Source organism: Lathyrus oleraceus, chromosome 3 (assembly GCF_024323335.1).
Source record: "Lathyrus oleraceus cultivar Zhongwan6 chromosome 3, CAAS_Psat_ZW6_1.0, whole genome shotgun sequence".
NCBI lineage: Eukaryota > Viridiplantae > Streptophyta > Magnoliopsida > Fabales > Fabaceae > Lathyrus > Lathyrus oleraceus.
Genome location: NC_066581.1, coordinates 316,467,095 through 316,611,273, shown reverse-complemented (window position 1 = coordinate 316,611,273; position 144,179 = coordinate 316,467,095). Strand labels below are relative to the sequence as shown.

The 144,179-nt window shown below is 37.1% G+C and overlaps 2 protein-coding genes, 1 long non-coding RNA gene and 1 other non-coding gene across 5 annotated transcripts; 2 read left to right on the top strand and 2 right to left on the bottom strand.

Annotated features, from left to right (window-relative positions):
- Positions 1 to 55,932: 55,932 nt before the first annotated feature.
- Positions 55,933 to 57,488, bottom strand: LOC127127367 (uncharacterized). Its single transcript, XR_007805330.1, has 5 exons — positions 57,117 to 57,488; positions 57,007 to 57,033; positions 56,745 to 56,929; positions 56,421 to 56,655; positions 55,933 to 56,213 (listed from the first exon to the last, which is right to left on the bottom strand). It is a non-coding gene; the product is annotated as an uncharacterized LOC127127367 (long non-coding RNA).
- An 18,324-nt stretch (positions 57,489 to 75,812) lies between these two features.
- On the top strand, positions 75,813 to 76,557 carry LOC127127366 (senescence associated gene 20). The gene has a single exon (XM_051056527.1). It carries the CDS (start codon positions 75,921 to 75,923, stop codon positions 76,395 to 76,397), a length of 477 nt encoding a protein of 158 aa, XP_050912484.1. The 5' UTR covers positions 75,813 to 75,920; the 3' UTR covers positions 76,398 to 76,557.
- Positions 76,558 to 110,847: 34,290 nt separating this feature from the next.
- Positions 110,848 to 110,954, top strand: LOC127133322 (small nucleolar RNA R71). Its single transcript, XR_007807306.1, has one exon. It is a non-coding gene; the product is annotated as a small nucleolar RNA R71 (small nucleolar RNA).
- Positions 110,955 to 135,186: 24,232 nt separating this feature from the next.
- LOC127127365 (uncharacterized) lies at positions 135,187 to 142,873 on the bottom strand. Of its 2 annotated transcripts, XM_051056525.1 has the most exons (24): positions 142,489 to 142,873; positions 142,117 to 142,188; positions 141,988 to 142,031; positions 141,798 to 141,909; positions 141,627 to 141,698; positions 141,308 to 141,370; positions 140,979 to 141,056; positions 140,787 to 140,879; positions 140,485 to 140,604; positions 140,114 to 140,200; positions 139,714 to 139,923; positions 139,578 to 139,625; positions 139,009 to 139,263; positions 138,545 to 138,651; positions 137,967 to 138,211; positions 137,424 to 137,492; positions 137,267 to 137,331; positions 136,941 to 137,110; positions 136,695 to 136,773; positions 136,283 to 136,538; positions 136,129 to 136,174; positions 135,792 to 135,900; positions 135,626 to 135,688; positions 135,187 to 135,499 (listed from the first exon to the last, which is right to left on the bottom strand). In XM_051056525.1, exons 1-24 carry the CDS (start codon positions 142,798 to 142,800, stop codon positions 135,419 to 135,421), a joined length of 2,856 nt encoding a protein of 951 aa, XP_050912482.1. In that variant the 5' UTR covers positions 142,801 to 142,873; the 3' UTR covers positions 135,187 to 135,418. The 2 variants fall into 2 exon arrangements, with proteins under 2 accessions (XP_050912482.1, XP_050912483.1); XM_051056526.1 differs by lacking the exon at positions 141,988 to 142,031 and having other exon boundaries at positions 142,489 to 142,725.
- Between the last annotated feature and the right edge of the window lie 1,306 nt (positions 142,874 to 144,179).

Below are 144,179 nucleotides of genomic sequence, written 5' to 3'. Positions count from 1 at the left end.
AGAATGTACCGTACGCTAGGTAGTATCTGAGGAATAAAGATCAGAATGGATCGTACGCTAGATCGTATCTGAGTAACAGAATGAGCCATCCGTTAGGCTGTATCTGATGATGACAGGGGTAGTAATACGTTAGACTACACTTCAGAATGTATCGTACGCTAGGTAGTATCTGAGGGGATGAACATCCAAATGGGTCGTACGCTAGACCGTATTAGAACAGTTAAACGAACCATACGTTAGGCTGAATCAGAATGAGCCGTACGTCAGGCTATATCTGATAATGTTGGTATATGTTGTATTCGCGATAAATGTCTGGGATGGGCTTAAAGATGCCATCATTAGGAGGATGTCAGAATGCTTGTCAGAATGAACATTCATATGGATTATATCTGAAAGATGCATCTGAATCTCGAATGTAACCGATGAGGGTGTCCGTCTGAATGAACCTTTATTTTGACTGTATCGGGAGGATAATTAACCTGAAAAAAGAGTTAGCCCCATGCCATGTCATGATGCATGAGATGTTTTATGCTTTCGAAAATAAATGCGAACATTGCATGCATGTATATGATGTGAAATGATGTATGAGTGAATCATGCGTCCGAAAAACTTTGCCAGGGGAAAATAAATCCCCATATTCCGGTTGGAGATATTTGTGTTGATGACCCTTTCTCAGCTGGGGATATTTGATTTCTGTCTGATGGTAGAAATATTCAACAGAGCCTGGCTGGGGATAAAAGAGATGACCGGTCTATCTAGTAGTGCCAATTCCTTCTGGGGATAACTGGTTTTGCTGGGGAATAGGATTAGCAACCGGACTCATCGGAAAGCATGGTTAGACTTTATCCTCGATCCTAAAGTCTTTTAGTAACTGCTATTTCTATTTTATGCACGTATTTTCGGTAAACATCAATCATATTCAAATGCATATATCAATTCGAATTAAATCAATGGACGTTTATGCAAACAAAACGGAGAAAGTAAAACGAAAGTATCTTTTTGAAAATAAAATTGTATTGTTTTTGGAAGAGGGCCTATAAACATGCACTTTTAATACAATGAGACAGAAATCCTAGTAAGAGGAAATTGTCAAGGAAGCAAAGAAAAAGCTATGAGAAAAAGTCCTATTGATTTAAATTCTGCTACTGCTATTATGTCTTCAGGCATCTCATCCCTTGCTGTCGGATAGAAGTGATTGGCTTGCTCAGTCCCTTTGACTTTGGTGAGGCTGATCGAGAACGGGACATAGTCATATGCTTTAATCCCTAATTTTTGCCTAGACCGCCTTTTTAGGTTTTCAGTCCACCAGGATACCCTTTTTTGCCCAAGCCGTCTTTTCAGGTTTTCGGCTTGTCGGGTGTACATTTTTATATGTTTATCCCTAATTTTGCCCGAACCTTTTTGGTTCGCCGGGATGCCCTTACTTTTGCCTAGGTACGTCGACCTAGCGGGTCTCTTTTATGCATAGTATTTTTTAACTATGTCCGCATTCACGGGATACGGGAAATCTTCGCCATCCATTGTAGCAAGCATCATGGCTCCACCAGAGAATACCTTCTTAACTACAAATGGCCCTTCGTATGTGGGAGTCAATTTGCCTCTAGGATCACCTTGTGGTTGAATGATACGCTTTATTACCAAGTCGCCAATTTGATATACCTGTCTCTTGACTTTTTTATTAAATGCCTGGGTCATGCGCTTCTGATATATCTGCCCATGACAAACAGCCGCAAGTCTCTTTTCATCAATCAAATTTATCTGATCGAGTCGAGTCTGAATCCATTCATCTTCATCTAAGCATGCATCTTTCATAATTCTTAGAGAGGGAATATGAACTTCCACTGGTAAAACGGCTTCCATTCCGTAGACTAAAGAGAAATGAGCTGCCCTTGTCGAAGTGCGCACCGAAGTGCGATAACCATGAAGAGCAAAGGGTAACATCTCATGCCAGTCTTTGTATGTTACTGTCATCTTTTGTATGATCTTCTTAATATTCTTATTAGCAGCTTCTACGGTGCCATTCATCTGTGGTCGGTACGGAGAAGAGTTATGGTGTTTTATTTTGAACTGCGTGCAGAGTTCAGTAATCATCTTGTTGTTCAAATTAGTACCATTATCAGTGATAACTCTTTCAGGGATGCCATACCGACAAATAAGACTATTCTTGATAAACCGTGCCACCACATTCTTGGTGACAGAAGCAAATGAGGCTGCCTCTACCCACTTTGTAAAGTAATCAATAGCAACAAGAACGAAACAATGTCCATTAGAAGCAGTAGGTTTAATCTCTCCAATCATATCAATGCCCCACATTGCAAAGGGCCAAGGTGCTGTCAACACGTTCAATGGAGCAGGAGGTATATGTACTTTGTCCGCATAGATCTGGCACTTGTGACAAGTTCTGGAGTGATGGTGGCAATCAGCTTCCATGGTAGACCAATAATACCCTGATCTCAGAATCTTCTTGGCCATCGTATGTCCACTAGAATGAGTCCCAAAAGTACCGTCATGTATGTCTTCCATAATCTTTTTTGCTTCCCTTTTATCCACACAGCGAAGCAAAGTCGAATCATGATTACGTTTGTATAATACTCCATTACTCAAAAAGAATTTAGCGGAGAACTTCCTCAGAAATTTTCTGTCATTGATGGATGTCCCTTCGGGGTATTCCTGAGTTTCTAAATATCTTTTTACTTCGTGGAACCAAGGTTTCTCTTCTACTTCATCAGCATTAAGTTCATAACAATATGCTGGTTCATCTAATTGTTCAACGGTGATCATGGGAGCTTCACTGTCCCATCTGACTCTGAACATAAATGACATGGTAGCCAATGCGTCTGCCAACTGATTCTCTTCTCGTGGAATATGTTCGAATGTAATCTCTTCAAAGTATGGGATTAATGTTAACACCCGCTCTCGATAAGGGATGAGATTCAGATGTTTAGTGTCCCATGCTCCTTTGATCTGACTGATTACTAAGGCTGAGTCTCCGTACACACTCAAAAACTTGATTCTCAGGTCTATAGCAGCCCTGAGTCCCAAAATACATGCTTCATACTCAGCCATATTGTTGGTACAGTCAAAACATAGTCTAGCAGTGAAAGGCGTATGGCGACCCCTGGGAGAAATAATTACAACACCAACACCATTGCCTAATGCATTAGAAGATCCATCAAAAACCATAGTCCATCGGGATCCCAGTTCGGGTCCTTCATCCGGTTCAGGTTCTTCATAATCAGCAACAAGCATGACATCCTCATCTGGGAACTCAAAATTCATAGATTGGTAATCGTCAACTGCTTGATGAGCCAAATGATCAGCTAACACGCTTCCTTTGATCAGCTATCATATTCTGTTAAAATCATCTGCCATCTTGCTATTCTTCCGGAGAGGGCAGGTTTCTCAAATATATATTTGATAGGATCCATCTTAGAAATCAATAAAGTGGTATGATTCAACATATACTGTCTTAGTCGGCGAGCAGCCCAAGCCAAAGCACAACAAGTTTTCTCGAGCAATGAGTATCTTGTTTCACAGTCGGTAAACTTTTTGCTAAGGTAGTATATGGCATGCTCTTTTTGACCAGACTGGTCATGTTGCCCCAACACACACCCCATTGAATTTTCTAACACGGTCAAATACATGATTAGAGGTCTTCCTTCAACTGGTGGCATCAAAATTGGAGGTTCTTGGAGATACTTCTTGATTTTGTCAAAAGCTTCTTGACATTCATCATTCCATATCATCTCTTGATCTTTCCTCAGTAGTTTGAAGAGGGGTTTGCAGGTAGCAGTCAAATGGGAGATAAATCGGGCAATGTTATTCAAGCGTCCCAAGAAACCTCTGACTTCTTTATCTGTACGGGGAACCGACATTTCTTGAATAACTCTCACCTTAGCCGGGTCAACCTCAATTCCTTTACCACTGACAATAAAGCCCAAGAGTTTACCGGATCTTACTCCAAAGGTGCATTTGTTCGGGTTCAATCTCAACTTGTACTTCTTCAACCTCTCAAATAGTTTGTATAAATGATCGAGATGTTCTTCTTCAGTATGAGATCTGGCTATCATGTCATCCACATATACCTCTATTTCATGATGGATCATATCATGGAACAAAACCACCATAGCACGCTGGTATGTTGCCCCTGCATTCTTTAAACCGAATGGCATTACTTTGTAACAGAAAGTGCCCCATTGCGTCACAAACGTAGTTTTCTCTATGTCTTCAGGTGCCATCTTGATCTGGTTATATCCTGAGAATCCATCCATGAATGAGAATACCTTGTGTTGAGCGGTGTTATCTACCAGAACATCAATGTGCGGAAGTGGAAAGTCATATTTGGGACTTGCTTTATTCAAATCTCTGTAATCTACACACATTCGCACCTTACCATCCTTCTTTGGCACTGGTACCACATTGGCAACCCATTGAGGATAAGAAGTAACAGCCAGAAAACCTGCATCAAATTGTTTCATAACCTCGGCTTTGATTTTCTCAGACATTTCAGGACGCATGCGACGAACCTTTTGCTTAACAGGATGACAATCTTCCTTCCTCGGCAAACGATGCACTACTATATCAGTATCCAGTCCTGGCATGTCTTCATAAGACCAAGCAAAAATCTTTATATAGTCATGTAACATCTGAATCAATCTTTCTTTGACATTGTTTCCCAAGCCTGCTCCTATTTTGACTTCTTTCTTGTCTACTTCAGTACCCAGATTTACAATTTCAATTGATTCCTCATGCGGCTGTATAGTCTTTTCTTCTTGCAGCAACAGTCTGGCAAGCTCTCCAGGTACTTCAAAATCTTCCTCACTTCCACCCTCGGCTTGGTAGATCGGATTTTCAAAGTCATAATGAACAGTAGCAGAATTATTATCAACAAGATCCAGAGTGGATATGGATCTGCAATTTGTTACGTGAGTGTGTGTAAGAAAGCATAGCTTGTTTAAAAGATGACAGGAAAAATAAAGAGCGCAATATTTGAATGCAAAAAGTCCATTGATTTATTGAATGTGAATATGTTTATGAAAATGACAAAACCCTTAACAAATTAGCTATTGTGCCCCGGGCATAGGCACAATGCTTTAAGAAGTTCCATTGTAAAAATTAAAAATTTACAACACTAAAATAGGCAATAACAATTACTCCTGACTAAAGGAAATCGAGATAGTGTCTTCAGCCTTCCAGTTATTGAGTCTGTCACCAATTGTTGGGAAAATCCAACTATCCAAGTCGCAATCGCTATCAGCATCTTCTACAGCATTAATCTGATCTTTGACTATCTTTTCAGAGCTAAATCCCAGGCCAAATCTATCAGACTTGTACGGTATATCGATCAGTTGACCCCAGCCAGTACGACCACCATCTTCAACCACGGCTTGAGCGTCTTTCAGAGAAATCATAGCAGGAGGAGCACGAATAACCTTGGGCATACGGGAAGTTGGCTTAAGGACAGGACTGGTTGGAGGAACTACTTCAAATGACTGAGAAGGAGTCTCAAAGAATTCACCATCCATCTCGACGTATCTGAAGGTATGCACACTACTGACAATATACTCTTCTTCTCCACACACAGTGACAATCTTACCCTCTGTTGGATACCTCAGCTTTTGATGGAGAGACGAAGCCACAACACTTGCCCCATGAATCCAAGGGCGTCCCAGCAAGCAGGAATAGGCAGGACGAATGTTCATTACGTGAAAGGTAGTGTTGAAGACTTGAGGTCCTATCTTGATATGGAGAACCACTTCACCATGGACAACACTCTTCGCACCATCGTAAGCACGCACCACAATGTCACTAGGTTTCAGTTCAATGCTTTTACAGTCAAGTTTATCGAGCACATCTTTCGGTAGCACATTCAAAGAGGAGCCATTATCAATCAACACATGAGACAAGGTGATCCCCTTACACTCAATGGAGATATGCAGAGCTTTATTGTGATCCTTTTCTGCTGGTGTTAGGTCAGCATCGGAAAAGCCTAGGCCATTGTCAACAGCCAAGTTAGCAACATAATTTTCGAACTGATCGACAGACGTCTCCTGAGGTACATGAGCGGTCTTCAAGAATTTTATCAACGCATTGGCATGAGATTCAGAAGATAACAACAAGGATAACATCGAAATTTTAGACGGAGTATGCCCCAACTGTTCTACCACATCAAAATCACTCTTCTTCCATTTCCTGCTTGGCAACATCTTCAGTAGTAACTTCGACTGGTGTCCTTGACTGAGAAGTACTGATTACTGGTTCCTCTCGGGGAGGCGGGATTTCTGGAGAAAAGATCCTTCCACTTCGAGTAATTTTACTAGTCCCAACAATGTCAACGTCATTAGGATTAGCGGAATTATCATCTTGCTTTATGCCGTGGATGTAAACATCACCTCCATAATTCCACAGAATGGCTTTGCTTGAGGAATACGGTATTGGGCCAGGTGCAGTAATAATTAGGGGAGCTACTTTGGGCTCAACAGTAATCTTCACGGGCACTCTAGTAGCGGTAATCTTCACTGGAACTTTGGACCCAACAATCACAGATATTTCTTCAATAGGGTTTTCCATCTTAGGAATCTTTTCAAAGAGAATTGTACGGTCATCCATTAGCCGTTGAATACCATTCCTCAACTTCAAGCAATCATTGGGTCGGAGTATACAAAGATTGCAATTTTCAGCACAACCTGGAAATAAACCAGCTTGCGATAAATTCTTCTTGATGATCAGGAGAGGAGATGCTAAGTCAGCTACATTAGAAATGTGAGAATTGTCATCCACAGCATTAACAGTCTTGTCATGATTAGGCATAGGAGAAGTGATGACATTAGGAGTCTCCGGAGGATCAAATTCAATTTCTCCAGCGTCGATCATATCCTGAATCTTGTTCTTCAACAGCCAACAATCGTTTGTATCATGCCCGGGGCTATCAGAGTGATATGCACACCTGGCATTGGGATTATAACGAGGAGAAGTAGTGTTGGGATTTGCAGGAGGACCTCTGAGGGTAATTAAATTTTCTTTTAGCATACCCTGCAGCGCTTGTGCTAAAGTCATATTGATCTTCGTAAACTGTCTTCTTGGCCTGTCTTGTCCATGTTGGAAGTTTTGAGACGGCGGTGCTGCAATCGTAACTGCTCCAACAGCATGGTCACGATTTTTCTTGTTATGACCCCTTTGACCGTACACAACATTCGATTCATTCCTCCCCTGATAGGACTTTTTGGTGCTTGCAGAGATAGCCACCTGTATCTTTCCACTTCGAATGCCACTTTCAACACGTTCACCTGTTAGTATAAGTTCAGTGAAACCCGATGAGGAACTTCCTAATAGATGGCTGTAGAATGGGCCAGTCAGTGTACCCATGAACATGTCCACTAATTCTCGATCAGTCATAGGGGGTTTGACTCTGCCAGCCAAATCTCTCCATTTTTGAGCATATTCCTTGAAGCTTTCTTTAAAGCCCATAGTCATATTCTGCAACTGTAGCCGAGTAGGCGCCAATTCAGAATTATACTGGTAGTGCTTGTAGAAAGATGTCGCTAAATCAGTCCAGGTGCGGATGTTAGAGCTCTCGAGCTGATAATACCACTCTAACTGTGTGCCAGACAGACTCTCTTGGAAGAAATGGATCCATAGCTTCCTATCAGTGGTATATGGCTGAATCTTTCTCACATAAGCTCTTAGATGCATCTGAGGACAAGACGCACCATCATACTTAGTGAAAGCGGGGACCTTGAATTTGCGGGGAATGACCACATCAGAGACCAGACCTAAGCCTTCGAAATCCAGACCGGGCGCCTTCTGACCCTCCATAGCTAGCATATGTTCTTCTAGCAACTTATACTTATCATCTTTTGGAGAGTACTGTTCATTTTCATAACCTTCATCGTCGTCCTCAGGGCTGAAGGGATCAGCATTCTCCTCTTCCGAATCATTTTCTGTCTCCTCTTCTTGATCCTTCGGAATTCTAATCTTGACTCCTGCGGCTTGTCCTTTAAGCCTTCTTCCCGGGTTAATGTAACTCACAAATTTCTTGTCTTTCTTCTTCTCGAGCAAGAGAGCCTTCAGCTCCTCCTGCCCCTTGGATAAGTTCAAGATCATCTCCTGGAATTGAGCATTCTGAACCTGGAGATCTTTGACAGTTTGTTCGAGAGCCATTTTTCTGTTTGCAATGAAAACCGTGAGAATATTGATCATTTTAGAGTACCTGTTATGCAATGTTATGTTATGCTATGCAATGTATGAAATGTTTTCAAGGACTTTTGGATTTTAACTTTGCGTAAACCACCAAAAGAGGGAAACTTTTATTAATAATTTCTTTAATCAATGTTCATTAAAAAAACATAATAAAAATACAATGAAAGCTCAAGTCTCCCAGGGACGGCTTCTTTTTGGGCGGAGATATGCATTGAGTTTTCGTTCCTCATTAAGCTGGCTGGTGAGCTCTAATACTTTCTTCCTTTCAGCACCGAACTGAGCTTCAAAAGTATCCATTCCCTCTCTCAACTGGATCCAGGATTCCTTCAATTCTTCAACATTGGTAGGCATATCTGGATAAGGAATGATCTGAGGGGCACCTCCTTCAACTTTTGGTTCGACAATCAGAGGTCCGATTGCAAGATATGGCATGGTAAGCTCACGAGCTCTGGCGCGTACCCATATGAGATAAGATTCCATAGGAATAGAGTTTTTCTGTCCTAAAGTACTTCTTTTCACCATGCCCCAAGCTCGTACAAACCTTTGACGGAGACCTTGAGAGTCGTTGTCATAGTCAAACACAGTGCCTTGAATAATTATTTCATGTGGACCATCTCTCCGAGCATAACCAAACTGACGTAGGGCTAAAGCAGGATTATAAGTAATACCTCCTCTTATCCCCAAGAGTGGTACGTTAGAGAATTCTCCACAACGGTCAATGATGATAACATTTTCTTTGGGTTGGGGACACCAATGGATGTCTGAATGGGAGAGCGACATTATCCTTTGAGACCATTTCAAAATTTTCTCATTCTTCAAGACTGATTGAGGAAGGTGCGAAATAAACCACCTAGATAATAAAGGTACGCAGCACATGAGAGTTCCTTGCCTTTTCATAGTACGAGTGTGAAGGGAATGCAAAATGTCTCCAAGCAAGGTAGGCACAGGGTTATGAGTGAGAAATATCTTAACAGCATTCATGTCTATGAATTGATCCGGGTTAGGAAATAGCACCAAACCATAGATTAATAGTGCTAGAACATCTTCGAAAGCATGGACATTCATAACTTTTAGGAATCCTCGGGCCTTATTTATCAGAAATTTGGCAAGTATGCCCTTAACTCCACTTCTTGTTACCCAACTAGTTTCAATGTCGGACTTTGTCATGTGTAAAGCCGCGACAACTTCTTCAGACTTCGGAATCTTTTCTAAACCACTGAAAGGTGTTTGATCAAGTATAGGTATCCCAAGCAGCCTGGAAAATTCTTCTAATGTGGGTACCAACTGATAGTCTGGGAAGGTGAAGCAATGATGTTTAGGATCGAAGAACTGGAATAGAACTCTCATCATATCTTCTTTGAAACCGGTGGTAACTAAATTAAGGAGAGAACCATGTTTCTTGATGAACTGAGCATGATTGGGAAGCTTTGACACTAAATCCTTGAGTTGAGGAGGGATCGCTACAAGATTGATCCGGATGGTCTTCCTGGAAGCCATAGCCTTACAAAACAGAGCAAAGTTAAATCCCTAAGTCCTTGAAATGGTTAGTACAATGCCATGATGTTATGATGTTATGATGTCATGATGTTAAGTAAGTAACAAACACAAACAAGTCACACCGCAATCATTCCTAGGTTTTAAGGCTTGCATGAGTTCCGTAGGTAAGTACCCTCCCCACTGAAGTTTGGTTGGTTCCACCTGTCCTAGAATAGTAACCGGGTTCTAGAAGGATCTCAAATCATCGACCTTTCCTTAAGTCCACTTCAGTGCAAAACCAAACGGTTGACCAAAATTTCCCTAAAGTCCGATCTCAAAGAGTGTAGTAACGAGTATCAACCAACCCCAGTCGGAACCGATGTTAGTTATCTCACTACTTTCTAATGGCTAGGATGAGTCAATTAGGGTTCTAAAGGTCTGGTTAATGCTTTGATGACACCACGCAGACGCCAAATTTTTCCTCAAGTAAACATGAGGAACATCAGGACATCCAAAGTGTCACATTAACCATAGCCATCATTTTAACCATTCCAGTATACGCCGGACAATCGTGATGATCTCTTGCTACTTACCTAAGGTACACTAGATCCGGGTGTAGGATCTTTAACTCAAGCATAGAATACCCAAACAATCCCTTAAATGTAAATCAGACAAAGGAACAATTCGAAAACATAAATGACCTTATTTTTTTAAGGTAACCTCTCTTTTTAAATATCCCCAGCAGAGTCGCCAGTTCTGTTATACGGTGAACTGACTTTTGTGTTTTTTTGCTTTGGAAAGCAAATGTCGCGGATAGCAAGAGTCGCCACCGACTTTTCTTTTATCCAATAAGGAAAGGCGGAAAAGAACAGGAAAGACCTTGATTAGATTTTGGGTTCGGGAGGTACATTATACAAAGGGAAGGTGTTAGCACCCTTTGTATCCATGGTTATCCATGGGCTCTTAATTGCTTAACTCACTTATGTTTTCCTTGTTTGAGAAAGTGTTTGGGGAAAATGTTTTGAAAGGAGAATTTAACTTTGTAATGATTCTTGTATGAATGTATATAAAGTGTTTATCTCGTTTGATTTTTGAAAGATGTTTAGAAAAATATAACTCGGCAACGATTCTGGTGCGAATGTATACCAAGTGGTGATTTTCTACAAAAGATGTTTTTGAAAAGTATGAGGTGTGAAAAGTATTTTAAGCTGTGAGTAGGCATTTAAGAGTTATACCTAACCAAGGTCTTTATAGGTATTTCCTATCCTTAGGAGGGTAAAACTGTCCTTACTATTGGGAAGGAAGTAGCCTTATCCTTTGGATGTAAAGGGACATCGTAGGGTCGTCGATTGGTCATTGAAGGCAACATTTGTAAGGATACCTTAGCATTCGAAGGGACGATCATCATTTAACCGTAGGCTACCACGAAGGGTCATCGAGGGACAAAGTCATGTATTCGAAGGCAACATTCGAGGGACTATGATTTATCTCGTAGGGACAAGATGATTTAACCGAAGGGTCTTTGCTAAGGGTATCCCCACGTTCGTGGGACATGACCGTAATATCGTAAGGCAACAAAGAGAGGGCCAAGATCATATGTTCGAAGGCAATGTAATCAGTCAAGTAATTAGAATAAATCTTCACAAGGGTATCCCACAAATAAAGTGGAATACCTAGCGAGCTGTCTCTTCAGGAGTATGTGAACCCTCACAAAAATTCAACAAACGGGTTAGAATACCAAGCTAGGGTGCAACCAAGAGTTGCACCAAACAAAAGAATCACAACAATAATAGTGTCAGGCAAACAGCGTGCAGATGCAATAGAAACATGTCAATCAAGTACAGAACAGATTAGAATGCAAACGAAAAAAATAAATACTATCATGTTCGCTACTGCCTCGCCTAGTGAAGGCTTGGCGAACCCTCGCTATATGCTCGCTCAGCGAAGTGCTAGCGAACGGCTGCGGGTTCTGGGTTCTTCTTTGATAACAGTGCGATTTCAGGAACCCCAAACCCTATGGAATCCATTACAGAAATTACATGGTTAAACATTCAAGATATCGTGTTACACATTCATGCATACTTAAACCCACATGCAAAACCTAATGATACATTTAGAAATTCAATCATAATGCCTCATGTATTTAAAGATGTCAAATTAGGAGCATAAAATAGTGGGGGTGTGGCAAACCTGTTTGCAATTGCAATTGCACCGTTGGACTTGCAGATCACTCTTATGGTTTGTACCAGATTGAGTTGGGCGGAGGTAACCTTTGTGCAGATGAGTTTCCTTCGGGGTATCCGGGGGTTACTCTGAATTCTCTTCGTTAGCCTCCAGGGTTTTTCGGTTGCCTCGGTTAGGGTTTGTTTGTTCCCTCTATGTCCTCCGTTTTTCCTTCTGTGTATTTGTCCCTTTTTTCTGTGTGAAGTTCTGGTATTTATAATAATTTTGTGCCTTGGTGGGCTCAGAATTAAGCCCAAAATTTTCTGGTATTTCGTGAGCTCGCTAGGCGAGTGAGGTAGCGAAGGGTTCGCTAGGCGAGCACTTAGCGAGGTTCTAGCGAACACTCCCAGACTTGGGTGAAAGCATAGTTAGTACTTACTCGCTAGGCGAGCATCTAGCGAGTAGGTAGTGAGCATTCCAGTAGCAAACTCATCCAGACTCGCTGGAGTGAGGGCTGAAGCGTGGGTTTCGCCTAGCGAAGGGTTTGGTCGCCTAGCGAGCATGCCAGTTTAGGTCATCTTCTGGATTTGGTAACCTGTGCGCTGGACCCTTGTTCCTTTAACATTAATGTCTTGAAAAATGAATTGGAAAATGTCTTGAGAAGTTAACAGGCAAATTTTGGGGTATGACAATAGGGACTCTATTAAAACAAATAACAAAAGAATAAAACGCTTACATAAGTTGCTATGTTTGCAACCGTTCCTCTATCCGATTCGCCCATTGTGAGGATAGACATTTTGTCGGGGATGAAAGCGGTTGGTGTAGATGAAACTACAAGAAGTTGTTATAGATGAAATTGTAGAAGAAGTATTGTAGAAGAAGTGGTGAGTGATGGTGTGGAAGAAGTGTTGATGGTGTGGATGTATTTATAGGCAAATGAATTAGAGCATGAAAAATTATGTTTGCATGTGGTCTCCAATTGAATTGGCACCCATATGCATTTTGTACATGGTGTCGCCATTCAAATTGGCGCCTCCATAGGGACATGCATGACACACCTATGTTTGATTGCTTGGTTTAGAGGTCTGCATTCATGCAAGACAAGATGTTGCCAAATGGATTGACGCCCATGTGCAAGGAATGAATGGGGGCGCCAATTCAATTGGAGTGTGTGTTTGCATGTGTGACACGTGGTTATCCTCTCTCTTGCATGCTAAACATGTCACTTCTGAGTAGCTTGAATGGTTTACACATCATTTCGGACTAGCTTGCATGTGCGACACATCACTTCGAACTAGATTGCATGTGAGACACATCACTCACCTATTTAAGTGTCTTACTATCAACATCCAAGACTCAACCCACATTCATCTGCCGCAAGAAAATAGTTTTCATCTGCACAATGTCATCTTCACCAAAATACAGTGTCAACGTTCACTGCAACGGCGAAACATACGAGTCTGAGTTATACGGTTTTTGTTTTCGAAATACCAATACCATTAGACTTACGATCAAGAGAAATGCAATCTTCTTGCATTTGAAAAAAAGAATACAATGATGTATAGGATCGGGTATTGTGTCAAAGATCACGTATCAAAATCCAATATTTTTTTAGAACAATCAATGCAAGTTTTTCCCGCTTAAGGTACGGGAGGATGAAGATGTTGAATACATGTTTGTTAGTCATGAACATTCAGGCTGCAACTGTATTGAGTTGCATATTACTCTTCAACCATGTATACCATCTCAGCAGGCTCAAATAACCAGTCAGGATGAATCTGGTGAATTTGATCCACAATGGTCAGATGACGTCAACCCATAAGCAGAAGTAGAAGTGGACGTCATTGATGAAGAAGAAGAGGAGACCGAGATACAGGTTGATCACATGCTGAACAACGACATTGAAGATGATGATCAACCACCGGCAATACCTCCTAGTCATGTCTACAATCCACCTCAACATATGACAAAGATGGATTTGCATGACGATGAAACATCCAATAGTGTTTTCTATAACCCGTATCCATGATCATAAGGCGAATTAAATGTGGGAGACATGTTTCGTACCAAAGAAGAATGTGTGCGAGCTATAAAAAAAATCCACATGAACAACTCTGCTGATTTTACAGTGAAACGCACTTATTCGAGAAGGTATGTCATCGAATGTCGTAACATCCTTTGTAAGTTTTGGTTGGTTACGTCTTACAAAAAGAAAAACGACTCTTGGGAGATCGCTTCAATAGACCCACCTCACAGTTGCATTGCAACTAACGTTGAACAAGATCACCGTAAACTAAATGCTGCATTGATATGTCAAGACATTCTGTCGTTGGTTAATAAAGACTCATCAGTGAAAGTGAGTATAATTATATCCCATATCAGAATAACATATAATTATACTCCATCTTACAAGAAAGTCTAGATTGCAAGGACAAAGGCTGTTGAACAGGTATTCGGCAACTAGGAGGATTCATACAAAGAATTGTCATGGTTTTTATGGGCACTAAAAACAAATGTCCCGGGAACTGTGGCAATTACGAAGACATTGCCAATAATGATGCTAGACGGAACCTGTGTTACAAGTAATAAAATCTTTCACTGTCTCTTTTGTGCGTTTTACCCATGCATCAAAGGTTTCGCATTCTGCAAACCTATTATTCAAATTGATGGCACTTGGTTATACGGCAAATACAAGGGTACTTTGCTTATGGAAGTTGCACAAGACAGCAACAACAATGTCTTTCCCATTGCCTTTGCTCTGGTTGAAGGTGAAACGGCTGGTGTATGGGGTTTCTTTCTTCGACATCTCAGAATGCATGTGGCTCCATAAGCCAATCTCTGTTTGATTTCTGATAGACATGCTTCCATTGAGAGTGCCTACAATAACCATGACAACGGATGGCATGATCCTCCTTCTACCCATGTCTATTGCATTAGACATATTGCACAAAACTTCATGCGTGCAATAAAAGATAAGAATCTTCGCAAGAAGGTGGTGAATGCTGGGTATGCTCTAACTCAGTCATCATTTCAATATTATCGTGATGAAATTAGACTGTATCATACGGTGAACTAACTTGGGGTATTTTGCCTTTTATCGCAATGTCGCGGATAGCAAGAGTCGCCACCGACTTTTCTTTTATCCAATAAGGAAAGGTGGAAAAGAACAGGAAAGACCTCAATAGATTTTGGGTTCGGGAGGTACATTATACAAAGGGAAGGTATTAGCACCCTTTGTATCCATGGTTATCCATGGGCTCTTAATTGCTGGATCACTTATATTTTTGTCTGAAAAGTGTTGGTGAATTGTTTAAAAATGTTTCGAAAAGAGAGTTTAACTTTGTAATGATTCTCGTATGAATGTATACAAAGTATTTATCTCGTTTGATTTTGAAAAAAACAGTTTAGAAAAATATAACTTGGTAATGATTCTAGTATGAATGTATACCAAGTGGTGATTTTCTAGGACTTGCAAAGTGTGAGGGGTGGAAAATGTTTTAGGTTATGATCCAGTAATTGAGAGTTATACCTTCCTAAGGTCGTTATGAACGTTTCCTATCCTTATGAGGGTAAAACTGTCCTTACTATTGAGAAGTAAGTAATTTTATCCTTTGGATATTTAAGGGTCATCGTAGGGTCATCGATAGGTCATTGAAGGCAACAATTGTAAGGATACCTTAGCATTCGAAGGGACGATCATCATTTAACCGTAGGCTACACCGAAGGGTCATCGAGGGACAAAATCATATATTCGAAGGCAACATCCGAGGGACTATGATTTATTTAAAAGGGACATGATGATTTAATCGAAGGGTCTTGGCTAAGGGTATCCCCACATTCACGGGACATGACCGTAATACCGTAATATCGTAAGGCAATAAAGAGAGGTCCAAGATCACATATTTAGAGGCCGTATTTTACAATCGATTAGGTAATTAGGATGAATCTCCACATTAAAATCAATACATTAAAATTAATACATTAAAATTAATTAAGCAATTTAGGGTGGATCTTCATAAGGGTATCCCACAAATAAAGTGGAAGGCCTAAACAGCACTCTTTTCCTGGGATATGTGAACCTTTACAAAATTCAGCAAACGGGTTAGAATACCAATCAAGGTGCAATCGAGGATTACACCGCAAAAGAAAACACAGCAGCATGAATGTCAGGCAAAACAGTGCATAATTAACATAGAATAGATCAGGTTACGCATAGGACATAACAAATATCAGCGGCTGTCCCGTTCGCCTCTGCCTCGCCTAGCGAGGGCCTAGCGAATGCTCGCTACATGCTCGCTTAGCGATGTGCTAGCGAGCGACTGCGGGTTTTGAATTTCAGAACAGTATGATCTCAGCATGCTGCATGCCGTATTGCATTCAATTACAGAAATAATATGGTCAAACACTCAGGATATCCAGGCGTACTGGAATTCACATGCAAAGTCTAATTACATATCCAAAAATTCAATCATGATGCATTATGTATTTAGAGATTTACAAATTGGAAGCATAAAACAATAATGATACACAAACCTGTTTGCAATGGAGTGGTAATGCTGAATTGGCAAGTCACTTTTGGTATCGGGTTGAGTTGGGCGGCGGTAACTTCGGTGCGGATGAGCGGCCGTCAGGGTTTCTTCACTCCGACTTCTCTGGGCTACTCTCCAGGGTTTCTATGCTAGGATTTCCGTCCGTCTTCTTCTGTTTTCGTCCTCTCCTTTTCGTTCTGGAGTTGGGGTATTTATAATACTCCTTTGATGACCTAATGGGCTCAGAATGAAGCCCGAAATTTTCTGTTGTCTGTCAGCTTCGCTAGGCGAGCGTGTAGCGAACGTATAGCGAACGTTCGCTAGGCGAGCGTGTAGCGAACGTGTAGCGAACGTTCGCTAGGCGAGCGTGTAGCGAACAGGCCAGTTTGGGCCATTTTCTGGATTGGGCCATTCGTGAGCTGGGCCTTTGTTCCTTTAAGATCAGTGTCATCAAAATGAGTCGGAATGCCCTGAAAAATGTCTTAAAATATTAATGGGCAAATTTTGGGGTATGACAGCTGCCCCTGTTCGATATTCTTGAACCGAGAGAGTCAGAATGGTATGTACGCCATTCGTGGTCTGGAGGTGGAAGATTATTGAACACTTAGAATGCCCCAAAAATTTGCACTTGTCAAGTAGTTAGTCTTGATGGAGATGGGCTTAAAGATGCCATCTAGGAAGTTTGATGATGAGAGCTTCAGAGTACGTCGTACGTTAGAAGATATCTGAAGTCATGGGTGTCACTGGGTCATACGCTAGACCGTATAGTGAGTCATTCATTAGGCCGTCGACTTCACTGGGGAGTTAGAATGGGTCATACGCCGCTGGGGATAACAGATCAGAATGGATCATACGCTAGATCGTATCTGAGTTGCAGAATGGGCCGTCTGTTAGGCTGTATCTGATGAAAAGTAGTCGTACGCTAGACTACACCTCGGGATGTACCGTACGCTAGGTAGTATCTGAGGAATGAAGATCCGAATGGATCGTACGCTAGACCGTATCGGACTTGTTGGGGGAGTAATATGTTGTGCCGAATCAAAATGAGATAAGAATTCGAATGAGTCATACACTGCTAGGGATAAAGGATCAGAATGGATCGTACGCTAGATCGTATCTGAGTTGCAGAACGAGCCGTCCGTTAGGCTGTATCGTTACTGGGGGTGAAGGATCACAATGGATCGTATGCTAGATCGTATCTGAGTTGTAGACTGAGCCGTCTGTTAGGCTGTACCTGGTGATGAAGGGGGTAGTCATACGCCAGACTACACTTCAGAATGTACCGTACGCTAGGTAGCATTTGAGGGGATGAACATCCAAGCGGGTCGTAAGCTAGACCGTCTCTGAGTAGCAGAACGAGCCGTCCGTTAGGCTGCATCTGATAATAAAGGGGTAGTCATACGCCAGACTACACTTCAGAATGTACCGTACGCTAGGTAGCATCCGAGGCCTTGAAGGTCCAAATGGGTCGTATGCTGGACCGTATTGGAGTTGTTGAAGGTCGGAATGGATCGTACGTTAGATCGCATCTGAGTTGAAAGAGTCATATGTTGAGCTGAATCAGAATGAACCGTATGCTAGGCTATATCTGATAGTATTTGTATATGTTGTATTTGCAATAAATGTCTGGGATGGGCTTATAGATGCCATCGTTAGGAGGATGTCAGAATGAGTGTTGACATGGAGTATATCTGAAAGATGTAGTTGAATCCTGAACGTAATTGACGAGGATGTCCGTCTGAATGGACCTTTGTTTTGACTGTATTAGGGGAATAATTAACCTGAAAAATAAAGTTAGCTTCATGTCATGTCATGATGCATGAGATGTTTTATGCTTTCGAAAATAACTGCAAACGATGTATGCATGCATATGCTGTGAAATGATGTAATGAATGAATTATGCATCTGAAAAGTTCTTCCAGAGGACTCTACTGGGGAAAACAACTCTCAATCTTCTGGTTGGGAGATACTGGTATCGATGCCCCTTTCTTAGCCGGGGATGCTTGATTTCTGTCTGATGGTAGAAATGTTCAACAGAAGCCTGGCTGGGGGTGGAAGAGATGGCCCATTTGTCTAGTAATGCCACTCTCTTCTGGGAATGACTGGCTTTGCTGGGGAATAGGATTAGCAACGGATTCATTGGAAAGCATGATTAGACCTTCTCCTCGGTCTTGAAGCCTAGTAGTGATCGCTATTTCTATTTTATGCACGCATTTTTGGTAAACATCGATCATATCCAAATGCATATATTAATTCAAGTTAAATCAATGGACGCTTATGCAAACAAAACGGAGAAAGTAAAACAAAAGCATTTTTTTTTGAAACTAAAATTATATTGATTTCGAAAGAGGGCCTATAAACAGGCAATTTGTGTACAAGGAGACAGAAATCCTAGTAAGAGGAAATTGTCAAGAAAACAAAAAGAAGGCTATGCCGAAAACGTCCTATTGACTTTAATTCCCCTACTGCCATTATGTCTTCAAGCCTCTCATCTCCTGCTGTCGGATAGAAGTGATTAGCTTGTTCAGAACTTGGATGAAGCTGTTTGAGAACGGGACATAGTCATACGCTTTGATCCCTAATTTTTGCCTGGACCGCCTTTTCAGGTTTTCAATCCACCAGGATACCCCTTTTTGCCCAAGCCGCCTTTTCAGGTTTTCGACTTGCCGGGTGCACATCTTTATATGTTTATCCCTAATTTTTGCCCGAACCCTTTTGGTTCGCCGGGATGCCCTTACTTTTGCCTAGGTATGTCGACCTAGCGAGTCTCTTTTATGCGTAGTATTTTTTGACTATGTCTGCGTTCACGGGATGCGGTAAGTCTTCGCCGTCCATTGTAGCTAGTATCATGGCTCCACCAGAGAATATCTTCTTAACTACAAACGGCCCTTCGTACGTGGGAATCCATTTTCCTCTGGGATCACCTTGTGGTAGAGTGATGCGCTTTACCACCAAGTCGCCAATTTGATACACCTGTCTCTTGACTCTTTTGTTAAATGCCTGGGTCATGCGTTTCTGATATATCTGTCCATGACAAACAGCCGCAAGTCTCTTCTCATCAATCAAGTTTATCTGATCGAGTCGAGTCTGAATCCATTCATCTTCATCTAGGCCCGCCTCTTTCATGATTCTTAGAGAGGGAATCTGAACTTCCACTGGTAAAATGGCTTCCATTCCGTAGACTAAAGAGAAAGGAGTTGCTCCCGTCGAAGTGCGTACTGAAGTGCGATAACCGTGAAGAGCAAACGGTAACATCTCATGCCAGTCTTTGTACGTCACCGTCATCTTTTGTATGATCTTCTTGATATTCTTATTAGCAGCCTCTACAGCGCCATTCATCTTTGGTCGGTACGGAGAAGAGTTATGGTGTTTTATTTTGAACTGCGTGCAGAGTTCAGTAATCATCTTGTTGTTCAAATTAGTACCATTGTCAGTAATAATTCTTTCAGGGATGCCATATCGACAAATGAGATTATTCTTGATGAATCGTGCCACCACATTCTTGGTGACAGAAGCGAATGAGGCGGCCTCTACCCACTTTGTAAAGTAATCAATAGCAACAAGGATGAAACGATGCCCGTTAGAAGCAGTAGGTTTAATCTCTCCAATCATATCAATGCCCCACATTGCAAAGGGCCAAGGTGCTGTCAACACGTTCAATGGAGCAGGAGGCACATGTACTTTATCCGCATATATCTGGCACTTGTGACAGGTTCTGGAGTGATGATGGCAATCAGCTTCCATGGTAGACCAATAATACCCTGATCTCAGAATCTTCTTGGCCATTGTATGTCCACTAGAGTGAGTCCCAAAAATACCGTCGTGCATATCTCCCATAATCTTTTCTGCTTCCTTTTTATCCACACAGCGAAGCAAAGTCGAATCGTGGTTACGTTTGTATAATACTCCATTACTCAAAAAGAATTTAGCGGAGAATTTCCTCAGGAATTTTCTGTCATTGATGGATGCTCCTTCAGGGTATTCCTGAGTCTCTAAATATCTTTTTACTTCGTGGAACCAAGGTTTCTCTTCCACTTCATCAGTATTAAGCTCATAACAATGTGCTGGTTCATCCAATCGCTCAATGGTGATCATGGGAGCTTCATTGTCCCCTCTGACTCTGAACATAGATGACATGGTAGCCAATGCGTCTGCCAACTGATTCTCTTCTCGTGGGATATGTTCGAATGTAATCTCTCCAAAGTATGGGATTAGTGACAACACCTTCTCTCGATAAGGGATGAGATTCGGATGTTTAGTGTCCCATTCTCCTTTGATCTGACTGATTACTAATGCTGAGTCTCCGTACACACTCAAAAACTTGATCCTTAGGTCTATGGCAGCTCTGAGTCCCAAAATACATGCTTCATACTCAGCCATATTATTGGTACAATCAAAACATAGTCTAGCAGTGAAAGGCGTATGGCAACCCCTGGGAGAAATAATTACGACACCAACACCGTTGCCCAACGCATTAGAAGATCCATCAAAAACCATAGTCCATCGGGATCCCGGTGCGGGTCCTTCATCCGGTCCATGTTCTTCATGATTGGTAACAAACATGACATCTTCATCTGGAAACTCAAAATTCATAGATTGGTAATCCTCCACCGCTTGATGAGCCAAATGATCAGCTAGCACGCTTCCTTTGATTGCTTTCTGAGTAGTATACTGGATGTCATACTCTGTTAAGATCATCTGCCATCTTGCTATTCTTCCGGAGAGAGCGGGTTTCTCAAATATGTATTTGATAGGATCCATCTTAGAAATCAATAAAGTGGTGTGATTCAACATATACTGTCTCAGTCGGCGAGCAGCCCAGGCCAAAGCACAACAAGTTTTCTCGAGCAGTGAGTATCTTGTTTCACAGTCGGTAAACTTTTTGCTAAGGTAGTATATGGCATGCTCTTTTCGACCAGACTCGTCATGTTGTCCCAACACGCACCCCATTGAATTTTCTAACACGGTTAAATACATGATTAGAGGTCTTCCTTCAACTGGTGGCATCAGAATTGGAGGTTCTTGAAGATACTTCTTGATTTTGTCAAAAGCTTCTTGACATTCCTCATTCCATATCATCTCTTGATTTTTCCTCAGTAGCTTGAAGAGGGGTTTGCAGGTAGCAGTCAAGTGGGAGATAAATCGGGCAATGTAATTCAAGCGTCCCAAGAAACCTCTGACTTCTTTATCTGTACTGGGAACTGGCATTTCTTGAATAGCTCTCACCTTGGCCGGGTCGACCTCAATTCCTTTACCACTGACAATAAAGCCCAAGAGTTTACCGGATCTTACTCCAAAGGTGCATTTGTTCGGGTTCAATCTCAACTTGTATTTCTTCAACCTCTCAAATAGTTTGTATAAATGATCGAGATGTTCTTCTTCAGTATGAGATCTGGCTATCATGTCATCCACATATACCTCTATCTCATGATGGATCATATCATGAAACAAAACTACCATAGCACGCTGGTATGTTGCTCCTGCATTCTTCAAACCGAATGGCATTACTTTGTAACAGAAAGTGCCCCATTGCGTCACAAACGTAGTTTTCTCCATGTCCTCAGGTGCCATTTTAATCTGGTTATAACCCGAGAATCCATCCATGAAGGAGAATACTTTGTGTCGAGCGGTGTTATCTACCAGAACATCGATGTGCGGGAGTGGAAAGTCGTCTTTGGGACTTGCTTTATTCAAATCTCTGTAATCTACGCACATTCGCACCTTACCATCTTTCTTCGGCACTGGTACCACATTAGCAACCCATTGAGGGTAAGAAGTAACAGCCAGAAAACCTGCATCAAATTGTTTCATCACCTCGGCTTTCATTTTCTCAGACATTTCAGGACGCATGCGACGAACCTTTTGCTTAACAGGACGACATTCTTCCCTCGTTGGCAGTCGATGCACTACTATATCGGTATCCAGTCCTGGCATGTCTTCATAAGACCAAGCAAAAATCTCTACATAGTCATGCAACATCTGAATCAACCTTCTCTTGACACTGTTTTCCAAGCCTGCTCCTATTTTGACTTCTTTCTTGTTTACCTCAGTACCCAGATTTACAGTCTCAACTGACTCCTCGTGTGGCTGTATAGTCCTTTCTTCCTGCAGTAACTGTAACACCCTTCTAAATACCCCAAATTATTATAATTAAAATAACAATATATTCATCAGAGTAATTATGCCCCGAAGGGTGTCACACAATCATTTCATAAAAATCATTAAAATGTCCTGTCATGCTCATTCATTTAATCAAAATAAGGTTCTTTGCATAATTCGCAGCGGAATAAAATTCAACTCAATGTAAAACATGTAACACAATACATGTAAATCATCCACAACCAATATCAAATCAATTAAGACATCCCCTCCCGATGTTACATCTATCAGAGCATGACCCATAAGAACTACCCTAGACTCCAAGCATTAGCTTCTACTCAACTCATTTCTCGTTACCTGAAAAATAGGTGTAAGGGTGAGTTCCTCAATCAATATAACAAGCATTATAGAACAACATGTAATGCTAAGTAATTAACACATTAATTCACCCTAACCAGACTACACACTCAGCAACGGCAGTATCCGTTCAAACATCATATTCAACAATAACAGATAGCATATATATAATCTCAACCATACTCAACATCAACAACACAACACACAACACACATATAATACTGGAATACATCCATTCATATTATATGCCATACATTTATTATGCAATGAGACTCTATGCATGCGGTACCGACTATTTGTGAACATATAGTTCAACCTCACCGTCCAAATCCAGGCACGGCTACCAAGCTCACTAGTCCCACTCATTTGAGACATAGTGACTCACTCACTAATTCCTCACCATGGGAATTAGCTACCACCCCAAATGGGCCATGAAATGCACGCTACTCACCTAGCATGCAAATAATCAACAACAGTCCAATAATTACTAAACTCACTAATTCCTCACCATGGGAATTAGCTACCACCCCAAATGGGCCACAATGTGCAAGCTAATCACCTAGCAATTGCAACATCACAACAAATTCAGAATAGACACATGCTCACACTCTAGCCACAAAACAGTCTATTCACAAATGCATACACAACTGATGCAATCACAGCATCATGCATACCAACACACATCATTAACACGTTTTATCACAAAAGCATATCATATCATGCCACATAATCAAACACAGTATTAGCTCACTCTACTAATACCTATACTACTCAAAACAACGGGAAATGATCCCTATCACATCATGCCTCAGCTAAGTCGCATCACTCAGCCTAAACAACCAAAAATTGCACAACAGTAGCGCAGAAAAATCACAATTCTGCCCATACGCGTATTGCCTCTGCCATACGCGTATTGCCCAAACCTGGCCAAACCCATACGCGTAATGCCCACTCTCATACGCGTATTGCGCATTTCCTCGCCCAACTCATACGCGTATCACCTATCCCATACGCGTATGCTACGCGTAACAATCTCCCCTTACGCGTACCAACAGAGACCAATTTACGTTCAAAATATCATCTTTTTCTCCCATACGCGTAAGGCCTCCTCCATACGCGTACCAGCCAGCTCATACGCGTATTGCCTAGTGCCATACGCGTATGACCAGAAACCAGAACTCTCAGATCTGCTATGGCTTTCTCTGTTACGAAACCTATCCGATCCAACCTTCCACAGTCCAAATTACACAAAATAATCGTCCATATCATCTACACGAATCATATCCTATTCATCTTCACCAATCCTAACATTATCTCTTCTAATTCCTACGAATTCTTTTCAATTATCATCCAATTTCATTCATCCAATTTCATTCATCCAATATTTCACAAATTCATCATGCATCAATCAAATCAGGGATACAACCAATGGTTATTACTACCCAGTACATATTATCATATAATACCCTTTAACCGATGATAAACCCCCCTTACCTGAGTTAATCCGGCAGCTTCCGAGCTCCAAGCTTCTCCTTCCTTCAACCTTCGTTCTCTGGCTTTTTGCCCTTTCTGCCTCTTTTCCCTTTTCACGTGAAATTAACCTTTTTACCAAAAATGGGATTTTTTCTAAATTCCAACTTATATATTATTCCAATAAATAATTATCCCAATAATTATTATTCCAAAATAATAATAAAATAATAATAATCCAAACTTCCAATTATTCAATTAAATTAATAAATAAAATATTAATTTAAATTAAATAATTAGCTTAGTTTAATTGGGGTGTTACAACTCTCCCCCACTAAAAGAGTTTTCGTCCTCGAAAACATACCTCAATCGAACAACTCCGGATAAGCCTCCTTCATCTGGCTCTCCAGTTCCCAAGTCACATTGCCGCCTGCTGGTCCTCCCCAAGCTACCTTCACCAAGGCAATCTCTTTACCCCGCAACTGTTTCAACTCTCGATCCTCGATCCTCATAGGTGATGTTTCAACAGTCAGGTTATCTCTCACCTGTACATCATCTACTTGGACTACATGCGACGGATCATGAATGTACCTCCTCAACTGAGACACATGAAAAACATCATGCAAATTCGCAAGCGACGGCGGTAAAGCGATACGATAGGCTACCTCTCCTATCCTCTCCAAAATCTGATAAGGACCAATAAATCGAGGTGTCAACTTCTTCGACTTCAAAGCTCGACCAACACCGGTTATCGGAGTAACACGAAGAAACACATGGTCTCCCTCTTGGAACTCAAGGGACTTCCTCCTCTTATCATGATAACTCTTCTGACGACTCTGAGCAATTCTCATCTTCTCCTGAATCATCTTAATCTTTTCTGTAGTTTGTTGAACAATCTCCGGTCCACCCACAGCACTCTCACCGGACTCATACCAACATAAAGGTGTCCGACATCTCCTACCATACAAAGCTTCAAACGGTGCCATACCAATGCTCGAATGAAAACTATTGTTGTAGGTAAACTCAATCAAAGGTAAATAACAATCCCAAGCACCTCCCTTTTCCAAAACACAAGCTCTCAAAAGATCCTCTAATGACTGAATCGTCCTCTCAGTCTGACCATCAGTCTGCGGATGATATGCAGAACTCAATCTCAGCTTAGTTCCCAAAGCCCTCGGCAAACCTTCCCAGAACTTCGATGTAAATCTAGGATCTCTGTCCGAAACAATACTCGACGGAATACCATGCAAACTTACAATCTTCTCAATATACAACTCGGCTAGCCTCTCTAACGGATAATCCATTCTGATCGGAATGAAATGAGCCGACTTCGTCAATCTATCAACAATCACCCAAATAGCCTCAAAATTCTTACTTGTCCTCGGCAAACCAGAAACAAAATCCATACTGATACTATCCCACTTCCACTCTGGAATAGCCAACGGTTGCATTAGCCCAGACGGCTTCTGATGCTCAATCTTTGACTTCTGACAAGTCAAACAGGAATAAACAAAACTCGCAATTTCTCTCTTCATTCCCGGCCACCAAAATAACTTCTTCAAATCATGGTACATCTTCGTAGCTCCAGGATGAATACTCAAGCCACTACGATGTCCCTCTTCAAGAATACTCTTCTTAAGCTCAGTAACATCCGGAATACACACCCGACTACCAAATTTCAAAACACCATTCTCATCAACTCTGAATTCACCACCTTGACCTTGATTCACTAAAGTCAACTTATCAACCAAAAGCATATCGGATTTCTGACCCTCTCTGATCTCATCCAGAATATTACTCGTCAACTTCAACATTCCCAATTTAACACTATTGTGGGTACTCTCACACACCAAACTCAAATCTCTAAACTGCTCAATTAAATCCAACTCTTTAACCATTAACATAGACATATGTAAGGATTTCCGACTCAACGCATCAGCCACTACATTTGCTTTACCCGGATGGTAATTCAAACCAAAATCATAATCCTTCAGAAACTCTAACCATCTCCTCTGTCTCATATTCAGCTCTTTCTGATCAAATAAATACTTTAAACTTTTATGGTCACTGAAAACCTCAAATCTTGATCCATACAAATAATGCCTCCACAACTTCAGAACAAATACCACGGCTGCCAACTCTAAATCGTGCGTCGGATAGTTCTTCTCATGAACCCTTAGCTGTCTCGAAGCATAAGCTATAACCTGCTTATTCTGCATCAACACACCACCTAAACCCAACAATGAAGCATCACAATAAACCTCGAATAGTTCCGACGAACTCGGTAATATCAGGATAGGAGCAGTAGTCAACCTTTTCTTTAACTCTTGGAAACCTTCTTCACATTTTGAATCCCAAACAAACGCTTGCCCCTTTCTAGTCAACATTGTCAACGGTAATGCCAACTTGGAAAATCCCTCAATGAATTTTCTATAATAACCTGCAAGTCCAAGAAAACTCCTTATCTCAGAAACTGACTTCGGAGCTTCCCACCTAGATACCGCTTCTATCTTAGAAGGATCAACAGCCACACCACCTCTTGAAATCACATGACCAAGAAAACTAACTTCTTCTAACCAAAATTCACACTTAGATAGTTTAGCAAATAGCTTCTTTTCTCGTAGAACTCCCAAAACCACTCTCAAATGCTCAACATGCTCTTCTTCAGATTTCGAATACACCAAAATGTCATCGATAAACACCACAACAAACTTGTCTAGGTACGGATGGAAAATCCTATTCATATACTCCATGAATACTCCAGGCGCATTAGTCACACCAAAAGGCATTACAGAATACTCATAATGTCCATACCTTGTTCTGAAAGCAGTCTTCTGAATATCTTCAGTTTTCACACGTATCTGATGATACCCAGATCTCAAATCTATTTTGCTGAACACACTTGCACCAACCAATTGATCCATTAAATCATCAATCCTCGGTAAAGGATACCGATTCTTGATCGTCACTTTATTCAGTTGCCTGTAGTCCACACACAACCTCATAGTACCTTCTTTCTTCTTAACCAACAACACTGGTGCACCCCACGGTGACACACTCGGACGAATAAATTTCTTATCCAACAGATCTTCCAGCTGACTCTTCAATTCAGCTAACTCAACAGCAGACATACGATATGGAGCCATCGATATCGGTCTCGTACCAGGTACCAAATCAATCGAGAACTCAACTTCACGCTCTGGCGGCAATTCATTCACTTCTTCCAGAAACACATCAGGAAAATCACACACCACGGCTAGATCGCCAATCACCAGTTTATCTTTAGCCTCCAGAGTCGCTAACAGCATAAACAACTCTGCCCCATCTACTACTGCCTCATTCACCTGCCTCGCTGATAGAAACAAACTTTTTCCTTCCTCAACCTCAGGAAATATTACAGTCTTATCAAAACAATTGATAGAAACTCGGTTAAACACCAACCAGTTCATTCCCAAGATAACATCAATCTGCACTAGTGGAAGACACACAAGGTCTATCCCAAAATCTCTACCAAAAATACTCAAAGGACAACTCAAGCAAACTGAAGTAGTAGTCACTGAACCCTTTGCAGGAGTATCAATCACCATACTTCCAAGCATCTCAGATATCTCTAACTTAAGTCTCACAGCACAATCCAAAGATATAAAAGAATGAGTAGCACCGGTGTCAATAATAGCTACAAGAGGAAAGCCATTAATATAACACGTACCTCGGATCAAACGACCATCTGCAGAAGTCTCAGAACCTGATAAAGCAAAAACCTTGCCTCCTGACTGATTCTCTTTCTTTGGCTTAGGACACTGTGGACTGATATGACCCAACTCTCCACAGTTGAAACAAGTCACAGTCTTCAACCGGCAATCTGCAGCTAAATGACCACCTTTTCCACACTTGAAACATTTCTTCTCATTACTGGTACACTCATGGATACGATGTCCCGCCTGACCACATCTGTAACACTTAGCAGGAGCACTAGAGTCTCCCCCACTAGGCCTCTTCATCCCACTCTGTCTCTGAAAACCTTTGCCAGATGCATACGGTTTTCCACGGTCATTCTGACTCTTACCTTTCCTATCAACCCTTTGCTGATAACTCTCTGCTCTGGCTTTGGAATCCTGCTCAAAAATCCTGCAACAGTCAACCAAGTCAGAAAACACTCTGATCCGCTGATATCCAATAGCCTGTTTGATCTCGGGACGCAACCCGTTCTCAAACTTCACACACTTAGAAAATTCTCCAGCAGCCTCACTATAGGGAGTATAATACTTTGACAGCTCTGTGAACTTAGCAGCATACTCAGTAACAGACTTGTTACCCTGCTTCAATTCCAAGAACTCTATCTCTTTCTTCCCTCTGACATCCTCTGGAAAGTACTTCCTCAGAAATCTCTCCCTGAACACTGCCCAAGTGAATCAACCTTCTCTTGACACTGTTTTCCAAGCCTGCTCCTATTTTGACTTCTTTCTTGTTTACCTCAGTACCCAGATTTACAGTCTCAACTGACTCCTCGTGTGGCTGTATAGTCCTTTCTTCCTGCAGTAACTGTAACACCCTTCTAAATACCCCAAATTATTATAATTAAAATAACAATATATTCATCAGAGTAATTATGCCCCGAAGGGTGTCACACAATCATTTCATAAAAATCATTAAAATGTCCTGTCATGCTCATTCATTTAATCAAAATAAGGTTCTTTGCATAATTCGCAGCGGAATAAAATTCAACTCAATGTAAAACATGTAACACAATACATGTAAATCATCCACAACCAATATCAAATCAATTAAGACATCCCCTCCCGATGTTACATCTATCAGAGCATGACCCATAAGAACTACCCTAGACTCCAAGCATTAGCTTCTACTCAACTCATTTCTCGTTACCTGAAAAATAGGTGTAAGGGTGAGTTCCTCAATCAATATAACAAGCATTATAGAACAACATGTAATGCTAAGTAATTAACACATTAATTCACCCTAACCAGACTACACACTCAGCAACGGCAGTATCCGTTCAAACATCATATTCAACAATAACAGATAGCATATATATAATCTCAACCATACTCAACATCAACAACACAACACACAACACACATATAATACTGGAATACATCCATTCATATTATATGCCATACATTTATTATGCAATGAGACTCTATGCATGCGGTACCGACTATTTGTGAACATATAGTTCAACCTCACCGTCCAAATCCAGGCACGGCTACCAAGCTCACTAGTCCCACTCATTTGAGACATAGTGACTCACTCACTAATTCCTCACCATGGGAATTAGCTACCACCCCAAATGGGCCATGAAATGCACGCTACTCACCTAGCATGCAAATAATCAACAACAGTCCAATAATTACTAAACTCACTAATTCCTCACCATGGGAATTAGCTACCACCCCAAATGGGCCACAATGTGCAAGCTAATCACCTAGCAATTGCAACATCACAACAAATTCAGAATAGACACATGCTCACACTCTAGCCACAAAACAGTCTATTCACAAATGCATACACAACTGATGCAATCACAGCATCATGCATACCAACACACATCATTAACACGTTTTATCACAAAAGCATATCATATCATGCCACATAATCAAACACAGTATTAGCTCACTCTACTAATACCTATACTACTCAAAACAACGGGAAATGATCCCTATCACATCATGCCTCAGCTAAGTCGCATCACTCAGCCTAAACAACCAAAAACTGCACAACAGTAGCGCAGAAAAATCACAATTCTGCCCATACGCGTATTGCCTCTGCCATACGCGTATTGCCCAAACCTGGCCAAACCCATACGCGTAATGCCCACTCTCATACGCGTATTGCGCATTTCCTCGCCCAACTCATACGCGTATCACCTATCCCATACGCGTATGCTACGCGTAACAATCTCCCCTTACGCGTACCAACAGAGACCAATTTACGTTCAAAATATCATCTTTTTCTCCCATACGCGTAAGGCCTCCTCCATACGCGTACCAGCCAGCTCATACGCGTATTGCCTAGTGCCATACGCGTATGACCAGAAACCAGAACTCTCAGATCTGCTATGGCTTTCTCTGTTACGAAACCTATCCGATCCAACCTTCCACAGTCCAAATTACACAAAATAATCGTCCATATCATCTACACGAATCATATCCTATTCATCTTCACCAATCCTAACATTATCTCTTCTAATTCCTACGAATTCTTTTCAATTATCATCCAATTTCATTCATCCAATTTCATTCATCCAATATTTCACAAATTCATCATGCATCAATCAAATCAGGGATACAACCAATGGTTATTACTACCCAGTACATATTATCATATAATACCCTTTAACCGATGATAAACCCCCCTTACCTGAGTTAATCCGGCAGCTTCCGAGCTCCAAGCTTCTCCTTCCTTCAACCTTCGTTCTCTGGCTTTTTGCCCTTTCTGCCTCTTTTCCCTTTTCACGTGAAATTAACCTTTTTACCAAAAATGGGATTTTTTCTAAATTCCAACTTATATATTATTCCAATAAATAATTATCCCAATAATTATTATTCCAAAATAATAATAAAATAATAATAATCCAAACTTCCAATTATTCAATTAAATTAATAAATAAAATATTAATTTAAATTAAATAATTAGCTTAGTTTAATTGGGGTGTTACAGTAACAGTCTGGCAAGTTCTCCAGGTACTTCACAATCTTCCTCACTTCCATCCTCGGCTTGGTAGATCGGATTTTCAAAGTCATAATGAACAGTAGTAGAACTATTGTCAACAGGATCCAGAGTGGGTATGGATCTGCAATTCGTTACGTGAGTGTGTGTAAGAAAACATAGCTCGTTTGGAAGATGACAGAAAAGATAAAGAATGCAATATTTGAATGCAAAAAGTCCATTGATTTATTGAATATGAATATGCTTATGAAGATGACAAAACCCTTAACAAATTAACTATTGTGCCCCGGGCATAGACACAACGCTTGGAGAAGTTCAATTGTAAAAAAAACAAAAATTTGCAACACTAAAATAGACAATAACAATTACTCCTGACTAAAGGAAATCGGGATAGTGTCTTCAGCCTTCCAATTATTGAGTCCGTCACCAATTGTTGGGAAAATCCAGCTATCCAGGTCGCAATCGCTATCAGCATCTTCTACAGCATTGATTTGACTCTTGTCAGAGCTGAACCCCAGGCCAAATTTGTCAGACTTGTAGGGTACGTTGATCAGTTGACCCCAACCAGTACGACCGCCATTTTCGACCACAGCTTGAGCATCTTTCAGAGAAATCATGGCAGGAGGAGCTCGAATAACCTCGGGCACAAGGGGAGTTGACTTAAGGACAGGACTGGGCGGAGGAACTACTTCAAATGACTGACAAGGAGTCTCAATGAATTCACCATCCATCTCGACGTATCTGAAGGTATGCACACTACTGACAATGTACTCTTCTTCTCCACACACGGTGACAATTTTTCCCTTTGTGGGATACCTCAACTTTTGATGGAGAGACGAGGCTACAGCGCCTGCCCCATGAATCCAAGGGCGTCCCAGCAAGCAGGAATAGGCAGGACGAATGTTCATTACATGAAAGGTAGTATTGAAGGCTTGAGGTCCTATCTTGATAGGGAGGACTACTTCGCCATGGACAACACTCTTCGCACCATCGTAAGCCCGTACCACAATGTCACTAGGTTTCAGTTCGATGCTTTTACAGTCCAGCTTATCCAGCACAGCTGTTGGCAGCACATTCAAGGAAGAGCCATTATCGATAAACACATGAGACAAAGTGATTCCCCTACACTCAATGGAGATATGCAGGGCTTTATTGTAATTCTTTCCTGCTGGTGTCAGATCAGCGTCGGAAAAGCCTAGGCCATTGTCAACAGCCAAGTGAGCAACATAATTTTCGAACTGATCGACAGATGTTTCCTGAGGCACATGAGCAGTCTTCAAGAATTTTATCAATGCATTGGCATGAGATTCAGAAGATAACAGCAAGGATAACATCGAGATCTTAGACGGGGTATGCCCCAACTGTTCTACAACATCAAAGTCACTCTTGCGAATGATTTTCAGCACTTCTTCCATTTCTTGTTTGGCAACATCTTCGGGAGTAACTTCGACCGGTGTCTCTGACTGAGAAGGATTGACTGGTTCCTTTCCTCGAGTTTCAAGGACAGGAGGTGAGATTTCTGGAGAGAAGATCCTTCCGCTTCGAGTAATTTTACTAGTCCCAACAATGCCACTAGTATTAGCAGCATTATCCACTTGCTTCACGCCATGGACGTAAACATCACCGCCATAATTCCACGGAATAGCTTTGCTTGAGGAATACGGGATCGGGCCAGGTGCAGTGATGATTAGGGGAGCAACCCTGGGCTCAGCAGTAATCTTCACAGGCGCCCTGGTAGCGGTAATCTTCACTGGAACTTTGGACCTAGCAATCACAGATATTTCTTCAATAGGGTTTTCCGCCTTAGGAATCCTTTCGAAGAGAACTGTGCGATCGTCCATCAGCCGTTGAATACCACTCTTCAATTTCAAACAGTCCTCGGGCCGGAGTATGCAGAGATTGCAATCTTCAGCACAACCTGGAAATAAACCAGCTTGCAATAAATTCCTCTTTATGATCGGGAGAGGAGATATTAAGTCCGCCACATTGGAAATGTGAGAATCGTCATCCATAGCATTAACAGTCTTGTCATGGTTAGGCATAGGAGCAGTGATGACATTAGGAGTCTCCGGAGGCTCGAACTCAATTTCCCCAGCTTCGATCATATCCTGAATCTTATTCTTCAATGACCAGCAATCGTTTGTATCATGCCCGGGGCTATCGGAGTGATATGCACACCTGGCATTGGGATTATAACGAGAAGAGGTAGTGTTGGGATTTGTAGGAGGATCTCTGAGGGTGATCAAATTTGCCTTTAGCATTCCCTGCAGTGCCTGTGCCAAGGTCATATTGATCCTGGTGAACTGCCTTCTTGGCCTGTCTTGTTTGGGCTGGAAGTTTTGAGGTGGTGGTGCTGCAATCGTAACTGCTCCAATGTCGTGGTCACGGTTTTTCTTGTTACGACCCTTTTGACCGTACACAGCATTTGATTCGTTCCTCCCCTGATAGGACCTTTTGGTGCTTGCAGAGGCAGCCGCCTGTATCTTTCCACTTCGGATGCCGCTTTCAACACGTTCACCTGTCAATATAAGTTCAGTGAAACCTGATGAAGAACTTCCCAGTAGATGGCTGTAGAATGGGCCGGTCAGTGTGCCCATGAACATATCCACCAATTCTCTGTCAGTCATAGGGGGTTTGACTCTGCCAGCCAAATCTCTCCACTTTTGAGCATATTCTTTAGAGCTTTCTTTAGATCCCATAGTCATATTCTGCAACTGTAGCCGGGTAGGTGCTAGTTCAGAGTTATACTGGTACTGTTTATAGAAAGCTGTTGCTAAATCAGTCCAGGTGCGGATGTCAGAGCTCTCGAGCTGATAATACCATTCCAACTGTGTGCCAGACAGGCTCTCTTGGAAGAAATGGATCCATAGCTTCTTGTCAGTGGTATGCGGCTGAATCTTTCTCACATAAGCTCTCAGATGCATCTGAGGACAAGACGCACCATCGTACTTAGTGAAAGTGGGGATTTTGAATTTGCGAGGAATGGTCACATCGGAGACCAGACCCAAACTTTCGAAATCCAGACCGGGCGCCTTCTGACCCTCCATAGCTAGCATACGTTCTTCCAGCAACTTGTACTTATCATCTCTTGGAGAGTACTGTTCATTTTCATAATCTTCATCGTCATCCTCAGGGTTGGAGAAATCAGCATTCTCTTCCTCTGAATCATTCTCCGCCCCCTCTTCTGGACCATTCGGGATTCCAAACTTGACTCCTGCGGCCTGTCCTTTACGCCTTCTTCTCAGGTTAATGAAACTCACAGCTTTCTTGTCTTTCTTCTTTTCGAGCAAAAGAGCCTTCAGTTCCTCCTGCCCCTTGGATAAGCTTAGCATCATCTCCTTGAATTGAGCATTCTGAGTCTGGAGATCTTTGACAGTTTGTTCGAGATCCATTTTTCTGTTTGGAAGGAAGACCGTGAGAATATTGATCTTTTAGAATACCTGTTATGCAATGTCATGTCATGCTATGCAATGTATGAAATGTTTTCAAGGACTTTTGGGAATTTAACTTTGCATAAACCACCCAAAAGAGGGGAACTTTTATTAATAATTTCTTTAATCAATGTTCATTACAAAAAGGACATAATGAAAATACAATGAAAGCTCAAGTCTCCCAGGGACGGCTTCTTTTTGGGCGAAGATATGTATTGAGTCTTCGTTCCTCATTAAGCTGGCTGGTAAGTTCTAACACTTTCTTCCTTTCTACGACGAACTGAGTCTCGAAAGTATCCCTTTCCCCCCTCAACTGGATCCAGGATCTCTTCAATTCTTCAACATCGGTAGGCATATCTGGATAAGGAATGATCTGAGGAGTACCTCCCTCAACTTCTGGTTCAACAATCAGCGGTCCGACTGCAAGATATGGCATGACAAGCTCACGAGCTCTGGCGCGTACCCATCTGAGATAAGGTTCCATAGGAATAGAATTTTTCTGTCCTAAAGTACCTCTTTTCACCATGCCCCAGGCTCGTACAAACCTTTGATGGAGACCTTGAGAGTCGTTGTCATAGTCAAACACAGTGCCTTCGATGATCATTTCATGTGGACCATCTCTTCGAGCACAACCAAACTGTCGCAGAGCTAAAGTAGGATTATAAGTAATACCTCCTCTTATTCCTAGGAGTGGTACATTAGGGAACTCGCCACAACGGTCCATGATGGTAACATTTTCCTTGAACTGAGGACACCAACAGATGTCTGGGTGGGAGAGCAACATTATCCTTTGAGACCATTTCAAATTCTGCTCGTTCTTCAAGACTGATTGAGGAAGGTGCGAAATAAACCACCTAGACAACAAAGGTATGCAGCACATGAGAGTCCCTTACTTCTTCATGGTACGAGTGTGGAGGGAATGCAAAATGTCTCCCAGCAAGGTAGGTACAGGGTTGTGAGTGAGAAATATCTTAATAGCATTCATGTCTATGAATTGGTCTGGATTAGGGAATAACACCAAGCCATAGATTAGCAATGCCAGGATGTCTTCGAAAGCACGGACATTCATAACTTTTAAGAATTCTCGGGCCTTATTTGTCAGGAATTTGGCAAGTAAACCATTAACTCCACTCCTTGTTACCCAATTAGCTTCAATGTCGGACTTCGTCATGTGTAAAGCTGCGACAACTTCTTCAGACTTCGGAACCTTTTCTAAACCACTGAAAGGTATTTGATCAAGGATAGGTATCCCAAGCAGTCTGGAGAATTCTTCCAGTGTAGGTACCAACTGATAATCTGGGAATGTGAAGCAATGATGTTTAGGGTCGAAGAACTGGAATAAAACTCTCATCATATCTTCTTTGAAACCAGTGGTAACCAAATTGAGGAGAGAACCGTGTTTCTTGATGAACTGGGCATGATCGGAAAGTTCTGACACTAAGTTCTTGAGTTGAGGAGAGATTGCTACAAAATTGATCCGGATGGTCTTCCTGGGAGCCATAGCCTTACAAAACAGAGCAAAGTTAAACCCCTAAGTCCTTGAAATGGTTAGTACAATGTTATGATGTCATGATGTTATGATGTTAAGATGTTATGATGTTATGAGGTTAAATAAATAACAAGCACAAGCAAGTCACACAACCATCATTCCTAGGTTTTAAGGCTTGCATGAGTTCCATAGGTAAGTACCCTCCCCACTGAAATTTAGTTGGTTCAACCTGTCCTAGAATAGTAATCGGGTTCTAGAAGGATCTCAAATCACCGACCTTCCTTTAAGTCCACTTCAGTGCAACACCAAGTGGTTGACCGAAGCTTCCCTAAAGTCCAATCTCAAAGAGTGTAGTATCGAGTCTCAACCAACCCCAGTCGGAACCGAAGTCAGTTATCTCACTACTTTCTAATGGCCAGGATGAGTCAATTAGGGTTCTAAAGGTCTGGTTAATGCTTTAATGACACCACGCGGAAGCCAAATTTTTCCTCAAATGAACATGAGGAACATCAGGACATCCAAAGTGTCACATTAACCGTAGCCATCATTTTAACCATTCCAGTATACGCCGGATAGTCGCGATGATCTATTGCTACTTACCTAAGGTACACTAGATCCGGGTGTAGGATCTTTCACTCAAAAATACCCAAGCAATCCCTTAAAAGTAAATCAGACAATTTGGAATAAGTGATCTTGTTTTTAAGGTAACCTCTCTTTTTAAAGTATCCCCAGCAGAGTCGCCAGTTCTGTCATACGGTGACTTGACTTGGGGTATTTTGCCTTTTATCGCAATGTCGCGGATAGCAAGAGTCGCCACCGACTTTTCTTTTATCCAATAAGGAAAGGTGGAAAAGAACAGGAAAGACCTCAATAGATTTTGGGTTCGGGAGGTACATTATACAAAGGGAAGGTATTAGCACCCTTTGTATCCATGGCTATCCATGGGCTCTTAATTGCTGGATCACTTATATTTTTGTCTGAAAAGTGTTGGTGAATTGTTTAAAAATGTTTCGAAAAGAGAGTTTAACTTTGTAATGATTCTCGTATGAATGTATACAAAGTATTTATCTCGTTTGATTTTGAAAAAAACAGTTTAGAAAAATATAACTTGGTAATGATTCTAGTATGAATGTATACCAAGTGGTGATTTTCTAGGACTTGCAAAGTGTGAGGGGTGGAAAATGTTTTAGGTTATGATCCAGTAATTGAGAGTTATACCTTCCTAAGGTCGTTATGAACGTTTCCTATCCTTATGAGGGTAAAATTGTCCTTACTATTGAGAAGTAAGTAATTTTACCCTTTGGATATTTAAGGGTCGTCGTAGGGTCATCGATAGGTCATTGAAGGCAACAATTGTAAGGATACCTTAGCATTCGAAGGGACGATCATCATTTAACCGTAGGCTACACCGAAGGGTCATCGAGGGACAAAATCATATATTCGAAGGCAACATCCGAGGGACTATGATTTATTTAAAAGGGACATGATGATTTAATCGAAGGGTCTTGGCTAAGGGTATCCCCACATTCGCGGGACATGACCGTAATACCGTAATATCGTAAGGCAATAAAGAGAGGTCCAAAATCACATATTTAGAGGCCGTATTTTACAATCGATTAGGTAATTAGGATGAATCTCCACATTAAAATCAATACATTAAAATTAATACATTAAAATTAATTAAGCAATTTAGGGTGGATCTTCATAAGGGTATCCCACAAATAAAGTGGAAGGCCTAAACAGCACTCTTTTCCTGGGATATGTGAACCTTTACAAAATTCAGCAAACGGGTTAGAATACCAATCAAGGTGTAATCGAGGATTACACCGCAAAAGAAAACACAGCAGCATGAATGTCAGGCAAAACAGTGCATAATTAACATAGAATAGATCAGGTTACGCATAAGACATAACAAATATCAGCGGCTGTCCCGTTCGCCTCTGCCTCGCCTAGCGAGGGCCTAGCGAATGCTCGCTACATGCTCGCTTAGCGATGTGCTAGCGAGCGGCTGCGGGTTTTGAATTTCAGAACAGTATGATCTCAGCATGCTGCATGCCGTATTGCATTCAATTACAGAAATAATATGGTCAAACACTCAGGATATCCAGGCGTACTGGAATTCACATGCAAAGTCTAATTACATATCCAAAAATTCAATCATGATGCATTATGTATTTAGAGATTTACAAATTGGAAGCATAAAACAATAATGATACACAAACCTGTTTGCAATGGAGTGGTAATGCTGAATTGGCAAGTCACTTTTGGTATCGGGTTGAGTTGGGCGGCGGTAACTTCGGTGCGGATGAGCGGCCGTCAGGGTTTCTTCACTCCGACTTCTCTGGGCTACTCTCCAGGGTTTCTATGTTAGGATTTCCGTCCGTCTTCTTCTGTTTTTGTCCTCTCCTTTTCGTTCTGGAGTTGGGGTATTTATAATACTCTTTTGATGACCTAATGGACTCAGAATGAAGCCCGAAATTTTCTGTTGTCTGTCAGCTTCGCTAGGCGAGCGTGTAGCGAACGTGTAGCGAACGTTCGCTAGGCGAGCGTGTAGCGAACGTGTAGCGAACAGGCCAGTTTGGGCCATTTTCTGGATTGGGCCATTCGTGAGCTGGGCCTTTGTTCCTTTAAGATCAGTGTCATAAAAATGAGTCGGAATGCCCTGAAAAATGTCTTAAAATATTAATGGGCAAATTTTGGGGTATGACAGACTGTATAATGAAGACGCAGGGAGATGGATAAATAACATACCAGTAGAGCAATGGACAAGGGCATTTGACAGAGGTTGTCGATGGGGCCACATGACAACAAACCTTGTGGAATGCATGAACGGGGTATTCAAAGGAATTAGAAATCTGCCAATAACTGCCTTGGTAAGATTGACCTATTATAGGTTGGCTTCTACCATCGCAACCAGAGGTGAAAGATGGAGTGCGGTGTTAATGTCTGGGCAAGTATTCAGTGAGTGTTGCATGAAAGTCATGAAAGAGGAGAGCATCAAATCTAGCACACACGATGTAACAGTCTTTGACCGTTATAGGAAAAATTTCAGCGTCCAGGAAACAATGGACCACAACGAGGGGAGACCAAATTTAGCCTATGCTTTTAGACAAAACAGAAATTGGTGCGACTGTGGAAAATTTCAGGCATTCCGCATTACTTGCTCCCATGTCATTGCAGCATGCGCATATACTCGTCAAGACACTTACAATCATTTATCTGATGTGTACAAGGTCATCACCACCATGAATGTATATAATAAAAGCTTCTCGGTACTACCAATGGAGGAATACTGACCTCCATATGAAGGTGATATAGTTTGGCACAACGACGAGATGCATAGAAAGAAAAAAGGAAGGCCAAACAGCACACATATCAGGACATAAATGGATTCGACAGATAAAATGATAAGATTATGTAGTATCTGTCGTCAACCAGGACACAACAAGAACAACTGTCCCAATCAAGCATCATCATCTAGGTCATAAGCTTTTTGTAACTTTGTATTTTTGTAACCTTCAATCATTATATATCATAAAGTTTTTGTTACAACGAGGTTCACAACAAATATCAGTACAAAATAAGCTAACTGAAAACAGAAATATTTCTAACTGATTACAATAATCAAATTGATGTCATATCGACCGAACATCATTTCCCTAACATCCTTATCAGTCTTCATTCGCACCCAACCAAAGATATTGTCGAGTCTCTCAATACTTCTAATTCTTTTCCCCTTTTGGTATTTTCCCATCTAACCAACAAACCCACTCCCTCTTCAGTTGTTCGAACGTAGTGATGTTCCAGAAGAGCATCAGCATCTGAGGTTTGTCTCTCGCATAAATTATCTTTCCGTATCGGCGAAGAACACCAAACATGATTGCCAAATGATTAAATGAGATGTGGAATAATGACTCACACAACACATCTGTTTGTAACAAAAAAATTGCATTTTACACTGAGGTGCCATTCCAATTGACGTCTCCTTTGTAAAAATACACATGGGCGCCAATTGGATTGGCTAGGGCATGTGCCCTAGCCAATCCAATTGGCGCCTCCATTCAATTTTTAAGAGGAGTCGCCAATTGAATTGGCGTCTCCTCCTAAAAGTGGGGTAGTTTGAGATTTTTTTTGAAACCAGGGGTATTTTGGGAATTTCCTTAAAAAATTGGGTTATATTTGTAAACAATTCGACATGAGAATCAAAGTATAAAAAATGATCACAAGTATTATTTTTTAGAGTTATTAAAATTTGCAAAAACTAAATTCTAGATAAAACTTTCAACTTATAAACATATATTTTTCTTTCAAGTAAAATATTCATTTTTATTATTGATTAATTCATATTGTTGTCTATATTATAATTCATAATAAGATATTATAATATAACTCTTTAACCATATCTTTCATAAGTATTGAAAATGGGTTGTTCTTTCATAAGTATATTAAATCTAAAGCGACAAACTATATCACGACAAATCATATGCCACATATTTAATATTTAACACATCATCATTATTCTTATGTGGCACCTCTAAAAAATTCACCTTTATTTTTCAAAAGGTCAAAGTACATTCTTTCTTGCAGTCATGAGTTTGAACCTTAGCAAAAGCAAAAAATATATTAACCTAACAACTATTTTTTAATTTTGATATATATTATTTGCTTAAATCTTATATAACATTATTATTTTTCTTGAAATAACTTTTGAATTATAAAAAAAAATAGAGAGAAAAATAACTTTGATATACTTTTTCAATATAATTTCACACCCATTTTGAATAAAATAATCTAACAACCCAACAATTACTTTAACTAACTATAGTTGCTCAAATTTTAAAAATAAAAGAGATGCGTGAATCCTAAAACTAGTAAATATTTTTTATTATCTTTAATGTCAAATTAGTTATTACACAAATTTCAAAGCTTTGCCACTATTTATTCATATTGAAATATGATAGAGCATGCAACACTTTTCAATTTTATTTATAAACATCACCATTACATTATTCATATTACAACGAAACAAATAAAGTATAGACAAAGAATAAATTTATTGATTTCTCAGATATGAGTGTTAGAGAGACATGAGAATCAAAGTATAAAAAATGATCACAAGTATTATTTTTTAGAGTTATTAAAATTTACAAAAATTAAATTTTAGATATAACTCTCAACTTACAAACATATATTTTTCTTTCAAGTAAAATGTTCATTTTTATTGTTGATTAATTCATATTGTTGTCTATATTATAATTCATAATAAGATACTATAATATAACTCTTTAACATATCTTTCACAAATATTGAAAATGGGTTGTTAGATTATTTTAGAATAACATTATTGATTTCTCACATATGAGTGTCAGAGACAAATGAGAATCAAAATATAAAAAATGATCACAAGTAATATCTTTTAGAATTATTAAAATTTGCAAAAATTAAATTTTAGATATAAAAGTCAAGTTACAAACATATATTTTTTCATTCAAGTAAAATGTTCATTTTTATTGTTGATTAATTTATATTATTGTCTATATTATAATTCATAATAAGATGTTATAATATAAATCTATAATTATATTTTTTTAAAATATATAATTTAAATTCAATATTAATCAAATAAAAATCAATTCACCACCACGCAACTAATTATCATAATTAACAATAAAAATAACGCACAATTCCCTTAACGTTATATATAATACATAGGTCCAAAGACAAACAAATGAAAAAGACAAACAAAAGAAACTTTTGCACCAAATTAGTAATCATCTATTAACTTTGTTTCATTCTTTTCTTATTTATTTATGAGAAAACTTTGTTTCATTCTGTTGGATCTTGGAATCTAATGATGGAATAAACTTTTCTTCCCCAATGTTCGTGGAATGACGGTGTTATTTTGGTTACTTTGCCGCTATGAGAATAAGCAAATACATATTAGTAGTACTTTTGAGAAATAATAAAAGGTTTGTTAGTTTTGTTTTCAAAATTTTAATTTATAACCTAGTTTTTTAATAAATTAAAATCCAAATAATTTATTCAAAAGATATTCAAAGCACAAGATCGGATAAGAATAATAAATTAGACAACGATTCAAAATTACAAGATCAAAACCGAAACTTAATTTTGCTATCTAATATTATTAAAAGGTGTTGTAATTTAATATTTAACATTCGAGTTTAATAGTAGTGTAAAAAATATTATATATTTTAAAATGTCAAATCATATAAATAATTTAAAATTTAAAGATTAATTTGACGGTATATATGATTGTCATTGGTTGACAGTATAAAAATAATTTGCGATATCAATGCACCATCCATTTTTTCTTAATATTTTATTAAACTTTATCACATATTTAAAAGTATATTTAAACCGTCCTTTTTTTTTTAATTTTTATATAAACAACACAAATTTGATATTCTATTAAACGAAAAATTTATTGATCAATTATATAAAATTAGAACATCAATATTTATTTGTTGTAGACATGATTTGAGAATAAGGGTTACCGTTCTTGTCACCTTGATTCGGAATCCTGAAAAAATAAGTGATCAGATCTTCCTATGTATCTCACACTCCCGTTCACAATTCTCAATGGGGCAAGTTATGGACCTATCAATTCTATTTCTGATTCTGGGATTACAGAGAGGACATAACCATATAATATATATAACCCTAGTTCCTACCCATTATGGGTCAAGGGTTAAAGCCCACATTTGTTCTCACACCAATCAGGTTTCAGATACTCTGTTTTTAATTAAAAAGATCACTTAACCAATAAATGGGTTTATTTATGCACCCTCATCAGAATCATGATTAACTTGTTTTTCACAAACTAAAATAACAATTGATTGTAGCCCACAAAATGTTTGATAAATCTAACATTCTCCCACTTGGGCAAAAAGAATTGTGTAATTTTAATTTTTTAAAAACACATTTTGAAAACGAATCTCGGGTTAATGACTAATTTCTTTAAATCCGGCCGCATTTTAAGAAAATGCATGATTATAGATGGAGTATTCGAATATAGTGTCATCCAACAAAAATCAAGTAGTATCGAATCATGGAGATTATTATATCCTTCATTGACATAAAACCTTTCATGGTTACAAATACTACGGACTTTATCAACTAGTCATTAGTGTTGTGACAAGAAAATAACATGGCAATGTGATCTAACAGCCAAACTGTTATTTTCTTTGTCGGTCCTTAATAACTTTTCTCAAATGCCTTAAAGCCAAAGAAATTGCATGATTTTACAAACCATGACGCCTCAAGTTCAATATGGCATCGACCACCGTCACAATGGTCCTGACAACGTCGAGCTTAAAATCATACCTTAGCTTCAATATGGCATCAACCAGCGGTATAGTGGTCTTGAAGATGCCGTGCTCAAAATTATAACCATGTCTCTAACTCCAAATTAGTGTCAATCACAGACACTGCGATCCTAATGACACCGAGTCCCAATTGACATATAAACAATGACAAACAAGAATAAATATTCATCGCATTATTAATTGGTCAAAATAGAAAATACTTGATAATCCAACACTTAAAGTGTCTAAAATAAGATACGACGTGATAAGAAAATGACATAAAAAATAAACCACCACTAACCAAGTACATTAAAAGAACTCACAATGCCCATGTTCTCAACATGGTTTTTGAACACAATGAGCCTAAGTCTCTTGGTTAGGGGATCAACCAGCATACATCAGTACCAGTGTATCTTTCAAAACTAGTTCCTAGAACTAAACTAACATCTCCCATAGATCCCTAATGACTTCAAGATCATTTCCTACCTGAAGCTTGTTTTCCCCACAAATTTGTTCTCTGCTGATTTCTGACCCCCCCCCCCCCCCCCCCCCATATTTGTTCTTTTTGTCTAATCAAGTTTTATAAGCATGGAAATCAGTTTTCTTATGCCCTTTTTTCTTGCACCAAAAGCACAAAAAAGATTTCTTAAAATCATTATCTAGTTTCCTAAACTCGGGATATCTATGAGAAGCACAATAAGTGTTTTCCTTATTTTTCTAAGAATTCTTACCAGAATGAGGTTTTGCATGAACAGACAGGAGGGCTAAGTCACTTCTTTTCTTCTTGAGTTTCTCTTTTTTAGCTACACACTTGGTAATAAGGTTATTGACGGCCAACTTCTCATTAGAGGTATTATAGGCAGTTTTGATTTGAGTGAACTCAGCAGTAGGTAGTTTAATACATGAGACACAATGAAATTATCATTCAGGTCAATGTCATGGGATTTCAGTTTGGTTTGGACATGAACCATCTTAAGAATGAACTCCTTGACACCCCAATTGTTATCATATTTCATGTATGTGAGTTCTTTCATTAAACATCCAGATTCAACATTATTAGATACCTGAAACCTCTCTCCAATAGCTGTAATATATTCTTTAGCATTCTCTTTCTCAGGTAATCCGCCGATCATATGTTCAAAAATGGTCATTTTAATAGCCCACAAGCTAAGTTGGTTACTTATCTCATACTTAACTTATATTTCTTTCTCTTCATGTGTGCTCTGAGCATTGATCACAGGTTCAATTTCACACAATGCCATGTCAAGATCAACAATCCCTAATGAAAACTCTAAGTCTTTCTTCAATTTCTTAAAATATGACTCATTCAGGATCTCAATAGAAGTAAAATAGTTATTCATAAAGAAGGACAATGTTGAGACAAAACAGGAATGCATTAAAACAAATAATAAAGGAAAGATATAACTTTAATGAACAGAACCTATCACGAAGAGACCAACATTATCATGCAATCCCTTTTGGGTGGAATGCACAAACCCATAACACAATCAAGGTTAGAACCTCATATGAGTTATTCAATGAGCATATATTGGGTTATAAAATATATCTCATTTGGATAGATAAATTCTCTAAACCAAATCACCTCCAACAACTTCATCCACAAATTTCAAGAATAAGCTACTTAGTGAACATACATTGGGTTTAGAAATTTATCTCCTTTGGCAGATAAATCCCTTAGACCAAAGCATCTCCAATAACTATATCCTTAATTAATCACAATCTCTACATACAATTGTCCTCCTTTGGAAAGACAATCATAGTAACGATTGAAGACAACTCCTCAAATTACAAAGAGTTTTTTATAAATTAAAATGAGTGATCTCACTTCAATGGTAATCACACAATAATTTATATAAGTTTTTGCATAGGAATCAAATTTCTCTTGAAAAAAAAACATAAACCAATCATAAACTTAAACAATATAGCATTCAGAATAAATTTTGTCCTCAACATTGTCAATTTCAAAAAGAAGGGATATTATACACTATCTCAAATTATTTAAGAGACCTAATGTATCAGAAAATCATGCATGCCAATATTGATTTAATAAAATGTCTAAGACAATACAATTTATTCAATATAATTATGTGCCTAATTTTGAAGCAGGTTAAAGCCATCCATGAACCATATATAATAAACAAAGGTTTGTTAATACATAGATAACATTTAATATTATTAGTCATGCCTAATTTGAGAATAAAACACCAAAAATTAACTAAATGATCGTCTTGTTGCACAATAGAAAACATCATCGGAAATATGGACTTGTACTTTATCACAACATTATGGATTTAATTGGTTTTATATAAATACTATTATAATCAAATCAAACCATTTGTTGTCGAAGACAACAAATATAACGTCGTGCTTAGTTGAATTTCAATTTGAATTGATATATTACACAGTATATAGCTATCATACTATATCCCTAAATTTAATTGGATTTTATATGTGCACTAAGTATATAGCTATTGTACAGTATCCAATTTAATTAAAATTACAATAGCTTAATTAATACCTTAAAATATTGAGGTTGGAAAAATCAATTTGAACATCACATTCTAATTTTGATAATGTTAGCCGGTGCATCACATTGAAATTGATTTCACAAATTCAATTTCAACTTTAATTTCAACTTCAACTTTAACTTCACAAATTGATTTCATAAAATACAATTTTACAATATCAATAGTTTGATTTTTACGATCGCAAAATTAGAGTCGCAAAAATAAAATTAAAGTTGTTGAATCAAATATTGTGTGAGCAATACTCATCAATAAGAAATTAATTTCAGCAATTGTTGAAAATTGAATAAAATAATTCGAACCCTAAATTCATAATCACCCATTAACATAAACAATTGAGTCCTAATTCATACAATCTAAGCTTTGATACCAAATGTAAATGGAAAATTCGCTGATCAATTATATGAAATTAGAACATCAATACTGACTTGTTGTAGAAATGATTTAGGAATAAAGGTAACTGTTCTTGTCACCTTGATTCGGAATCCTGAAAAGATAAGTGATCAGATCTTTCTATGTATCTCATACTCCCGTTCACAACTCTCAATGAGACAAGTTGTGGAGCCGTCAATTGTGTTTTTGATTCTATGATTATATAGAGGATCTATCCATATAATATATATAACCCTAGTCTCAATCAGATGTCAGATACTCTATCTTTAATTAAAAAGATATTTAACCAATAAAGAGGTTTATTTGTGTACCTTCATCTCAATATGATTAACCCGTTTTCACAAACTAAAATAACAATTGATTGTATCTCATAAAATATCAGATAAATCTAACATTTTATACAGTAAATTGTAAATAGATTTGGATGTTAAACATAAAATTTTGTCTCTCCATTAAAAAAAACTGTGTTTGCTTGACGGCTTACTAAAACTAATCCCATAATTAGTTCAAGAAGAAAAAATATGTCTACAAAAGAGCTAGATGAACCCAAATTTATTTTGAGGAGTTTTTCTCTCAAGGATAGCATTCATCACTTCTTTAAAAAAATATAAATCTCATATATTAGAAATAAAAATAATAGAAACAAAGGGAAGGGCCAAATTTGACTATCAAGAAAACATTATGTTAAATCAATTTAAAATTAGGCATACCTAACTTGTTTATGATAATTTCCTTTCAAATAACAATAGGTGGTTTCGGAAGAAAAAAAATAGGTGGTGAGTACCACCTTGAGAAGTCTAACAAATAAGACTATATCTCCTGTGCGCGACTTCCATAGGTCTCTCATGGTAGGAGACTAACAATCCACCCCTTTTTTCCTTCCATTTTTCAACAACTTAACAGGGGTTTTAAACTGCTACTGTTCAAAAACCTATGAAGACCTATGAAGATCGCGCACAGGAGACAGAGTCAACAAAGAAAGTCCAATAGTGACAAGAGTCTCAACACATTTATTTTCTTCTAAAAAATTTGTGATCATGAAATGCATAGATTTATATAGAGTACTTCAACTACTCCATTTGTTTTGCTACTGAATGGAAAATTCTGAGGATTCTTGTAGAGTAAGGTAGTTATTTTTGAGCCAGTTTTGATCCATAAATAATTCTAGTTTCTGACATGAGCACTTTCAATGGCTACAATTGTAGAAACTCAAGAAGATTTGAATGATATTTGTGTATTCATTGTATATCTCAAGAATAAGCAAAAGCTCATATTTATAATATAGGATTGCAGCCAAAGAAACAAATAAAATAATTACAAATAAAGGTTAATTAAACCTAATACAATTATAATATAATTTATAATAATGAGAGAAACATAATATATTGTAACATCATGCTCAAACTCAAGTGGATGGATAAACAATTTGAGTTTGGAAACTAAAGTGCGGAAGCGACCAAGAGAATGATGTTTTGCAAACAAATCAACAAGTTGGTCAAGAGTGTCAATGGAGATAAGATGAAGTTCACCACAAAGAAGATGTTGACGAATGAAATGACAACCAATTTTAATATGTTTTGTTTGCTCATGGAAAACATCATTATGGGAAATTTAAATGGTACTGTGATTGTCACAATAAAGATCTTTCGGTAAAGGTTGAGATGTCTAAAAACCAACAAAGAAATAATATCTCAAAAGTCATATCAGCAAGAGCATCATATTTAGCTTTAGTGCTAGAGCGGGCTATCAATGTTTGTTTGTTTGATATGCCAAGAAATAACATGATCTCCAAGGAAAATACAAAAACCTATGGTGGATCAATGATCACTAGGATCACCAACCTGTCGCATTCGCGAAAAACAACCGGCGGGCTAAAACAAAACAAACAGAGCCGCCACCGTGCGTTATTTATCCCAAAGAGGGAAAGGAAACGCTCGAAGTAAACCTGGAAAAGACATGGTCTCGCGACCAAAGAGAGATGGGATCGGGAGTCGGTTATGCGAAGGGAAGGTATTAGCACCCCTACGCATCCGTCGTACTCGACGGGATCCACGCTCAAAAGAATAGAAGAAAGGTTGCTTAAACACTGCTCGAAAGAATGCACACACACACACTGAGAACAACACAGGTGGGAGAAGAGGGGAAAGGGCTCGCTAGGATATCGCATCCTATGCCTACGTATCTCATCTGGAATGAGAATCAGAGCTACCGTAGTTCGGCTCACGCACGCCAAACAAAACACACACAGGAAACCGACTACCAATCGCTGGGCTTACGTCAGACTCCACACAAACAGGCAAACATGGAAACCGAATGCCAATCGCTAGACTTACATCAGACTCCGAACCAGCAAACACACACAGGAAACCAACTGCCAATCGCTGGACTTACGTCAGACTCCAAACAAACACCAATAGGATACGGAATGCCAATCTCTGGTCTTACATCCATATCCTAACACACAAGAGGGATAACACACAGACAAGTTACTAAGGAGTCTGGCACTCGAGCCTAGTAACTTTCAAGCAAACACACACAAAAAGAAAAAGGGTACCCGGAGAGATCTCGTATGATCTCCTGCCTACGTACCTCATCTGGTATGAGGATCAGGGCAACGTAGTTCCCCTGAACAGGGGAGAAACTTTCTCCTAACCAGAGACTGGGAAATGACAAACTAGAAGGGAGACTGACTCGAGCCTAATAGTTATCATGTATTCCACAATGGTCCTAGGTTGAGTTTTCTATCTAACTTGCACAGGCAGCAAGCTATCTTAAACAGCATAATCAAAACAAAGCAAACATACACACAATCTGCACACACTATATACAAGCAAAGTGGGCTCACACAAGGTTAGGCTGTGAAACACAAGCCAACTATATCAGGGTGATGTTAGCTCTTAACCCTAACATTGAGAGTTAGGGTGAAGCAGATGAAATGGGAAGTGAGGGGTGTGCCTCACAGCTCTTATCCCTGGCCTGGGAGAGCTTCAGATGATAGAAGGTGTGGGAGTTCAGAAAGTTAGAACTCTCTCCACAAGTTAATGACTCTATAGATCTTGGGTTAATATCCACAATGCATCAACATGTAATGTGAGCAAAGGGATGACACACAGACTAACAGGAGATGGGTTACACATCTCTTTTATCTGTCAATTGCCTTATCAAAGGTCTTTTCCTGCTTGGCACAAACATAAACAATCACAAGCATTGCCTCTTAAGGAGGACTTCAGACAGGTGCCTGACCACATAACAGGCCAGGTCTTCCAGACTACATGGAGAAGAGATGTTATACCTCAATGCTTATGCAACCAAGCAAAGCAAAAGCAAGTTCACAAAGGAACTATAGCAACTAAGGTACCTGAAAACAATCCAACTCAATCAGTATACAACTCAAACAAAGTCAAACAGACAGTTAATGGTCAACAGTCAACAGTACAGTCAAACAATAGTCAAACAATGTGCAAGGCACAAGCTCAACTCAAATGAGCTAAAAGCCACCTACAAAACAAATCCAAATTAGACAACATCATCCAAATAATCCAACTCAAGCAATGTGAATTAATCTCCTCATGGCCATATGCTTCTTATCCTGAAAACAAACCTCAAACATAAGCACAAACCACTAGGACAAGGCCTAGGGTCAAAGTGGGAGAAATAATCCAAAACAGAACATGAAATTTGACAATAACCAATCTCAATCAATTAAGAACAATATCCAAGTGGTCTCATGTCAATAGCATTAACCAATTTCATTTCACAAAGCACATAAGGCAAAGCATGCAAGTTGAAAGCTCATTAAAGCAACCAGAATGAACCAATCCACATCAACTCAAAAATGATTCAATAAATCTCAAGAAACATTATGGCTAAACAGCACACATCAAATGATCAACACACCAAAAATCAAGGCATTTGGACAAGTATAAGCATGGCAATTAAATTCTATAAGGCAAGGCAAGCACAAACAAGCTCAAAGGAGGCACAATTTCATACATCAACTTAACACAAGCCTAAAACAGAATCCAAACATGATAAAGACCTCCAATCAAAGCCACAACAAACTTCAAAGTGTCTAGAATCAATGTACAAAATTTCAAGTTCATATAATAAACATCAAGCATTTCACAAATCTTTGAAGTTCATGACTATTCAAAAGTCCACAAATGGTCAACCAGAAAGGAAAATATCAAACAAATCATAAATGAATCCAAAAATTCCACAAAAATTCATGATCAATCCTAACATCCAGAAGAAGAATCATGCAAAAACTCACATCAATTGGCATTTAATTGGCATGGAAAAGAAAATCCACAAGTTGAGCAAGCAATGGTGTGACACACATTGTCACACCTCCATTAAACAGATCATATCTCAACAACCAAAAATGAGAAAACTGCAAACTCTATACCAAAATGACCATTAGGATGTCTATTTTAAGCATGCAAGATTTCACAATCATAGGATCAAAACTCATCATTTCATGATGCAAATGGCAAGCAAGGTTCAAATTGGACATGCATGAACAAACCCTAGGCAAAAATAAAATTCATCCAGGCACAAATTGTGGAAAAATAGTCATAAAAAACTAGAGATCATGAGGAACATCATGCAAAAATTCCCAGGCCATTTGGATCAATATTCATGGAGTTATGATTTTTTGAATGAATGAAAAAAAATAAAAAGCATGATGAAGCATGGTATGAACATATGAGCAAAAATGTAAAAGCAATTTGAACAAAAGCCACAGCCAAGACTCGAACCGAGTGCGTTTTTGAATGTGGCGCTCAGTTATATGAAACGCGTCGTTTCATTAAGTGTACGTGGCAAGGCAAGCGCTATGAGCCAATCAAACAGCCACGCTGGGGCCACGCTGGACCAATGCATGGTCTAATAACACAAAAACACATGCATAAAGGCGCGAGGAAGATCAAAAGCGCTTCTGGACAGCAAACCCTAAGTGTTCATCAACATTCATACGTGTTCTTGAGCTCAAGAACACTTTTGTCCAGAAATTAAAAATGAATACACCATTGCACTCGTCTTTCAACATACATTAACATGCTAGGCTTGGATTTTGCTAAATCAAACTGTATCAAAAGATTCGCATGCAAGAACATTCATGTGCCAAACTTAGATCTACCATAACTTGCTCATTTCTTAATGAAAATCCACGATACAAAGCTCAGTGTTCTCTATGTTCAAAGATCTACCAAAAGCACACAACTATTTCAAGAATTGAGGAAATCGAAATCTAACCTTCAAGCAAGTGCAGAACTGGATTTGTAGATTTCAGGCCTTGAAATATCTAAACAGTTGCTCTCCAATGCTTAGATGGATGAATGGATGAAGAATTGGTGCTCAATCGTGCTTGATGTTGCTCAAATCTTCAACTGCCATTGATGAGTATATGCTTCAACAGTCCTCAATTCTGCATGCAATCCTTCGAATCTTGCTTCCAAAACACTCAAATATGCTTATGGATCAAGGATTGATCAAGAACAAGGCAAGGTTTGTGAAGAATTTTGAAGAAAAAGTGAGAGAGAAAATTGTGAAGATTTGTGAAACTAGATCTAGATCTGAGAATTATGAAGTGTTCATGAAGTTTTCTGTTATGATTATGCTTTTATATGTTGTGCTAATGATGTATGCTAATCACAATTAAGCCATGCCAAAGTAATTAGTGAAATTGAGGTGTTATGCCAAATTTGAAAATCCACCCTCATGTATGTAAAGCAATGCAACAATGCACGGTTTTGGCTCCAATTCACTTCAAAATGACATGTAGAAGCCAAATGCAATGCTTGGAAGTGAAATCAATGCATACTTTTTGAATTTGACTTTTCCCTCCAAAATTCAAATGAAAAGTCCAAAAATTTTGTGATCAAAATGCATGGCCTATGATGCTTGAATTGGATAGTACATGTCAAAACAAGAATGTTGCAAAAAGAACCACTTCATTTGGCCTTTTGGTTCAAAAGTTATGCACTTGTGAAGTTCAAATTGACTTGGCAATGATTGATCCATATCTTCTCAACCATACATGAGAAATTCATGTTCTTGGACTTTTTGGAAATGGGAGAACAAGATTTACAACTTTCATGTTGGACAAAATTTCATTTGAAGCATTTTTGATGATGTAATTTTGAGGAGAAAACCTTTCCATTTTTGGCAATTTTGAATTACAAGTCACTTTCTATTTTTGGAAAGTTTTCATCTGACCTCAAATTCTTCATTGTTGATGTTTGAAATGTCAAATGAGACTTGTTTGAACAAGAATGAAGTGTTTCTAGCCATCTCCCACCTCCAAATCCATCAGTTGACTTTTGGTTGACTTTTTCAGTTGATAGATGACTTGGCCATGCATAGATGAACTTGAGCCTCAATCTCTTGATGAAATGGCTCCAAAATGAAACCCTAGCTTATACAAGCTCAATAAAATCATATGATGATCCCCATCTCCACAAAGACCCCATCTCCTTGCAAAACCCTGCTTGGTATAATTCAACTGATTAGGGTTGACCAGAGGTCAAAACCCTAATCTCAAGGAACATGATCAGGCACAATGAACCTCTTGGTGACGATGATGTATCCATGATGATGGTGTACCACTTCAACCAAGATAAAGATCAACCTCCTTGAGGAACCAAGAAACCCTAATTGAAGCACAAACCCTCAGATGGCTAGTGATCAATTCATGAAACCCTTAGGCTTAAATCTTTTAACCTCTTTATCTTCTGAGCAAGACTTAGGAGGATGACTTGTTTATTGTTTCCACATGATATGAAAAGATGCAATGACTAATGTCCTACAAGATGAAATGCAATATGCTAAGCTAGTCCCAAGAGAGGAGGACAAATTTTGAGGTGTTACAGCTACCCCTATTCAATCCACTGTGAACCTGTCGATATGAACAGCCTCGGCTTTCAGATGATCAGGGTGAAGAGTGATTGAATACCAAGAACAGACGAACAATTTTCACTCTGATGGGAAATAATTAACAACACCTGTCAGGATCGGCGAAGAAGCAATCTCGAAAGAAGAATCCGTTGGTACGGAGAAAGTCGGCCTGAGTACCGAAACAGAATGTTGACCAATACACCAAAATAGATGGTAACACAGGGATAACCATGGCCTGAATGCCGCTCAGTAGTCTGAATACCTGAAACCTGGCCTGAATGCCCCCTTCGGCTTGAACACCGGAAACCTGGCCTGAATACCGCAAGCTGCATCGATCTGAACTTCGGACGCTTCTTCGATCTGAACATCGGAAACTGGTATGAATACCCACCTCGGCCTGAACACCGGAAACCTGGCCTGAATGCCGCAAGCTGCATCGATCTGAACTTCGGAAGCTTCTTCGATCTGAACATCGGAAACTGGTCTGAATACCCACCTCGTCCTGAACACCGGAAACCTGGCCTGAATGGCGCAAGCTGCACCGATCTGAACTTCGGAAGCTTCTTCGATCTGAACATCGGAAACTAGTCTGAATACCCACCTCGGCCTGAACACCGGAAACCTGGCCTGAATGCCGCAAGCTGCATCGATCTGAACTTCAGAAGCTTCTTTGATCTGAACATCGGAAACTGGTCTGAATACCCACCTCGGCCTGAACACCGGAAACCTGGCCTGAATGCCGCAAGCTGCATCGATCTGAACTTCGGAAGCTTCTTTGATTTGAACATCGGAAACTGGTCTGAATACCCACCTCGGCCTGAACACCGGAAACCTGGCCTGAATTCCGCAAGCTGCATCGATCTGAACTTCGGAAGCTTCTTCGATCTGAACATCGGAAACTGGTCTGAATACCCAACTCGGCCTGAACACCAGAAACCTGGCCTGAATGCCGCAAGCTGCATCGATCTGAACTTCGGAAGCTTCTTCGATCTGAACATCGGAAACTGGTCTGAATACCCACCTCGGCCTGAACACCGCATCGGTCTGAATACCCGAAAAACTCTTCATGCTTGTCAGCATCGGCAGCAATAAGGTAAAGTGACGAATGAGACGGCACGTGGGCCAACGACTTATGTTGGGAATAATAAGCCATGAGCATGCCACTCCTACTTAATCCACTGTGAACGAACAATCTGCGCTCAGCTGAGGATTATCTCTTTCTCCTTACTTTACTTTTTTTCTTTGAACCCCGAAACTTAATCCACTGTGAACGAACAATCTGCCCATTTTTTAGTGACTGCAATGACAAGAAGAGTTCGAGTAGAGGCAATGTGTGCAACATGAGAAAATGTTTCTTCACAATCAATACCATACTCTTGAGTGGACCCTTTTTGCCACTAGACGAGCTTAGTATCGCTTAATAGATCCATATTACAGAGTCTTTATGTTATATACCCATCTGCATCCTATAGAAGGCTTATAAGAAGGAGGTTCAATAAGGTCCCATGTGTGGCTTCTCTCCAATGCTTGTATTTCCTCTTGCATAACTTGCTACCAATAAGGATATGTGGATGCTTCCTTATAGGATCGTGGTTCATGAAGGTGAAGTGTAATAGAAAGTTAATCATAATAAAAAAGATAGGTAAGAGGATTCCTTACCCTCCGACGAAGCTCATTGGTGGGAGGTGAAGGAAAAACAGTCGAAACATCATCACCATAAGTGGATGGAACATCAAAAGGAGTTGAAAGCTCACAAGAAGAACTAGCGTATGTCTCATAACTTGTATATGTGTCAGTAGAAAAGTAATAGGCACCAGGGTTAGTTAAGAGATGAATGGAAGTGGACATGATTGAGGTAAATTTTGACAAGGAGGATAACATTATATGTTCCCAAAATATAAGATGGCGGGTGTTGTACCCCGAAATTTGCCCTCCATTTTTCCATCTTTCCATTCAACCACTTGATTTGAGGATCAGTTGCATACGTTAACAACTCATTCGTTAAGCATCATTCATCCATTAATGGACCATCATAGATTCAAAACTCTTGGCTTATGGAGCTAGGGTTTGCATATGGAACAACTTCAAAAGCATGGCTTGGTTATTCATCAAAGCATAGGGGATATGAAACCCTAATCATTTGATGGTGGAGGTATGGATCCAACGAGGTGCCATCTAGGCAATCCTCAGGGGTCTTCAACACCCTAATTCTTAATTGTATGATGGTGGGATCCTATAGAGCTTCTATGGGCCTTGTTTGGGCTATCAAAACCCCATTGAGGGCTCATACATTGGAAGAATTGTTGTTGAATCATCTAGTTTGATTCAAAGGACTTACTTGAGGGGTAGGCCACTTGGAAACCCTAACCAAGGAGGGTATGATCTTGATGGACTTTGTAACTTGACTTTTCATCTGGATAGTCCCAAACCCTAGTTTCATCCTTTATTTTATCCTTGACATGTTGGGTGCCTTTGCTTGATCCTTGTCCCCCATAACCTTTTGTCTTGGCTCAAACCTATAGTCCCATAACTTCCATTCATCTGATCATCTCAAGTACATGACCCACTCTTGGTTTGTTTTCATCTGGTCATTAGTCTTGAATCCAATTCATCTTAGTCTCAATGCCTTATTGTTTTGTCCATGAATTGTTGATGCATTCATGGCATTGTCTACCCAAACCACTAAAACCTATTGTATTGCAACCCGAGTGGTGATTATGTCCATTGATTCATGATTAGTGTTTCATTTAAGCCTTAGCCTTATTCATCAAGTCACAACCTTGTTCATACACCATGTCCATATGACCATTCCATTTTCCTAGTCATGTCCATGTTCATTTCAATACAAATTCAAGTCAAAACCAATCAATATCATTCAAATAATCATCTGTATTGCATAGGAATATTCATTACATCAAAAATTACAAAAATTGGACATATTGACCAGTTTTTAACTTTGGTCAATAGTTGACTTTTTGGTTAACTCTGACCAAAGTCAACTTAACTCTTTTCCATCCTAAAACCCTAAAATCCTAAAATCCTAATCCTATTTCTCAATCTTGATCCTTTAGTTTGCCATTTAGACATGTTGCTTCAAAACTTCAACTTGATGTCATGTTGTCTTGTTCAATCAACTTCCATGTGCATATGACCTACATAAGCATGAGCCAAATCAGAACCTGAACTCTATAAGATCATGGCATGTTAATTGAAGTTAGAGAAAATGAATTGAGCTAGGTCACAAAGCCATGACCGTGAACTGGAAATCATGAAGCAAGGCATAATATGAAGTAAAATTGCAAAGGCAAAAGACCAATTTCTACAACCCAAGTCTTCCAACTTGTAAATGATAACCATACCCGCAGAACCTGGTTATGACATTATGCAATATGCTGCAGTAGTCATCCTTAGCAAATTGTTCATCCTGCAACATTCATAATTCACCAGTTCAATTTCCATATTGCAGAATACATAGGCCTACAACAAGCCATTATAATCACAACATTCAGTCCAATCATGCTGTAAGCACAAATCTAAGGTCATCCTACAACATTGCAGCAGGTAAACCAAGCTTCCTGTAAAACCAATCCAGACCTGCTACAAAACATAGCAGCAATGGTTATCAAAAAATCTGCAAAACATCTACTGCAATGCAAGCTCGAACAAGTTCACAAAGTGCTTACTGCTACATCAAAGGCCATGGAAGAACACAAGAATACCACTGGAACATGAAGCCAGAACCCGCCTAGCAAAACCATCAATAATGCAACCTGACCATGATAAATGCAAGGCATACCAGCAAACCAAGCCTACAGCAGGACCATGAGCAGACCAATATAGCATAATAATTGACCAACAGAGATAAAACCTGCAATTCAAGCATCAAGCCCATAATGAAAACAGGTCCCAGCAGAACTAGTTGCAAAACCTTGCATCAAACCTTACCAAAGGCACAACCTTGCAATATAAAACCTACAGAAACAAGGCCATACATTCCAAGTTATCCAAAAGTTAGCAATGAAAACAATCCTGCCAACATAAGCCATGATTCATACCTGCATCAGTGCCAAACAAAGACCACTTGAATCCATGCCTACATGACCAATATGATGCATACCTGTAAATGAATCCTGGCAACATATGCCATAAAGCATATGTAGATAGATAGATAGATAGATAGATAGATAGATAGATAGATAGATAGATAACTATTTCAAGAGTAAGTTTTTTTTACTTACTCCAAATTATAATCTTTAAATTAGATTTAATCGAATGGTTAAATAAATAAAAATGTTAATTTTATCATTAGATTAAATTTAATTTAATGATTATGATGTGGAATAACTTAAAAAAACTTACTCTTAAGTAAGTTGAACCTCTCTCTCTTTCTCTCTCTATATATCTATCTATCTAAATACAAAAATGAATTAAAATAATAGAAATCACAAAAGATATCATAATGTCTACACCCATACATCTAATCAGGTGTATATTTCAATGATAGTAATCAAAAAATAAATGTTGAACTTTAGTTTGAATCCATGAGAAACTCTTTACCATGTCCAAAATTGGACTTTTGTTAAGACCATTTTAATTAAAAAACAAATTATTCCAATACTTCTAAATTAATCAAATTGAAGGCAACCAGATAGTGTAAAAGTTTGTAGTTAATCATTACACTACTAACACCAACCACCTCATCATTTCATCAACCTCACATCCACCCATACACAAATAAGAATCCAAATGATTCATTCCACAATGAATCAATTTATATTTTGTTTGCAGGATAATGCGAATGCTATTTGATATTTCAATACTATGCAAACTAATAATAATAATAATAATAATAATAATAATAATAATAATAATAATAATAATAATTATTATTATTATTATTATTATTATTATTATTATTATTATTATTATTACTATTATTATTATTATTATTATTATTATTATTATTATTATTATTATTATTATTATTATTATTATGTTAGATAATCTTAAAAAGTTGGGAGTAAAATAGAACCATTAAAGTTTTGAATTTACTCAGTGCTTGTTGAACAACTAGTTGTGTATAAATGATTATTTGATGAAAATAGGGTTTTTAGTAGTTGATCCTAACTTCTGTGTGAGAGGATGCGGTTTTATAAGAATTTTTTTAACATTTGTTTTTTAATGTCTATGGTTTAGAAGTGCGTGGGGAGTATTTATGAATTGGTCAATTATTCTGAATCTCTTTATTAATATTGTATTAAATCATGCTTTTCAATTTAATGGTTTAAACCTCAAAGGATATAAAAAATTATATTGAAGGTTTTGCAAGCTAAACTCACGTACAAGCCACCTCCCTCCATGCCAACCACCTTATTCTTTAAAGTCTCCCTTATGGATGAAGTTGATACTATTCTAAAGTGCATTAAATTATTTCTCAAAGGAACATCATGGGATAGAGATGGTTTATGAGCCCACATAGACGTGTTTTGTGGAGAATTTTTTGTTATAGCAAGAGGTCTTTTATGTACAATTATTCTAGTTATTAACTTATGACTACGAGGAATATGTCTGATGAGCTTGAGAGAGTTTATAGTTTCTGCACCTTGACGTTATTATTGAAGCCTTATGGTGGGATACGCCTTATTTCTCTAGGTTCCATTTGAATGCATTTGGTATACAAGGTTTTTATGAAAGAAGTCGGTAAAGATGTGGCACAATATCTCAATGACTTCCAATTTAAGGGAAGGGTATCGGGTGGTGCTGAGTTAATTTTGCACAATGTCAACAGGGTGTTAAGTAAGTTATATGGATATGGTTATTTGGATACGCTCATGGTATACTTCATAAATGCTTTCAACGTAGTGGACGGATCAACCATACTGCGCGAGGTGAGGATGAGATGCCCATCTATTTATTTTGGGGTTGAGTTTCTTTATGGCCGGGTAGTGAGGTTGTACCTTGGGAGTGAACATATTATGTCAGCAATTAGAGTGTAACAATATGACCCATTAGGGCCTATAATTTTTTCTCATGTGTTACACTCACTTATTCATAAAATCATAGATAATTACAAGCTTCTTCTTCATGCATAGTATCTTGATAATGAGACCATCATATGGGATTCAAAAGAGGTCACAAAAGTCATTTACATCATTCAAGAGATGAGTCCAGGATTAAGAATTGAATTGAATATTTGTAAGGCTAGGATATTTTGCTCTTTGTGTGATGGCAATAAACTTCATGCATAGTATCTTGATAATGAGACCATCATATGAAATGAAACTTCTTAGAGAGGTTGTTAGTAAGATAAAGGTTTTAGCGAGGGATTTTCCATGAAGAGATATGTCATGGTGATTGAGTTAATGCATCTTCTCACATAGTTAAGAGATCCACGTAGTGAATATTTTCTACTTTGATCCTACAAGGGCATCACCAAACTATTTATTAGCATAAGAATGTGTCAAAAGATTCACGTGGAGGAAAGAACTAGTTGGTTTAATACAAAATTATAGTGGGCGGATGAAGACATCTTGGTTGATGGAGGTTCTTTCTTCCGAAGGCTCCAACAGAGGATGGCTTTGTTGTTTATTAAAGTTTGTGGATTGAGTTTAGGATCGACAATAAACTGAACTAACTCGAATATGATTCGAAACATGATTCGACAATTAAATCGTTGAACTTGGTTCATCAATCAAATAAGCTAAATATGAGCAAAAAAACTAAATTCGTTAACTAAATGAATTGAACATGAATTATGTATAGTACGACTCGTTAGGATCAATATATATATATATATATATATATATATATATATATATATATATATATATATATATATATATATATATATATATATATATATATATATATATCAATGGAGATCAACTTACTTTAAGAATAATATTTTTTAACTTATTTCAAATCATAACTTTTGAATTGAATATAATCTAAAAATTAATTATGTAAAAAACTTAATTTAACCATTAGTTTAGATTAAATTCAAAGGTTGTGACTGAGAGTATGTTAAAAAAACTTACTTTTAAAATAAATTGATTATATATATATATATATATATATATATATATATATATATAATTATTCCAAATCTTAGCTCAACTCTCTATTTTCTTCGAATCATATCACTTTTATTTCATTTCAATATTATTTTAAAAAAATATATCAATTTAAAATATTAAATAAAAAAATTAAATTATAAAAAATTGATTTATAAGTTCGTGGAATAAATAAGTTGAACCTAACGAGATGAAGCTAATGAGTTGAATCGAGTTGTTCGTAAATTTAAAACGAGTTGAGTTTGAGTTTAAAATCAATTCATGTCAAACTCGGATCGAGTTTTGAGTTAAATAAATTCTTATCGAGTCGATTTAAGCTGACATGAATTTGATTCGACTCGACTCATTTCCAATCTTAATTAAATTCGTACTTGTTAATAGAAACTTTTTCAGTAGCTTTTGTACCAAAGACCCGATTTCAGATGTTACACAAGCTCATATATGTAGGGATAGGGGAATATATTATATGAATTCTAATTTTAACATAGCTTTGAATAGCTCATATATGTAGGGATAGGGGAATATATTATATGAATTCTAATTTTAACATAGCTTTGAATAGTTTTAGTTTATAAATCATGATTAACCATGAAATCATTATAGCTAGTTTGTATTCATATGTTTTTTAAATTAAAAATAATACAATTTTTTTGCAATAAAAGATACAATTATAATCAAGTAAAATAAAAGGTTTTGATTTAGATTTTATTGTAACTAGAATAAAATCCGCGCGATGCGCGGTTGTAAATTAGTTTATTCATTTTTATATTAAATTTTAAATATATTAATAAATTATTTTAAAAAAACATGATTATTATATTTATATTATAATAATTTATTGTGAATTATAATTGAGACAATGATATGAATTAATCACATATAAAATATATATTTTATTTGAATGCAAAATATATACTATTAAATTGACAATGACATTCGTAATTAGTTTTGCAAATTTAAAAAACTATAAAATTATTTTTGTTTGTTTTGATCCTCATGTATTTTTAGTAGTTATCTTTGATTTAGATATTTTATTTTAAGTTGTTAAAGGTGTGTATTTATTCCTAGTATTAAATAAAAATTTAAAGTTTATTTGTAATAATTATCAAATAAAATTTTATTAGCTTTATAAAATGTATATGTATTATTGTCAAAGTTTAGTTATCTAATGAGTAAATGGTTGAAAATGCTATTTCATATAATAGCCTAGCTTAATTTTTTTAAAATAATTATTTTAATTTTATTAATGGGATTATAAAAATTTATTTTATTTTATCGTTGATATCAATTTAAATAATTGAGTGTTTTTTTTTTACATTATTTTCAATAATTTTAGTTATGCTCTCTATGATCGCCATTATAAATGAAAAGAGTAAAATATAATTCACATAGATAATATATATTTATGAAAATAATATAGTTATTTAAGCTAGTAATTAGTTGATAGGCTAATATATTTTTTTCTATAACTACTTTGAGATTAAAAATATTTATTTTAAGTGTTAATTTTTTTTATTATTTCAAAAAAACATAGTTTTAATTGTAGTGTTTGGATTCACATGTCTATTTAAAATTTAAAATTTAGGGGAATATAGATAGTTGGACTAATGATTATCTTGTTAGATCATTTTTGTTAAAAAAATAAGATTTTTAAACATAATTTTAATTTTAGTGTTTAGATTCATGTATCTATTTAAATTTTGAAAATTTAGAGAATATAGATAGTTGGAATAGTAATTTTCTTATTAGATCATTTTTGTTAAAAAAATTTAAAAAATCGACTTTTTTGAGATCCGAACCCGTATACTCTAATAAAAAATAAATATTATATTTATCTATTTGAAAAGTGAAAAATAAAATTTTAAATGTATCACTAAAATTATGGGATGATATGATACAAAAATAATAAAAATGTTAACATGTCGCTGCTTCAAATTTAATATAAATTTAATATATATATATATATATATATATATATATATATATATATATATATATATATATATATATATATATATATATATATATATATATATATATATATATATATATATATATATATATATATATATATATATATATATATATATATATATATATATATATATATATATATATATATATATATATAGATTATTAGTAATAGTATTCATGTCCCTTTTGATTGTTTGAGTTTTAAGATTTATTAGTTGTTTTGTGGTTTTAGTAACACTTATATTTTTCGTTTTCTTTGCACTTCGGTTCCCTTTTGGTTGAGTGTCTTTTAAGGTCTACCATTATTTATTAATTTTTTTTATAATTTTAATGAATTGTTTTTTTGAGAATGAGTTATAAATATATTGTGTTTGGCATTTTTTTCAATATATTGTAACTGTGTGTTGTCATTCTATTTAATTTTAGACACAATGGTCATACTGAAAAAACCATGACACAAGAATAATGAGATGAAAATTTGATTAAACAGCTCACATATAATTGTGATAAGAAATTGACACTTCACTTGCATGAAAGCAATTTCTTTGAAAACTTCATAATTGGAAAAGTCTATATAGAATCATAGACAATCCATATGATCCATGTGAAGATACTTACTTCAATGGTCCTATAAGGCTTATTATTTATAAAATTTGGGAGCAGTTTTGTTATCATAATTTATTAAAAAGGGTTACAATTTGAGGTGGCAAAGGGACAATGTCCATTCTATTTAAATCCGTTTCACAAAAGTCATAAAAAAATAGGATATAGCATATCGAGCATTGTTGAGGACGTGAGCATAACATTTCGATCCATCCCATGAAAAAATGAAAGGGGATGGAATAGACTCGTGGACACTTGGACACCATTTTAGTATAAATGCATAAAATTTATGTTAATATTTGCACCCGCAAAAGTCAACAAAAAAGTCAGTGACCATATTAGAGAATGTAGGTTTAAAATGTTATTTTATTCCGCAAAAAAGTGTGGGCAAAACAGATATGTTTGGCGGATCGGACCCGTTTTACCACACATAGTTACAAAGTTGTTTCAATGGTTAAATAAAGGAATTAGAGAGTTGATTAATAAAGATGTCAAATTTTAAATCCGACTCTTAACATGATAATACTAATAATATTAAAGTGAGCATTATGATACCCAACTAAAATAAATAATTTTAAGATAATAAAGTTTATACATAAATAGAAGATAAACTGATAGCATGCAGCGGAAAATAAAAGCAGTAATGTAAATAATATAAATTAAAAGTTAAGGGTTAGAGATGGCACCAATGAATTATCAAGGTTCAGTCGAATGTTGGTCTACTCCTGTCCCCAAGAGATCTTCTTGAGATTTGACTATAATACTGAGTTTTTACGAGTTATACCGACAAACCTTTGATACAAGTGAATCAAGAGATTTCCCCTGGCTTATCCCTAACCAAAAGTGAGTTTTTCAACGAACTGAGTAGAGATTTTACAAGTTGATCTCAATAAGCAAGCATAACTCTTTCAAGTTGATTTCTATAATCATACAAAGATTTTCAAGTGGTTTTCCTCAAGAATCAAACTCAATTCTTCAAGAGTGCCGCACTCTTGAAAATAAAAATAATGACACAACACTGGTACAACTCTTATCTCACAAGTCACTCTCACTCACAAGGCACTAAGGTAACTTTGATGAAAAGAAAATATTTAGAGAGAGAGAGTGTGTGTGATAAATTGAGAATAATTAGAGAAATTCTGAATTCTAGTGTGAAATGAAGTGGGGAGGCGCTTCCTTTATATCGAAGAAAATTTTGCTCAAAAAGGAAACAATCCATGGACCAATTAACTTGCCTAATTGATTAAGTCTCAAGTCTAATAGATTATGTACTTCAAATATGTGAAGGCATGCTTCTCAAGTGTTTTGATGACGACAAGATTCTACAAAGCAAGAATGAATTGACAAAAAAGAAATGGCTCAAAGACTTCTAAAGCAAAGATAAGTTTCATATTATGTCAAGTCTTGAAGAAATACTTATTGATTGATCATGAATGATAAGGTATATAGCATTCAACATTTCTAATGAGTATACAAGTGTTCAAGTCCTAATACATTCATATCATGTTTGTTTAAAATGTTTGGATGCATCTTGCTAAAGTTTTTCCCTTTGAAAAAAACCTATTTTTGCACGTTACAGGGGTGTAATCAATTAACCACTTTTGGTTAACTGATTACCACTGTACCAGTGCCTGAAAAAATTGCATTTTTTCATTCCTTTGGTTTTCAAAACTAGTTCTTGAAGCATGACATCCTTTCATGGTTTGTACTCATTTGTAGAGGTGCATTAGGGCTATATAAACACCATTTCTTCAGATTTTAATCTCACCTCCTTTTGAAAATTTTCAAACATTCAAATATTCTCTTCATCTTTCAAAAATTCTCTAAGTGTTCAAAACCAAAATTTTAAGAGTGAAACTTTTTGCACTTAACCTTCATAGAAAAGCATTCTAATTTTCATTTCATTCATAGTGAACACTTGAATATCATTAAGAGATTTGTTTGTTATAAGGAGAAGATCAATCCATAGATTGATACTTATACAATTCCATTTCACATTCTTATAAAAAATTCAGATTACTTTGTGTATCATTGTTATCCAGGATTGTTGGAAACAAGAGGTTCATTAAATGGATGATTGTTCTCTTTTTGACCTTAGTGAAAAATCTAAGAGGATTGTTCTTGGTGTGATTGTTAGTGTATGTATAGGAAGACTAGGAAAAGTCTTGTATAAGTCCTAATAGTAAAATATCTTTCATGTTGAAAAGAAACTGGAGTACTCTCGAACTGTGAGGGGAACTAGGATATCTCTCGGTGTTCTTTATCTTTCTGCATTTACCGCTTTCATCACATAGTAATCACTTAGGAAAGATTCTTAAAACAAGTAAAAAAAAACCTAGAAAATTTTCATAGTATCTAATTCACCCCCTCTTAGGTGCAACTCAACTTACAAAATAATCGATTATTTGTGTCCAATATGAAAGGTTTGGATAAATAGTCGTTGCCAATCATTGAGAGACTATCATAATCAATTATACTTCATCTAATTGATTAACCTTAGGATCTAATTGATTATGTAGTTAAAAAAAGTTTCCCTAATTAAGCTAATAGTCCCCTAATTAACACTAAATATTCCATGCTCATCTTTTACCAGATTTTCCAATATGAGAAGCACTCTACTAGAGCCTTGAATATTTTGTTTGATGAGACTTCAGATGTTTTCAAGTTAATAACCATTCTCAAGGAGTTGAAAAGATATATCACCAGGATTATAGTGCATCATTGTCGTCATCAAAACATCAGAATGTTTTGTCAGCATCAGGATCATTAACTTCATACTTGCAAGCACATAGATCCGTATTCTCCCAATTTTTGATGATGACAATGCATCTCTCAAGGAGGTGTTAAAAGAAAAACCAGGTAGATAAAATTTAGATTGGTTAAACTCTCTCTCACATGAGTAGAGAATATAATATATTCCCTAAGAGTATACTTCTCCCCCTTTGACATAATCAAAAGGCATGAAAACAAGCAAAACACATATATCACATATTGTCATTTAGAGATGCATAGGAATGCTAGTCAATGCATGATTGGTTTAAAATTCCTACTTTAGTTCTTATGAAAAAGAAACTTTCTTTATGAAGTGGTTTTGTAAAAATGTTAGTGAGTTGATTAGATTAGGCCATAAACTCAAGTATGCATTCCCCTTCTTCTACATGATCCATGATAAAGTGGTTCCAAACTTCAATATGTTTAGCTCGAGAGTGAAGTATTATGTTTTAGTGAAGTTTATGGTGTTAGTGTTGTCGCATCTTATCAGGACAACTCTGAGATTAACATTGTAATCATCAAGTTTCTATTTCATCTAGGTAATTTGACAGCAACAGCTACCTGCAGTAACATATTATGCCTCATTTGTGGATAGTGTGTCACTTGCTTGTTTCTTGCTATGCTTGGAGACAAACGAGTTCCTAAGTAGGTGACACATATCATTGGTACTTTTCCCATCCAATCTAAACCTAACATAATCTAAATCGGTGTACCCAAATAAGTCACAATCAACTCCCTTGGGGTATCATAAACTCATTTTTTATGTGTCAGTGAGATATCTTATGATGCGTTTGACTGCATTGAGATGTGATTCTTTTGGGGATGCTTAAAAGTGAGCACATAGATAAAATTAACATATTGGTTTATCTTATTTTATAAGAAATAAACATGAATATAACATGAAAAATAAGCATTCTTCATCTTATCTCTATAAGATAAATTATGATCATGGCTCATTTGAACTCATAAAGATTCTCTGCATTTTAGTAACGTTAGAGGAACCAAAACGATTTAGGTACCTAAAGTAAAAATATAAGTTTATGTTACAGGTATGCTTTACACTCTCAAGTGCTAAATGGTATATTGATTGTGGTTTTTCAAAGCATATGAATAAAGATATAGCTCTCTTTTCTTCCTTTACTCTAAAAAAGGGAGACTTTATTTTGTATAGTGATGATAATAAAGGAAGGAACATAGGTTTTGTCACGGCTGGTAATTATATTAACCCAATGATTGAGGATGCTTTATTATTTTAAGGTTTAAAATATAACTTGATTAGTATTAGTCAATTATAAGACAAAGATAACAAAATAACATTTGATTCGTCTGTATGCAGGGTCGTAAAAAACTGAAAAACAATCAAAATATTTAAACTATTTCAAGAAATGAAAATAACTATATTATGACTTTCAGTAAATTACCTTTAAATTATGTTTGTTTTTTTAAGTAAAGAGGATGAATAGTGGCTATGACATAGGAGAATCACCCATATCTATATGAACCATTTGAAAAAGTTGGTCCGCAAGGAATTAGTAATTGGTCTATCAAACTTGTATTTTGAAAAGAATTAGTTATATTATTTGTGCCAAAAGTGTAAGCAAGTAAAGGTGTCCTTTAAATTTAAAAATGTTATTTCTATAAATAGGCTTTTACAAATGATGAACAAGGATATTTTTGGCCTATCCAACACTACGAGTTTTGGTGGTAATTATTATACCCTTGTTATAATGGATGATTATTCTCCCTATAATAGGACACTTTTCTTATGTCATAAAAAAGACATGTTTGTTTTCTTTCAAAAATTATCCAAAGTTGTCCAAAAGGAAAAAACGCTTAGGCATTACATCTATCCGGAGTGATCATGGGGTGAATTTTTTATAATGTAGAATTTAAGAAATTTTATTTTGAGAATGACATAGATCATACTTTTTGTACTACACAAACTCCCTAGCAAAATAGGATAGTGGAACAAAAAAATAGATCACTTGAAGAGATAGCAAGGATGATTCTCAATGAACACAACCTTCCTAAATAATTTTGGACTTATACGGTAAACATTGTTTGCTATGCAATGAATCGTGACTTGATAAGACCAATTCTAAAGTTAACTCTTTATGAAACATAAAAAAGAAGGAAGTCTAATATTTATCACATCCATGTATTTGGATGCAAGTTCTTTCTCCTTAACAATTGGAAGGATAACCTTGGTAAATTCGATGCTAAATCTAATGAAGTTCTCTTCTTAGGATATTCTACTTCTAGAAAAACTTTTCAAATACTTAACAAACACACTCTGACTATAGTAGAATCAATTCATATTTCTTTTAATGAAAATAACCCCAATTTTGTAGAGATAAAAGTGTTTGACTGTGCAGGTATTCTAGATAAAACTCTCCTAGAAGACAAAAAACCAACTAAAGACATAAATCAAATTGAAGAAAAAGACAAAGATAAAAATGAATACAAAAACAATGATGAAGTTGAGGAAACAAATAATCATCAAGATCTACCAATAGATTAAAAAAACAACAATAGACCATTCAATCCATAACGTAATATGGGACATATATAAGGGGGTAACCACTTGACACTCCTTTAACCAGGTATGTAATTTTATGGATTTTGTTAGCCAAGTTTAGCCAAATGATGTCAATTGATATCTCATTGATGAACATTAGTCTCATGCTATATAAAAAGAGCTAAATCAATTTAAGAGAAATAATGTTTGAGAACGTGTTCCCAGACCTATGACGAATCTATTGATTGAAAAAAAATGAGTTTTTTGCAACAAACTTAACAACAACGGAATTTTTTTAAGAAATAAAGAAATACTTCTTTACAAAGGATATAATAAATAGAAATGAATAAATTTTTATGAGACCCGTGCCCATGTAGCTATATCATAAGCCATAAGAATGTTTTTAACTTTTGATGCGTTATGAATTTCAAACTCTTCTGAATGGATGTAAAAAACATGTTTTCAAATTGTTACATGCAAGAGGAATGGTATGTTTATCATCGCTTTAGCTTCAAATTTTTCTCTTTTCATAATAATTTCTTTGAGATGAAAAAGTCTCCTTACATTTTAAAACAAGTCTCCCGCACTTGGTATGATTGTTTAAGTAAGTTTTTGCTTCAAAATTAATTTCAAAGCGGAAAGCTTATACAACAATTTTTATTAAAAATTTTGAGCATGACATTTTACATGTGAAAAATTATATTTATAACATCATATTCGGTGCTACTAACTAGTCTTTATGTAAGGATTTCTCTGATATAATGCAAAGTGAATTTGTAATGTCTAAGATGAATGAGCTTTGGTACTGCATTGAATTGCAAATTAATCAATCAAAAAAAGGAACCATCATAAATCAAGTAAAATATTGCAAAAAGATTCTAAAAATATATTGAATGGAAAAAGCAAAACTGATCTCAACTCCCATGAGAACTTCGTGTAGTTTAGACAAAGATTGGGGGAGGAAAATCAGTGGAGGAAAGCAAATATTGAAGTATGATCAGTTCTCTTATATATATTACTACATATCATCCAAATATAATGTTTTTTTATCTGTATGTGATCATGATTTAAATCAAACTCCAAAGAATCTCACTTCACTGCGGTCAAACGCATTATGAGCTCATCAGCACACGACTTATGGATTTTTGGTATCCCGGAGAAATTTATTATTCTTTAGTTGGATACTATGATTCCAATTTATATAGTTTTAAATTAGATCTGAAAAGTACCGATGGTACATGTCATTTGCTTGGTAACTTGATTGTCTCCTAGCATAGCAAGAGATAAAGAAGTGTCACGTTATCCACGGTTAGAGCATAATAAGTTGACGTGGGTAGTTTTTGTACGAAAGTAATATGGATGAAACAACAAATAAGTGGTTATGGGATTAATCTTGAAACTTTTTTGATTAAGTGCATCAACACCATTTTATTAGGGGTCATGTCAAAAAAGAGGATTGCATTATTGGGTTTTTGTCTTTATCTAATCAACTAGAATATATTTTTAGTAAGCCATTTCCTAAAGAGAACTTCTTTTTCATAAGAACTGAGTTAGAAATTCTAAAATAATCATGCATTGATTAAATTATTATGTGATTATTTTCCTTTTTCTTCTCTCTCTCTCTCTCTCTCTCTCTCTCTCTCTCTCTCTCTCTCTCTCTCTCTCTCTCTCTCTCTCTCTCTCTCTCTCTCTCTCTCTCTCTCTCTCTCTCTCTCTCAATGTGAAATATGTGTTATATATGTTGGTTATTTGTTTATTTTCTCATTCATCTTATTTTCCCTGTTTTTTTAATTATATCAAAAGCGGATAAGTATACTATCATTTAATGTAATGTATACTCTCTTTATTAGTGAGGGAAAGTTAACAACTACAAACCTTTCTATCTTAATCTTTTTTTACCACCTCCCTGAGAAATACATTGTCATCATAAAAAAGGAAGAGTATGAGGTTTTATGTGATGTACAGATAAATATGGTTTTGATAATGACAGAGAATAAAAAAATTATCATAAGCATCGTCAAGAAAGAAAAATATTGAAGTAAATAAAAAAATTGAACAATATGTTATGATGTTTAGAGCAAAGAAAATCAAATGTTAAGAATAATATCAAAGGAATTGAGGTCTTTTAAAGTTCACCCTTAATCATGTGCCTTAACTTGTCTTTATATATTTTGAATCATTAGTTTGTAATATGGTCGAGTAGCTCTCACATGGACATTAAACATTATGTTCGGTGGCATTATCGTTGAGTTAAATGTTACAAACATCAAATGGTAAATTTACACGTCATCATTTTTGTAACAGAATCACAATTTTTGTCTAATGTTATAGACAATAATTTAAAGGACTCTTTTAAAATATAAAACAACAACGACAACAACAAAGCCTTATTCCACTAGGTGAGGTCGGCTACATTGATCAATTTTTGTCATAATGTTCTATCAAGGACCATGCTTCTATCCAAATTATTAATATTGAGATCTTTATTAATAACTTCTCTTATACTCTTTTTGGGTCTTCCTCGTCCCTGAATTTGTTGTCTTCTGTCCATCTGGTATACTCTCCTTACTACATAATCTAGAGGTCTTCCCTCTACATGTCCAAACCATCTAAGTCTATTTTTCACCATCTTCTCTACTATGGGAACTACCCCGACACTCTCTCTAATATTTCCATTTATAATTTTATTATGTTGAGTCTTACTACATATCCACCGCAACATCCTTATCTTTGCTACACTTACTTTATTCTCGTGTTAATTTTTAACCATCCAACATTATGTCCCGTACAAAATCACAGGTCTTACCGCAGTCCGATAGAACTTTCCCTAAGCTTGAGCGATACCTTTGCATCACATAAAACACATGATGCATTTCTCCATTTCAATCACCCAACTTGAATTCGATGGTTTATATCTCCTTCTATTTCTCCATCATTTTGTATAACAGACCCAAGATATTTAAACTATGTGACTTGAGGGATAATACGGTATCCAACTTTCATCTTTAGGTTAGAAATGCGTATTCTTTTATTGAAATTACATTCCATATACTCCACCTTTCTTCCGCTTAGGCTAAAACTATGCGTTTCTAAAGCTCATCTCCAAGTTTCCAACCTCTCATTTAAATCCTCATTCGACTCTCCAAGAAGGACTATACCATTTTCAAAAATCATGAATCTCAGTGCTAGCTCTTGGATGTGTTCCACAAGTACATCCAAAATTAAGGTAAAAAGGTAGGGACTTATGGTTGAACCTTGATGCAAACCAATTGTAATGGTAAAATTGTTTATCTCCCCATCCTGTATTTAAACACTAGTCGATACCCCTTCATACATACCTTTAGGGATTTCCACAAAATCTCTCTAGGCACTCTATCATACGCATTCTCCAATTCATTAAAAACTAAGTGAAAGTCTTGCTTTGTCCATCCGATACTGCTTCATCACACGCCGTAAAAGATAAACCACTTCCATGGTCGATCTTCCCGGTATAAAAGCAAATTGATTCTCGGTGACTTGAGTAAATTTTCTTAATCTTCGTTCAATCACTACTTCCCATAACTTATTGGTATGACTCATAAGCTTAATCCCCATATAATTTGCACAGTTTTGTATATCCACATTGTTCTTATAGAATGGAACTAAAGTGTTTATTCTTCATTCATCCGACATGCATTTTGACCTTATAATTTCATTAAAGAGTTTGATGAGTCTCTCAATACCTCTATCTCCAAGAATTTTCCACACTTAAATAGGTATGTTGTCTGATCCAACAACCTTACTGTTACTCATTCTTTTAAACACTTTATTTACCTCATGTTTCTAAATTCGACGATAGTAATTATAGTTCCAGTACTCTTCTCTAATGTTGAGTATGCTAGACTCTGGTGAGATATCATATCATTCATTAAATAAACTGTAGAAATACGTCTTCCACATATCCTTTATATCTTTTTTTCTGAACTAAGACTTCGTCTTCTTCATCTTTAACACACTTCATTTGATCCAAATCTCTAGTATTTTTCTTTCATTCTTTAGCAAGCATATATATAAATTTTTCTCCTTTCTTGTCTCCTAGAGATTGGTATAATCGATCAAAAGCTTTGGTTCTTGCTTCATTCACCGCCTTCTTATTTTCATTTTTAGCTTTCTTGTACTTTTCCCAAGATTATGAATTTTTACACCTAGACCTCTCTTTAAAACAATTTTTTTTTTACTTTAACTTTACTCTGGACACTTTTATTCCACCACCATGATTCTTTATCCCTAGGTCTAAAACCTCTTGATTAACTTAACGTCTCTTTAGCTACTTTTCTAATCTCTTGGGTCATTTTTTACACATATCATTTGCAATTCCTTCTGGTTGTCCAAACCCTCCCTCCAAGATCTTGTGCTGGAAAATTCCTTGTTTTCCCCTTCAAATGCCACCACTTGATCTATGGCGTTGCCATATTACTTCTTCTCTTTTCTCTCCCTTTAATTCTTACATCCATAACGAAAATTCTATGTTGGTTAGTCAAACTCTCTCCTAGAATAACTTAGTCCAAGCAAATCTTCATATCCCACTTCCTAATAAGAAAGAAATCTATCTAAGAACTCGTTACCTCACTTTTATATCTGATAAGGTGTTCATCTTTTTTCCTAAACTATGTATTTTCTATAGTAAATATCCAAAGCCGACCAAAAATCCATGATGGATTTACCCTCCGCATTCACCTCCCCATACCTACGTGTCCATTGAGACACCCTCCTAAGAAAAGTTTTCTCCTTGGGGTATATCATGAACTAAACCTTCTAAATCCTCCCAATATTTTACCTTAAGGTGTTATGCTAACCCAATCTGAGGCGCGTACACATTAATAACATTAAAGGTGTCTTGTTCCACTATAAATTTCAAGGCTATGATCTCCTACTCTTTTCACATCCACAATATCCTTCTTCCACTTCTTATCCATGATAATCCCCACCACATTTCTTGATTTAACTTTTCAGTGTAACAAAACGTAAATCCCGAGTTGTCTAGTTCTTTCGCTCTTCACCTGTCCACTTAGTTTCTTGTAGGAACATAAAATTGATCTTCCTCATAACCATAACGTCAACTATTTCTATAAAATTTCAAATAAATGTCCCTATATTTCATGATCCAAAGTGAATCCTCCTCTCATGAACTAACTTTTTTACTCACATGTATTCACAAAAATATGAAAACCCTTGCTTATTTTTCACTACAACCGGACAACGACGCAACTTTCCTTGCTCTTTTAACACTGTACTCAAGTCATACAACGCGTTGCTCACGGGCAACGACTTAACATTCAATAGTTGATTTATGCCATAGAGATCCGACAAAGTTTTATGCTGACTGTCGATTTCCTAACACAATCCTCTCTTTTTATCTTTTTGTCTGGGCTTGACCAAATATTTAATATTTTATAAATCGGTCCCTATTTCACATATTTTGAATTTGACTCAACTTTTAAAATTATCATTTGAATCATTTTTGTTACAAAAGTTTTTAAATTAATTAAATGAATAAAAAAATTAATAATAAATTTTTATATCACTCTGTCCAAACAATTTTTTTTTAAATAATTTATATTGAAGCATTTGAAAATTTGTCCAGAATTTTCAATAAACTCTTAGAATGTGCTTAGATGAAATATGTTGAATTAATATAATTGTAGAGGATAAATCATATTCTTTAAATGTAAAATTCATTTTTTTGAATTATGAATTTAAAGAATTTTTAAAATAAATAGATTCTAAATAAGGTTGGTCGATGGTTGTAAGTTTTTTGAGAATTTTGAGAATTTCTATGTCACCTAAAAACAAAAGGTTGGTCGATGGTTGTAAGTTTTTTGTTTAAGAAAATAAAAATAAAATATGTTTAGCTAAAATTCGGTTGAATTTATTATTAGCTTAATTTGAAAAATATTTTCACATAACTATCAAAACCATAAAAAGTAAGTTTTATAATTTTTACTTTTGTTTCAAAGAAAACACATCACGATCATCATGAGTGGCTGATGACCATTATCTCGACGGCTACCATTCATTATTGACAATTATGATCACTCTCGATCGCCACTTCGATCATCATTCATCACCGATCCAACCACAGATAACAACCACTATATTCATATATGATAATAGTCTCATCACCATCTAATATGATTCTATTTACTACTCCGACCAACACTGACCACCATTCTAATCATTATCGATTACAACCTCTTATAACTAATCCGATCATCACTTAATATGATTTTAACCACCTTTTTGACCACCAACAACTACCCATCTAATTACTATCGACTACCATTTAACTACCACTCTAATCATCATTCATCATTATTTTAAGAGCCGTCTAAAATTTTCGACCACCTTACCCGCTCTTAAAAATTTATAAAATAATTTTAGATGCCGGATAAAATAATATTTATTGATTGTGATTTTGAAGTGGTGGTAAATTGCCTCTTTGAAGCTACCAATATAACAAAATCTGAAAAACATATTGTTATATAATACTAGAGTCACTTAAATTAAGAGAAAACTAAATGTTGTACCTCATGGCATATTGGAGTAGCAAATTCTTTTCTGTCTATTGTAAATTGTAATGACCTTTGTATAATTTTTTAAAAAATATTATTCAGCAAAAAAAATATCTAATTTTTAACACAAAATATCTAAAATTGGAGCAATTTGAATCCTCTATAATAGGTGTACAAGTGTGGCAACAATAGAATAGCCATAGAGGATTTAAGCTCTAAATGTAAACTAAACATAAAATGAATCTCATGATGTCACATAAAAAATTGTATTTATATATTTTTGCTTACTTAATCTCCATAAAGCGTTTAACTTTTTGAAAAAGGCAAATTTCTCTGTCCTTAACTCATTCACAAAATGCTTTTGAGAGGTTGTTGCCTATGCTGAAAAACTGGAGGATCCTCCTACATTCCAAAAACATCAATTCAAGTTCATAGCACTTTTAGATTATACCTAAAGATTCAAAGAAAAGACTCCTTTAACTAAAAACCAAAGATCTCAAGGGTTAGTTACTCATACTTAAAAAAACACTTAAGAATATCACATTAAATTAAATATCTTAAACTTATAATTATAATCGGTTAACATATCAATTTTGTAAGAATTGAGTTAATTAAATCAAATAAACAATTTAAAATTTGTTTCGTTAATCTATTATTTGAATCGCACTTTAAACATAAAAAAAAAATTCAATTATATATAAAAATGTTAGTTGCTGAAATTGCACAGTTTAAATTTGCATCTTTACGATCAAATATTTATATCTGAGTTTATTCAACGCAACATAATCCTCTTGTAAATTAAGGTAATGAGAATTGAGTTAAGTTATAATATTCAAAAATTCATTCGCTCATTTATTTTTAGATTCTGAATCACGTTCCATTCACATTTTAATTGTGAAAAATTACATGTTAATATTTTTTTATATTATATAAAATGTATATGAACATAAAATGTGTTTATGAGTGGCGTGCAATTAATTATAATCTTTATAAATCCAATTTTGTAATGTTAAAATAATGCTTAACCGAAAATCAAATACCAACTCATAAAAAAAATTGCTTTTTGGCAGAAATTAAAACGCACATACATCGACAAGTTGGCATCGTTTTCTCCTCATAAATGCATTCCCACTTAGTACCATATGCTATGATTTAATATATACATATTTCTGGTGTGACACATTTTGTCGTATCAAAACGTTACCATCCAATCCTTCACCTCATAAACCAATCAATCTCAACCGTCTATGCATCATTTCTAGAACAAACTATTCACGCCAAACTTCAACATCTAACCCTATAAATTGTGACCCTCCAAGCCATGCAAAAAATCAGTGGTAACTCAACAAAGTAACCATTCTCTCTAAAATGGACTCAATGATTGAAAAACAAAACAAGTCCATAGTTGAGACTCTCTACAAAGCATTACTAGGCCAAGGAGCAATGGAATTCCAAACGGTATCAAAATTGCTAGCAAGTGATCTCGAGTATTGGTTCCATGGTCCACCAAAATGTCAACACATGATGAAGGTGTTAACGGGTGAGATAGATCACAAAAAAGGGTTCAAATTTGAGCCAAGAAGTGTGAGTTCAATTGGGGATTGTGTTATAGTTGAAGGTTGGGAAGGTGAAGCTTATTGGGTTCATGTTTGGACATTGAAAAATGGGTTGATTACGCAATTTAGAGAGTATTTTAATACATGGCTTGTTGTGAGAGATTTGAGGCCATTGAGATGGGAAGAAGATCATCATCATCATAAGCATGATAGTATGATGACATTGTGGAGAAGTCAACCTCGTGATCTTTATCGTAGGTCACTTCCGGGACTTGTGTTGGCTATTTAGAACACATGACAATGTTTGTGTCTTGTGTTTTATTTGGTTGTTTTAATGTAATGTGTTGTGTACATCCTTTTCATGTCTTGTGGTTAATGGTTATGCGAAGTTATCACCAATTTGGAAGGAAAAAGAATGAATAAGAGTTCAAAGATATCATGTTTGTGTACTTTGTTCCTCTCTTCCCCTTTCATTTGCTTGTTTTTCTTTTCTTTTAGAATGACATGAAAAATGTGTCCAAACCACTTTACTCAACGTTTATGTGTAGTGAAGGTATCCCTTCGAATCAAATTCCTCGCAATTGTGTTTTTGCCGCATTTATGCAGTTAAGGGGTTATTAACAATTGGCGGATTTTATATTTTTAAAATTATGAATTTTAAATCAAAATCGTTTGATCTTGATTGGACGTTCAATTATAATTGAATATAGTATTTTTTAATTGTATGAAATTTGAATTAATATCCTTCAATCTCTTTTTCTTATCGGATCTTTCCACTAATTTTATTTGATAATTTTTAAAAAATTGATTTTGCTAAAATGTACTTTAAAAGAAACATTTGAAAAAAAATTGTTTTTATAAGAATAATGAGAGAAAATTAATTTTTTACTTTTGAAAAATCTAAAGTAACTGTTTTACTTGTTTAATTTTTGGATCAGTTTTAAAATTAAAATAAAATGTAATATTTATTTATTTTTATTTTTTGGTAATTAAATTTTGATATTTTACATTTGTTAATAATAAAAAATTAAATAAATTTGTTTATATTAGTGAGGATGAAGTATAATTTTTGGAGATAACAATATAAATAATTTTCTGGTATCCAAAAGATTTTTTTTTAGCAAAACAGATTTATCTCTCTCTCCTTAAAATGAATAAATCCGAACATGTGAGATGTTTTTAAGAATAATGGCTCTGTGTTAGTTATTGGTATGGTTGCCTACGATTGTGTGTGAGAGAGATGAAGAGAAAAGTGAAACTCTTTAGGTAAAACTCGACAACAATAGAGATTTGGCATGTCTAAGTTGATTGACTAAAAATTTTATTGGTCATTGAAATTGCAATATCATTATACTTTTTTCTACTTGAAAAAGTATTGGTGACAAAGTGTCTGCCGTAAAAATGGGATGAGGTGTGGATAATAGTCATATATTTGTTGGAAATATGAAGACTTGAGTATTTATAAGTGAGAGAATTCACTCACCTATCACCTTAAAATTTTGGGTGAATATGTGGTGTGTCTCTCACAAAGGTGTTGCTCTAAAAGAAGAAGTCTCATAATGCTCAATAATCCTGAGTGAAAAACTCTCCCAACACTAATGTGACAATTATTTTTCATTAATAACACCAATTTTTTTTCTCATGTAATTAAATGGATTTAGAAGATTAGCAATGGATCATTAAACTTCCTTAAAATAATATTCACTTCATTTCAGGATGACCGTCGTTTAAATAAAATTTATTTTAAAATAATTATTCACTTCATTTTATAATGGGTGATTCATTTGAAATAAAAATGTGTTTCAAAATAAATGATTCATTTTAATATTTTTGGTAGTCTAACAAATAAAAATTCCATAGTGTGAATGAGGATAAAGCATGCTGAAAAGACTCATGTTGATTTATGGTGTCAGTCGATAATCCTGAAAGTAGTCTGGAGCGTTACACACACCACTAATAGAAGCAGACACCAAAAAAATATAATTTGACAAAATAAAATTAGCATTCATAACATAAAATAAGCATTATATAGATTATTTTTTAACATAAAATGCAACATCACACTTCAATATCTAGGTGGATGCTTCAACATCTTTAAAATATCTTCGACCAATCTTGAAATTTTTGCTTTCAACTTGAGCGAAACTTTTATTTTGAAACGGAAAAATATATTCGACATAGCCCTTAAATTTGCAACCGTCTTGAGCTCAAAGTTGATGAACTTAATCTTCACTCTGTTGTTAATCGACAGTGAACGGTTCTCGAGCTTCACAATTCTTCGATTGTCTCCGTAAGGTAGGAGATGATGGATTTCGTATTTAATAACTTCAAGAGGTGTGTAATCGGCGAGCTTAAAGTTTCGTCTGGGGGTTGCGTTAGAGAAGGAGACATTTGCGACATGTCAATTGATTTTTATTTGTGACATTTGAGACATTTTCAATTTTTGTGAAATAAGAAACAATGGCACCTTAATTTATAGAAGTTGTAGACAATTGTGGACCAGTCAAAACCTGACATGCTGATTTTAGAGATATATCCTCGATTATGCACCATATTATCTTATTCCGAAGATGCATCTTTGGAACCTCTCCTGAATAGGTTTGAAAACATAACCTTTGAAACATAATCTTTTTTTTTACAAATGAACAAATTGAATAAATTACACTTCATTAATATTGAGACACAATTACATACACTTATTTGTCCGGCGAAACACAAAATTAAAACGAATTGAAACATTTGTCACCGGCTAAATTTATGGGAGATACCCACTTTGACTTTTGTGCATTTGATTCTTTTTCAATGTTGCTCAATTCTGGAACTCTTGCATCCTTTTCATAAAATGGTCCGGCCAAGTATTGGTTGTTATTGTTGAATGAGTCGTCCACTTCGATGATGTAGATGGTATAAGGCATCACTGTTTCAAATAAACTTGAACAAAATGCCGTGATTTTGAAAGCCACCCAATACACATAATACGATCATTTGGATTTAGAGGTGGGGAGGTACGCAATGGGAAAAAGGTTTCCGAAAAAAACTGTATCGTGTAAGATCAACACACACCTATCATACACACATGCTATGAGGTGACCCATTTCAAGGAAGTGCATCCATTTTGCCTCTAGTGCCGGACCACTAAGGCAAGGAACAAGAGACTCATAAACTTCATTGAAGTGTTCTTTATTTCCGTACAACTGTGTGTATGATTCTTTATGATTCCTCAACTCTTGGATAAGTTGGTGGAGGACAAGTGTATGATTATCTTCTCCTTTATCGAGTAAAGCCGAAACAACTCAATATTCACAATTACCATCCCCCTTAGCATTGATGATCCACTCGATGTTTTTGTTCATAAAAACTAGCATCTCGTCAATAAATGAAATCTTTAGTTTCAAGTCGGCGTAGGAGGTGGTTTGCTAATGCGATCTCCTTTGGAAACACTTTTTTTAGAGATTTTGGAGGTGGTGAGTCCGGGAAAACAATGTCAACATGTTCAAAATACGAAGGAGACCTCACCGTTGAGTTGTCACTCGATGTAGGTTTGGGCTTCTTTGGAGCACCTTTTGTTTTTACCGGTTGAGGGGGTGGTTTCAAGCCGGTGGTTTCCTAGGTGTCTAACCTTATCAGTCCAAGCACAAACAATCTTCTCATTCACCTAGTCAAGAATTGTACTTTCAACATATTTCAACAAATCAGGATATTTTTCACACGTACTCCTGAAATGCATAATGAAATCGATATATAATTCTTTTGTGGAAGAATTTACTATATGATTCCATGCATCCATTACTTTTTTCACAACCACACCTGCCTTCACCATTTTTCCATCTTCAGATTCTATCTGTTTCACCCCTACCGCGGGTTTAACCTAACTTCTCATATTCTTTGTCATGTGATACCTACAAAGTAATGCGTAAGAAGTAGAAAATACCTTTGCACCCGAATTCATCAAGGCAATGTCGTGGTCGGTAACTATGACTTTAGGCATCTCAACTTTGTCCTTCAACATTTCCCGACACATCTCTAAGGCCCAAGTAACACTCTCCTCTTTCTCACTCTCTAGAAATGCAAACCCTACAGAATATGTCTTCTCAATTGAGGTAACACAAACCATTTCCAACAATGGAAGTCTATACTTGTTGGTCTTTTACGTTGAATCAAGTATGAGCATCGTAGGAAACGTGTTGAACAACTTTATGGAATCAGGATGAGTCCAAAATATATCTCTAAAAGTAACTTCATCCTCGCACATTCGGTACCTAGACACGTAATTGTTATCATCCAACAGTTTCAAGAGTTGTTTCATTTCAATTTTATCCCCCTAAGCGCCTTGTTTGTTTGGTACTGAATATTATACACTTGCTTGATATTTGGTATATTTGCTATCATTCAATAAAAAAAAATCTTCCAGTTGGCTATATCAGTTTTTGAGTTTTAATAATTGGTATTAGAGCTATGTAAAAGGCTTGATTGTGTGAAAGAGTAGGAAACACATACACACAAACACACATGCACACACACACACACACACACACACACACACACACACACACAGAGAGAGAGAGAGAGAACAAAATGTCAACATCGGAGAAGTTTCTGCAACCCTTTATCCCAAGATTCGATGGCCATTACGATTATTGGACGATGACGATGGAGAACTTAATGAAAAACAAGGAGATGTAGAGTCTGATGGGTAAAGGAATCCTGACGCCAAAAATTGGGACATTATCAGCAAATGAGGTAAAAATAAAGATGGTGGAGGAATCCCAACTCAAAGATTTGAAGGTCAAAAACTATGTATTCTAGGAAATAAATAGACAAATTCTAGAGACAATTATTAACAAATGAGGCATCGGAGGTAATCTAGAATTCAATGAAGTAGAAGTATCAAGGATCCACTAAGGTAAAAAGGGCACAACTTCAGGAACTAAGAAGAGGGTTTGAGCTTCTCACCATGAAAGAAGGATAAAAGGTAGACAATTACCTAGGTCAAACCTTGTCTACAGTAAACAAAATGAATTTAAATGGAAAGACAATATAGCTAAGTACAGTGGTCAGTAAGGTACTTAGATATATGACTCCTAAATTCAGTTATGTTGTTTTCTCAATAGAGGAGTCAAATGATTTAAGTACGTTAAGAATTGATGAATTACACGAGAGTCTGTTGGTTCAAGAACAGAGGATGCGGGGCCATCATAAGGAGGAACATCTGTTCAAAGTGGCTCATAAAGACAGAGCAAGCAGAGGAAAAGTTCGAGGTGTATTCAAAGGAGGACGTGGTCGAGGAAGAGGAAGACAACCTATAAACAAATCAATCATTGAGTGCTTCAAATATGATAAGTTAGGACAATTTCAATATGAATGTTCTGACTAGGAAAAGAAAGTAAATTATGTTGAGTTAGAAGAAGAAGATGAGCTTTTGTTGATGTCATATGTAGAGCATCATGAAACAAAAAGGGACAAGGTGTGGTTCCTCGAAACAGGATGCAGTAATCACATGGCCTGGAAGATATAATGGTTCCTTGATCTAGAAGAAGAGTTTAGTCGAACAATAAAACTTAGGAATGACACAACAGTGGAACTGGTTGAAAAAGAAAGCATAACAGTGGAAGTGAATGCCATAACCCATGTGATTTCTGATGTTTACTATATTCCTGAGCTTAAAACAATTTATTAAGCTTGGGACAACTTCAAGAGAAAGGATTATCTATTTTAATTTAAAATGGGACTTGGAAAGTGTTTCATCCTAAGAGAGGTTTGATTATGCAAACTAATATGGGTGGGAACATAATTTTCTTTGTGTTAGCCTCCATGGGAAAAAAGAGCTTTATGTGCTTAAAGACTGAAGGACTAACTGACAAAGAAGATCATATGTGACACTGCCGAATTGGGCATTTGAATCACAAGGAATTGAGAATTTTGTCTATCAATAAGATGGTAATTGCTTCACCTTTGTTGAAGCCTCTAGAGAAGATATGCACCATATGTTTGATTGGGAAACAACAGAGATCCTATACCCAAGAAAAGCTTATGGATGGCATCGAAATCGCTTCATCTAATCCATTCAGACATATATGGTCCTATCATGCCAACTTCTATCAGCAACAAGAGGTACATCTTAAGTTTTATCGATGAATTTACTCGTAAAATATAGGTTTATTTCTTGCATGAAAAATCAGAAGCTTTTCAACATTAAAAAACTTTAAGGCTTGTGTTGAAAAGGATACAAAGGCATACATAACATGTTTGAAGACAAACAAGGGTGGTGAGTTCAACTCAAATGAGTTTGGAGAATTTTGTCAATCACAAGACATCAGTGGGCAATTGAGAATAGCTTCTACCCCAGTAGAACGGAGTTGCCAAGAGGAAGAACATGACGATTATGAATGTTTTACGATCCATGCTAAGTGAGAAATAAGTTCTCAAACATTTATGGCCTGATGTTGTGTGCATATTCAAAATCGATGGCCAACAAAAATAGTTCAAAATACAACACCAGGAGAGGCATGAAGTGGTAAGAAACTAGTGGTGGAGTATTTTTTAATCTTCAGATGTGTAGCACATGTCCATGTTCCAGAGCAAAAAAGGAGCAAGTTTGATGATAAAAGTAGATTTATTTTTTTGGAGTCGTTGAAGAATCGAAAGCATGGAGATTATGTGATCCAGTTTCAAAGAAAATTATCATCAACAAGAATGTAATTTTGAATAAGAAGAAAGTTAGGAATGGGGCAAAACAAACAAGGAAACCAAGGGAGACATATTAGAATAGGGTGATGGCATCATTGAAGATGAAAGTGATGATCAAATTAAAGAAGAAAGTGGTGAAACAAGATATTTGAGTAGCAACTCAAATAATAGTCAAATAGAGATTCCCTAAAATGAGAAAAATCTAAGTACACTTGAAGTGCTTGATAAAATTGGAGAATTAGTTGAAGGGAGGAGATCACGAGAAAGAAGAGCACGTGTGTCATACGGTGAACTGACTTGGGGTGTTTGCTTTTTATCGCAATGTCGCGGATAGCAAGAGTCGCCACCGACTTTTCTTTTATCCAATAAGGAAAGGTGGAAAAGAACAGGAAAGACCTCAATAGATTTTGGGTTCGGGAGGTACATTATACAAAGGGAAGGTGTTAGCACCCTTTGTATCCATGGTTATCCATGGGCTCTTAATTGCTGGATCACTTATATTTTTGTCTGAAAAGTGTCGGTGAATTGTTTAGAAAATGTTTTGAAAAAGAGAATTTAACTTTGTAATGATTCTCGTATGAATGTATACAAAGTGGTTATCTCGTTTAATTTTGAAAATGGTTTGGGAAAACATAACTCGGTAATGATTCTAGTATGAATGTATACCAAGTGGTGATTTTCTAGGATTTTGCAAAGTGTGAGGGGTGGAAAATGTTTTAGGTTATGATCCAGTATTTGAGAGTTATACCTTCCTAAGGTCGTTATGGGCATTTCCTATCCTTATGAGGGTAAAACTGTCCTTACTATTGAGAAGTAAGTAATTTTACCCTTTTGGATGTTTAAGGGTCATCGATAGGTCATTGAAGGCAACAGTTGTAAGGATACCTTAGCATCCGAAGGGACGATCATCATTTCCGTAGGCTACACCGAAGGGTCATCGAGGGACGAAATCATATATTCGAAGGCAACATCCGAGGGACTATGATTTATTTTATGATGATTTAATCGAAGGGCCATTGCTAAGTGTATCCCCACGTTCGCGGGACATGACCGTTATACCGTAATACCGTAAGGCAGCAAAGAGAGGTCCAAGATCACATATTTAAAGGCCATATTTTAAAGTTAATTAGGTGATTATGATGAATCTCCACATTAAAATCAATACATTAAAAATAATACATTAAAATTAATACATTAAAATTAATTATTAAAATTAACACATTAAAATTAATTATTAAAATTAACACATTAAAATTAATTAAGCAATTTAGGGTGAGCCTCCACAAGGGTATCCCACAAATAAAGTGGAAGACCTAACGGCGGTCTTTTTTCTGGGACGTGTGAACCTTTGCAACATTCAGCAAACGGGTTAGAATACCAAATCAGGGTGCAATCGAGGATTACACCGCAAAAGCAACAGTAATATGATCAGATAAACAATGCCTGGCCATGATAAAACATGAATGAAAAATCAGAATAGAAAAGTCGGCTACTGTCAGGTTCGCGCCTGCCTCGCCTAGCGAAGGCTTAGCGAATACTCGCTGCATGCTCGCTTAGCGATGTGCTAGCGAGCGGCTGCGGATTCCGGTTTTAATAACGATATAATGGCAGCAAGCTCCACACTTTATAGCATTCATTACAGAGATTATGTGGTTAGACATTCAACGGTTCATGCATACTTAAATTCATATGTAAAACTTAAGATAGTTTCATAAATTCAATCATGATACCATGTGCAAATTAAGAACATAGGGTAGTAATAGCAATGCCAACCTGTTTGTAATCGAATTGTAACCTTGAATTGGCTGATCGGATCGAATTGAGCGGAAGTGACCTTGCCGCCGCCGGCTTTTCCTTCAGGGCTTCCTTTAGGGTTTTCCGTCTGTGAGCGCTAGGGTTTGCTTGCTAGAGTTCTCCTCTCTCCTTTTTTCGTCTCCTTTTCATTACTGAAGTGCTGGTATTTATAATGCCCTTTTTCATGACCTAATGGGCTCAGACCAAAGCCCGAAATTTTTTGTTGTCTGTCAGCTTCGCTAGGCGAGCTGGTAGCGAACGTTTGCTTCGCTAGGCGAGCGTGTAGCGAACGTTCGCTAGGCGAGCGTGTAGCGAACGTAACGTTCGCTAGGCGAGCGTGTAGCGAACAGGCCATTTTGGGCCATTTTCTGGATTGGGCCATTCGTGAGCTGGGCCTTTGTCCCTTTAAGATCAGTGCCATAAAATGAGTCGGAATGCCCTTGAAAAATATCTTGAACTATTGATGGGCAAATTTTGGGGTATGCCAGCTGCCCCTGTTCAATATTCTTGAACCGAGAGAGTTAGGATGGTATGTACGCCATTCGTGGTCTGGAGGTGGAAGATTATTGAACACTTAGAACGCCCCAAAAATTTGCATTTGTCAATTAGTTAGTCTTGATGGAGATGGGCTTAAAGATGCCATCCAGGAAGTTTGATGATGAGAGCTTCAGATTGTGTCGTACGTTAGACGATATCTGAAGACATGGGTGTCATACCGGGTCGTACGTTAGACCATATAGTGAGTCCTCCATTATTCTGTCGACTTCACCGGGGAGTCAGAGTGTGTTATACGCTGCTGGGGATAAAGAAATCAGAATGGATCACACGCTAGACCGTATCTGAATACCAGAGTGAGTTGTTCATTAGGCGGATGACCTTACTGGGGAGGAAAGATCAGAATGGATCGTACACTAGATCTTATCCAAGTTGCGGAATGAGCCGTTCGTTAGGCTGTGCTTGGGGATGAGAGGTCAGAATGGATCGTACGCTAGATCGCATACTAGGTAGCACCTGAGGACTTGAAGGTCTAATTGGGTCGTACATTAGACTGTATGTGAGCAGAATCAGCCGTCCGTTAGGCTGGATCTGATGATGAAAAGGGGGTAGTCGTACGCTAGACTACAATTCAGAAATGTACCTGTCACTAGGTAGCATCTGAGCAGATGAAGGTCTAACTGGGTCGTACATTAAACCGTATCTGTCCCTAGGTAGCATCTGAGGAGATGAAGGTCTAACTTGGTCGTACATTAGACTGTATTCGAGCAGAATCTGGTCTAACTTGATCGTACATTAGACTGTATTTGATGACTGGAAGGTCTAACTTGGTCGTACATTAGACTGTATTTGATGACTGGAAGGTCTAACTTGGTCGTACATTAGACTGTATTTGCAGAATCTGACTTGAAGGTCTAACTTGGTCGTACATTAGACTGTCTTTGAATGGTTGAAGGTCAGAATGGATCGTACGCTAGATCGTATCTGAGTTGTCGAAGGTCAGAATGGATCGTACGCTAGATCGTATTTGAGTTGAAGGAGTCATATGTTAAGATGAATCAGGATGAACCGTACGCTAGGCTATATCTGATAGTATTTGTGTATGCTGTATTTGCAATGCATATTTGGGATGAGCTTATAGATGCCATCGTTAGGAGGATGTCCGAATGAATGTTGTCATGGAGTGTATCTGAAAGATGTAGTTGAATCCTGAATGTAATTGATAAGGATGTCCGTCTGAATGGACCTTTGTTTTGATTGTATCAAGAGGATACTTGACCTGAAAAATAAAGTTAGCTTCATGCCATGTCATGATGCATGAGATGCAAATGTTGTATGCATGCGTATGCTGTGAAATGATGTAATGAGTGAATTATGCGTCTGGAATAAATGAGAGCATTGCATACATGTATATGTTATGAAATGATGTAATGTATATGATGCGGAACGAAAATTGTATGTAGGTATGTGATGTGAAATGATGTAATGAATGCACTATGGGTCTGAAACGTTCTTCCAGGGGACTCTACTGGGGAAATAAATCTCAGTCTTCTGGTCGGAGATATTTGTATTGATGACCCTTCCTTAGCTAGGGATGCTTGATTTCTGTATGATGGTAGAAATGTTCAACAGAAGCCTGGCTGGGGGTGGAAGAGATGACCCATTTGTCTAGTAATGTCACTCTCTTCTGGAATGACTGGCTTTGCTGGGGAATAGTATTAGCAACGGATTCATTGGAAAGCATGATTAGACCTTCTCCTCGATCCTGAAGTCTAGTAGTAATTACTATTTCTGTTTTAGGCATGCAATTTTTTTTTGTAAACCTTGATCATATTCAAATGCATAAATCAATTCAAATTAAATCAATGGACGTTTACGCAAACAAAACAGAAAAGTAAAAATGAAATCATCTTTTTGGAAACAAAATTATATTGATTTGAAAGAGGGCCTATAAACAGGCAATTTGTGTACAAGGAGACAAAATCCTAGGAAGAGGAAATTGTCAAGAAAACAAAGAGACAGCTATGCCGAAAACGTCCTATTGAATTTAATTCCACTACTGCCATTATGTCTTCAAGCCTCTCATCTCCTGCTGTCGGATAGAAGTGATTAGCTTGTTCAGTCCTTTGAACTTGGATGAAGCTGTCTGAGAACGGGACATAGTCATACGCTTTAATCCCTAATTTTTGCCTGGACCGCCTTTTCAGGTTTTCAATCCACCAGAATACCCCTTTTTGCCCAAGCCGCCTTTTCAGGTTTTCGACTTGCCGGGTGCACATTTTTTTATGTTTATCCCTAATTTTTGCCCGAACCTTTTTTGGTTCGCCGGGATGCCCTTACTTTTGCCTAGGTACGTCGACCTAGCAGGTCTCTTTTATGCGTAGTATTTTTTGACTATGTCTGCGTTCACGGGATGCGGGAAGTCTTCGCCGTCCATTGTAGCTAGTATCATGGCTCCACCAGAGAATACCTTCTTAACTACAAACGGCCCTTCGTACGTGGGAATCCATTTGCCTCTGGGATCACCTTGTGGTAGAATGATACGCTTAAGCACCAAGTCGCCAGTTTGATATACCTGTCTCTTGACTCTTTTGTTAAATGCCTGGGTCATGCGCTTCTGATATATCTGTCCATGACAAACAGCCGCAAGTCTCTTCTCATCAATCAAGTTTATCTGATCGAGCCGAGTCTGAATCCATTCATCTTCATCTAAGCCCGCCTCTTTCATGATTCTTAGAGAGGGAATCTGAACTTCCACTGGTAAAACAGCTTCCATTCCGTAGACTAAAGAGAAAGGAGTTGCTCCTGTCGAAGTGCGTACTGAAGTGCGATAACCGTGAAGAGCAAATGGTAACATCTCATGCCAGTCTTTGTACGTCACCGTCATCTTTTGTATGATCTTCTTGATATTCTTATTAGCAGCTTCTACAGCGCCATTCATCTTTGGTCGGTACGGAGAAGAGTTATGGTGCTTTACGTTGAACTGCGTGCAGAGTTCAGTAATCATCTTGTTGTTCAAATTAGTACCATTGTCAGTAATAATTCTTTCAGGGATGCCATACCGACAAATAAGACTATTCTTGATGAACCGTGCCACCACATTCTTGGTGACAGAAGCAAATGAGGCGGCCTCTACCCACTTTGTAAAGTAATCAATAGCAACAAGGATGAAACGATGTCCATTAGAAGCAGTAGGTTTAATCTCCCCAATCATATCAATGCCCCACATTGCAAAGGGCCAAGGTGCGGTCAACACGTTCAGTGGAGCAGGAGGTGCATGTATTTTATCCGCATATGTCTGGCACTTGTGACAGGTTCTGGAGTGATGATGGCAATCAGCTTCCATAGTAGACCAATAATACCATGATCTCAGAATCTTCTTGGCCATTGTATGTCCGCTAGAATGAGTCCCGAAAATACCGCCGTGCATGTCTTCCATAATCTCTTCTGCTTCCTTTTTATCCACACAGCGAATCAAAGTTGAGTCATGATTACGTTTGTATAATACTCCATTACTCAGAAAGAACTTAGCGGAGAACTTCCTCAGGAATTTTTTGTCATTGATGGATGCCCCTTCAGGGTATTCCTGAGCTTCTAAATATCTTTTTACTTCGTGGAACCAAGGTTTCTCTTCCACTTCATCAGTATTAAGCTCATAAAAATGTGTTGGTTCATCCAATCGCTCAATGGTGATCATGGGAGCTTCATTGTCCCATCTGACTCTGAACATAGATGACATGGTAGCCAATGCGTCTGCCAACTGATTCTCTTCTCGTGGGATATGTTCGAATGTAACCTCTTCAAAGTATGGGATTAATGTCATCACCCGTTCTCGGTAAGGGATGAGATTCGGATGCTTAGTGTCCCATTCTCCTTTGATCTGACTGATTACTAATGCTGAGTCTCCGTACACACTCAAAAACTTGACCCGCCGGTCTATAGCAGCCTTGAGTCCCAAAATACATGCTTCATACTCAGCCATATTATTGGTACAATGAAAACATAGTCTAGCAGTGAAAGGCGTATGGTAACCCTCGGGAGAAATGATTACCACACCAACACCATTGCCCAATGCATTAGAAGATCCATCAAAAACCATAGTCCATCGGGATCCTAGTTCGGGTCCTTCATCCGGTCCAGGTTCTTCATAATCAGTAACAAGCATGACATCCTCATCTGGGAACTCAAAATTCATAGATTGGTAATCATCCACTGCTTGATGAGCCAAATGATCGGCTAGCACGCTTCCTTTGATTGCTTTCTGGGTAGTATACTGGATGTCGTACTCTGTTAGAATCATCTGCCATCTTGCTATTCTTCCGGAGAGAGCGGGTTTCTCAAATATGTATTTGATAGGATCCATCTTAGAAATCAATAAAGTGGTGTGATTCAACATATACTGTCTCAGTCGGCGAGCAACCCAGGCCAAAGCACAACAAGTTTTCTCGAGCAGTGAGTATCTTGTTTCACAGTCGGTAAACTTTTTTCTAAGGTAGTAAATGGCATGCTCTTTTCGACCAGACTCGTCATGTTGCCCCAACACACACCCCATTGAATTTTCTAACACGGTCAAATACATGATTAGAGGTCTTCCTTCAACTGGTGGCATCAGAATTGGAGGTTCTTGAAGATACTTCTTGATTTTGTCAAAAGCTTCTTGACATTCCTCATTCCATATCATCTCTTGATTTTTCTTCAGTAGCTTGAAGAGGGGTTTGCAGGTAGCAGTCAAGTGGGAGATAAATCGGGCAATGTAATTCAAGCGTCCCAAGAAACCTCTGACTTCTTTATTTGTACTGGGAACTGGCATTTCTTGAATAGCTCTCACCTTAGCCGGGTCAACCTCGATTCCTCTGCTACTGACAATAAATCCCAAGAGTTTACCGGATCTTACTCCAAAGGTGCATTTGTTCGGGTTCAATCTCAGCTTGTATTTCTTCAACCTCTCAAACAGTTTGTATAAATGATTGAGATGTTCCTCCTCGGTATGAGATCTGGCTATCATGTCATCCACATATACTTCTATTTCATGATGGATCATATCATGGAACAAAACCACCATAGCACGCTGGTACGTTGCCCCTGCATTCTTTAAACCAAATGGCATTACTTTATAACAGAACGTGCCCCATTGCGTCACAAACGTAGTTTTCTCCATGTCCTCAGGCGCCATCTTAATCTGGTTGTAACCTGAGAATCCATCCATGAATGAGAATACCTTGTGTTGAGCGGTGTTATCTACCAGAACATCAATGTGCGGAAGTGGAAAGTCGTCTTTGGGACTCGCTTTGTTCAAATCTCTGTAGTCTACACACATTCGCACCTTGCCATCCTTCTTCGGCACTGGTACCACATTAGCAACCCATTGAGGATAAGACGTAACAGCCAGAAAACCTGCATCAAACTGTTTCATAACCTCGGCTTTGATTTTCTCAGACATTTCAGGACGCATGCGACGAACCTTTTGCTTAACAGGACGACAATCTTCCCTCGTTGGCAGTCAATGCACTACTATATCGGTATCCAGTCCTGGCATGTCTTCATAAGACCAAGCAAAAATCTCTACATAGTCATGCAACATCTGAATCAACCTTCTCTTGACACTGTTTTCCAAGCCTGCTCCTATTTTGACTTCTTTCTTGTTTACTTCAGTACCCAGATTTACAGTCTCAACTGACTCCTCGTGTGGCTGTATAGTCCTTTCTTCCTGCAGTAACAGTCTGGCAAGTTCTCCAGGTACTTCGCAATCTTCCTCACTTCCATCCTCGGCTTGGTAGATCGGATTTTCAAAGTCATAATGAACAGTAGTAGAACTATTGTCAACAGGATCCAGAGTGGGTATGGATCTGCAATTCGTTACGTGAGTGTGTGTAAGAAAACATAGCTCGTTCGGAAGATGACAGAAAAGATAAAGAGCGCAATATTTGAATGCAGAAAGTCCATTGATTTATTGAATATGAATATGCTTATGAAGATGACAAAACCCTTAACAAATTAGCTATTGTGCCCCGGGCATAGACACAATGCTTGGAAAAGTTCAATTGTAAAAAAAAACAAAAATTTGCAACACCAAAATAGACAATAACAATTACTCCTGACTAAAGGAAATCGGGATAGTGTCTTTAGCCTTCCAATTATTGAGTCCGTCGCCGATTGTTGGGAAAATCCAGCTATCCAGGTCGCAATCGCTGTCAGCGTCTTCTGCAGCATTGATTTGATCTTTGACCATCTTTTCAGAGTTAAATCCCAGGCCAGATTTATCAGACTTGTAGGGTACGTTGATCAGTTGACCCCAACCAGTACATCCACCATCTTCAACCACAGCTTGAGCGTCCTTCAGGGAAATCATAGCAGGAGGAGTCCGAATAACCTTGGGCACACCGGAAGTTGGCTTAAGGACAGGATTGGTCGGAGGAACTACTTCAAATGACTGACAAGGAGTCTCAATGAATTCACCATCCATCTCGACGTATCCGAAGGTATGCACACTACTGACAATGTACTCTTCTTCTCCACACACGGTGACAATTTTATCCTCTGTGGGATATCTCAACTTTTGATGGAGAGATGAAGCTACAGCACCTGCCCCATGAATCCAAGGGCGTCCCAATAAGCAGGAATAGGCAGGACGAATGTTCATTACATGGAAGGTAGTGTTGAAGACTTGCGGTCCTATCTTGATAGGAAGGACTACTTCGCCATGGACAACACTCTTCGCACCATCGTAAGCACGTACCACAATGTCACTAGGTTTCAGTTCAATGCTTTTACAATCCAGCTTATCTAGCACAGCTGTCGGCAGCACATTCAGGGAAGAGCCATTATCGATCAACACATGAGACAAAGTGATTCCCCTACACTCAATGGAGATATGCAGGGCTTTATTGTGATTCTTTCCTGCTGGTGTCAGATCAGCGTCGGAAAAGCCTAGGCCATTGTCAACAGCCAAGTGAGCAACATAATGTTCGAACTGATCGACAGATGTCTCCTGAGGTACATGAGCGGTCTTCAAGAATTTTATCAATGCATTGGCATGAGGTTCAGAAGATAACAGCAGGGATAACATCGAGATCTTAGACAGGGTATGCCCCAACTGTTCTACAACATCAAAATCACTCTTGCGAATGATTTTCAGCACTTCTTCCATTTCTTGTTTGGCAACATCTTCGGGAGTAACTTCGACCGGTGTCTCTGACTGAGAAGGATTGACTGGTTCCTTTCCTCGAGTTTCAAGGACAGGAGGTGAGATTTCTGGAGAGAAGATCCTTCCGCTTCGAGTAATTTTACTAGTCCCAACAATGCCACTAGTATTAGCAGCATTATCCACTTGCTTCACGCCATGGACGTAAACATCACCGCCATAATTCCACGGAATAGCTTTGCTTGAGGAATACGGGATCGGGCCAGGTGCAGTGATGATTAGGGGAGCAACCCTGGGCTCAGCAGTAATCTTCACAGGCGCCCTGGTAGCGGTAATCTTCACTGGAACTTTGGACCTAGCAACCACAGATATTTCTTCAATAGGGTTTTCCGCCTTAGGAATCCTTTTGAAGAGAACTGTACGATCGTCCATCAGCCGTTGAATACCATTCTTCAATTTCAAACAGTCCTCGGGCCGGAGCATGCAGAGATTGCAATCTTCAGCACAACCTGGAAATAAACCAGCTTGCAATAAATTCCTCTTTATGATCGGGAGAGGAGATGTTAAGTCCGCCACATTGGAAATGTGAGAATCGTCACCCATAGCATTAACAGTCTTGTCATGGTTAGGCATAGGAGCAGTGATGACATTAGGAGTCTCCGGAGGCTCAAACTCAATTTCTCCAGCTTCGATCATATCCTGAATCTTATTCTTCAATGACCAGCAATCGTTTGTATCATGCCCGGGGCTATCAGAGTGATATGCACACCTGGCATTGGGATTATAACGAGAAGAGGTAGTGTTGGGATTTGTAGGAGGATCTCTAAGGGTGATCAAATTTGCCTTTAGCATTCCCTGCAGTGCCTGTGCCAAGGTCATATTGATCCTGGTGAACTGCCTTCTTGGCCTGTCTTGTTTGGGCTGGAAGTTTTGAGATGGTGGTGCTGCAATCGTAACTGCTCCAATGTCGTGGTCACGGTTTTTCTTGTTACGACCCTTTTGACCGTACACAGCATTTGATTCGTTCCTCCCCTGATAGGACCTTTTGGTGCTTGCAGAGGTAGCCGCCTGTATCTTTCCACTTCGGATGCCGCTTTCAACACGTTCACCTGTTAATATAAGTTCAGTGAAACCTGATGAAGAACTTCCCAGTAGATGGTTGTAGAATGGGCCGGTCAGTGTGCCCATGAACATGTCCACCAATTCTCTATCAGTCATAGGGGGTTTGACTCTGCCAGCCAAATCTCTCCACTTTTGAGCATATTCTTTAAAGCTTTCTTTAGATCCCATAGTCATATTCTGCAACTGTAGCCGGGTAGGTGCTAGTTCAGAGTTATACTGGTACTGTTTATAGAAAGCTGTTGCTAAATCAGTCCAGGTGCGGATGTCAGAGCTCTCGAGCTGATAATACCATTCCAACTGTGTGCCAGACAGGCTCTCTTGGAAGAAATGGATCCATAGCTTCCTGTCAGTGGTATGCGGCTGAATCTTTCTCACATAAGCTCTCAGATGCATCTGAGGACAGGACGCACCGTCGTACTTAGTGAAAGTGGGGATTTTGAATTTGCGAGGAATGGTCACATCGGAGACCAGACCCAAACTTTCGAAATCCAGACCGGGCGCCTTCTGACCCTCCATAGCTAGCATACGTTCTTCCAGCAACTTGTACTTATCATCTCTTGGAGAGTACTGTTCATTTTCATAATCTTCATCGTCATCCTCAGGGTTGAAGAGATCGACATTCTCCTCTTCTGAATCATTCTCTGTCTCCTCTTCTGGACCATTCGGGATCCCAAACTTGACTCCTGCGGCTTGTCCTTTACGCCTTCTTCCCGGGTTAATGAAACTCACAGCTTTCTTGTCTTTCTTCTTTTCGAGCAAAAGAGCCTTCAGTTCCTCCTGCCCCTTGGATAAGCTTAGCATCATCTCCTTGAATTGAGCATTCTGAGTCTGGAGATCTTTGACAGTTTGTTCGAGATCCATTTTTCTGTTTGTAATGAAGACCGTGAGAACATTGAACTTGTAGAATACATGTTATGCAGTGTTATGTTATGTTATGCAATGCATGAAATGTTTTCAAGGACTTTTGGAATTTAACTTTGCGTAAATCACCAACAAGAGAGAAATGTTTATTGCTAATTTCTTTGATCAATGTTCATTACAAAAGGAATAATAATAAAATACAATGAAAGCTCAAGTCTCCCAGGGGCGGCTTCTTTTTGGGCGAAGATACGCATTGAGTCTTCGTTCCTCATTAAGCTGACTGGTAAGTTCTAACACTTTCTTCCTTTCTGCGACGAACTGAGTCTCGAAAGTATCCCTTTCTTCTCTCAACTGGATCCAGGATCTCTTTAGTTCCTCAACGTTGGTAGGCATATCTGGATAAGGAATGATCTGAGGAGCACCTCCTTCAGCTTCAGGTTCGACAATCTGAGGTCCGATTGCAAGATACGGCATGACAAGTTCACGAGCTCTGGCGCGTACCCATCTGAGATAAGGTTCCATAGGAATAGAATTTTTCTGTCCTAACGCACCTCTCTTCACCATGCCCCAAGCTCGTACAAATCTTTGACGGAGGCCTTGGGAATCGTTGTCATAGTCGAACACAATGCCTTCGATGATCATTTCATGTGGACCATCTCTTCGAGCACAACCAAACTGTCGCAGAGCTAAAGCATGATTATAAGTAATACCTCCTCTTATTCCTAGGAGTGGTACATTAGGGAACTCGCCACAACGGTCAATGATGGTAACATTTTCCTTGAACTGAGGACACCAACAGATGTCTGAATGGGAGAGTGACATTATCCTTTGAGACCATTTCAGATTTTGCTCATTCTTCAAGACTGATTGAGGAAGGTATGAAATAAACCACCTAGACAATAGAGGTATGCAGCACATGAGAGTCCCTTGCCTTTTCATAGTACGAGTGTGAAGGGAATGCAAAATGTCTCCCAGCAAGGTAGGTACAGGGTTATGAGTGAGAAATATCTTAATAGCATTCATGTCTATGAATTGGTCTGGATTAGGGAATAACACCAAGCCATAGCTTAGTAATGCCAGGATGTCTTCGAAAGCACGGACATTCATAACTTTTAAGAATTCTCGGGCCTTATTTGTCAGGAATTTGGCAAGTAAACCCTTAACTCCACTCCTTGTTACCCAATTAGCTTCAATGTCGGACTTCGTCGTGTGTAAAGCTGCGGCAACTTCTTCAGACTTCGGAACCTTTTCTAAACCACTGAACGGTAGTTGATCAAGGATAGGTATCCCAAGCAGTCTGGAGAATTCTTCTAATGTGGGCACCAACTGATAATCTGGGAATGTGAAGCAATGATGTTTAGGGTCGAAGAACTGGAATAGAACTCTCATCATATCTTCTTTGAAACCAGTGGTAACCAAATTGAGGAGAGAGCCATGTTTCTGGATGAACTGAGCATGATCGGGAAGTTCTGACACTAAATTCTTGAGTTGAGGAGAGATTGCTACAAGATTAATCCGAGTGGTCTTCCTGGGAGCCATAGCCTTACAAAACAGAGCAAAGTTAAATCCCTAAGTCCTTGAAATGGCATATGTTATGATGCTATGATGTTATGATGCTATGATGTTATGATGTTATGAGGTTAAATAAATAACAAGCACAAGCAAGTCACACAACCATCATTCCTAGGTTTTAAGGCTTGCATGAGTTCCATAGGTAAGTACCCTCCCCACTGAAGTTTAGTTGGTTCAACCTGTCCTAGAATAGTAACCGGGTTCTAAAAGGATCTCAAATCATCGACCTTTCCTTAAGTCCACTTCAGTGCAACACCAAGTGGTTGACCGAAGCTTCCCTAAAGTCCAATCTCAAAGAGTGTAGTATCGAGTCTCAACCAACCCCAGTCGGAACCGAAGTCAGTTATCTCACTACTTTCTAATGGCCAGGATGAGTCAATTAGGGTTCTAAAAGTCTGGTTAATGCTTTGATGACATCACGCGGAAGCCAAATTTTTCCTCAAGTAACATGAGGAACATCAGGACAACCAAAGTGTCACATTAACCGTAGCCATCATTTTAACCATTCCAGTATACCCCGGATAGTCGCGATGATCTATTGCTACTTACCTAAGGTACACTAGATCCGGGTGTAGGATCTTTCACTCAAAAATACCCAAGCAATCCCTTAACAGTAAATCAGACAATTTGGAATAAGTGATCTTGTTTTTTTTAAGGTAACCTCTCTTTTTAAAGTTCCCCAGCAGAGTCGCCAGTTCTGTCATACGGTGAACTGACTTGGGGTGTTTGCTTTTTATCGCAATGTCGCGGATAGCAAGAGTCGCCACCGACTTTTCTTTTATCCAATAAGGAAAGGTGGAAAAGAACAGGAAAGACCTCAATAGATTTTGGGTTCGGGAGGTACATTATACAAAGGGAAGGTGTTAGCACCCTTTGTATCCATGGTTATCCATGGGCTCTTAATTGCTGGATCACTTATATTTTTGTCTGAAAAGTGTCGGTGAATTGTTTAGAAAATGTTTTGAAAAAGAGAATTTAACTTTGTAATGATTCTCGTATGAATGTATACAAAGTGGTTATCTCGTTTAATTTTGAAAATGGTTTGGGAAAACATAACTCGGTAATGATTCTAGTATGAATGTATACCAAGTGGTGATTTTCTAGGATTTTGCAAAGTGTGAGGGGTGAAAAATGTTTTAGGTTATGATCCAGTATTTGAGAGTTATACCTTCCTAAGGTCGTTATGGGCATTTCCTATCCTTATGAGGGTAAAACTGTCCTTACTATTGAGAAGTAAGTAATTTTACCCTTTTGGATGTTTAAGGGTCATCGTAGGGTCATCGATAGGTCATTGAAGGCAACAGTTGTAAGGATACCTTAGCATCCGAAGGGACGATCATCATTTCCGTAGGCTACACCGAAGGGTCATCGAGGGACGAAATCATATATTCGAAGGCAACATCCGAGGGACTATGATTTATTTTATGATGATTTAATCGAAGGGCCATTGCTAAGTGTATCCCCACGTTCGCGGGACATGACCGTTATACCGTAATACCGTAAGGCAGCAAAGAGAGGTCCAAGATCACATATTTAAAGGCCATATTTTAAAGTTAATTAGGTGATTATGATGAATCTCCACATTAAAATCAATACATTAAAAATAATACATTAAAATTAATACATTAAAATTAATTATTAAAATTAACACATTAAAATTAATTATTAAAATTAACACATTAAAATTAATTAAGCAATTTAGGGTGAGCCTCCACAAGGGTATCCCACAAATAAAGTGGAAGACCTAACGGCGGTCTTTTTTCTGGGACGTGTGAACCTTTGCAACATTCAGCAAACGGGTTAGAATACCAAATCAGGGTGCAATCGAGGATTACACCGCAAAAGCAACAGTAATATGATCAGATAAACAATGCCTGGCCATGATAAAACATGAATGAAAAATCAGAATAGAAAAGTCGGCTACTGTCAGGTTCGCGCCTGCCTCGCCTAGCGAAGGCTTAGCGAATACTCGCTGCATGCTCGCTTAGCGATGTGCTAGCGAGCGGCTGCGGATTCCGGTTTTAATAACGATATAATGGCAGCAAGCTCCACACTTTATAGCATTCATTACAGAGATTATGTGGTTAGACATTCAACGGTTCATGCATACTTAAATTCATATGTAAAACTTAAGATAGTTTCATAAATTCAATCATGATACCATGTGCAAATTAAGAACATAGGGTAGTAATAGCAATGCCAACCTGTTTGTAATCGAATTGTAACCTTGAATTGGCTGATCGGATCGAATTGAGCGGAAGTGACCTTGCCGCCGCCGGCTTTTCCTTCAGGGCTTCCTTTAGGGTTTTCCGTCTGTGAGCGCTAGGGTTTGCTTGCTAGAGTTCTCCTCTCTCCTTTTTTCGTCCCCTTTTCATTACTAAAGTGCTGGTATTTATAATGCCCTTTTTCATGACCTAATGGGCTCAGACCGAAGCCCGAAATTTTTTGTTGTCTGTCAGCTTCGCTAGGCGAGCTGGTAGCGAACGTTTGCTTCGCTAGGCGAGCGTGTAGCGAACGTTCGCTAGGCGAGCGTGTAGCGAACGTAACGTTCGCTAGGCGAGCGTGTAGCGAACAGGCCATTTTGGGCCATTTTCTGGATTGGGCCATTCGTGAGCTGGGCCTTTGTCCCTTTAAGATCAGTGCCATAAAATGAGTCGGAATGCCCTTGAAAAATATCTTGAACTATTGATGGGCAAATTTTGGGGTATGACAACGTGGTTGGATGGAAATTTATGAAATAGGGGAAGGACTTTCATAGGAGGAGAACTTCAATGTAATGATGGCAGTAACTAATCCAATTACATTTGGAGAAGTAAATAAAAGCAAGAAATGAAGGGAAGCAATGTCAATAGAAATTGAGACCGTAGAAAAGAATCAAACTCGGGAGCTTACAGTATTTCCCAAAGGAGTAAAGCCTATTGGAGTTAAGTGGATGTTCAAGACTAAGCGTAGTGAAGTTGTAGAAATAGAGAAATTCAAAGCAAGTTTGGTTGCAAAAGGGTATGTGCAACGTCATGGAATAGATTACACTGAAGTATTTGCTCAAGTGGTAAGGTTTGACACCATTTGTGTGATACTTTCAATGGCTACTCAGTTCAGTTGAAAGGCCTTTCAACTCAATGTAAAGAGTGTTTTTCTTCATAGGTAACTCAAGGAGGGAGTGTTTGTGAAGAAACTAGAGGAATTCATTAAAAAGGGGGAGAAGAAGAGAAAGTCTATAAGCTGAGGAGAGCACTCTACATACTGAAACAGGCACCACGAGCGTAGTATAGCAGAAATGAAGTCTACTTTATGCATTAAGGATTTAAAAGATGCCCCAATGAGCACACCTTGTTCACCAAGACAAAATGAGGTAAAATTTTGATAGTTAGCCTATGTGTTGATGATTTGATTTTTACTGGAATGATAGAAGCATGTGTGATAAGTTTAAAGCTTCAAAGATGTCAAAATTCGATACATCTGCTTTTGAAAAAATGAAATATTTTTTGGGGATAGAAGTTAAACAATGTTCAGATGGAATATTCATATGTCGAAGAAGGTATTCATGGGAAGTATTAGCAAGGTTTGGCATGGAAAATAGCAATGCAGTCAATAATCCAATAGTGTCCGGTACAAAGTTATACAAAGATGAGGATAGAGTTAGAGTTGGTGAAATCTATTCAAGAAATTGGTTGGAAGTCTCATGTGTTTAACTATAATTAGGCCTGACTTAGTGTATGATGTTAGCTTAATAAGTAGGTTCATTACAAGTCTTATTATGTCGCATTGACTCGCAGCAAAGAGAATTATGAGGTACTTAAAAGGTACAATAGATCATGGAATTTTCTACAAAAAGGGGGATAATAGCTTGAAACTTTTGGCATTTACGGATAGTGATTATGCTAGTGATTTGGATGATCGAAGAAGTACTCTGGATTTGTATTTATGTTGGGAGTTGGAGTTGTTTCAAGGTCATCAAAGAAACAATTGGTGGTTTCTTGATCGCGACTTTATGAGTCGAAATTTGGGGTACAAACTGCAAGTGCACAGTTCTATCGCGTAGTTTTAAAAGATATCGATCCCACAGGGACTTATGAATCGATATACCGTTATCTAAGGTTACTTCGTAAAGCTAAGGTGGATAATGTTTGATTGTTTGGGGAAAAGCTAAAACTAAAAAAATAGAATCTAAATTAAATATCAAATAAACGGATATCGGTATGTAGTTCGTCGTAATTAGGGAATCAATTCTTTGTCGGTTTCTTGGTTTTAAAATAAATCATTTCAGTTGACTTTATTGATTAAAAGTTTTATCTCAAACTCTCGCTCTGTTGAATAAACCATGATTTTATGTTAACGTAGCTGTCACTTATAATTAAGTCAAAAACCATTTTTTGAAAGCAATAAAGTCCGTTGAAACTCTTTTTAAGAAAACACTAACCGTTTAAACACCCTTATCTCAAACTCTCGCTCTGTTGATTTAGGTTATACAATTAAATTCGAATGCTTAACTCTCGTCCTCACATTCAATCTTTAAAAATACTTTTTGGAAAAGATTAGAATTTAATTAACTCTAAAAATTGCTCTCGCCCTGATCTAGAATTAATATCCAATTTACACTGTCCAGTTAAAACCTCAAACTTTCGCTCTATTGATTTTAACCTCTTTATGTCCTTTACTCTCGTATAAAAACTTTGTTATTAAACCTGTAAACTGAGACCGTAAAAAGAGTGATTTTAATTTCAAATTTAATTAAACCGACTTAGTTTTGATCCCTTATTCCGCTTACTCTACATACCGATATCTAGGCGAATTAGCCAGACATGCTAAACGAACTTAAATAATTATCATGCATAAACAGACTCATCTCAAGCAAATAATATAAATAAATAATAAAACAAAGCATTAAACAATAATGAACCTGAATAATTTAAACAGTAGTCTTGAACACTCCACCACAAGCCGGTAGGATTTGTTCTTGAATTCTTCAATTAACCAACAAATTAAAACGAAGGAATAAAAAACTAGATTCTAACGTAAGGTTAGATCCGGTGCAAAAGTTACACAATAGTTTCCGGTGTGGAAACTATTATGTGAAAATTAATTAAGTGCTAGAGAGGAAAATAGAGTTGCAAGAGAAAACAATAAAAATTGCAAAAGCGGTATGTAAAAGGTATGCTTAAACTGCTGAAGAAAAGAAAATTGGAAAATGCTGAAATCTGGAAAAAGCATGGAAACGTGGAAGTGTGGAACCTCTGCAGGGTTTGCAAAGTTGCTATTTATAATGATGCTTTCCGTAACGGTTTTCAAAGCAGTCCGCGTCAAGGAGTCTTCACGTAACGGATGCATCGCCGTGGAAATATGATTCAACGTGTAAACGTGGACTCTCAACGTCTCTGAAGGCAGAAATGTAGGGGGATGGTGTGACGTCCGTCACACCATGTGTGACGCTCGTCACATAAGTGTATGCAGCGTGACGTTCGTCACAGCATCCGTGGCGGTCGTCACAGGCACGACGCCTGTGTCTTCTTTGGGCTGGGCTTGGCTTTTGCTATTTGGGCCTTTTCATTCCTTTTTGCACCTCCTTTTCTTCCTTTTTTACTTGTGCTTCAAATAAGACACTGAGACAAATAGAAAGGAAATACCGCGTAATATCTAATAAAATGCAATAAATTGAAATAAATAATAATATAATTTAATTGAATTAAGTCCTAAAATATGATATAATTTCATGTTATCAAACTCCCCCATACTTAGATCTTTGCTTGTCCTCAAGCAAAATTTAGTATAGAACTCGTTAAAGGTTTTAGCCAGATGAAATTTCAAAACACACGTCAATTCGTATTAGGTTGCATGTAAACTTTGTTTAGAGGTAACTTGAGTTAAATCTCGACATCAACAACCACCGTCACAACCTAGATAACCCTGCCTTATGCAAATCAGTTCAAGTACACTATGATAGCTATCCTAGTTCCTTTACTCTTATTTCACCCGTTTTCATTCTAGCGAAATCACATTAAGCCCTTTATCTTTTCGCGCACATAGTGGAGTAACCGGTTAGTGATTCTGACTCCCTTTTTAGCTTGAAGTTCTGGTACATAAGTCGGATAACTTCGTTATTCAGTCCATTGCAAATTGCGGGGGATCGGACCGTAGTCTGCCTTACCAAGTTCAGTACCAGATACCTGCTGAACCAACTCATAATGGATCTTTCATCTTATGCTTTTGTATGATCTGCAACCTTTAGATTCAATGATCTGGTAAGGATCACCTAACTTACTTAGTGCATTTCCTCATATATTTATATTTTTTATGTTACTTTGGGAATCATTCACTTATATTCATCGACCCTCCACGTAGTTTGCTATTAAGATGGTGCTGACTTCTTGTATAAACTACTCGGGGTTACTATAAAACTAAAAGTTCAAGGGATTGGTATAATAGGTACTTATCCTGATCTAACGTGTTGAGGTTTGTTTGGAGTGTTTGGCGGTAGTAGTTTTTCGTCTTAATTCGTCTCAAGTTCGATAAAATGAGCAACCTTTATACTTATTGGGTGTTGAATTTTTGTTGTGGCTCGTGAAAATTTGAGGGAATAGATAATAGAAATTGTTCACACTCGGGACTTAACTTAAAATAAATCTATATTATAATAAAATTTTTTGTTTTTTTTTTGTTTTTTTTTTTTGTTTTTTTTATAGGGAAATAACAATGAAAAGAAAAGTACATACTTGAAAAAGAAATGGAAGTTGAAAAAAAAAAAAAGGAAGTAGAAAGAACAAGTTTCCCCCCCATACTTAAATTAAACATTGTCCCCAATGTTTTAAGGAAATGAAATACAATAGGGAAAGGGAAAAGAAACTACAACTAAGGCTGCCTTCCGCCTCTTGTTCTTGGGCCTGGTGATCTCTGACGTAAGTCTAAGTTGTCGAACCTGCTAAACAACTCAGTGAACCGCTGATCGGTTATGTTATTCCTCTCTGCCTGCTGTTGTTGCATTTGGCGCATTAGTTGCATCATTTCGAGATTCTGTGCTTGCATACCATCAATTGCATCCATGATGTCGTCGTTGGTTGCAGGCCTTCGTCGTCGACGACGTGAGGGTGAGCCAGATTGTTGTGCAGGAGTAGGATCACCTTGTTCCATGTCTTCAAACTCGTCTTCGGGCGGGTTTGTATGCGAAGGCTCGGTAGCTTCGGGAGCATTCAGATCATAGAGGTGGCGGTTGGGATTGGTGACATCGGTTAGGGAAATGTTGGGGAGAACAACGCTTGGAATAGCCTGGTTGTTCACCATAAGATAATATCCTCCGCCTACTCTGTTCTTAATCAGGCGGCTGGATCGACAGTAGGCTATATCCATAAATAGGGGAGATAAAGCTTCTAAAGTTTGGAGGCGGTCCCCTAGGTTTAAGCCTAATGCTATGGTGGTTATTAATCCACCAATGACAAAGGGTTGACGGCCTCTAGCACATAAGGTGCGGATATGATGAAATAGAAAAGAGGCAGCGTTTACCTTAGCCTGCGGTTCGAAGACGCATTCGAGGAAGAAAAGTTCCTTTGCGTTGACCTTGTTGTTGTTTGGTCTACCAAAAACTGTGTTCTGTAAGATGCGGATAAAATATCGGATGGTTGGATTATGTATGTGGGAAAGAAGGAGTTCTTCCCAGTTGTAGGCATCTAGACCGGATATTTTCTTAAAAAGGGTGAAAACGGCAATTGTGTTCCAGTTTAGGTCGGGAGGGATTCTGGGGTAGACTTGGCCTTCTGTGGAGAATTGTAGCATGGTACTCAACTAGTTTTGGGTTAAGGAGTACTCGGTGTTGAACATACGGAAGGTTGCGGTACCGGTTAAGAATTCGTCTTCACCGGCGAGAGTGGTGTATGCGTATGAACTTAAGAATTCTAAGGTTAGGGAGGGGTAAGTGGGTTGATTATGCGTGCACAGAAAGGTTAAGTCGGCTTGACGGAGCATCCATTCGATACCTTGGAGTAATCCTAATTGTTGTAAACAAGTAAAATCAGGATACCTGGTGGAGACGACGCCTCGCTGTTGGAAACGCTCGTATTGCTCCCTTTGATAATTTTCATCTTCGGTTCGGAAGATGATATTTCCGAAATTCTGGTTACCCGCCATACTGATGGATGAACTGAAAGAGGTAAATTGGAAAGAAAAGAAAAGTGTTTGATAGAAGAAAGTGGTTTGTGGTGAATGAAGAAAGGTTTCGTGGGTATTTATAGGAAAAATTTTGGAAGTTGGAAAAATAGGTGGTTGAAAAGTGAATAATTGTGGGTAAATGTGAATAAATGGGGAAGGTAAAAAGTTGAAGGGGTGTAATGTTCGTCTCCAACGGCTCCTTAACGTTCACCTAGTCTGAAGGGCGTTACGCTCGTTACAGGTGCATGACGGGCGTCACAGGTACTTAGCGTGACGTCCGTGACAGAATGTGTGACGCTCGTCACACTGTCTGTTTGGCTAATGTTCAGCTAGCGTCCTTCAGAGTGACTGGTAAGTTATTATATATTATTATTTTTTGTTTGTTATGCTACTGATTGATTTATTCTGCAATTTAATTTCTTCTGCATGCTTATTCTACTTTGTATAATAATAAGTCATAGGTAGCAACAGTAGAGAACATAATAGCTATTGCATAATAAAATTAAATAAATAGCTTCAATAAAATGATCATAATGTAATATTGGAAAGAAAAACAAAAAATGCGAAAGGGAAACAAATGCGAACATGAATTCAAATAACATTAATGAATAATCTAACTTAAAACTAAATAACTAAGAAAATAATTTCTATCCATCTGCACGATCTCTGGCCGGAGGAGCAAAAGAGTTAACATGGTATAGCAACTCGTGAAACTGATTTGTCATACTGCTCATGTATCCTAGAACTTCGTGTCTCATTTCAGTAAACTCTTCTCTGAGGGCGTCTTGTTCTGACATCAAAGCTTCAATGGCGGTGTTATAATCAGTTCCGGGCATATGATGTCGGAGGTCAGATATTGCTGATTCTTCGGTTTGAACAGGCTGAGGAGGAGGGTCAATATCATAATAGCCAGATGGTGTTTGAGGGTCAGATTCAGCATAAGGGATCTGGTCATCACAAATCTCATAGTCCTGGATGGATTCAGTGGATCTAGCAGGAGAGGGTGTTGCGTTCAGATTGTAGAGCCAGTTACTGCGGTTATGAACATTAGTCCTGGGATTGGGTAAGGTGAATAGGCAAAGAACTTGGTTATTAATTATAAGCTCGAACTCGTCAGACCCTTGGTTTGCTATAAACATGGCATTGAAGAGGAAGGGTATACTCATAGTAGTAATGCCACAGAAGGGGCTTAAGTCAAGCATAGGCTGACGTAATCCAATAGCATTACCAATCATGGTTATCAAACCGCCTACTCTAATAGGTGCTCGCTCATCTTGGATAAGGTGGTCTAAATTTGCTAGCATAAAGGTGGCACCGTTTACTGGACGGTTCTGGGAAGCACAGAATATGATGAAGAGTTCATCACGTGAAACTGAAGTACTGTATGGCTTTTGTCCAAATAAGGTGTGGGTCAGGATCCTATGGAAGTAGCGGAAGACCGGGTTATGTATGTTTCCAGAGAGAAACTCATGTTCCTCGGGATCGTCATTTCCAGTCAAGCTACCCCAAAAGTGTTCGAGTTCTCTATATTCAAAAAGTTCTTCCTGGCTCACTGTGAATGTATCAAGGGAGGTAGGGAAACCCAAAAGGTTGGTAAAGTCTCTAATATTAAATTGGTACTCCATGTTGAACATTATGAACTGGATAAAACCTCCTTTAATTCCTTTCCCATGGCTGGGTAGATAGATTAGGGAGCTAAGGAATTCTAGTGTTAGTCTCCGGTAGGTGACGAAATGTCGTAGGATAGGAGATGTTTCCCACCCTATCTGATTCAGCAAATACAGGACACTTTCTCTTAGTCCAAGGGCAGTCATAGCCCAGTCATCAGCATATAAACTAGGTAGCATCTCTCTCGTGGCTAGTTCTTCAAATTTTAGTTTGTGAGCCATTCCTCTGAATTTGATACCCATACGGTCAATTTGTCCCATCTGGTTAGTGTTAGCTAGAGAAAAGAAAACATGAGTTTTAGTCAGGATTTGGCCAAATGCCGAAAGAAAAGAAAAGTTTTTTATAAATTAATATAAATTAAGAATGAATACTAAACAGAAATTAAAAGAATGATTAAGGAAAAAAAATAGAAAAATAATAATAGAATAAGGAAATAATAAAATATTTGTGGGTTGTCTCCCACTAAGCGCTTTGTTTAATGTCGCAAGCTCGACATAAAAACAATCAATTATAATCTATAATTTCTTGAGGCATTTCGTCTAAGTGTAGGATTTGCGAATCTTCGTTGGTTTCCGCACAGTTATAGTGTTTTAGACGTTGCCCGTTTACGGTGAACGGTTCTGTGGATTTTCCTTTAATTTCTACCGCTCCACTGGGAAAGATGTTAGTGATATGAAAAGGACCTGACCATCTGGATCGTAGTTTTCCCGGAAATAACTTTAGCCTAGAGTTAAATAAAAGGACTGTATCGCCTTGCTTGAAGATTTTCCTTGATATGCGTTTGTCATGCCATTGTTTTGTTCTTTCTTTGTAGATTCTGGCATTTACATAGGCGTCTCTTCTGAGTTCCTCTAATTCGTTTATGTCAAGGATTCTCTTTTCGCCGGCGGCCTTATAGTTTAGGTTCAGATTTCTAATAGCCCAATAGGCTTTATGTTCTAATTCTACCGGGAGGTGGCAGGATTTTCCATAAATGAGCTTAAATGGGGTCGTCCCTATGGGGGTTTTATAAGCAGTTCGATATGCCCATAAAGCTTCTGGTAGTTTTAATGACCAATCTTTCCTTGAGGTGGCGACTGTTTTTTCTAATATTTGTTTAATCTCTCTGTTGGACACTTCCACTTGCCCACTGGTTTGCGGGTGGTAAGGTGTCGCTACTCTATGCCTTACGCCATACTTAAACAGTAGTTTTTCGAGTACCTTGGATATGAAATGTGATCCACCATCACTGACTACTATTCTTGGGATGCCAAATCTCGGAAATATTATATTCTTAAAGAGTCTAGTTACTACTCGGGTGTCATTTGTTGGGGAAGCTATAGCTTCGATCCATTTTGAAACGTAGTCTACTGCCACGAGTATGTATTTGTTACCGAAAGAGGATGGAAAAGGTCCCATGAAGTCTATTCCCCACACGTCGAAAATCTCTACTTCCAAAATACCTTTTTGTGGCATCTCGTCACGTCTAGATATGTTTCCTGTGCGTTGACATTTGTCACATTCCTTAATAGCCGCATGTACGTCCTTCCATATACTTGGCCAATAAAAACCGGATTGTAGGATTTTAGAGCAGGTCTTGGATGTACTTGCGTGTCCACCATAAGGAGCGGAGTGGCAGTGTTGGATTATATTTTCTACCTCTTCTTCGGGTATACATCGACGGAAAATACCATCGGGGCCTCTTTTGAAAAGTAAGGGATCATCCCAGTAATAGTGTTTTATGTCATAGAAGAATCGTTTCTTCTGCTGGTAGGATAAAGTAGGTGGAACTATTCCGGCAGCTAAATAGTTGATGAGATCAGCGTACCATGGCGTAACAGATATAGCTAAGGTGGTTTCTACTCGCTTGTCAGAGTTATTCTCTTCCAAAGTAGCTATAAGTTTATCGTACGAGAAATCATCATTAATTGATGTTCTTTCCGGTTCAAGGTTCTCAAGTCTAGAGAGGTGGTCTGCTACTACGTTTTCAGTTCCTTTCTTGTCTTTGATTTCCAAATCGAACTCTTGTAGCAACAAGATCCATCTTAGGAGTCTAGGTTTAGCATCCTTTTTTGTTAAGAGGTATTTGATAGCAGCGTGGTCAGTGTAAACTATTATTTTGGCTCCGACTAAGTAAGAACGAAATTTATCTAGCGCAAACACAACTGCTAGGAGTTCTTTCTCGGTTGTGGCGTAATTCATCTGTGCTTCATCTAGAGTTCTACTTGCGTAATATATGACATGAAGCTTTTTATCCTTTCGTTGTCCTAAAATAGCACCTACAGCGTAATCGTTGGCATCGCACATTATTTCGAATGGTTCATTCCAGTCGGGTGTCTGCATTATGGGTGCGGAGATCAATGCTTGCTTAAGCGTTTGAAATGCTTCTAAACAGTTATTGTCGAAAATGAATTCAGCATCTTTCATCAATAGTCCGGTTAAAGGTTTAGTTATTTTAGAGAAGTCTTTGATGAATCGTCAGTAAAAACCGGCGTGTCCTAAGAAGCTTCGTACTTCTCTCACGGTTTTAGGGGGTTGAAGGTTTTCGATTACCTCTATTTTGGCTTTGTCTACTTCAATTCCTCTATTTGATATAATGTGTCCTAAAACAATTCCTTCTTGTACCATAAAGTGGCATTTCTCCCAGTTAAGTACTAAGTTTACTTTTACACATCGCTCAAGAACTCTTTCTAGGTTCTCAAGGCATTCTTCAAAACTTTGTCCGCATACGGAAAAGTCATCCATAAATACTTCCATGATATTTTCGAGAAAATCGGCGAAAATTGCCATCATGCATCTTTGAAAAGTTGCAGGAGCATTACACAAGCCAAACGGCATTCGTCTATAAGCGAAGGTACCAAAAGGGCACGTGAATGTTGTCTTTTCTTGGTCATCAGGGTGAATTGGTATTTGAAAGAAGCCTGAATAACCGTCTAGATAACATAAATGTGAATGTTTTGCCAATCGCTCTAGCATCTGGTCAATGAATGGTAAAGGGAAGTGATCTTTTCGGGTTGCTTTGTTTAGTTTCCTATAGTCAATGCACATTCTCCATCCCGATTCGATTCGTTTGGTTATAGTTTCTCCTTTTTCATTTTCAATGACTGTTATACCACCTTTCTTTGGTACTACGTGTACAGGACTAACCCATTTGCTATCAGATATAGGATATATAATACCTGCCTCTAATAACTTGGTTATTTCCTTCTTCACTACCTCACTCAGGATCGGATTTAGTCTCCTCTGGTGTTCTCTAGAAGTTTTACAGTCTTCTTCTAGCATGATGCGGTGCATACAAATAGAAGGACTTATTCCTTTAAGATCGGTGATGTTGTAACCTAGTGTGGTCGGATATTTTCTTAAGATATGCAGGAGTTTTTCTGTTTCGAGTCTTCCTATGTCAGCATTAACTATCACAGGTCGTTCAAGTTCTAAGTCTAGGAATTCATATCTCAGATTCTTGGGAAGTGTTTTCAGATCTAGGGTTGGTTTCTTAAGGCATTGCGTAGGGTCCGGTGTTATTGCTAAACATTGGTTAAGTTTGTCTTCTACAGGACAGTCGGATGATTTGTCCTTTTCTAACTCTGTTTCTTTTATGCATTCATCGATGATATCCATGAAGTAACATGTATCTTCTATTGCAGGTGCTTTCAAAAATTGGGAAAGAATGAACTCAATTTTTTCTTCTCCTACTTCGAAGGTTAGTCGTCCTCGTTTTACGTCTATGATTGCACCGGCAGTTGCTAAGAACGGTCTTCCCAGTATAATGGGTGTAATATCATCTTCTCTAATGTCCATAATTGTAAAATCAGTTGGGATGTAGAATTGACCTATGCGTACGGGAACGTTTTCAAGAATTCCTACAGGGTATCTAACAGAACGATCTGCTAGTTGCACAGACATTTTGGTTGGTCTTAATTCTCCCATTTCCAGTCTCTTGCATATGGATAAAGGCATAACACTAATTCCGGCTCCTAAATCGCATAAGACTTTGTCGATGACAAATTTTCCTATGTGACAGGGTATAGAGAAACTACCCGGATCCTTGAGTTTAGGAGGCATGTTCTGGATTATAGCGCTACATTCGGCAGGGAGTGTAACGGTTTCGCTATCTTCAAGTTTCCTTTTATTAGAAAGAATTTCTTTTAAGAACTTGGCGTATGAGGGCGTTTGCGTAATAGCTTCTGTAAACGGGATTGTAACGTTTAATTGTTTAAGGAGGTCAACAAATTTTTTAAATTGGCCCGCATCTTTGGTTTTAACAAGCCTTTGAGGGTAAGGGACAGGTGGTTTATAAGGTGGTGGAGGTACATAAGGTTCCTTCTTTTCTATGGTTTCCTTATTACTCTCTTCCTTTTCCTTAGGTCTATTTTCTTCCTCAGTTGACTTTTTAGGGTTTTGGTTTCCTATCCTTGGATCAGATGGTCCTTCCACTTCCGTTCCACTTCTTAATATGATTGCATGAGCGTGGCTTCTCGGGTTAGGTTGGGGCTGTCCAGGAAATGTACCAGTTGGGGCAGCACTAGGCGCTTGTTGTTGAGCTACTTGTGATATTTGTGTTTCCAGCATTTTGTTATGGGTAGCCAGGGCATCTACTTTACTTGCTAGTTGTTTAATTTGTTCACCAGTGTGTACATTCTGGTTTAAGAAATCTTTATTGATTTGTTGTTGAGAAGCTATAAAGTTTTCCATCATGATCTCCAAGTTGGATTTCCTAGGGGCGTTATTGTTATGTGTAGATGGGTTCGGCTTCTGATATCCCGGAGGTATAGCTGAGGCTTGATTTGGAGACTGTCCAGGTGCGTACAAAGCATTATTACTCTTATATGAAAAGTTTGGATGGTTCTTCCAATTTGAGTTATAGGTATGCGAGTAGGGGCTTCCTTGATCATAGTTTACTTGTTCTGCTTGGATTCCTGTTAAGAGTTGACAATCTGTAGGAGTGTGACCTTGGATTCCACAGACTTCGCAATTCTGAGTTATAGCAACCACGGCGGTTGGAGGTGATACATTTAAACTTTCAATTTTCTGGACCAGAGCATCCACTTTTGCATTAACATGATCAAGGTTACTTATCTCGTACATGCCGGTTTTCGTTTGAGGTTTTTCCACCATTGTTCGTTCGGTTCCCCACTGATAGTGGTTTTGGGCCATGCTTTCGATAAGCTGGTAAGCATCAGCATAAGGTTTGTTCATTAGTGCACCACCTGCAGCGGCGTCTATTGTTAACCTTGTGTTGTACAAGAGACCATTATAGAATGTGTGAATTACTAACCAGTCTTCTAAACCATGGTGTGGACAAAGTCTCATCATGTCTTTGTATCTTTCCCATGCTTCGAAAAGAGACTCGTTATCTTTCTGTTTAAATCCATTTATCTGGGCTCTTAACATAGCTGTTTTGCTTGGCGGAAAATATCGGGCAAGAAAAACTTTCTTCAACTCGTTCCATGTGGTGACAGAGTTGGAAGGGAGAGACTGAAGCCATCTTCTAGCGCTATCTCTTAATGAGAAAGGAAAAAGACGAAGTCTAATTGCCTCTGAAGTGACACCATTAGCTTTAACAGTATCAGCGTATTGGACAAATACGGATAAATGAAGGTTTGGATCCTCGGTAGGATTTCCAGAGAATTGGTTCTGTTGCACTGCCTGCAACAATGAAGGTTTGAGTTCGAAGTTGTTTGCTTCGATTGCGGGCGGAGCAATACTTGAATGCGGCTCATCTTGTGATGGAGCGGCGTAATCTCTAAGAGCACGAGCTAGTTCTTCCATCTCGGGTATCGAAGGGAAAATGTTTTTGAAATCAGGAAGTTCGACAGGAGGGAGATTATTTGCAGCACGATATTCCCGAATTCGTCGTAAGACTCGGAGATATAGTTCGATATCGTTGATTCGTAAATAGAGAGGTTCGCCTTGTGAGCGAGTGCGTGGCATACAAATCGACGATAGAAAGAAAAGAAAAGAAACCTTAGTCTCTACAGCGTAACGGAAGAGTTACGATATCGACTAAACAAAAGTCCCCGGCAACGGCGCCAAAAACTTGATCGCGACTTTATGAGTCAAAATTTGGGGTACAAACTGCAAGTGCACAGCTCTATCGCGTAGTTTTAAAAGATATCGATCCCACAGGGACTTATGAATCGATATACCGTTATCTAAGGTTACTTCGTAAAGCTAAGGTGGATAATGTTTGATTGTTTGGGGAAAAGCTAAAACTAAAAAAATAGAATCTAAATTAAATATCAAATAAACGGATATCGGTATGTAGTTCGTCGTAATTAGGGAATCAATTCTTTGTCGGTTTCTTGGTTTTAAAATAAATCATTTCAGTTGACTTTATTGATTAAAAGTTCTATCTCAAACTCTCGCTCTGTTGAATAAACCATGATTTTATGTTAACGTAGCTGTCACTTATAATTAAGTCAAAAACCATTTTTTGAAAGCAATAAAGTCCGTTGAAACTCTTTTTAAGAAAACACTAACCGTTTAAACACCCTTATCTCAAACTCTCGCTCTGTTGATTTAGGTTATACAATTAAATTCGAATGCTTAACTCTCGTCCTCACATTCAATCTTTAAAAATACTTTTTGGAAAAGATTAGAATTTAATTAACTCTAAAAATTGCTCTCGCCCTGATCTAGAATTAATATCCAATTTACACTGTCCAGTTAAAACCTCAAACTTTCGCTCTATTGATTTTAACCTCTTTATGTCCTTTACTCTCGTATAAAAACTTTGTTATTAAACCTGTAAACTGAGACCGTAAAAAGAGTGATTTTAATTTCAAATTTAATTAAACCGACTTAGTTTTGATCCCTTATTCCGCTTACTCTACATACCGATATCTAGGCGAATTAGCCAGACATGCTAAACGAACTTAAATAATTATCATGCATAAACAGACTCATCTCAAGCAAATAATATAAATAAATAATAAAACAAAGCATTAAACAATAATGAACCTGAATAATTTAAACAGTAGTCTTGAACACTCCACCACAAGCCGGTAGGATTTGTTCTTGAATTCTTCAATTAACCAACAAATTAAAACGAAGGAATAAAAAACTAGATTCTAACGTAAGGTTAGATCCGGTGAAAAAGTTACACAATAGTTTCCGGTGTGGAAACTATTATGTGAAAATTAGTTAAGTGCTAGAGAGGAAAATAGAGTTGCAAGAGAAAACAATAAAAATTGCAAAAGCGGTATGTAAAAGGTATGCTTAAACTGCTGAAGAAAAGAAAATTGGAAAATGCCGAAATCTGGAAAAAGCGTGGAAACGTGGAAGTGTGGAACCTCTGCAGGGTTTGCAAAGTTGCTATTTACAATGATGCTTTCCGTAACGGTTTTCAAAGCAGTCCGCGTCAAGGAGTCTTCACGTAACGGATGCATCGCCGTGGAAATAGGATTCAGCGTGTAAACGTGGACTCTCAACGTCTCTGAAGGCAGAAATGTAGGGGGATGGTGTGACGTCCGTCACACCATGTGTGACGCTCGTCACATAAGTGTATGCAGCGTGACGTTCGTCACAGCATCCGTGGCGGTCGTCAGTGGCACGACGCCTGTGTCTTCTTTGGGTTGGGCTTGGCTTTTGCTATTTGGGCCTTTTCATTCCTTTTTGCACCTCCTTTTCTTCCTTTTTTACTTGTGCTTCAAATAAGACACGTGAGACAAATAGAAAGGAAATACCGCGTAATATCTAATAAAATGCAATAAATTGAAATAAATAATAATATAATTTAATTGAATTAAGTCCTAAAATATGATATAATTTCATGTTATCATTTCTCTATCTAATACGGAGACATAATATATAGTTGCGACGATGTGCAGTTGTCAGTGTGTTTGGCTCAAGAGGATATTGGAGAAACTTGAAATTGAAGAGAAGACAAGTACGATGATCATGTATGATAACAACTCTATCATACAGTTATCAAAGAATCGGGTGTTCCATGGAAAGAGCAATCATATTGATGTAATATTTCACTTCCTTAGAGACTTGGTGAATGATGGATCATTAAGCTGAGCTACTGCAATACTCAGGAATAAATTGTAGACATTATGACAAAGCCATTAAAGTTAGAGCAGATTGAGAAGCTTCGCGACATGCTTGGAGTGACTGAAGTAAATTGTAGACATTATGACAAAGCCATTAAAGTTAGAGCAGATTGAGAAGCTTCACGACATGCTTGGAGTGACTGTAGTCACATAAGGAAGCTAAGATGCATTAGTTTAAGGGAGAGAATGATTGACTTAATCGTTTGTTTTTCAATTTGCTTAATAAGTCCTAGTCTCTAGAAAGACTTATTCTTTAGGAATTTATTTACTACTTTAATTCTTTTCACTATATTATGAGGCCGTTAGATGTGGTTAACTATTTTTCTCTCACCCATTTTGTATTGAAAATATATAGCCTTAGTTTACTATCCTTGGATTTTTTTAAGAGAATAGACGCTTACAAAAGGAAATGATGGACCCAAATTCATTATGAGGAGTTATACCCAAATCCATAGTCTAGTTCACCAGGATTTGTTCTAATAATTTTCAACTATTCTAAATTAACAACAAGGGTTTTCCAAAATTTTCATCTTTACTCTTTTTCTAGTCCAACTCATTTTTTATCTAGTCCATTATCCATAAAACTAAATCTCCCACTCTACAACATTTAGGACCAGTATCTCACCACCTATAGTATGGACCATGCATAGTAAATGGACCTAAATTCATTTGGAGGAGTTTAAACCTCAAGAACACCATATATTCCTTGTTTGTAGTCTAGTTCACGAGGAGCCTTAATGAGCTTGATATAATAAAATGTCTCATTGTGGTTTTGACAAAAGCAAAATGATTGTGCCCATGTGACAATTTGATCTCATGATCTTTTAATTTGACAAAAAGGTAGTTAACTACCAAATCAACGTGAATTCTTAGTAACACTATACATAAGATTTATCTAAATATAAGTTATATTATACTTTTTTGAAAGATTATCAAAATTTTGAGGTAGCCAAGGCCGCCCCCCTGTCCTAAGGTGATTGCGATTATGTACGTGGCGAAAGTCATTGTGTCTCCAAACATTCATTGGGTGCACAAATAATTTTATTATCACAATGTCTTTATATAATAGTCTCTCTTTTAAGTGCATTATTTATTGATCTAAGAGTACGAACAATTAGATTGTTCTAATGGTTATTATATAGAACATTAATAAATTGACTTATACTTCATCTGTTATATATTAGTTTCTTTTTTTTCCGGATATTTTTACATTTTTTTTAAGATAATGATTAATTATGTTAATAAAATAAATGTCATTTAATGAAATAACATTATTAATAATAGATAGTGGAGTAATTACATGAATTAAAATATAATAAATAAAGATAAGTTAGTTGAAAGAAATAATAAATACCACATTAATATTCTAAAGAGACAAATAATTCAAGAGAAAAAAATAGGAAAGAGGATACCTGTTAACTATTGTGAGACGGAGAGAGAGTAATACTTACTACAAAGATAATAATTGGTCTGATGATATTAAGATGATTGAATCGGTCCACAAGACGTCAATATCTTCTCGAGCCTTTATTTATAATAAGGTTAAATTTGGGATTTAAAGAAATATCACTATGAGAAAAATTAAGCATATCAGTTTCACTTAGATTATCTAGTTTATATGGTCTGATGATATTAAGATAATTGAGTTGCTCCATAAGACGTCAACATCTTATCGAGCCTTTATCTATAATAAGGTTGAATTTGGGATTTATAGAAGTATGGGTAGGATGAAAATTAAGCATACATGTTTTACTTAGATTATCTAGTGTATACTTGCATTGGTTAATTTGAATGTTTGATGATGATAAGACAACATCAATGCCCAAATAATATCATATGGGATTGTCTAAAATATTTTTAATTATTAGGTTTTAAGTTGCTGGATTTCATTTGGATCGTCTTTAGTAATAAAAGTTTCAGCAGTGTATGTAATAGTGTATATAATAAGGAAGATACGATGATCAGTGGAGAAATTGATGAAGGAAGCAAATGAATTTTCTTTATGTTAGTCACATCAAACTGTATTAAGGCATAGATAAAATGGCCAAATCAAGGATGTGGGTACTACTTTAATCTAAAGTGAGAAGGACAATGTTGACTGATAAGTCGAGAATTACCAAGAATAGTAAAAATCTAGATGTTGGTTCATATAAACTTCCCTGATAAATTTTCATATAAAAACACATTTTCAATGATGAATGGCATCCATGGAAAGAATGACAAAAGTGATTTCTTTCACAAGGGGGAACATTTCACCATAATACAAATCAAATATTTATGTGTAACCATTAGCTGCCAAACGGGCTTTGAAATAATGGATTTAACCATGTGACCCAAATTTCATTGTATAATCCCATAAACAAGCTAAAATAGTTTCATCTAGAGGTTAATAATATCCTGAGTTTTTTGAATATAATGCAGTGATCACTTTCACCATTTCCAGGATCCAAATGGAATCAATCATGACTTCGCCTATATAGACGTAAATATAGACACATAATTCAAAATACAAACAAAGGAAACATAGGAATTGGATAAACAATCATAGTTTAAAACAAAAGCATATTTAGGATTAAGGTGGAAATATCTAATAACTTTTAACTTTATTAATTGAAGTTCAGGTGTAGGCCATGAAACTAGAGGGTCGGGAGACGGTGTTGGTGGATCAATGTCATCTCTTATAGTCGATGGAAGGTGTATCAGTCACTGGTAGACACGCAAGGGCGATGTATTAGGGGAAACAATGAATTTTGTGAAAATATGAGGGATATTCCAAATATTTGTAGTGCGATTATCATCGAGGGGAAAAAACAGGGATACCCTTTATGTATATACGAGTAGCTTCGAAAATACATGTGATATATTTAATGGAAAATTTGTCTTTTTCTTGGTGTGATGACATGAATAAAGCGTGTGTAATCAAAGATGCGAATATAGCTCATATTAAGGGCCTAAAATGGTGTATGGAGTCTGATCTTGAAGAATAAAAGAATGCATATAAGTGATAAGGTGATAATTTGTGAGAAATGCATCACCCCATAAAAGAAAAGGACGTTATGGTGAAGTAAAAAGGTTTGTGTGATTTAAACCAAATTATCATTCTTCCGTCTGACTACACTATTTTGCAACAATCTATGGACACTGCACTATTTTGCAACAATCTATGGGCACATGATGATTGGTGAATAATCTCATGTGAAATTAAAAATTATTGAAATTGGAATAACCAAGTACATCGTGAAAATCATCAATATAAAATACAAAATAATAGTCACCTCTTGGCATAACTAAGATCCCAATGAACTAAAGAAAAATGGATTTGCAGACCTTAAACTTTGATTTTAAAGTCATTTAGTATGGTAACAAAAGGCAAGTAGTTATGGTAAGTTAAGTGAGATTAAAGAGCTTTATTATTGATCATATGGTCAGAAGTTCTATATTCAAGTACTTAAGGTTCAAGAAAGAGGGGCCTAGAGACAAAGGCTACTAAATTACCAGACCGAACAACAACACTAGTAAATGATGGATGATGGGTTATTTTAAGTTGGAGGAAATCATTATAACTGAATATCTAGAATAATTACATTGTAGCGATAATAGGATGGAAAATATTAACAACCTTAGGTTATTATTGATCTTTTATTTCCTTTATACAACATTAATATTCAATATGGCCATAGAGATTGAATAGTTGCAATGAATGCCACAATGTTCTTCACACGTCCTTTATTTTTGAAGGTGAGAAAAACACAAGAAGGGGGTTGAGTTGTGTTAACTTTTTCTTTCTTTTTAAAACTCATGGTCAGATTCTAAACATAAGGTTGTAGAATCTGACTCAATTAGAGGTATTCAACAGGTATAAAATATAAGAAAAAAGAATAACACATAGAGTTATCCCGATTCCTCTTACAACTTGAGAGTAATCTAGACTCCTTGTACTTACAAGAGATTTTCACTATAACCACACAAGATTACAATTTTCTCAAGCACACAAGCAAGAGACTTCCATTGCTCAAACACTAAAGTAAGAGACTTATATGCTTAATCACACAAGCAATAGACTTTCAATGCTCAAGCACATAAGCAAGATACTTCTATGCTTAAGCACACAAGCAATAAACTTCAAATGCTCAAATACTTAGTAAGCGACTTCTAACAATCTACCTAATAGATAGATGATTTTTTAGGAAAATACACTTGATATACAATCAGAGGTGTGTAAAGAATACAAAACAAGTAGAGTCTTTTAAGACTTAGGGATTTATAAGGTTTACAAGGATAAGAAATCCTAAGTTCAATATGTGATTTTATGTTGACAGAGTAACTTCTCTTTGAGTGTCAATTAGTGTATTTTTCTTCAAGTCTTTATCTCCTTAAATAGAGAAGAAAAGAAACGTTGAAGATCCAACACAAAAGAGTCCTTTGAGAAGCTTCAAAAGAGACGTCAGGATTTTTCACTAAATAGCCAGGGTAGGTGAAGACTAGTTTGAAAATCCTTTGCTACAAAAGGAATTAGCAGTTGTGTTCCAACAGATTCTATGAAGAAAATAAAGCTTAGGTCTTCACGTGACAAAGTAGAGTCAGAGGTTGATTGTGACCTATAAGAGTCAACTTGGTCCTTGCGTTTTGACTGGCTCAGATTCTGATCATCAGAAGCAGACTTCTTCAAAGTCTGATCTTCAGAGGCTGACTCCTTCAGACTATGACCTTCTTCAGAAGTTGACTTCTTCAGAGTCTAGTCTTCAGCTCCTGATCCATCAGATTTTGGTCTTTAAGCTTCTCCTTGAATGTTCATAGCTAAAACCAATACTTGGATTCTACATGAAATTTTAGTCTATGATCTTGCACACTTGAACAAATATTAGTATATCCAATTGTTCTTTAAATACTTTGTTATAAAAAAACCTAAGGGATATGGGACAAATCAATTTTGTTCCAACAGTTTTGTCCACCATGACAAAGATAATGGGGGATAGTAGTAGAGGAATCTTCGAGAATGGACACTCGAATGTAGACTTGATCAAAATCACAAAGTGTGCTTAATGCAATAGTTGTTCTCTAAATATATCATAGGAAAGTTAGTTAGATCCCCAATAAAATATGGTTTCATACAAGGTTTTAAAAAATGTTCAATTATCGCTATTCACCGTTTTTATGATAAAGAACAAATTGTGATTAATTCACACTACAACGTCCACAATCATTGTGGCAACACCTGTATCAACCAAAATTGTGAAAGCATTTATGCAACTGTATTTAACACATTGGTTACATGCATAATCAAGCTTGTGTGGTATATCAACATGTATCATTATCATGCAAATTTTGTTGTTTTGTTTTGTGAGTGTTGTTGTATCACTAGTACAAGGTATTAAAGATTGAAAATCATCCATTAAATGATCAAGATTACCAAGATAATTTTATACATTCATATTCTTCAACTTTAGAGAATTGCAAATAGTAACAACATTATATAGGCGATAAATGTCATTGGATGTACTTTTTTGTTTTCCCAAATGCTTTAGAAAGTGGTGAAAGTTTGATATTTCCATAGAAGCTTAGGCACAATGAAAACCCATATCATAATGCATATGAATGTGTAAATTGTCTTCAATTTTGTATGGTGAACATTGTCAATATTCTTCAATTGCTTGTTCAATTGGCCTTCTCATTCATGACTTTGAAACTAAGGCTTGGCGGAAGTTGTCCATATATTGTACTTGTCTATTCTTAATAGTTTTTCATAAGGGATGAGTAAAACTTTGGATAACATATCAGAGTGGAAGTTATCTGACATTAAAGTTAGGAGGTGAAAATGTGCAAACATGGGCGCCTAGTGGTGGGAAAGGCATTTCTGGTTGTGAAAGATATAGGTCCAATTGGTAAAGGAAAAAAAATAAAAATCATAGTTGTGGTAGAGCATGGAGCCTATTAGATGATAAATCATAGTCTGTTAGTTTATTTTTAGTTGTTTTAGTGTTAATTTCACTTTTGCAGGAAAGTTAGTTACATTAATGGTGTATAAATACATCACTTGACTAATGTGTAAACTAAGCTTTTCCTCAATAATAATATGAGTATTATTTTGTTTGTGCAATTCCAAAATGGTATCAGCCTAACAACAATATATCCTTTCCCCCTTCATTTCTTCCTCACACACGCGTCTTTTTCCTTCTCTTTTCCTTGCCACGCCTTTCCACACTCTCCACCATCATTCCATCGCTAACATCCTTCTCAGAGATTCTCCTCAAACGCCATCTCCATCCTCCAACTTATCCATTTGTGGCGTCTTCTTATTGGCTTCTTTCATATCTCTCCTCATCAATCCTTTTCTTTAGATAAGAAAAAGTTTCTATTATTTACTCACATTTCTTCCTTTCTTTCTCTCTCTCTTCACTTTTATTACTCTGATCAAACCCACAAACATCTCTTCAAGTTCAAACTCAACCCCTAAAAATCAAGAGCATCTTCTAATATCAAGAAATCTTCATTGCAAACCTGGAAAAATCACCTAATTTCACTAACACCTTCATACAAAACCCAGAGAATATCCTCTCCCAAGAACACCTTTATACAAAACCCATAAAATTCATTATACATCAAGAAGATCTTCATACAAAACCTATAAAATTCATCCTATCTCGAGAACACCTTCATACCAAACCCAGAAAACCCAGAACTTATAACCTTAACTCATCTTCTTCTTCAATCAAACCAAGAAATCCTAATCATAACGCACACACATATTTGCATTCATCATCCATCCAATCTAGAAACTTCATTGTTCCATTCAACACATTCCTTCATCAAACCCAAAACTTCATTTTCCAACCAAAAAATTTGAACATTCTTCAACATATACTTGAACGGAACCCAAATACTTCATTCCTAACCCCAAAACGATAATCCAAAATCATACCCATCCTCCCTTCATTTAATCCTAACTCAACTTATCTTCATCCATTGCCCACAAATTCTTCCAATCACCCAGATCTTTCACCCATAATGCTAACCTTAATCATATTCCTTTCTTTCAACCAATAATGGCCTAAATAACCAATTTGAACTTTTCTAGCAACCTTTTATCCCTTACTACCTTCATCTTAACGAAACCCTTTGATTCATCCTTGCTATGCCCCTTCTTGACCATATCAACTACAACTTTTGGTCTCGCACCATGAAGGTGCCTTTAATATCCAAAAATAAACTTTTCTTTGTTGACACAACTTTCCTCCAACCTTTTACTGGCCATACGCTTTCCGGTCACTGGCTCCACTACAAAAACATGGTCTTATCATGGGTTCAACACTCAATCTCATAAAACATAGTTCAATCCATTTGTGGATCGATATATCACATATTGTTTGTAAGAACTTAGAGAATCAATTTTCTCAAGGTGATATTTTTAAAATTTATGATCTTCAAGACAACCTCGCCCATCTCTGTCAAGGTAATATAGACGTTTCAACGAATTTCACAAAGTTTACATCTCTTTGGGTGAAATTTGATTCCTTCATACCTACCCATGATTGTACATGTGTCATCCCTTATACATGTGGTGCTACATATACAAAGAACAAGGGTCTTAAGTGAAGGAGAAGGGCGATCCAAAACGCAGCGGAATTTAAAATTTCTCCTTTAATGATCCTTACGAATGGGCATGATCAGTGATAGAATCGTTACCTCTTGTGGCGATTGTAACCTTTGATGCAGATCTACGAAGCGATCACGAACGTTGAACAATGACAACGCCTCTACTCAGTCCACACAAACGGATTCCTTCAATCCCAATGCTAGCTACTACGAATGAAGGCTTTGAGTGAGAGAGAGAGAAACGAAATTGCAACTACACAAATGCTTCTACACAAGGGTTCTATTTATAGAACCACTTGTGTGGGCTGCAAGCTAAAAAGCCCACTCAAGTGTATGTGGCCCATATCTTATAATATGCCAATATCACTTAAGCGTGTGGTACCTTACCATATTTCGTATTCTACTTAAGTACACCGTACCTTACGATGTTCTACAATTCACTTAAGTGCACCGTACCATACGACATTCCTTAGTTACTCTATCTCTCATCAATTCGTCCTTTGTATGTGACCATGTAGGTTTTCGCAGCACTGGCAATTATATTAAATCACGTATTTAACATAATAAACAGTGAACGGTATCTAGCAACACATTACTGCTATCCAAGACACGAAAATGTCATGTGATCTAACAAATCCTTCTGTGATAATAATTATGTATATAATTACCCTTTTTCCCTTATGTCTATATTGAACACAAGGCATAGACCGTGTCATCCTTGTCCAGTTCAATATTGGACCCATAGACATTTATCCTGTTATGCAGGATGAGCAAATTCCATCTAGGTCACTCATGTCCCTTAGCATGCTTTGTGGAGTACCCATCAACTGTCTTTATGGTCATCCAGTTACGGACAATGTTTGATCAGCAATAAGGCACTCGACTCTACATCTAGGGTCCATAGTGGTTTCAGGTCAAAGAGTGGTATACACCATTATCACCAAGAGAATAACTTATGACACTTTGCATAACATTCTATATAGTATTGTCATAGCGGGTCAATCCAGTATAAATATTACTCTTAATATTCATACCTATGTTTAAGACTTGATAACTCCTTATCCATGATCCATGAGATGTGATCATCAATCTATATACATAATAGTCTTAATGCTTTAATGTTATCCCACTTCACAATAAAGCTCGACTATGGATACTTTAAGAATAGTGTCCTTATGTTTAATGTGATCTCATCATTAAGTCAGACTTGATACATTAAACGGACTATCTATTCTAGGGACTTTATTAAACAATCATAATAAAGAAAAAGCCTTTTATTATTAATAAATAATTCGATACAAGTACCAAAAGTATTGGCCTCTAGGGCTTACACCAACAATCTCCCACTAGCACTAGAGCCAATCAGGCATACCCCTAATACCCATAGATCTAATATGGCCATCAAGCTTCTGCTGCACAAGAGGCTTTGTCAGTGGGTCAGCAATATTATCAAGTGTAGGTACTCTGCATATTTTCACATCTCCTCTATCTATTATCTCTCGAATGAGGTGATAACGCCTAAGTATGTGTTTGGATCGTTGGTGAGATCTAGGCTCCTTATCTTGGGCGATAGCACCATTGTTATCACAATAGAAACCAATGGGATCCATAATTCTAGGAACTATGCCAAGTTCACTAATGAAATTTTTGATCCAAACAACTTCCTTTGCTGCACTTGAGGCAGCAATATACTCGGCCTCGGTTGTAGAATCAGCAACTGTATCTTGCTTTGAACTTTTCCAGCTCACAGCGCCACCGTTTAAGCAAAACACATAACCAGATTGCGATCTAAAGTCATCCTTATCTGTCTGGAAGCTAGCATCGCTGTATCCAATTACAGCCAACTCTTCCTGACCTCCATATATCAAGAATGAGTCCTTAGTCCTTCTCAAATACTTAAGGATATTCTTGACAGCTACCCAATGAGCATCACCAGGATCAGATTGGTACCTACTCGTTGCACTCAAAGCATACGAGACATCTGGTAGAGTACATAACATGGCATACATGATAGATCCTATTGCAGATGCATATGGAATCTTATCCATGCCATCCCTTTCTTCCTTAGTTGAAGGGGATTGTATTTTTGATAGACACAAGCCATGTTGCATAGGTATGAATCCTTTCTTGGAATCATGCATATTAAAGCGTTTCAGCACTTTGTCTATGTACGTACTCTGACTTAGGCCAAGCAGTTTTTGTGATCTATCTCTATAGATTCTGATTCCTAATATATAGGCTGCTTCACCTAGGTCCTTCATAGAAAATCATTTCCCCAACCAAGACTTTACTTGTTGCAGGGTAGGGACATCATTTCCAATGAGTAATATGTCATCTACATATAATCAAAACGAAGATCATGCTCCCACTAACCTTCTTGTAGACACAAGGCTCATCTTCGTTCTTGATGAATCCATATTGTTTTACTGTTTCATCAAAACGAAGATTCTAGCTTCTGGAAGCTTACTTCAATCCATAGATTGATCTTTGTAACTTACCTATCTTTTGGGCTTCTTCTGGTATGTCAAATCCTTCAGGTTGTGTCATGTACACATCCTCAAGAAGATTCCCATTAAGGAAAGCAGTTTTGACATCCATCTGCCATATTTAATAATCATGATATGCAGCGATAGCAAGTAAAATCCGAACAGATTTAAGCATTGCAACTGGTGAAAAGGTTTCATCATAGTCAACCCCATGAATTTGTTTATATCCTTTTGCAACCAGTCTTGTCTTATAGGTATGTACCTTACCATCCATGTCAGTTTTCTTTTTGAAGACCCACTTGCATCCTATAGGGTTAACTCCTACAGGAGGCTCTACCAAGGTCCAAACTTGGTTTGTGTACATGGAATCCATTTCAGATTTCATGGCTTCTAGCCACTTCTCAGACTCGGGACCAGTTATGGCCTCTTGGTAGGTCACAGGCTCATCTTGATCCATGAGTAATACATCACCTTGATCAGTTATGAGATATCCATATCTCTCAGGTATGTGACATATCCTGCTTGACCTACGCTGGTCTTGTACTACTTGAGCAGGTTGCTCTTCCACAACAACTTGTGTTTCCTGCTCTAATTCATCCATAGGTGTATCGATGCTTTGTGATTCTTGAATTTCTTCAAGCTCTACTTTCCTCCCACTGATTCCTTTGGAAATAAAATCTTTTTCTAGGAAAACTCCAGTTCGAGCGACAAACACTTTGCCCTCAGAAGGATTGTAGAAGTAATACCCTCTCGTTTCTTTAGGATACCCCACAAATAAGCATTTGTCATATTTGGGCTCAAGCTTAGTTGAAATTTGTCATTTCACAAAAACTTCGCAACCCCAAATCTTCATGTAAGACATATGTGGTTTCTTACCACTCCATATCTCATATGGTGTCTTCTCAACCTTTTTGGATGGAACACGGTTAAGTGTGTAAGCTGCTGTCAATAGTGCATGTCCCCAAAAGGAGTTTGGAAGATCGGCGTGACTCATCATGGATCGGACCATGTCTAACAAGGTTCGATTTCTTCTCTCAGATACACCATTCCATTGGGGTGTTCCAGGAGGAGTAAGTTGGGATAGGATCCCACACTCTTTCAGATGGTCATCAAACTCTAGGCTTACATACTCACCACCTCGATCTAATCGAAGAGTTTTAATATTCTTACCTAGTTGGTTTTGTACTTCATTCTTGAATTCCTTGAACTTTTCAAAGGACTCTGATTTGTGTTTCATTAAATACACATAACCATATCTACTGAAATCATCAGTAAATATGATGAAGTACTGAAAACCTCCTTTGGCTGGTATGTTCAGTGGTCCACATACATAAGTATGTATGAGGGCCAAAAGATCATTAGCTCTTTCACCTTTTCCTGTGAATGGAGACTTTGTCATCTTTCCAATTAAACAAGATCTGCATGTCTCATATGATTCATAATCAAAAGAGTCCAACAGTCCATCTTTATGGAGTTTGGAAATGTGTTTCTCATTTATGTGGCCTAATCGACAATGCCAAAGGTAAGTTGGATTTAACTCATTAGGTTTTATCCTTTTAGTATTAATGTTATAAATAGGCATTTCAAGATCAAGGACATATAGTCCATTGTTCATTTGTGCAGTAGCATAGAATATATCATTCAAATAAATTGAGCAACAATTGTTCTTTGTTATAAATGAAAAACCAAACTTGTCCAAACAAGAAACGAAAATAATATTCCTGTTAATTGCAGGTACATAATAACAGTTCTCTAACTGAATTATTAGACCACTAGGTAAAGTCAATACATAAGTTCCTACGGCTAAAGCAACAACCTTTGCTCCATTGCCAACTCGTAGGTCAATTTCACCTTTTGCTAAATCTCTACTCCTTTTTAGTCTCTGCACATTGGTACAAATGTGAGAACCGCATCCAGTATCTAATACCCATGATGCAGAAGTAGATAAATTAATTTCAATAACAAAAATACCTGAAGTTGAAGTCTCTACTCCATTCTTCTTATCTTCCACGTACTTTGGGCAGTTTCTCTTCTAGTGTCCGATCTTACCGCAATGGAAGCAGGTGCCTTCTTTTGCTATGCCTCCACTAGGCTTCAAAGCAGCAACAGTGGGTTTGGGTTTGGCAACTTCCTTGCCTTTCCCTTTATCACCTTGCTTGGTGGGCCTTTTGTTCTGTCTCTTTCCATTTCCGATCATCAGAATGGACTTCCCTTTTAACTTCAGATTCTGCTCAGCAGTTCTTAACATGGCTAGCAGTTCAGGAAGAGATTTGTCCATATCATTCATATTGAAATTTAGGACAAATTGACTGAATCTATCTGGCAACGATTGCAAGATTAAATCAGTCGCAAGTTCCTTTCCGAGGGGAAAACCCAACCTCTCAAGGTTTTCCACATACCCAATCATCTTGAACACATGGGGACCTACAGGGGCTCCCTCAGCTAACTTGCCTTGAAAAAGGGCTTTTGAAACTTCAAACCTTTCATGCCTTGCTTGCTCTTGATAGAGCATCTTGAGGTGTTCGATCATATCGAACGCTGCCATGTTCTCATGTTGCTTTTGCAACTCTGAGTTCATGGAAGCTAGCATGAGACAAACAGTTTCATTGGCATCATCGACATGCTTCTTATAAGCATCTCTTTCTGCCTTAGGTGCAGAACTAGGAGGTTCCTCTTCAGGAACAGGTTTCTCCAAGACATACAACTTTCTATCATGTTTGAGGACAATCCTCAGATTTCGGTGCCAATCCAGAAAATTTGTCCTAGACAATTTTTCCTTGTCAAGGATTGATCGCAAAATGTTGTTAGAGGTGTTTGTTGTCATGGTAATCTACATGAAAATAATGAAAATATAAGTATCAATAACATATTTAATTAGGTCTTTAATTAAATATGCTCCCACTATTTTACTCAAAACAAATGACCCTCACCATTTTATTCGGAAAATCCCGTTGGAAGATTTTCTAGTGGGTCGAGATCCATATTTCACTTTGTTTTAAGTCCGCGTAGGCGGATTACACAAAACTAGGTTATTTAGGTAGGAACTCCTTCTAATTATATCTAATACAACTCTCGAATATTTTAGTTGGGTGAATAACTCCTTATTCCAATCCATCACATGGATCATTTCCAACTCTTGCTTCTAAACATATATAATCTTATTATAATTTATTTAGTTAAGTTTGACCCATTGTTTTAGCAATTGGATATTACAATTATCCCATCGCACCTTACTAATATAGAACATGCACCTCGCGTAGGCGAAACCTACATTATCCGATACTAGTCTTGATGAGTGCTAAAACTTGGAAAGCATAAACTTAATATTTAATTTGAGGGAATTTGCAATTATTCTGATCTCACCGGCTTATTTATCATATAAATTGTCTCTCACATGCATCAACATACATTCACATGCATCAACATACATACATAATGAAACAGTTATGGCCCCTAGCGCAATTGTTCTCCCAAGCCAATGAGAGAACCTAAGCTAAACTAATAATGATCTAAGCTTCTCCAAGCAAGATCTTCAAGGTTGTCATCCTCTGATATTGAATTCTTCTCTTTCTTCATAACATTACATTACATAAAAGAAAGTCGTTTTACATACGAGGGAGTGAGATGAGAAAAGAAGTTACATTAAGAGATTAAAAGAGAGGCACGACACGCAGGTCGTATTTTAAAACCCAAAACAAAATAAAGGAAAACTAAGACCATAATCGATCACCACAAGACAATAATAACAAACACATTATTATTATTATTAATTTTAATTCTTTTAATTAATTAAAACCAAATTAAATTTCGGCGACCGATCACACTACGCAGAGTTAGCCGGGGGTCCGCTGCCCGGTCAGTGGGAACGGGTATTCCGCTGCCCGATTAGCGGACGGTGGTTCCTGGCCGAAAATTTTAATGAACAATTCATTTGAAATCGACGTCGTTTTTTTGCATCAACACTTGATACTTTAAAGCACAACTCTTGCGCAGTCACAACCCTAATCGCATAACTCTTTGACAACACAACCCTTGTGCCATCATTAACCCTAATGCACCAATTTTAGACCGTCAAACACATCTCGATTGTTGATTCAGTATGATTGATCAATACGTCATTGCTTCACCATACTAATGTCGGATCAAGAAGCAAACGACCATTGATCGCTCAAAGGAAAACAACCATTAAGTGTTTGAATGAACGAAACATAAACAATATATCATATATACCGTATTTTGCATCAGGATTACTTATATCATATATATATATAACTTGATCGATCTCAATTTAATTACTCGTTTATTCTTTGATTCATTCTGTCTTTTAATCGTATTAATACAGAAAATACAGAAAATAAACAGCTATCAGATGCATGGTTTCGTAAGTGGCTCTGATACCACTGAAGGAGAAGGGCGATCCAAAACGCAGCGGATATTAAAATTTCTCCTTTAATGATCCTTACGAATGTGCATGATCAGTGATAGAATCGTTACCTCTTGTGGCGATTGTAACCTTTGATGCAAATCTACGAAGCGATCACGAACGTTGAACAATGACAATGCCTCTACTCAGTCCACACGAACAGATTCCTTCAATCTCAGTGCTAGCTGCTATGAATGAAGGCTTTGAGTGAGAGAGAGAGAAACGAAATTGCAACTACACAAATGCTTCTACACAAGGGTTCTATTTATAAAACCACTTGTGTGGGCTGCAAGCTAAAAAGCCCACTCAAGTGTATGTGGCCCATATCTTATAATATGCCAATATCACTTAAGCGTGTGGTACCTTACCATATTTCGTATTCTACTTAAGTACACCGTACCTTACGATGTTCTACAGTTCACTTAAGTGCACCGTACCATACGGCATTCCTTAGTTACTCTATCTCTCATCAATCCGTCCTTTGTGTGTGACCCTGTAGGTTTTCGCGGCATTGGCAATTATATTAAATCACGTATTTAACATGATAAACAGTGAGCGGTATCTAGCAACACATTACTGCTACCCAAGACATGAAAATGTCATGTGATTTGACAAATCCTTCTGTGATAATAATTATGTGTATAATCACCCTTTTGCTCTTATGTCTATACTGAACACAAGGCATAAACCGTGTCATCCTTGTCCAGTTCAATATTGGGCCCATAGACATTTATCCTGTTACGCAGGATGGGCAAATTTCATCTAGGTCACTCATGTCCCTTAGCATGCTTCATGGAGTACCCATCAACTGTCTTTATGGTCATCCAGTTACGGACAATGTTTGATCAACAATAAGGCACTCGACTCTACATCTAGGGTCCATAGTGGTTTCAGGTCAAAGAGTGGTATACACCATTATCACCATGAGAATAACTTATGACACTTTGCATAACATTCTATATAGTATTCTCATAGCGGGTCAATCCAGTATAAATATTACTCTTAATATTCATACCTATGTTTAAGACTTGATAACTCCTTATCCATGATCCATGAGATGTGATCATCAGTCTATATACATAATAGTCTTAATGCTTTAATGTTATCCCACTTCATAATAAAGCTCGACTACGGATACTTTAAGAATAGTGTCCTTATGTTTAATGTGATCTCATGATTAAGTCACACTTGATACATTAAACGGACTATCTATTCTAGGGACTTTATTAAAGAATCATAATAAAGAAAAAGCCTTTTATTGTTAATAAATAATTCGATACAAGTACCAAAAGTATTGGCCTCTAGGGCTTACACCAACATTAAGGGTCTCACTGGGTCATTCTTCATATTTTGGTCTCAAATCTTGCTACTTGACCCCTTTCCTTCCTTGCTCAAAACCTTCTCCATGGTCCTAGGTCAGGAATGACGCATAACTACTTCTACCCTATATAACAATCTATCTATGGTTATGAATTTACAATCCACCGCCAATTTTGGGGGAGCTCGTGGCACTTATTCTTCTTGTGATTGTGGTTGCTCCAATATGGGTCATGGATCTTCTTATCAACACATTTTCACACATTGTGGATGCATCAATCATATAGTGGATACTTGTTTCATGAAGCATGGTTATTCACCAGGTTATCATTACAAGAGTCCCAAACCATCAATCAACAATAACACTATTTCCACTTCTATTGAGGCTCCTTCTTACTCTCCTTAAGACTCTCAAAAATCTCTAGTAGTTATCCAAGATTAATACAATCAGATTCTCCAACAACTTTATGATCAACAATTATCCTTCCATTCTCCTACTATTTCTGATGTTGCTCTTCCTCACATCAACTTCCTCTCAACATCCATGGATGGTAAGCCACCTATATATTAGATAATTGATACAAGTGATACTCGTCACATCACTTCTAATTTACACAATTTTGTTTCTTATTCTTATATGTCTCCTATAAATGTGAAGTTACGAAATGAAACTATTTTTTTAATAAATATTGCTGGAACTGTTTACCTTTTGGCCTCTTTAATTTTAACTCATATTTATTACATTCATATTTTTAATGTTAGCTTAATCTCTAACACTACATTTATAGATTCCTCCTTATGTCACCTAACCTTTCCTAATAAACAATGTCTTATTTTGCTGAAAAGGTCCACAAAACTTGTTAGTTTAGTTAACAGACATGGAGACCTTTATGTTCTTAAAACTCGGGTCATTTATTCTCTCAATTCTTTCCCCTTTACTTGTAAGTTTGTTTCAAATGTTTCTCCTATTCTTTGGCTTAGGAGATTAAGTCACCCATCCCATTTTATTCACAAAACTTTATCTTCTATTTTTCCAGTATTACATATAGCACCAATAAAGATTTGTCATATCATTTATGTCACTTAGCTAAGCACACACATTTAATTTATTCAAATAGTAGTAATGCTACCTATCATTTTTTTGACCTTTTACATTCTAACATTTGGGATCCTTACTTCATCCATTATATGCCCACTCACATATAGTTACTCTAGTTGATGATTACACTAGATTTACCTGGGTTATCTTTATGACATATATAAGTGAAACTAGAAAACATTTACATAACTTTATTTTCTTTATTAACACTCAATTTTATTCTAAATTAAAATGACTTTGCACTGACAATGAGCCTGGATTTTTAATGAATGAGTTTTAACAATCCAAAGAAATCTTGCATCAAAGATATTGTGTTGAATGCCCTAAACAAAATGATATTGTTGAGAGAAAACATCAAAACATCTTCAATGTTGCAAGATCCTTGTTATTTCAAGTTAATCTTCCTAAAAACTTTTGGTACCTATCTGTTGCTCATTCTATTCATATTATTAGTCATTTACGTTCTCATATAATAAACAACAATACCCCTTATTTTTTGTTGTTGTTTGATAAACATCTTGAATATACAACTTTAAAATTTTTTGGTTGTCTTGCTTATCTTTATACTCTTCAACGTAATCGTACAAAATTTGATCCTAGATCTAAAAATTGTGTTTTCTAGGGTATAGAGAAGGAACCAACGGTCACCTTTTATATGATCTAACTTCTAACACATTTATGATTTCTAGAAATGAATCTTTTTACAAATCTTGTTATCCATTTATTAAAACTCATGATCACCATCCACTCCAACACATTCCTACCATTAGTTCTGATACTACTGACCTTGAACCTATCTCTCTCCCATACTATTAATACTAACCTTGACCATATCCATGTCCCTACCTTATCTCCCACACCTCAACCCGTTTTTTCTCCTCATCCTCATGACCCCTCTTCCCATTCCTAACCCAAACAAACACATTTCTCCTCTCTCTGTCCATATTCCTCGCCTCCCACCATCATAAGATCCACAATACAAACCAAAAAACCATCATATCTTACTATCTATCATTGCAATCTTCTTAATATTGAACCTTTTCCTGACCTTTATCCCCTCACACCATCTTTTCGTTTTTCTTCTGTCCTTTCATGTGACTATTGCAATACAACTTACAAAAAACTTCTTCCTCTCCCTTTCCTCCACCCTAAACCCATTACATTCTTTCATGCTTAGTAAACATGAATGTTGGCTCGAAGCCATGAAAACTGAACTTCAAGCTCTTGAGCATACTAACACTTGAATCATTGTTGACCTTCCCTCAAATAAAACTCTCATAGGATGTAAATTTGTCTACAAAATAAAAAATATTATTGATGATAGTATTGACATGTACAAAACTATACTTGTATTAAAGGGCTACACTTAACTAGGTGTTGACTATTTTGACATCGTCTCTTCCAAAGCTAAATTAATCACTGTAAGGACTTCTTTCCTTAACTTCTATTAAATATTGGCATCGAGAATAACTAGATGTCAATAATACTTTTCTTCATGGAGATTTGAATGAGGAAGTTTATATGACCATTTCTAAAGGCTACAAACTTCCTTATTCATCCTCAACTACAAAGGTCTATAAGCTTAAGAAAAGCCTTTATGGCATCACGCAAACCAACAGACAATGGTATTCCATATTATTCGACTTCTTAATTTCACTTGGTTATAATAATTCCAATGTTGACTATTCTCTATTTACAAAATCATTTGATAACGAATTACTATTTTGTTAGTCTATGTAGATTCTTAGTTTTAGCAGGTAACAACCTTGCAAAAATTCACAATGTTAAAGCCATTCTTCATAGAGAATTTTGTTTCAAAGACTATGGACCTATTCAATACTTTATTGGTCTTGAAGTGGCTAGATCTATGTATGATATTTTACTTAATCAACACAACTACACCCTTGATTTACTAAACAACACATGTATGTGTTGGTGTAAGCCCTAGAGGCCAATACTTTTGGTACTTGTATTGAATTATTTATTAATAATAAAATACAGTTTCTTTATTATGTTTGTTTAATAAGTCCCTAGGATAGCTAGTCCGTTTAATGTATCAAGTGTCACTTAATCATGAGATCCTATTAAACATAAGGACATTATTCTTAAAATATCTGTAGTCGAGCTTTGTTGTGAAGTGGGATAACATTAAAGCATTAAGACTATTATTTATATAGACTGATGATCACATCTTATGAATTATGGATAAGGAGTTATCAAGTCTTAAACATAGGTATGAATATTAAGAGTAATATTTATACTGGATTGACCCACTATGAGAATACTACATAGAATGGTATGCAAAGTGTCATAAGATATTCTCATGGTGATAGTGGTGTATACCACCCTTCGACCTGAAATCACTATGGACCCTAGATGTAGAGTCGAGTGCTTTATTGCTGATCAAACGTTGTCCGTAACTGGATGACCATAAAGACAGTTGATGAGTAATCCATGAAGCATGTTGAGGGACATGAGTGACCTAAATGGAATTTTCCCATCCTGCGTAACATGATAAATGTCTAAGGGCCCAATATTGAATTAGACAAGGATGACACAGTCTATGTCTTGTGTTTAATATAGACATAAGGGCAAAAGGGTAATTGTACACACAAGTATTATCACAAAAAGGGATTTGTCAGATCACATGACATTTTCGTATCTTGGGTAGCAGTGATGTGTTGCTAGATACTGCTCACTATTTATTATGTTAAATACGTGATTTAATATAATTTCCAATATCGCGAAAATCTACAGGGTCACACACAAAAGGACAGATTGATGAGAGACGGAGTAAATAAGGAACACCGTAAGGTACGATGCACTTAAGTGAATTGTAGAACATCGTAAGGTACTATGCACTTAAGTAGAATACGAAATATGGTAAGGTACCATGCGCTTAAGTCATTTTCGGTATACCATAAGATATGGGCCACATACACTTAAGTGGGTTTTTTAGCTTGCAGCCCATACAAGTGGTTTTATAAATAGAACCCTTGTGCAGAAGCATTTCACTTTATGAAAATTTCTCTCTCTCTCTCTCTCTCTCTCTCTCTCTAAAAGCCTTCATGCGTAGCAGCTAGCACTGAGACCGAAGGAATCCATTCGTGTGGACTGAGTAGATGCGTTGTCACCATTCAATGCTCGTGATCACTCCTTAGATCTGCATCAAAGGTTTCAATCGCCACAAGAGGTAACAATTTATATCACTGATCATGCCCATTCGTAAAAATCACTAAAGGAAATTTTTTTATTTCCGCTGCGTTTTGGATCGCAATTTTCCTTCAGTATGCTCGCTACAAAACTATATCATACTCCTTACGACCTCTCACTAAAACTCCATTGCACTACTTCTACATTTTACCATGATTCTACTCAATATCGTAGACACATTTGTCAACTAATATATTTAACCACCTATCACCATGATATCTCTTTTGCAATATAACAGTTAAGTCAACTTGTTTGTTAACCTATTGTCACTTACTTCCACGCTACCCTTCGCATTCTCCAATATTTAAAATCATGCCTTGCTCAAGGCCTCTTTTATCCAACTAACATTGAATTAGTATTCTCTGGTTTTGCAGATAGTGATTGGGAGACTTCCCCACAACAAGACAACCAATGACAAGTTTTGCCATCTTTCTTGGAAAATTACTAATCTTTTGGATGTCAAAGAAGCAAACATCCATTATACGCTTAAGTTTAGAAGCCAATTATCGAGCCTTTGCACGTCTTACTTGTGAAGTGCAATGGTTGTGTTACCTTTTCAAGGACCTCCACATTGAATTTCCCAGGCCGACTTCTCTCTAACGCAACAACAAATCTGCAGTTTACTTAGCACACAATCCAACTTTTCAAGTGCGCTCCAAACACAACAAGATTGACCATCACATCATCCGAGAAAAGCTAGAATCAGACCTCATTAAACTTTCTCCCATTCCATCTCTACTCAAATTGCTGATGTCTTAACTAAGCCTCTACCTACTCCAGCTTTTTCTTCGACTTTAGCCAAACTTAAACTTGTTTCCACTCACATGCCAGTTTGTGGGAAGTGTTAGATAATAAATCCTAGTTTGTTATTATTTGTTTTAGTGTTGATTACACTTTTGTAGAAAAGTTACTTACTTTAATAGTGTATAAATACACCACTTGACTAATGTGTAAACTAATCCCTCCGTCGCATAATAAGTGTCATATTTAAACAATATAAATTTTTTAAGAAAATGATTAGAAGTGTTGATATTAGTGGAAAAATTAATATTATTTACTAGAATACCCTTATTAAATGTAGTTAATAAAGTAGGTGAATAAATTGAAAGTTAATGAATAGAGGTATAATAATAAAAAAATAATAATAAATATTATATTGATAATGGAAATAAACAATTATTACGAGACAAAAATAAAATAAAAATAAAATACTTTTTATGAGATGTAGGAAATATTATTTTGTTTGTGCAATTCGAAAAGAGCCAAATACAACATAATCTTCAAACTTAGTGGACGATGGAAAACTATATTGTCATTTGACTTCCAAGAGAGTATCTTTCAATGAGATATTTAATTTTTTTAATTCTAATTTGCTTCCAAATAAGTATTTGGTAGCAATCCCAGATTACTATACTCTAGCATGTATTTTACTCGAGAATGGTTAATAAGTATTATTTACTATAATTTTTAATTTGTGAAAAAATCTTAAACATCAGACACTCCGAAACAGTGGGAGTGTCTTTAAACGTAATGTCTGAAAAACTAAATTGTAACAAAGGAAGCATTATTCTTGTCTGATTGCATTTGAACACATACAGGGAAACAAGAAAAGAAAGAAATTGGAGTTTCACATTAACGGCAGGTACAAAATAACATTCATTTGGACATATTTACATGGACCTTTCAGAAGCTAAATCAAGCAGCGTGCGGAAGAATTGATGAGGATACAATGGTGGTTGTTCTGCAAGTGCCTGAGATATGAATAAAATGATTTGAAGGAAGAAAAACACCCACTTAAAACGATAATGAAAGATTCAACCCACAAAAATAAAAATGATTTACGAAAGAAAAGTGATAATAGCATTAGAAGAATTTACCTGATGAACCAAAACAGTGGAAGGTGTCATTCCGGGGACAGTATTTACCTCTATGATCAAAACCTACAAATTTGAAAGTTGTCAATGAGTAAGATGATGACAGGTCATTTCTACCTCACCGTTTCCGGCGAATCAGATAAAAAATGTGACATCTACTTCAACAAACCTCTCCACTGTCAACATTGACAAATGCATCGATACGTGAAAATCCTTCTAATTGTAGAGTGTTTGCAATCAGTTCAATATGATGTTTACAGTTTTGCAAAGCTTTCTCACTACATAGACAAGTACATGAAAAAATATCATTAAGAATTACTTGACGAAAACTGCGAAGAATATATTAAGAGTAGCCCAACACAACATCATTGAATGTGAAGAAACAAGAATAAAGTGAGAAACCTCAAAAAAACAAGAATAAAGTGAGAAACCTCAAAAAAACAAGACACAAAACCTATGAGCCAGAGTTTATTTTACTAATGGGATGTAGAATCTCCATGACATACCTCATAATTGACAAGGGAGGTGGAGTCAGATTGATGCCAGTCCCACCTGCGAAGAAATGTACAAAGGATACAGATAAACCAGTAATGACAGAGGCGGTGTTCTTTTTCTAATTATCCTTATTCTAAAAACAACACTATAACTCGGGATACCGACCTTGGAACTTTTCCTCTAATGACAAAATATCACCACTTTCCTTGACAGTTACGCTAGGACTTAGCGAGTGCATTGATCCACGATTTCCTATGACGCCAACTGTTATTTCCACCCATCTACTGTGCCCTTTCCACAAGAAGCCATGACCCATCTCATTCTTAGTTTTGGATGACACAATTATTTCATCTGTCTCTATGAAAGGTTCAAAGATCAAGTGTTCTGGAGGAGGGTTTGGCATCTCAATCATACCATGTGCCTATGTACATCAACCAAAAGAAAGAGGTAGAATGCCATTGAATAAAAAATTTCAAGTTAGGAACTTAAATCAATAACTCAATAAATTGATAATCTTATGCAATCTATCAACAAATGACATTATGATGACTGCATGAAGTTATTAACGTTCGTATACCTTTGATAAGCTATTTGGAGGAATCCTTAGTAGACACTCCTCCAGAGCTTTGATATATATTACAAGGTCATTGGAACAACTGCATATAAATAGAATGAGCTTATTATGTGTGGTCATAGAACACACATCAATCGCACGTCTCGTTTTACAATAATTCTTGAAAAGCATGCTATAAGGCAATATTTCATATTTTTTAAATTAGTGATGACACAGAATGGATGCTAGCTAACAAATTTTCGAATCTACCATAATCTTGCAACCCCGGTCGAGCATCCATCTTTTGCCGGCTTAATACATAATGTTTCGCATTGTAGCTTCTCGGTGAGGTCATGCCATATATCATTTATGTGCTTGTTAGAAAGATCTTCTTTTCGCCAGACTTCCTTATTTATGGTAAGAATTCCCGAGCTTGCAAGCTTTCAATAACAAGATATTAGAATACAGAGTCAGAGAAAATGTTAAATTGAAATAAAATCAATGAAAGAGAAGTGTTTAATGCCGAATTGAGAAAAGTAATGGAAGAGGAGAGTTTATCTTTCAGCAGAAAAATATTTGATTAAAGGGAAACGTACATGCTTTACGGCAACAGAAGTTGCAACTTTGTCCATACAAATTCGGGATGCCAATGCACCAGGACCTTCGACAGAAGATAAAAGTGGGGAAATAGACGATTACAATTTCAAAAATAAATAAAATTTGAACCTGAGTAAGGGTACAGTATAAACAAACCTGTGTGAGGAACTCCTTCAGCTTCCAACAAAGATTGAAGTGTCCCATCTTCTCCGATGCCTCCATGTACTATTAAGTAACAGAGAATTAACATTGAAAATAAACACACAATCAATTTCATAAACCTGAATTCCTTAAAAACTACTCTGAATAGTTGAATCATTAAAAAAACTGTTTAAAGAATGTGTCCTATTATGGTCAAATATCACTATTAAATCAAGTAATGAGAGCCTCTAACGCATTGTCCATTTTATACCATTGGCTTTACCACATGGTTGTCCCTAAAAACTGTTTCCCCTATAACCATTCTGCATCAACTTCAAAAATCAAAAAACGAAAAGAAAATATACAAAGCAACGAATTATCATCATGAAATTTTATATCAGATTTGACTTTTGTCAAGGTGAAGTACACTTCACTTAGACAATGACTTTTATAAAAATGCATCTTCAATAATATATAAAGGCAACATAAAAAACTCTAATCCTGCATTGAAAAAGAAATTGAAGTTATAAAATTCATCATTAGAGAATACTCTCATACCTGCTATAAAAACTGTTCCGTTGGCTTCCTTGACTAGCTTTATCCACTGCCGTAATGAGAATTTCTTCGGAAGTTCATCAGCAATATCAAATCCTGTAAACCAATTATGGTCCTTCAAACCCTCTGTGAGATCATTCATTACTTTCTTCCGTAGATCAGATGTTAGTGCAGCCCGATTTGGCTCAATTGCTTCTGTGCATGCTTCAAGTACTTCCTCAGTAGTATGTCGTAGCACAAGAGAATATCTGTATAAAAATTAACATTGAATTATTTCCAGAGTGGTTTTTGATTTCTAGCAAACCTCCTCACAAAATAAATAAAAAAACATTTTCTTTGTAGTGTAAACACACGTTTTCTCCATGTTGAAATTTAGTTTAATTCAGTTATGAAGAATGGGGTGAAAAAGATTGAATTGACCCCTTACTCATCGAGAGTTTGATATCATGCCAATGAAAAATCTTCCTAAAAGCTTTATCTATTAAGTAGAATGAATTTATATCTCTCTAACAATCTGTTCCTGTAAGTATATTCAGAAATCAAGGACAAATCCTGATGTAGAGAAAATGGTCAATACTTACGGTAAAGACCAAACTGTTCTATTCCATACATCGTCGACCTTCATTTCCATACTGCCACTAGATGCAGGATCACTTGTTGAGGAAAGCAAACATGGAGTTACCTCAAGCTGTAAGAAAAACTATTTTAGACTCTAGTGTATTATGTGCATTGTACTTTTATTAGAAATGAGTGTTTTCAGGTAGAAAATGCCATAAGTTTAAAGAATGAAACAGTACTCATGTCTTAGTCATTGGCATGTCATGAGAAATTTTTATTAACGGCATATACCGATTCATATTTACGAAAACAATTATAGTTTGGTCACAACATATGATATGATGATTCTAAAGACAAGAAAACATGAAACAGTTCAAACAAAATAAGTGCGAAAATTGTAAAATTAATGCTTAAACATATATTCCTTTAAAAAATAGTATAAATAAGAGATTTAAAGTTGAAGGCTTTTCTGATTGTGGACACTTACATCCCTGAAGCCTAGCAAATTAAGCCAAACGTTTGTACCACTCATAAGAGATACTTGCCGTTCTGATGTGTCGCCTCCAAAAATGACAAAAACTTTTCGATCTCCTTCACGGTGGGGAAGTGGCTTATTAATCTCTGAAGATTTTGATCTTCTTGGAATCTGACCTGATATGCTACTGGCTGATGCAAGATTTGGAAACCGCAAGCAAGCATGGTGAACAATGCTCCTAAGGATGTTTGTATGAGAAAAACCAACCTTAACAATAGAGGGAGTATTTTGAGGCAGTCAAAAACACGAATTATCCATACATTAATGCAGAAAACATAATCATATATTTTTCCTTTTAGAAGGGCGTGAATGGTCAGTGCCGTGTTCGAACATGCTCAGAATATACAAGTAAAAATGACATAAAACAAAACAGACAGTCACCTAGAAACGGAGAGGGGCAATTTAAAAGAGGCCAAAGACCAACTGCAGCCACCCGTAAGTAACAGAGAAATACCTTATGACAGTTTAGGAAATTATGACATATATCACAAGAAATGAGAGGCTGACACATCAAGAAATACCTTAGAAGCTTGCTGAAACAGAAAACTTGTTTGTTCCATACCACTGATCTGAAATATGCTACGAATATATATTCAGCAATAGTGAGCAACCAACATTAGTAGTAAACCACTATCTGAAGAGAGAAAATCATCTCACCATGTTGATGTCGGTGAATATTATGGTACCAGATTCAGACCTTCCAAACTCATTTTCTGAAGATGATAGTTTACAACCAGAATCAGGCAAAAACCATCCATCAATTCGTGCAAAATCTTGCAGGCAAAGCCGTTGAAATAACACAGATGCTCCTTTGCGAATATTCTCAATTACATCCAAAGGAAATCGAGGTGGAGTGTGATAAGCAACCTGTAGAGAATATATTCTTCACCGGATTAGAAAGAAACTTGCTAGTATTGTATGAAACCAAATATAAATTATAAAGAGATTGAAAAAGAAAAAAAAAAGTCACTTCCTGTATAAATTATTAGATCAACAAGTGTGTCATGTTTCATCATTTTCTATTAATATGTAAGACATTTATACTACTACTACTGACCTGTTGGGTTGGAAGGTACTTCCTACGGTAATTAAATATTGCATCATTCTCTTTCAAGTCATTTGCACCAAAGAATTGCAGCTCCACCTGTTCATCTAATTACAGTGTTATTACTCTATGAAATATTCATTAGGTGATAAATAATATTTACAACGTGTATAAATTGTTTTTACACGCCGACATTGGGAACTACAGAACTTCCATTCAGTTATAAATACAATTAATCTTAATTATTATCACTGAATTGTGTTACAAGTCAAGGCCAATTTACAGCCTTGAACAACAGCCCAAAGACATTGTTTCATTCAGTCAAAAATAGAATGACTATTCCATTCAAAACCAATATTTGGTGATTGGTATATGAAACATACCTCCGTAGGAAGTAGTGCAACAGGACAACTGTCTGAACTAGATCCTACATCAAGGACGATGGCTGTAAACTCCTTCCCTCCTTCAAGAAATATTTCTACTAGCACTTTATCATCAATTCCCTATCAAATTCAAAATCAATGAAAATACCAAAACTTAACATATATTATGAGAGAAGTATGATTCTAATCAATATGTACTCCTAAATTTTCTTTATATCATTCTATTTGATTTTTCTGCATATTCATCAACAGAATTACAAAAGTGTCTGTTCCTATTTAAGTGAAAAGTTAACTGAAAATACCTCAGACATGATTTCATTGGCTTTCACAAGAGAATCAGTCACACCGTATGCAACCGTAACACCAATGCTTGAGCCTCCTCTTGTTGGTTTTACCTAAGAAGTCAAATTTTCATTCGTTAATAAGCATCACAAACTGCTTCACAGTGAGTTAAGAATTAATCACTAATTACTGAACAAAATCAAGTGTCTTACCACAACTTTCCCCACATCAGGGTCCAGCTGGTGTTTCTTAAACCACTCTGATAGTTCGTGTCTGTTTGTTTCATATCCCTATTTGACATCATAATGTTATAATTTATAAAATCTTGTAGTATGTACAAAAATATGGATGAACGATGTAAAAAGATAGAAAATACGTTCACAAACACTTAATTATGGAAGTAATCTAACACAGATATGTATAGATGAACATTAAGTTTGCAGCATCCAATTATTAAATATATAAAAACATTAGAAGATACACATTGATTTAATATGCAACAAGTCATCACTACAAGGAGAAACAATGACCTTGTCATTACCTCAACTAAGAAACTAGGCACGGTTACAAATCCATGCTTCCTGAGTTCCGATGATGCTTTATACTGGAATATTTTTAAGATGATTAGTGCTAGGGGTATAATCAAACTAGAAAGTAACAAAAGCTTGATAAGATGAAGGTAATGTAAAACATATTGAAGGTATCTCAGTTTTGAAGTTTCATAGTGTTTCCCAATTATTTCTCACATATCACCATTGGCGTCCAAATAATCAGATGTTTGGCTACATTCCGGTTATGATAAAGAGAACAAAATTCATGTACAGGAAGAAACGAGGCATGAAAAATACATGTTTTTTTACCTTGTCAAATGCTTGGCGGCAGTCACTTGATCCTGTGCCAACAAAAGGAACATTATACTTTTCCAGCAATTCCTAAAAATATATATCACAGAGAAATATTTATTCATAAATACACAAACTAATTGTCGCCTAGAAACGATCCCTGCATACACACAAACAGAGATATTCCACCTGAATGCCACCATCTTCACCAAATCGACCATGTATGACTGGAAACACTATGTCGACAACTGCAGCGAGATGCTCTGCCAAGTCAGCCAAAGTCGGGAAACTTTGGGCAAGGCTGCAAATTTAACAAGTGGCCATCTTAAGTTCTTAATTGTGATTTTTTCTTATATGAAAGGGTTTACTATTTACTAACCTTTCAAGTTTAAAATCAAAATCAGCAGGGGTGTTGGAATATACCTGTAAATAAAAAATGGAAATAAGAATTTAGCATTATTCAAATATGAATTTCTCATTGTAATATATATGCTTATATTACACTAACCTGAGCGGAAGAAATTGCATGTGCATCGAGATTGCAATCGATATAATAGCAACTCACTTGTAAATCATCTCCCTGTCAAGTAAACAAAATCAAAACAGAGATTAAATTTTGGAATTTCATTGAATTTTCAATTTGGTACATAAATTAACTTTTTTTTTTTTGTAATATTTGTTAATTTTTTAAAATATCTACAATTTTCATATACTGATTATTGAGAACAAAAATTTCAAACTTTCTGTAAATTCCTCTTCTACGTTAGTCTACAAATTTTCAACCACAAAAAAAAAACTGAATTTAGAAAGTAATCAAAGAAAGAACAGAATTAACAAGAAGAAGAAAAAATTGATCAATGAAGAAAGAAATTGCATGCACCTGCAAGTGATCAAGAACTGATCGAGCTGAATTGAGAGAAATTCCACGTTCAGCAGAAGGACCGCCGCATATCAAACCAACTTTCAGAACCTTTCCCTCATCTCTTCCCTTCTCAACTATTCGATTGCCAGCAACCGCCAACTCTCCGCTCGAGGCACGTGCAACGGCACTGGAACGAATAGCGCGCCACGTGCTGAGGCTCTGCTTCAACTCGAAGCGTTTCACGCGAGCAGCACCGAGGTGGAGGATGCCGTCGCGGCGGAGGAGAGTGGAGATGGAGGAAGTGCCGGAAATTGATGGTGACGTTGCCATGAATGATAAGTTTTTAGTTGAGTGTGAGATGGAGCATGGTTATAAAGATAATGATGATGGATGTTACTTATATGTCCATGTTGATAATCATAGTTGACGTGTATAATAATAAAAATGGAATTTGAGTAATTAACTATAAAAATTGTCCCTAATTTTGCCCGAAAAGCCGTTACAAGTGAAAGTGAAGTTAAAGTGACACATTCCATAATAATCAAACTTCTTTACCCTCCTAAAAGAGATGGGTCCCAGCCAAAATGTCACAAACGGATTAGCTTAGAGATTTGCTATTTGATGTCATTAAAAAGTTTAATTTCTAAGTGTAGCAATATAGTCTTCGATAATTATAATTTATTTTATTGTTTATTTGTGTACATCTTGAAATTTCCTGAAATCAAGTTTGTAAAGGGTCGAGTATGAAGACACAAGTAGGTTAGATAATCATAATCATACACAAGTCGAAATTCAATCAGAGAGATCAGGACGTTAGGAGCTAAGAAACCATATGAGTGATCACGAGATACGGTTACGAAGTGTCTCCGTGATAACGTGGTGGTTACAAAAGTTAATGGACAAGGCATTACTTGGCAATTATAGTAGACAGCGGGCGTTAAGCACAATTATCTTTACGAGGGATGGGGAGAGGCACCCCTTTAAGGGGCCATTAATGGTTGAAGCGGTATAAAAGGAGACTTCCTTCATAAGGAAAAGATAGACAAAAAACGACCGGAGAAAAATATTTACAGACACTTAACCAATCATTTGACATTCTCCCTAGCTAGCATCAAAGAAGTCAACCTTTTAGTGTTTTTAGTAGAACAAATTCCATTTTCAATAAAGAAAAGTCACTTGATCCTGTTTTCAATACACAAATTTCAATGTACTACTTCAATGCTAGCTACGAAATTTCAATGTACTAATTCGACAAGGGAATCAGTTGGAATTTCTGCACAAACACAAGGTAAGGTTGCATGTCTTTCGACCAGATACATTGGAGCAAAACATCAATGTTCGACATTGAAGGATTTCATCTGGTACTTAGTAAAATTTCCAAAAATTTGGTTATTCATCAACTCGACAGATCGAAGGAGGTTCAACTAACAAAAATTCAAATTTAAACCGAATAACTATTTTTTGATCTTATTCAAACACCAAAGACACGTGGAGATCAATTGAAGGCAGATAGAGCATGCAGAGGTGACGTGTCAGACAATAAACTGTTGAATGTTCAAGACTGTTAGTTTCGTAGTACTATAAATAGGGATTCTGGTGTTAGAATTCGGGGTGGCATAATCAATGTAAACTTCAATACAAACTCAAAGTACCCATAGCAAGCGAGAAACGAGTCTCTGAAGAAAATGTACATACCTACCAATTTTTAC

Coding starts and splice junctions, on each gene's coding strand:
- LOC127127366 (XM_051056527.1), top strand. CDS start 75,921: ATGGACTCAATGATTGAAAAACAAAACAAGTCCATAGTTGAGACTCTC.
- LOC127127365 (XM_051056525.1), bottom strand. CDS start 142,800: ATGGCAACGTCACCATCAATTTCCGGCACTTCCTCCATCTCCACTCTC. Junction 139,626..139,713: donor TATTCACCGACATCAACATG/GTGAGATGATTT, acceptor AGCATATTTCAG/ATCAGTGGTATGGAACAAAC. Junction 139,264..139,577: donor TGTTTCAGCAAGCTTCTAAG/GTATTTCTTGAT, acceptor TCTATTGTTAAG/GTTGGTTTTTCTCATACAAA.